Source organism: Oncorhynchus gorbuscha, linkage group LG01, assembly GCF_021184085.1.
Source record: "Oncorhynchus gorbuscha isolate QuinsamMale2020 ecotype Even-year linkage group LG01, OgorEven_v1.0, whole genome shotgun sequence".
In the NCBI taxonomy this organism is placed as follows: domain Eukaryota; kingdom Metazoa; phylum Chordata; class Actinopteri; order Salmoniformes; family Salmonidae; genus Oncorhynchus; species Oncorhynchus gorbuscha.
The window spans coordinates 109,908,231-110,014,402 of NC_060173.1; the positions used below are offsets into that span (position 1 = coordinate 109,908,231).

Below are 106,172 nucleotides of genomic sequence, written 5' to 3' on the forward strand. Positions count from 1 at the left end.
AAAGATACAGTATGTTTGCTTCTGTTTATTCATGAAACAGAAATAGTATATTTGATCGTTTTTTCAGTATAGAACATTTTTTGTTCTAAATCAAAGATTTCATGCAAGAGGAGAAGGTAGAGCTGGTAGTTGACCCCACAATCTGTTTCTTCTCCAGAGAGCAGAGGAAGACATGAACACCGAGCGGCGAGGAAAAGACCACAGAAAATGGGACAACAATTATGGTCCTCTCTTCCCTGCATGACAGACATTGTGGTTTCTCCCCAACGCAGAACACACAGAAGCGATTGCCATAATTAGCTAATAACATCACCATTTACAGCTCGCCCGTTGCAGTCCAAATGGGCAGAAACCATGACACTCCCTGGGCACATTATATGACCTGATGGTAATGGAGTAGCAGTTTTACAGTCTATAATGAGACTGAGTCACAAGTTGAGGTGTTATCATAATGCATGTGCAGCCTTCACATGCTACTGTCTTCCCACATGATGTCACCCTGACCTTTGTTTTCTTTATTATGTTGGTTAGGTCAAGGTGTGACGAGGGTGGTTTGTTTCGTTTTTGTATTGTCTAGGGTTTTTTGTATGTCTAGGGTTTTTTGTAAGTCTAGGGTTTTTTGTAAGTATAGGGTTTTTTGAAGTCTAGGTGTTTATATGTCTATGGTTGCCTAGATTGGTTCTCAATCAGAGGCAGCTGTTTATTGTTGTCTCTAAGTGGGGACCATATTTAGGTAGCCATATTCCTTGGGTATTTTGTGGGTTCTTATTCTATGTTTAGTTGCCTATCTGCACTAGCTATATTAGCGTCACGGTTTGTTGTTTTGTATAGCTTGTTCAGTGTTATTTATTTAATTAAAGAAGTATGTAGGCTTAGCACGCTGCGCCTTGGTCTCCTCCATATGACAACCGTGACACAGGAATAGATAGCATCATGTTTTCTCTCCCCGCTTCCCCCAGTGTGTAGAGACTAGGGTTCCACACGAGTCTGCATTGCACAGAGGCTGGAGTAAAGATTTCCCCATCAACAGCACAGTACTGTACATTTATGCATCATGCAATCTTGTGCATTCCTGCATTTCCTTTACTATTCAATTCCAGTTGTAGGCCTTCATGAGACTCAAACCAGTATGCAATTGGAAGAACAAGGTTATCAGTCCTGGATGTGATGCATGTGGTTGAAGCCTGCGCCACTGTGAAAAAACAAGCTTCCAAGTCATACTTAAATTAACCTCATAAAGTAGCATCCCATTGTTGACTACAAGATACAGCACTTAACATTGCTGTGCTTAAAATAATATGGATAACATATATCTGGGGCTCCCCAGTGGCGCAAAGGTCTAAGGCACTACATCCCAGTGCAAGAGGCATTACTACAGACCCTGGTTCAATTCCAGGCTGTATCACAACCAGCCGTGATTGGGAGTCCCATAGGGTGGCGAACAATTGTCCCAGCGTCGTCCTGGTTAGGGTTTGGCCGGGGTAGGCCAGCATTGTAAATACGAATTTGTTCCTAACTGATTTGCCTGGTTAAATAAAAAATTGAAAATAATATCTGTCTGATGAACTGTACATCAAACATACTGAACATCAAACATACTGAACATCCAACATACTGAACTGTATATCAAACATACTGAACATCAAACATACTGAACATCAAACATACTGAACATCCAACATACTGAACATCCAACATACTGAACATCCAACATACTGAACATTAAACATACTGAACATTAAACATACTGAACATTAAACATACTGAACATTAAACATACTGAACATTAAACATACTGAACATCAAACATACTGAACATCCAACATACTGAACATCCAACATACTGAACATCAAATATACTGAACATCAAACATACTGAACATCCAACATACTGAACATCCAACATACTGAACTGTATATCAAACATACTGAACTGTACATCAAACATACTGAACTGTATATCCAACATACTGTCAGTAACAGAGAACAGTGGAGTGGGAGAGCAGCAGTGGAGTGGGAGAGCAGCAGCCGAGTGGGAGAGCAGCAGTGGAGTGGGAGAGCAGCAGCCGAGTGGGAGAGCAGCAGTGGAGTGGGAGAGCAGCAGTCGAGTGGGAGAGCAGCAGCCGAGTGGGAGAGCAACAGTGGAGTGGGAGAGCAACAGTGGAGTGGGAGAGCAACAGTGGAGTGGGAGAGCAACAGTGGAGTGGGAGAGCAGCAGTGGAGTGGGAGAGCAGCAGTGGAGTGGGAGAGCAGCAGTGGAGTGGGAGAGCAGCAGTCGAGTGGGAGAGCAGCAGCCGAGTCCACTAAAACTCAGTCAGCCAGCCATGTAGCTTCGCTTCAGACCGAATCTGTCTAAAAAAGACATCTTGCTACGGCGGTGATTGCCCTGCACCAGTGGCTGTCACGCAGGAATGTAGCGTGGCCGCATAAGCAAACGAGCATAATGAATTAAGTCCATGGGAACAGCTGCATGCTGGTTCTCTTTCCACCACCACGGTCGGAATTCTGTGGCGAGGACAGCAACCATGATGCTCAGCTCCCACAGTCTGAATAGAACTCTGTCTGAATTGTTAATCTGCTGCATGTGTCAAACCTCCATTACTACCGGACTTCTGCTGAAATGTGAGGCAAGCTGGCTGGCCACAGTGCAGAGCAGAGAGAGAGATGCTTGGCTTGCCTGCAGCATTATGGCAACAGGAGTTTAAATAAAGATTGAATATTGGAAAAATACATTTTGACAAAAACACTCACTCGTCTGCAACTCTCACGGTTGTGTTTAATACAGTCGTTTCCCACCACCCTGTGATGTTTTGTAATGAGAGCTTAAATCCAGGTAACAGGTAATGGGCTTGCACTGGTAAAAGAGAAGCCAGACCTGAATAGCAGGTGACTGTTGGAACGTTGTGGCGTTTGGCACAACCACAAATTCTTGCCCTATTTTTTTCTCTCCCATCCCCATTGGTTTAGTTGTTAGGGAAACAATTTACATGTCCCTAGGGCAGAATGTATCCTCTCCTATTGACAGACATGGAAGATACTCTATACATGCAGGTAGAGCCCCACTCAATTACCTCTCAATCATGACCCTGTGTGGTAGATCACGAGTGTAGCTATGAGATCGTGAGCAATGCCTGTTCGTCTTTTGTTTGTGCAAGGCAATAGTAGCCTACTTTAACTGATAGAGCAGGAGGTGAATGGCGTTCACTGTCCGAATTACGGGCACACTATGAGGAAGTGTAACAGGGTTTTCTTGTCAACATATTAGGATTTTGAATGGGCTAAGTTGAACTTTTTATCAATCTTTCTCACTCTCCAGCCTGTACTTCAGGCTTGCACCAACCTGATGCTGATCCTGTTGCATACCTCAGCCCACCATCAATACCCCACTAGTCAGAAATGAATGTATTGTGATTCAGTAGGTATATTATTACTGTTATTGCTATTCAAATCAAATCAAATCAAATCAAATTTTATTTGTCACATACACATGGTTAGCAGATGTTAAATGCGAGTGTAGCGAAATGCTTGTGCTTCTAGTTCCGACAATGCAGTGATAACCAACAAGTAATCATAACTAACAATTCCAAAACTACTGTCTTATACACAGTGTAAGGGGATAAGGAACATGTACATAAGGATATATGAATGAGTGATGGTACAGAGCAGCATACAGTAGATGGTATCGAGTACAGTATATACATATGAGATGAGTGTGTAGACAAAGTAAACAAAGTGGCATAGTTAAAGTGGCTAGTGATACATGCGTTACATAAGGATGCAGTCGATGATGTAGAGTACAGTATATACATATGAGATGAATAATGTAGGGTAAGTAACATTATATAAGGTAGCATTGTTTAAAGTGGCTAGTGATATATTTACATCATTTCCCATCAATTCCCATTATTAAAATGGCTGGAGTTGGGTCAGTGTCAATGACAGTGTGTTGGCAGCAGCCACTCAATGTTAGTGGTGGCTGTTTAACAGTCTGATGGCCTTGAGATAGAAGCTGTTTTTCAGGCTCTCGGTCCCAGCTTTGATGCACCTGTACTGACCTCGCCTTCTGGATGATAGCGGGGTGAACAGGCAGTGGTTCGGGTGGTTGATGTCCTTGATGATCTTTATGGCCTTCCTGTAACAACGGGTGGTGTAGGTGTCCTGGAGGGCAGGTAGTTTGCCCCCGGTGATGCGTTGTGCAGTCCTCACTACCCTCTGGAGAGCCTTACGGTTGAGGGCGGAGCAGTTGCCGTACCAGGCGGTGATACAGCCCGCCAGGATGCTCTCGATTGTGCATCTGTAGAAGTTTGTGAGTGCTTTTGGTGACATGCCGAATTTCTTCAGCCTCCTGAGGTTGAATAGGCGCTGCTGCGCCTTCTTCACGACGCTGTCAGTGTGAGTGGACCAATTCAGTTTGTCTGTGATGTGTATGCCGAGGAACTTAAAACTAGCTACCCTCTCCACTACTGTTCCATCGAAGTGGATAGGGGGGTGTATTATTATGTTATTACTGTTTATACTATACTATTAAACTATTAATAGTTGTATTTCACAAATACAGGCACAGATCCACCAAAAACATCTGCACGAACTCTACTAGCTAAGCTGTGGTTCCCCCTAGCCAGACATGTCACCCATGGTTATGCTGCTGGAGCACCTCGATACACCAACTCCTGGATACAGTAACTCCTACTGAAATGGCTTAGAAGACAAGCATTGGAGGACAGGTATATTAAACATTGTGTGTTTGAGCTACAGACTTCTGGGTTTCTTTTGCATCTGATGGTACTGACCATTAGTCTGTGTGGTTAACAGGGGCTGAGCTAGAGCAGCGGCAATTTGTGAAATAAGGGCAGACCCCAAGGGGCCCGGGCCAGGTCTTGAAAATTGTCTAGTGTCAGAATGCTTTGAGCTACAAATTACTAAAAGCTATCATGTTTTGCTCTATGATGCTCACACGCTACAAAAGAGTTGTTAGAAGGTCATAGGAAAAACATTTACCAACCAAAACCAACTTACCTGGTAAAAAAAAACGTTTTTAAACATTTACATAGTGTCTATAATACTGTAATAAACTCACATACTGTAGTTGCTGTCACAAACCCCAAACTCCACAAGGTTGTCACTGACAAACAAGTTCTGTACTTGCATTCATATAATTTGTTTGTTGTTTATTTGTTTATTTTTATTGACATTTGAATGCAAATGTTTATGACAAATAGTTTGATGTTCTACTTGTTGCTCTGGTTGTCCTGAAAATAAAATTGTAAAACACTTAATTGTGAGGCTAATTACAAGGGCTGCTGGAGATGCAGACAAATGAAAATCAGATGTATGAAACGCTGGGACTCGGGACTGTTAGGGTTAAAATAAACAGCTCATAGGTTATCGGATTTCCTGAAAACGCCCCATGCCAGGAACGATAGGCACATTTTACCTGCTGCAAGAGAGCAGTTCAGAAACTGTTCCAAGTGTTGGGTTGTAATACAGTAAAATCTACCCCTTTAGAATAACTATTTTGTTGTTTGTTTGAGGGTCTCTAGAGAGACTTCTCATGAACAAAAAGAACAGGAAGGGAAATTTGCTGTGATCACGCACATATTATTTACTCTGTTGATCGGGGGAACTTTCCGAAACTTGCTTCATCCCCCAAGCACTTCTGGATTTACGCCGCACGTCTATTACGGTTGACTTTGCCAGTGACTTTGACCGCTTGGGTCTGTCAAATTAACGTCGCGGGGGATCTGCGTTAAGGAGAGACCGCTCTATTTGAAGGGATTCACGCATGTCTGGATATTAACTTCCCTTGTTAATTTGAGAACGGTCTCTGAGGAAGACAGTGGATGTTATTGTGTTCGTGTTTTTGAACATTTTGTACCAACTAATACAGCAGAAGCGTCAACATGTTGAGTAACACTGGAGTCTATGCTGTCAAGAAGCGGAAGAAGCCCGTTCAAAAAACGTAAGCATGTAATTTAAACCTGTTTGACCTGACAATAAATATTTTGGGAAGTTCGATTTAAGTCTAGCATGAGCTGGATACAGAATGGCGCTTGATTTGATAATGTGCTGCATATCGAGTTCCATCGCGTATCATGGAGTTGAGCATTCTTGGCTATACATAAGCCTAGCCTATACATAAGCCTAGCCTTTTTGATCCTTTACGTAAGGCATCTAAAACCAATCATTCACTTCGTGTTGTTGGATTATTTGCTTCATAAATTGTTATTGGTTTTGATTTATTGCTAGTTTGCTTTTCCTGCTTTCTTCTGGGGTAACTGGGTTTCTTTCTGCACAGAGGACAAAGTCTCATTGGACGCATGCACCGCTCGTAAGAGCATGTGTGCAGTATTGATGTGTTGTGTAGCTGTACATTTGTGCCTGACCAGAAGTTCTCGTGCCTCCCGTTTGTCTTTATCCCAGTCACCTTAAGCATCTCTCTTCGTGTATAGTTTATGTCTGGCATGGAATAGTAAGTACTCTTGCATTAATCACAATCAAGTTTGAGAGTCTGCTGCACTCTCACGCGATGCTTACAGGAGGGCGGGGCGCGCGGGGGATTGCTGGCATGAGGTATGTTATTGTAATCTGATACGGTTCTCATTATGAAAACACTTCTGCATCTTTTCCTACTTTTTTCACTTTATTACACAACCTAGTTACAAAAGAAACATATATTTTGTAATGCAGTTTTTCACAACTAAGTAAGAATTACTAATAGCATAGCTGAGGAAAACGTTTTCCTTTATAGGAAATTCAAGTAGTGCAACGGTTTTGGGTTTGTTGTAATCTATATGCTATTACTTTTACGTTTTTTTGTTTCCACAAACATTTTAAGGATTCCAACAAAGCATTGAGAATGTGTCACATGCATTTATAATTAATAAGACCATAATAAGTATTTGCTTACTATAATATATACTTTTCTAAATAAAAAAACCTGATATTACCAGGTTCACGTCGGTTTATAACAATATTAATGTAGTTATTTTTATGCATTCTAATTCTAAATACGTTTTCTTTACACTACGTGTAGGATTTGTCAAGCAACCAGACAAAACGTATGTTCAATGTAAACAACCTAGATTTGATGGAATGTTACAGCTGTGTGTGTGTGTACAGTGTGTGTCATGCAGGTGAAAGAGGACCCAAAAGCGACTTGGCGAAAACAGAGTCTTTAATCCAGTAAAGTAAATACAAACAAAAAAACACAACTTTCACTCGAAATGACGAGGACAAACTGGAGACTCGATCTTGAACAGCAGGTGAACAGCAGGTTGCCTCGGGAAGGCACTTGAACCAGACAGACTCAGACACCTGCTCACCACGCAGCATCTGAGGAAAACACGACACGACAGGGCGATACACAAACACAGCACGGTGAATTCTAGACAAGGAACCGACAGGACAGGAACGGAACACAAAGGAAGAAATAGGGACTCTAATCAGGGGAAAGGATCGGGAACAGGTGTGGGAAGACTAAATGATTGATTAGGGGAATAGGAACAGCTGGGAGCAGGAACGGAACGATAGAGAGAAGAGAGAGCGAGAGAGTGAGAGAGGGAGGGGGAGAGAGAGGGATAGAAAGAGGGAAAGAACCTAATAAGACCAGCAGAGGGAAACGAATAGAATGGGAAGCACAGGGACAAGACAAGATAATAAATGACAAAACATGACAGTGTGTGTGTGTGTACAGTTTGTGCGCTTGCATGTGTCTTATGTTGTCCCTGTGAGTGAAACAGTGGAGGCTTCTCCGAGGAGGAAGGGGAGGACCATCCTCAGTGAATTTCATACAAATAAATTGTGAAAAGTTCAAAAAGTGATCATTTTTAGATAAAACTATGCTAAATATTCACATCACCAAATAATTTATTAAAACACACTGTTTTGCAATGAAGGTCTACAGTAGCCTCAACATCATTTTGTAGGGTAGCACCATGGTGTAGCCGGAGGACAGCTAGTTTCCGTCCTCCTCTGGGTACATTGACTTCAATACAAAACCTAGGAGGCTCATGGTCCTCTCCCCCCTTCCATAGACTTACACAGTAATTATGACAGCTTCCGGAGGATGTCCTCCAACCTATCAGAGCTCTTGCAGTATGAAGTGATAATGTTATCCACCCAATCAAAGGATCAGAGAATTAATCTAGTACTGAAAGCGCAAGCTACAGCTAACTAGCAATGCAGTGTATACAATTTGGTGAGGAGTTGACTGAGAAAGACAATAGTTAAACAGTTTTGAACAAATTCCTTCCTTCAAAAATGGAGAAGAAGCAAGCGAGAGATTTTGTAGTATTTATATATTTTTTAAGAAAAAAATACTATCACTTTCACTTACTTAGCTAGCGAATGCAGCTAGCTAGTTTAGCCTACTCAAACACCCAGCTCAAACAGAGAGGGATGCTATGTTAGCTAGCTGGCTATAGCTATCCAATTCTGGAACTCTTCCAAGTCAATGTAAGCTTTTGAGTTTAGTAGTTTATTGCGCCAGGCCCACTGGTGTAACTGCTGAACTGCTTGCTGCTGACTGTACACTGTGCTGCATGATTGTAGCGGGTTTACCAACGTGTTAGTTCTAGTAGTTATGCTGACAATGACGTTAATATGGTGACAATGATGTAGCTGTTCGCGGTTATGATTTGAAGGTTTGGCTTGGAATATTTTTTTTTGCCTGGTCACAGACAGCTGATGTGTTGTGCACTGAAGTCCACAAGTGAAGGGTAAGGGTGAGAGGAGGTGAGCGCGTAAATGCGATAATTAATTATACAAAGATCAAAGGGATCATGCTGTTTGTATGTGGCTGAAATGAAAGTGAACTGTGTTTGTGTTTGATCAGGGGTGTAATCATTTAATGATTACACCCTATATCAGCTAGATGCAGGCAAGAGTGTGCAGGGCTGTATTGAATGTGTCAATGTCTGTCACCTCAAATAACTCTTGATCTGTGCAACTATATTTTAAACGTTCATTCATCGGCTAGGTTCTAGCAACCTCATGATGGTATAGGGGAAATTTGAGTATCGTGTAGTTGCCTAAACCTATCGATGTTACATTAAGCTGGTTGAGTGGAATATGAATGGCAGTGTAACGGCGTTCTTCGTTTGTCGAAAGAGAGTTGGACCGAAATGCAGCGTGGTTGTTACTCATGTTCTTTAATGAATGATCGCGATACATGAAATAACTTAATAAATACAAAAACAACAAACGGAACGTGAAACCTAATTACAGCCTATCTGGTGAACACTACACAGAGACAGGAACAATCACCTATGAAATACACAGTGAAACTCCGGCTACCTAAATATGGTTCCCAATCAGAGACAACGAGAATCACCTGACTCTGATTGAGAACCGCCTCAGGCAGCCAAACCTATGCTAAACCCCTACTCAGCCGCAATCCCAATGCCTACAAAACCCCAATACGAAACACAACATATAAACCCATGTCACACCCTGGCCTGACCAAATATATAACGAAAACACAAAAATACTATGACCAAGGCGTGACAGGCAGTCATCCAATATGCTGTAATAGAAATAAGTCCATGCTTATGTAGCCGATGTGAAATGGCTAGCTAGTTAGCGGTGGTGTGCGCTAGTGGCGTTTCAATCGGTGACGTCACTTGCTCTGAGACCTAGAAGTAGTAGTTCCCCTTGCTCTGCAAGGGCCGCGGCTTTTGTGGAGCGATGGGTAACGATGCCTCGAGGGTGACTGTTGACGTGTGCAGAGCGTCCCTGGTTTGCGCCCAGGTCGGGGCGAGGGGACGGACGTAAAGTCTATACTGTTACACTTATAAAAAAATACACTGCTCAAAAAAATAAAGGGAACATTAAAATAACACATCCTGAATGAATGAAATATTCTTATTAAATACTTTTTTCTTTACATAGTTGAATGTGCTGACAACAAAATCACACAAAAATGATCAATGGAGTCACACTCAAAATTAAAGTGGAAAACCACACTACAGGCTGATCCAACTTTGATGTAATGTCCTTAAAACAAGTCAAAATTAGGCTCAGTAGTGTGTGTGGCCTCCACGTGCCTGTATGACCTCCCTACAACGCCTGGGCATGCTCCTGATGAGGTGGAGGATGGTCTCCTGAGGGATCTCCTCCCAGACCTGGACTAAAGCATCCGCCAACTCCTGGACAGCCTGTGGTGCAACGTGGCGTTGGTGGATGGAGCGAGACATGATGTCCCAGATGTGCTGAATTGGATTCAGGTCTGGGGAACGGGCGGGCCAATCCATAGCATCAATGCCTTCCTCTTGCAGGAACTGCTGACACACTCCAGCCACATGAGGGCTAGCATTGTCTTGCATTAGGAGGAACCCAGGGCCAACCGCACCAGCATATGGTCTCACAAGGGGTCTGAGGATCTCATCTCGGTACCTAATGGCAGTCAGGCTACCTCTGGAGAGCACATGGAGGGCTGTGCAGTCCCCCAAAGAATTGCCACCCCACACCATGACTGACCCACCACCAAACTGGTCATGCTGGAGGATGTTGCAGATAGCAGAACATCCTCCATGGCGTCTCCAGACTCTGTCACGTCTGTCATGTGCTCAGTGTGAACCGGCTTTCATCTGTGAAGAGCACAGGGCGCCAGTGGCGAATTTGCCAATCTTGGTGTTCTCTGGCAAATGCCAAACGTCCTGCACGGTGTTGGGCTGTAAGCACAACCCCCACCTGTGGACGTCGGGCCCTCATACCACCCTCATGGAGTCTGTTTCTGACCATTTGAGCAGACACATGCACATTTGTGGCTTGCTGGAGGTAATTTTGCAGGGTTCTGGCAGTACTCCTCCTGCTCCTCCTTGCACAAAGGCGGAGGTAGCGGTCCTGCTGCTTGGTTGTTGCCCTCCTACGGCCTCCACATCTCCTGATGTACTGGCCTGTCTCCGGGCAGCGCCTTCATGCTCTGGACACTACGCTGACAGACACAGCAAACCTTCTTGCCACAGCTTGCATTGATGTGTCATCCTGGATGAGCTGCACTACCTGAGCCACTTGTGTGGGTTGTAGACTCCGTCTCATGCTACCACTAGAGTGAAAGCACCGCCAGCATTCAAAAGTGACCAAAACATCATCCAGGAAGCATAGGAACTGAGAAGTGGTCTGTGGTCATCACCTGCAGAACCTCTCCTTTATTGGGGAATTTCTTGCTAAATGCCTATAATTTCCACCTGTTGTCTATTCCATTTCCACAACAGCATGTGAAATGTATTGTCAATCGGAGTTGCTTCCTAAGTGGACAGTTTGATTTAACAGAAGTGTGATTGACTTGGAGTTACATTGTGTTGTTTAAGTGTTCCCTTTATCTTTTTGAGCAGTGTATATTGTCCTACCTCATGGCACCGACCACCACTGAAATGAAATCATATACAGTTTTCTCAAATACTTTCCCAGTATAAATTCCCAAATGAAAAAGAGTAACTTTAGGCCTGTGCAAAAATACTTCTCTGTGTTTCTGAAGATGTGGCCTGAGGATTCCTGGACAGCCAAGGCACCATTTATCTTATTTAACAAGGCAAGTCAGTTAGGGAACAAATTCTTATTTACAGTGACAACCATTGAGACTGACATCATCATAGCATTCCAATATGGTTCAGTCCATTTAATTATCTCCTTCTATTTTTCTTCTTGCTTATGTATATTCATATTTGAGTAATTTAACAGATGCTCTTATCCAGAGTGACTTACAGGAGCAATTCATGTTAAGTGCCTTTGCTCAAGGGCACATAGGCTGATTTTTATTTTTTTAACCTAGTCAGCTCAGGGATTCAAACTGGCAACCTTTCGTTCACTGGCCAGACACTCTTAACCACTAGGCTACCTGTCAGCCCAGGTAGGCCTATGCCTTCAGAAGTTTCTGGCCATGTGTGTGCAGTAAGTTAAAGCATTTTACAAGTGGTTATAGGGCCTAATCATGTTAGACCAAATATGTGGATTACAGTAAAGATATCTGATATTTTATTTTTATTACCTGTAACTATTCTTTCCATATAAATTACATTTTTTTCTGTTAGGCCTATAAAATATACAATTGAACAGTACACAGACAACTGACACAGTAGCTGATGTAAAGTGTTTAACAGATCTGAGACTTTTCTACATCTTGTTGAGATTACTCCCAGAGCCAACTGTGTGAAAATATGGCTTAATTATTTCCTAAGTCCTTGTGGGAAAGATTGTGGGAAGGTGTGTGTTGGTGGGTGCGTCCATGCTTAAGTAGTATGTATGCATGTGTGTTTGTGTTTGTTTGTACATGAGTGTGAGAGAGTTACAGATGGTTAAGATTTAACCTGTTAAACTCTGATTAGTTGTTTTTGGCGCTGTCTAGGGCCTGGCAAGTTTAGGGCAGTAAATATAAATTTAACTAAACTCATACTGCTGGCAATATCATAAGAATCACCCTCAAATAAAGGTAATGCATAATGTTCATATTCATAGAGTATGCAATGTATGTCAAGTCACCAAAAGTGCAAACATTTAGTAAGCATGGAAAGTAGAGGCCTTCACGTTCTGAAATGGACCACGGCCTTTTCCCATCCGGACCCGATATGCACAATATAGAGACCCGTCTCAAACGGACCAGAGGACAACTATTCCCGTTCTGTATAGACCTGATCGGATCCAGACCTGATCAAAGTGAAAGAAGAACCAGAAAAGTCCATTTTTAATCTACTTTATTAACCAGAGCTGATAAAGCGCCAGGGAGAGGACGTAGATAGAGGTGATACTCTAGCAGGAGCCTTGTGTGCTGTGTGTGTAGGCTACTGTGAGTGAGCGAGTGACACAAGGAGCAGGGAGGATGGAGTGAGAGGCGAGCTAGAAACCAACCAAGCAGTCTCGCCCTATAGTAAACTAATAGCTGCCACTGCTAGGTTATTTATCATCCAATATTATTACGTTGTACCTTGTCTTGACTGTATCAAACCGGGAGAAGAATAGAGTTATGGTTAGATTTGCCAAATGGAGGGCAGGGGAGAGCTTTGTATGCTCTGTGTCTGGAGTAAATGTGATCTAGAGTTTTTTTCCCCCCCTTTCATTGCAAAGGTGGCATGCTGGTAGAAATGTAGTAAAACAGATTTCAGTTTTCCTGCATTAAAGTCACCGACCACTAGGAGTGCCGCCTCTGGTTGGGCATTTTCTTGTTTGCTTATGGCTCTATAAAGCTTGTTGAGTGCGATCTCAGGGAAAGGGGGATACCTAGTCAGTTGTACAACCTGAAATGTGTCTTCCGCATTTAACCCAACCCCGCTGAATCATAGAGGTGCGGGGGGCTGCCTTAATTGACATCTGTGTCATCGGCACCAAGTGCCGGCCAGCAAATGTTTGGGGTGGTAAATAAACAGCTATAAAAAAGAACTCTCTTGGTAAATAGTATGGTCTACAGGTCAATTTGTAAGTCGCTCTGGATAAGAGCGTCTGCTAAATGACTTAAATGTAATGTAAATGTTATCATGAGGTATTCTAAGTCAGGTGAGCAGAACCTCAAGACTTTGTTAATATTAGAGATTGCGTACCAGCTATTGTTAACAAAGAGACACACAACCCCTCTGAGCTTCTCCTCTGAGCTTCTCCTATTATTGCATTTGAAAGTTTTGGCAATTGCAATTATGTATATGGTGTTATAGTTGTTAATAGGGTTGCACAGGGTCGGAGACTTTCCAGTAATTTTCAAGAATTCTTCCGGAAATTTTAATGGGAAGTGAAGCCCTGGAATTTGAGGAATTTTGCTTAAATTCATCAAAAAAAGTTAGCTTATAACAGTGAACCTGAGGCAACAGTACACATGAGGCAATTCATTCTAGGTATTGTGGCATATTTTGGTTAAACTATTCCCAATTCAATGGAATTACAATCATCTGCATGCACAGTGTATTCTTACATCACATGTACAGTCGTGGCCAAAAGTTTTGAGAATGACACAAATATACGTTTCATAAATTGTGAAACGTTGTGAAAATGTATATTTGTGTCATTCTCAAAACTTTTGGCTACGACGGCACAGCTGATTCTAAAGATCTTGCACACTAATGAGATGCTATTGAGCCCACACTACTACACTATCTGAGCCAAGGACTACATGCTTTCTGGTAAGTTTTGATTACAATACTGGGTGGGGTGAATATATTTTATATGACATACATTATTTTTTATTAACTTCTTGAGTGTAGGGGGCAGGATTTTTGTTTTTGCCTAAAAAACGTACCCATTTGAAACTGACTATTTCTCAGGCCCAGAAACTAGGATATGCAGATAATTGTCAGATTAGGATAGAAAACACTCTACAGTTTCCAAAACTGTTGAAATATTGTCTGTGAGTATAACATAACTAATATTGCAGACGAAAACCTGAGGAAAATCAAACCAGGAAGTGCTGTTTTTCCTGAAAGATCTCTGTTTCCATTGGATGCCTTGTCTCCATTTAGAAGGGATATCAACCAGATTCCTTTTCCTATGGCTTCCTCAAGGTGTCAACATTCTTTAGACATAGTTTCAGGCTGTTATTTTGAAAAAATGAGCGAGAAAGATAACATTGCGTCAGTGGATAGCTGGGTGTTCGCAGAGTTTTGCTTGCGCAACAGAGTGTTGGCAGCCATTGTCTCTTCTTCTCCTATTGAAAAAGCGACAGTCCCGGTTGATATATTATCGATTATATATTTTAAAAACAATCTGAGGATTGATTATAAAAAGCTTTGACATGTTTCTGTGGACATTACAGATACTATTTGGAATTTTCATCTGCGATGTCGTGACCACTCGAGCCTGTGGATTTCTGAACATAACGCGCCAAACAAATGGAGGTATTTTGGATATGAAAATAATCTTTATGGAACAAAAGGAACATTTATTGTGTAACTGGGAGTCTCGTGAGTGCAAACACCCTAAGATCATCAAAGGTCAACAAACAGATTACCGACCATTTCGAATCTCACCATACCTTCTCTGCTATGCAATCTGGTTTCAGAGCTGGTCATGGGTGCAACTCAGCCACGCTCAAGGTCCTAAACCATATCTTAACCGCCATCGATAAAACACGTTACTGTGCAGCCGTATTCATTGATCTGGCCAAGGCTTTCGACTCTGTCAATCACCACATCCTCATCGGCAGTCTCGACAGCCTTGGTTTCTCAAAAGATTGCCTCGCCTGGTTCACCAACTACTTCTCTGATAGAGTTCAGTGTGTTAAATCGGAGGGTCTGCGGTCCGGACCTCTGGCAGTCTCTATGGGGGTGCCACAGGGTTCAATTCTTGGACCGATTCTCTTCTCTGTATACATCAATGATGTCGCTCTTGCTGCTGGTGAGTCTCTGATCCACCTCTACGCAGACGACACCATTCTGTATACTTCTGGCCCTTCTTTGGACACTGTGTTAACAACCCTCCAGGCAAACTGTCCAACATCACTTCTCTGGATGACTTAGAATACGTGGACAACTACAAATACCTAGGTGTCTGGTTAGAATGTAAACTCTCCTTCCAGACCCACATCAAACATCTCCAATCCAAAGTTAAATCTAGAATTTGCTTCCTATTTCGCAACAAAGCATCCTTCACTCATGCTGCCAAACATACCCTTGTAAAACTGACCATCCTACCAATCCTCGACTTCGGCGATGTCATTTACAAAATAGCCTCCAATACCCTACTCAACAAATTGGATGCAGTCTATCACAGTGCATCCGTTTTGTCACCAAATCCCCATATACTACCCACCATTGCGACCTGTACGCTCTCGTTGGCTGGCCCTCGCTTCATACTTGTCGCCAACCCACTGGCTCCATGTCATTTACAAGACCCTGCTAGGTAAAGTCCCACCTTACATCAGCTCGTTGGTCACCATAGCATCATCCACGTGTAGCACGCGCTCCAGCAGGTATATCTCTCTGGTAACCCCCAAAACCAATTATTTCTTTGGCCGCCTCTCCTTCCAGTTCTCTGCTGCCAATGACTGGAACGAACTACAAAAATCTCTGAAACTGGAAACATTTATCTCCCTCGCTAGCTTTAAGCACCAGCTGTCAGAGCAGCTCACAGATTACTGCACCTGTACATAGCCCATCTATAATTTAGCCCAAACATGTACCTCTTTCCTTACTGTTTTTATTTTATTTATTTATTTTATTTGGCTCCTTTGCACCCCATTATTTTTATTTCTACTTTGCACATTCTTCCACTGCAAATCTACCATTCCAGTGTTTTACTTGCTTTCTTGTATTTACTTTGCCACCATGGCCTTTTTTTGCCTTTACCTCCCTTATCTCACCTCATTTGCTCACATCGTATATAGACTTGTTTCTACTGTATTATTGACTGTATGTCTGTTTTACTCCACGTGAAACTCTGTGTCGTTGTATGTGTCGAACTGCTTTGCTTTATCTTGGCCAGGTCGCAATTGTAAATGAGAACTTGTTCTCAACTTGCCTACCTGGTTAAATAAAGGTGAAAAAAAAGGTATGCGATTTAATCTATTGCTTTTCTGACTTTCGTGACCAATCTACTTGGCTGCTAGTGTTTGTAATATTTTGTCTATTGAGAGAGATGTTCTTACATAAACGCTTCTTATGCTTTCGTCGAAAAGCTTTGAAATCTGACACGCCAGGTGGATTAACAACAAGCCAAGATGTGTTTTGCTATATTGCACTTGTGATTTCATGAAAATTAAATATTTTTAGTAATTAATTTGAATTTGGTGTGCTGCAATTCAGCGGGTGTTTATGAAAATGATCCCGCTAAAGGGATGGGTGCGTCAAGAAGTTAACTAGAGTTAAGTTAAGCTAAGTTAACTTTGCCTACAGCAAAGTGTATTTAAATCATTTTTAACTTAACAATTTCTGCTAGTTAGTTTTTGCCACCATGTGGGTTTTAGCATGCTTGAGCCTGCTAACTGAGGAGTGTTAATTCACCTGTTTCCATACATGTTTAATTTTTAAACATTTTATCTTACAGTTGTTTAACTGCTTAAATATTTATCTGTACATGGAATTATATTTGGGTTTCTTTTACACATTTTTCTCTAATCTTTACAGGAAAATGCCACATACACTATTTGATGTGTGTTGACATTTCACTGCAGCTAATGTAGAAGGAAAAGCTATGTACATTTGCAAATACTGTGCCAAATCATATGTGAAGAATGCAACAAAGATGCAGAATTATCTGTCCAAGTGCATAAAGTTCCCTCAGCGCTCACAACAAGCAACCTCTGACACAAGTCCCTCTATCTCTATTAGAGGTTGTCTGATTATGATTTTTCAACACCGATACCGATACCGGTTATTGGAGGACCAAAAAAGCTGATACCGATTAATTGCCGATTATTATACTTTTTTTGTTGTAATAATGGCAATTATAACAATACTGAATGAACACTTATTTTAACTTAATATAATACATCAATAAAATCAATTTAGCCTCAAATAAATAATGAAACATGTTCAATTTGGTTTAAATAATGCAAAAAACTAAGTGTTGGAGAAGAAAGTAAAAGTGAAGTATGTGCAATGTAAGAAAGCTAACGTTTCAGTTCCTTGCTCAGAACATGAGAACATATGAAAGCTGGTGGTTCCTATTAACATGAGTCTTCAATATTCCCAGGTAAGAAGTTTTAGGTTGTAGTTATTATAGGAATTATAGGACTATTTCCCTCTATACCATTTGTTTTTCATTAACCTTTGACTATTGGATGTTCTTATAGGCACTTTAGTATTGCCGGTGTAACAGTATAGCTTCCATCCCTCTCCTCGCTCCTCCCTGGGCTCGAACCAGGAACACAACTAAAACAGCCACCCCCGAAGCAGCGTTACTCATGCAGAGCAAGGGAAACAACCACCCCAAGGCTCAGAGCGAGTGACGTTTGAAACGCTATTAGTGCGCGCTAACAAGCTAGCCATTTCACTTTGGTTACACCAGCCTCATCTCGGGAGTTGATAGGCTTGAGTCATGAACAGCTCAATGCTTGACGCACAACGAAGAGCTGCTGGCAAAACGCACGAAAGTGCTGTTTGAATTAATGTTTACGCGCCTGCTTCTGCCTACCACCGCTCAGTCAGATACTTAGATACGTGTATGCTTTTATGCTCAGTCAGATTATACGCAACGCAGGACACGAGTCAGTCTCCTTGTGGAGTGCAACGAGAGAGAGGCAGGCATTATTGCGTTGGACTAGTTAACTGTAAGGTTGCAAGATTGGATCCGCCGAGCCGACAAGGTGAAAATCTGTCATTCTGACCCTGAACGAGGCAGTTAATCCAACGTTCCTAGGCCGTCATTGAAAATAAGAATGTGTTCTTAACTGACTTGCCTAGTTAAATATAGGTAAAATAAATAATAAAAATAATTTAAAAAATAATACATAAATAAAAAAAATATAAAAATAAAAAATCGGCAAAATCGGTGTCCAACAATACCGATTTCCAATTGTTATGAAAACTTGAAATCAGCCCTAATTAATCGTCCATTCTGATTAATCGGTCGACCTCTAATCTCTATGAGAGGTCAACATTATGAATCAGACACCTTATCAATAGCAACAGCTCATGGTCCTCCTGGAATCAGAAGTTTTTTTAACTCAATGGAGGAACGTAGTCAGATAAATGCTGATGAATGTCTTGCTCGAGCTGTGTATGCAACTGGTTCACATCTGATGCTCACAGGCAATGTGTATTGGAAGAGATTTCTGAATGTTCTTCGCCCAGCATACACCCCTCCAACCAGACATGCTTTACCTACTAATTTTCTGGATGCAACAGAGTTCAAGTGAAGTACAAGCAAATCTTAGAGAAAGCAGACTGTATTGCAATCATTTCTGCTGCATGGGCAAGGAATAATTAACTACATAATCTCCACCCCTCAACCAGTATTCTACGAGGGCACAGCCACACCGGTCTCTACATTGCAGATGAGCTGAAGGCAGTCATCAATGACCACAGAAGGTATTTTCACTGGTGACAGACAATGCTGCGAACATGAAGGCTGCTTGGTCTAAAGTGGAGGAGTCCTACCCTCACATCACACCCATTGGCTGTGCTGCTCATGCATTGAATCTTCTCCTCAATGACATCATGGCACTGAAAACAATGGATACACTCTACAAGAGAGCCAAGGAAATGGTTAGGTGTGTGAAGGGTCATCAAGTTATAGCAGCAATCTACCTCACCAAGCAAAGTGAGAAGAATAAAAGCACCACATTGAAGCTGCCCAGCACCGGTGGTGTTGTCATGTTTGACAGTCTCTTGGAGGGGAAGGAGTCTCTCCAAGAAATGGCCATATCACAGTCTGCCAATATGGACAGCCCCATCAAGAGGATTCTCCTGGATGATGTATTTTCGGAGAGAGTGGTAAGCAGCCTGAAAATCCTGAAACCTATAGAAATAGCCATTTTACGGATTGGGAGAGGCCATCCTGTCTGATGTTCAGAATCTGCTTGCAGATGTAAGAAATTTGTACTTCCCTGCCCACTTCACTGTTGCTCCAAGCGGAAGAAACTGCAGTTCTGAAATACATTAAAAAGCGTGAAAACTTCTGCCTGAAGCCCATACACGCCGCAGCGTGTTGGACCCCAAGTATGCTGGCAAGATCATCCTGTCTGGTGCAGAGATCAACAGGCCTATGGTGTCATCACTACCGTGTCTCGCCACCTTGGCCAGGATGAGGACAAGGTTCTTGGCAGTCTGGCGAAGTACACTTCCAAGCAAGAGCTTTGGGATGGAGATGCAATATGGCAGTCGTGCCAACATATCTCATCAGCCAAGGGACTTTGTGGATCTTTGGTGCTTCCCCTGATGCCTTCATCCTCCAAATCCCACCAACATCAGCCACCTCAGAGCGCAACTGGTCCTTGTTTGGGAACACACACTCCAAAGCACGCAACAGGCTGACCAATACAAGAATTGAAAAATTGGTGGTCATCTGGACAAATTTGAGTCTTTTTGAGCCTGTCAACGAGACATCCTCAACAAGGTTGGAAAGTAACAGTGACGATGAGGCCTCAGAGTCTGATGTTCAAGAGGTGAACATTGAGGAGGTCCAGGGAGAAGACATGGAAGCCTGAGAGGAAGACAACCAAAGCTTTAGTTTCTAGACTATAATTTTACAGATGTATGTTGAAAACATTTTGCAATTGATCATTGGGGATCATTCAATGTTCCCTTTCTTTTGTTGTTCAGTGAAATCATCCCATGTGAAGAGTCAACTCATTTAATTAAAGTTAATTTCGTAACTAAATAATATTTTTGTTATTGGAAGGATTTAATCATTTGCAATTATGTCTACTAGGTAAAAGGTTTATGTTTCTGTCTCCATAAGATATGGTAAATTTATCCAATGCAAAAAACATCTACATTTAAATGGTGTTAATATTAATTTGTACATATTTCCGTTAATTCCCATATATTCCCGTTAATTCCCACGGAAAGTTTCCACCTCTGAATATTCCCCAAAATGTGCAACTCTAGTTGTTCATTTATTTCAGAAAGCGATAAAATGCCCTCTATGAGATGCTTACCAGTTCTGCTGGTGTCAACATTATTTTTGGCCAACAGTGAGGTAGGGGGATTAGTATGTCTCTACTAGCTAACAATAGGAGAAGTGTGTGTGTTGGTTCTTCTATCCTTATGGGGACCTACAATTCCCAAACGTCCCTACAAGGATAGTAAAACAAGGAAAAGTCTCCCTTGTGGGGACATTTCCCAGATACCCTTGAGTACAACGGTTATTTTAAGCTTAGGGGTTAGGTTTAGGGTTACAATTGGGGTTAGAATTAGGGTAAGGGTTTAGTGGTTAGGTTTAGTTTTTTTGGTTACAGTTTAGGTTTAGGGTTAAGTTTATTGGTTATGGAAAATATGATTTGAAATGGAAATACATTTTAGGTCCCCATGAGGATAGAAGAACAAAACAGTGTAGCTAATGGAGGCGTGGCACAAAGCCAAAACAAACATACTACACAGCAACATAGTGGCTCAATGTTCTATAGTTGTCTCATCTACAGGGAGGCCTCCACAACAGCCTAAACAAGTCAGTGTTCTACAGGGAGGCCTCCACAACAGCCTCAACAAGTCAGTGTTCTACAAGGAGGCCTCCACAACAGCCTCAACAAGTCAGTGTTCTACAGGGAGGCCTCCACAACAGCCTCAACAAGTCAGTGTTCTACAGGTTAGGCCTCCCCAACAGCCTCAACAAGTCAGTGTTCTACAGGGAGGCCTCCACAACAGCCTCAACAAGTCAGTGTTCTACAGGTTAGGCCTCCCCAACAGCCTAAACAAGTCAGTGTTCTACAGGGAGGCCTCCACAACAGCCTCAACAAGTCAGTGTTCTACAAGGAGGACTCCACAACAGCCTCAACAAGTCAGTGTTCTACAGGGAGGCCTCCACAACAGCCTCAACAAGTCAGTGTTCTACAAGGAGGACTCCACAACAAGTCAGTGTTCTACAGGGAGGCCTCCACAACAGCCTCAACAAGTCAGTGTTCTACAGGTTAGGCCTCCCCAACAGCCTCAACAAGTCAGTGTTCTACAGGGAGGCCTCCACAACAGCCTCAACAAGTCAGTGTTCTACAGGTTAGGCCTCCCCAACAGCCTAAACAAGTCAGTGTTCTACAGGGAGGCCTCCACAACAGCCTCAACAAGTCAGTGTTCTACAAGGAGGACTCCACAACAGCCTCAACAAGTCAGTGTTCTACAGGGAGGCCTCCACAACAGCCTCAACAAGTCAGTGTTCTACAAGGAGGACTCCACAACAGCCTCAACAAGTCAGTGTTCTACAAGGCAGCCTCAACAAGTCAGTGTTCTACAAGGAGGACTCCACAACAGCCTCAACAAGTCAGTGTTCTACAGGGAGGCCTCCACAACAGCCTCAACAAGTCAGTGTTCTACAAGGAGGACTCCACAACAGCCTCAACAAGTTAGTGTTCTCAGCTGAACTCTGGCTACAATAGAAGTGCACGAGGATCAGTTTATTCTAAAAGTACCCTAAGTGGTTGTCAGACCAAAGACAGATTTGAACAAACTTGTAAAGGAATAATGTACCTGAGTGTGCTACAGTTGTTTATGTGGTAAAATAAAATGTACTTTTAACTAAAAAAAATGATTTAGAAATCTACATTGTCTCTTAGGTTGCCCAGCCTAATCTGGGGAATGCGTTTTTAGTTTGAGACAAGAAACCATTCTAATAAACAGAGTAACATGGATGGTGATATCATGGTGATACCAGCCTTCATAGCCAGTCTTTCTCTTTCAGACAGGCAGCAGCCGTCATTCTGTCAGTGGTGGGATTCAGCTGATCAGGCTGCAGCCCCCTGGGGGTTTCCTTGCTCAGGAGAGATGCCCTTCAGGCTGGCTGCAGGAGACCTTGAAGTGGGGTGTACATATGGCATGGGTGGTGGTGTGGAGCCGGAGCAGAGGAAGTAGATCAATCCATTTTCAGCCGTGACTAAGAGAGCTGAGGTGGAAGGAATGTTCAGAGTTCACCTCAGGACACACAGAGAAAAAGAGATGATGGAGAGAGGATATTGTGAAATGAAGGAGCTCTCGGTTTGTGTGTGCAGCCTATCCTTCAGTCTTTCAGTAGTGTACCAAGATATCCTTCAGTCTTTCAGTAGTGTACCAAGATATCCTTCAGTCTTTCAGTAGTGTACCAAGATATCCTTCAGTCTTTCAGTAGTTTACCAAGATATCCTTCAGTCTTTCAGTAGTGTACCAAGATATCCTTCAGTCTTTCAGTAGTGTACCAAGATATCCTTCAGTCTTTCAGTAGTGTACCAAGATATCCTTCAGTCTTTCAGTAGTGTACCAAGATATCCTTCAGTCTTTCTGTAGTGTACCAAGATATCCTTCAGTCTTTCAGTAGTGTACCAAGATATCCTTCAGTCTTTCAGTAGTGTACCAAGATATCCTTCAGTCTTTCTGTAGTGTACCAAGATATCCTTCAGTCTTTCAGTAGTGTACCAAGATATCCTTCAGTCTTTCAGTAGTTTACCAAGATATCCTTCAGTCTTTCAGCAGTGTACCAAGATATCCTTCAGTCTTTCAGTAGTGTACCAAGATATCCTTCAGTCTTTCTGTAGTGTACCAAGCTCCCTAGTGGCTAGTGTACCAAGCTCCCTAGTGGCTTGGTACACTGCATCTTAGTGCAAGAGGTGTCACTACAGTCCCTGGTTCAAATCCAGGCTGTATTACATCCAGGCTTTATCACATCCGGCTGTGATTTGGAATCCCTAGGGCAGTGCACAATGGGCCCAGTGTCATCCGGGTTTAGCTGTCATTGTAAATAAGAATTTGTTCTTAACTGACTTGCCTAGTTAAATAAAGGTTAAATTTTAAAAAGTATTTCGGTAATGTCTATTCTTCAGTAGTGTACCAAGCTATCTTTCTGTAGTGTAGTAGACTATCCTTCAGTTTTTCTGTAGTGTAGTAGGCGATCCTTTAGTACGGTGTTTCAGTAGCCACTGTTGCAGTTTGAGTGTGTCCGGTCCACTATGTGGCTGAATAAGTCCATGGTTTCAATGTCTTTTGATATGATTGTAGTTGAGGGTGTAGCCTACACATTTTTGGATGTATTCTCGGCCTGTTGAAAATACTCTTTTCATTTCATGATCCCCAACCACTTTGAGCAGACAAAAGCATGCCAATGGCATTACAATGTACTCAGTGCAACTTGATTCCCTTTGAATCAGAGTGAAGGGTCTTTGGGTTCGGCCAGACCCTGAGAGAAAGAGGGAGAGATGAGAGGTGAGGTAAACCTAGTTTGTTCTAACTCTAACAATGACTACCCTGATGTCCGTGCACGAGGCCCTGTGATGCACTGCAACCAAAGATGGAAAAAATGGGTCTGAATACTGGCTTTTGTCTCCGCAGGCATTTTTTAAAAGTGAGGTCAGTCTTGCTCTATTTCTGGGAAGTTATTGCTTGGGTCTAATGCCGGGAATTGAGTTATGGCTGAATTCCCTGCAGGCAATTCAATAGGGAAGAGGAAAAAAACAATGCCTATTATCATCAGCAATTGGGAAAACCTGTAATGGGAAAGTCACAAAGTATGGAAGAAACAGCTCTGGGAGAAATGGTGTGGTTTCTGTGGTTGTTGAACTTGACCAACAGCTGTTAGCCCCTACTGTTCACTAAGCTAAAGTCTACCAGAACATTGGGTTGGATCTCTGGGATTAAATTGGTCTGTTGTATTGAAATGAATTTAAACCATATCAGGTTCCCCTTATCATGTTTTTTTCATCTAGTTGGTGTGAATATGATTTCTGTCCCCTGAGAATTCATCATCATCCGTGTTTAACATTTAGCGCCGGCTGTCGGCCGTAATCAGCCGTAATCAGCCGTAATCAGCCGGTTACAGAATCATTTTCAGCCGGCTACATTTTCCACTCCACAGTAACTAGGCTAATTATTTTATTTAAAAGTTTAAATTCACTAGTCCGTCGAGCCCACTTCCCGCTAGAATGACTGATCTGCATCTGCTAGCAATCCCATTGATAGGAGAGGCGCCTGCCTGTCAGTCACAAAGTGAGCGATGGACCGTAAAGGAAATCGCACTACAAACTATCACCCTCAGGCACTAAAGGAAATCATGAATGTCATGGATATATTGGAATTAGTGGATATATAGAGACTTAAATACCCTGACCTAGTGAGATATACATGGCGGAGGCTTAATCAAGCTAGTCATCTTGATGACATAAGAAAGTAATTCTCTCTGGCACCAAAAGTTTTAAAAGTGTTGATAGGGGACAGAATGCGGTCGTACCATCATGTAATTGATATATTATTCTTACAGAATTTCCACGTGGGCGAGGATACTCAAAATTTTATCAAAGCCTACTGGATGATACATGTTTTTTTAACTAGGACAGAATCATTTCCAACTGACATTTTCCGACATAACATAGGTACAGCATATCCCGTTATTGTATGGGACACTTTTAAATGTGCCTTTAGCAGCCATGCCATTCAGTACTCCTCTATAAAACAAAGGCAATTTAGGTCAAGAGTCCATATTAACAAAATAAAGTGGGACAGTGTTCTAGGACTAATAGTACAGATAGATAGCAATAAAAACTGTACCATAGAGGCACAGAATAAGTTTGAGGAAAAAAGAAAGGAACTTATTCAAGAAAGATCCAGTGTAATATATTATAAAAAATAAAGCGAACTGGATGGAATATGGGGGAAAATGCACCAAATTATTTTTCAATCTTCAACACAGACATGCTACCAAAATATGTATTGAAACTTGTCACAAATGATGGAGTCACTCAATATTTTGAAAGAGGAAGTAAAGTACTTTAAGAATATGTTTTCGTTTCAGTGTCCTCTTATCTCCACTAACCGGACCTAATTGTATGAATTTGTTTTCCTATTAATAATGTCAAATTAAAATCTGTACAGACAGACTCATGTGAAGGCCAAATTACAGAGGAGGACCTTCTTGATGCAATTAAAGCCTTTAAGTCCGGGAAAACTCATGGACTGGATGGCATACCAGTGGAGGAATACCAAACTTTTTTTTATATACTCAGAGGACCATTATTAGCACGTTTTAACCACTCCTATATAAATGGTAGATTATCGGACACGCAACAAGAAGGTCTGATATCATCATTACTGAAACGGGATCCAAGTGGTATATATAAAGATCCAGTCCATTTAAAAAAATTGGAGGCCTCTTACACTTCAGTGCTGTGATGCAAAAATCCTAGCAAAATGCTTGGCGCATAGAATTAAAAAGATTGTCAGATATTATTCATCCTAATCAGACAGGTTTTTTTTACATGGACGATACATTGTAAGTAATATAAGACAAGTACTGGAAACAATAGAATACCATGAAATATTGGGGAAACCAGGCCTGGTGTAAGGGTTTTCCTGTGGTGAAGGAGAAGCGGACCAAAATGCAGCATGGTGGTTATTCATGTTCTTTAATAAAGGAACTAGACATGAAATAACTAACAAAACAATAAATGTGTGAAAACCTAAACAGTCCTATCTGGTGCAAACACAGAGACAGGAACAATCACCCACAAACACACAGTGAAACCCAGGCTACCTAAGTATGATTCTCAATCAGAGACAACTAATGACATCTGCCTCTGATTGAGAACCATACTAGGCCGAAACATAGAAATACCCAAAACCTAGAAAAACAAACATAGACTGCCCACCCAACTCACGCCCTGCCCAGACTAAATAAATACACAACAAAGGAAATAAAGGTCAGAACGTGACACCTGGTTTTCATAGCTGATTTTGAAAAGGCTTTTGTTAAAGTACGACTGGAGTTTATATATACATGCCTGGAATATTTAAACTTTGGAGAATCTCTATAAAATGGGTTAAAGTTATGTATCGTAACCCTAGGTGTAAATAAGGGCTACATCTCAGAAAGTTTTAAACTGTCAAGATGAGTAAAACAAGGTTGTCCACTATCGGCATATCTATTTATTATTACCATCGAAATGTTAGCTGTTAAAATTAGATCCAACAATAATATTAAGGGATTAGAAATCCGTGGCTTAAAAACAAATGTGTTGTTGTACGCTGATGATTCATGTTTTCTTTTAAAACCACAATTTGAATCCCTCTACAGCCTCAAAGAGGATCTAGATACTTTTTCTAACCTCTCTGGATTAAAACCAAATGATGATAAGTGTACTATATTATATATTGTATCACAAAAAAAGACAACTTTTACATTGCCGTGTAGTTTACCAATAAAATGGTCTGACGGGGATATGGACATATTCGGTATACATGTCCTGAAAGAAAGAACTTATCTCTTTTTTATAGAAAGTTAGCAAAAATAGATAAGATCTTGCTACCATGGACAGGAAAATACCTGTCTATTTGTGGAAAAATCACCTGATTTAACTCTTTAGTCATATCACAGTTTACCTATTTGCTAATGGTGTTGCCTTATAATTTATACAACGAAAGCATTAGACCTCTCACTAAAGGCATCAGTCATACAAAAGTAAGAATGTCTCACCCCATGTTCAAGAATGGCCTTTTTCCCTTTTTTCAGATTACAACGGCTCACTTTCAGCTATTTGAAAACGTAATAATCTCCAAAATATCATCATTTTTTAAACAAGCCTTAGAAATTTTAATCCACCTGAAAAGACGGAACAAATAATACAACAAATGTTGTGGTTAAACTGAAATATACTAATTAATAAAAAAACAAACATATTTTCAGATAAAATAACATGTGGTCAAGCTGCTCCCACAACAGCTCAATTGGGTTGAGATCCGGTGACTGTGAAGGCTACTCCATTATAGACAGAATACCAGCTGACTGCTTCTCCCCTAAATAGTACTAGCATAGTTTGGAGCTGTGCTTTGGGTCATTGTCCTGTTGTAGGAGGAAATAGGCTCCAATTAAGCGCCGTCCATAGGGTATGGCATAGTGTTGCAAAATGGAGTGATTGCCTTCCTTCTCCAAGATTCCTTTTACCCTGTACAAATCTCCCACTTTACCACCACCAAAGCACCCCCAGACCATCACATTGCCTCCACCAGGCTTGACAGATAGTGTCAAGCACTCCTCCAGCATATTTTCATTTCTTCTGCATCTCACGAATGTTCTTCTTCGTGATCCAACACCTCAAGATTGGTCTGTCCAGTGTCTGTATTATTTTGCCCATCTTAATCTTTTCATTTTATTGACCAGTAGAAGGTATGGCATTTTCTTTGCAACTCTGCCTAGAAGGCCAGCATCCCGGAGTCGCCTCTTCACTGTTGACGTTGAGACTGGTGATTTGCGGGTACTATTTAATGAAGCTGCCAGTTGAGGACTAGTGAGGCATCTGTTTCTCAAACTAGACACTAATGTACTTGTTGTCTTGCTCAGTTCTGCACCGGGGCCTCCCACTCCTCTTTCTATTTTGGTTATAGCCAGTTTACGCGGTTCTCTGAAGGGTGTAGTACACAGCGTTGTACAAGACCTTCAGTTTCTTTGCAATTTCTCGCATGGAATAGCCTTAATTTCTCAGAACAAGAATAGACTGACGAGTTTCAGAAGAAAGGTCTTTGTTTCTGATCATTTTGAGCCAGTACTTGAACCCACAAATGCTGATGCTCCAGATACTCAACTAGTCTAAAGAAGCCTGTTGTATTACCTCTCAACAGTTTTCAGCTGTGCTAACATACTGTAAGTGCAATTCCTCAACAATATCTTAAGATTTCATGATTTTCTTACAGACTTCTTAAATTTCTTCTTACAAACTTCTTAAATATCTTCTTAAGATGGTTGTCACTAGGCAGCCAATTTAGCTAGCTATCTAGCTATTAATGGCAATCATGTTAGCATATTTCATGCTGAGATTATTGTTCAAAAACATGTTCTTGGGTTTCAAATAATCAATACTAAAAATGTCAGATTAAACTTGTGAGTGAATTAAATGTTAAATTGCTTTTATTAGCTTATTCTCTCACTGCGCTGAGTTTAAGACAAGGGTACAGCTATCTTGGAATTAAGAACATTTCCAAGGACAAATCCAAGAGCTTTATTTTATTTTTGCTTAAGGAGAAACATAAGAAATAACACTAACGTTTCCAAAAACCTTTGTGAGGAATAGCAACTTTGCTGAACTTTCTTCATAAGTCAATAGTGAAGGAAAAAAAATTGCCTTGAGAATACATTTATTCTTAAGAAGGTTTTGTGAATTTTGGCCCTGGACTAGAGTTTACTAGGCTGGTTAACTGGGTAGCTAATGCTGGCTAGCTAGCTAGCACAGAGTTTGTAACATGCTAACAATAGCATGCTAACGATAGCTAGCTAATGACCACATAGAACAATGACGGTTAGTTGTAAAAAAATATATTTATAATAACGATACTCCATAATCGTAGGTTCCCAAAATCAAGCAAATGGTACTGAACTCATGACAAAATAATGTTTTGAAATTATAGTGGATTTTTATATATATTTTTTGCTTAGTGACATTGTGAATATCATATTTTGGGCTTTTATGTATCTTGTCTGGTTTTGGCATGATAAAATGACTGAAGTCCCAAATTCTCACAAGATACTGTGAGAATTTGCAGACTCACGGATATGGAGCCTCAGACATAAAATATCCAGTCACGGATTAGGAGCCACTCCCTTCCCAAAAACCTTCTCAATTATATGTTAACTAGCCTATGCTTACCTGGCAGAATGATATTATAATTATTTTGAATCAATCCAGTGGATATTTGTTTTGCAAGCTCTACCATCACGTATGCTACATAAACACAGCTAAACAACAGGCTCTTGCTAGGTGTGCAATTAAATTAAAGAATAGCTACATCCAAAAATCTAAATTTCCCAGACTTCAAAAGTGGTCTCCTGATGTCGGTTAAGTATTGTTGTGAACTTAGAACATCCAATGTAGTTGTTTTTATATTTAAAAAGTGTGATTTTGAGAGTAAAAACCTGGGAAAAACGAAACTTTAATAATGTGGACTATTAATGTAATTTTTCTGTTTGAATAAAATACATAATTTGAAGAACAAACATCATTGTGGCAACTCATATCTTGCTGTAAAACTGTAAATAAAACCAATCCCAAGACAGGTTAAATGTTAAAAAAGGTATAATATTCTCTTAGATAAATGTCCTGATCATATAGGCATATCTAAAACAACTAACACTATTTTTTTAAATTGTAAAGTCACACGTAAATTCACATCTTTCTCAATAAACTCATTAAAGTATTCAATCATATCGCTGTGTATTGCTGATAGTCAAGTCATTAGAATGTACCAGAGGACACCAAAATAGTGCTCTTTTGGCAAAGAAATAACGAACCCATACCCTCATCCAAACCCTCATCCATATCGACGGAGCCGTGGTGGAGCTTCAAGTTACTCGGTGTCCACATAACTGAGGACTTAACCTGGTCCTCTCCCACCAGCACAGTTGTGAAGACGGTACTCTTCCCCCTCAGGAGGCTGACATGATTTGGCTCCTCAGATCCTCAGGAACTTTTACAGTTGCACCATCGAGAGCATACTGACTGGTTGTATCACCGTCTGCACCGACCTCGACCGGAAGGCCCTTCACAGGGTGGTGTGGATGCCCCAGCGCATCACTGGGGAACAGCTCCCAGCAAACCAGGACGTACATCCCAGGCGGCTTTTGATAAAGGCCCGAAAAATGTCCAAAGACTCCAGCTACCCAAGACATGGACTGTTCTCCATGCTCCCGTCCGGGAGCCGGAACCATTCATCAAGGCTCAGACCAACAGACTCCTAAACAGCTTCTGTCCCATGGCCATAAGATTGTTAAATAGCTAACAGGTACTGCTCTCCCTCTCCTACAAACTGCCCATACGGACTCTATGCCCATTCACCGGTCTCTACACACACACACACACACACACACACACACACACACACACACACACACACACACACACACACACACACACACACACACACACACACACACACACACACACACACACACACACACACACACACACACTTCTCATACACACACTCACATACACCCTCACTCATACACTCTCACTCATACACTCATTACTGACCACACACACACTTACACCACCTCACATCTACGCTGCTGTTATACTGATTGATGATTAGATGTATTAATAGCATTACACTGCTGTTATACTGATTGATGATTAGATGTATTAATAGCATTACACTGCTGTTCATGGATTATTGTTTGCCATTACCATTAGTAGCTAATATGTATCCTACTACCGGTCACCATTACTCATATTTTTATGTATAAACACACCTCAACCACTCCAGTACCCCTGCACATTGAAAAAAGTACTGACGCGGACCTGTATATACTTGTATTCTTGTGTTTCTTCAGCTTATAGCGTACTTGTGCTTTTTTTATTTTAATGATCTTTTCTATGATTATTTTATAGTTATTACTATCACTGCAGTGTAGGGAAAGAGCTCTCAAGGTTAACATTTTCACTGTTTTACAGCTGTTGTATCCTGTGCATGTTGCTATTAAACTTCAACTTCAAACTTTGGAACAGATGCCATTTAAACAATGCCCTTGAGATAAATAGCAGCTGCCAGTCCCCCAACCCTTAACCCACATTTGAAAAAGTGAAATGGTGTATTGAAGTCGTGCACTTTAGTTCAGAAATGAGCCCGGGTTCTGTTCTTGCTCCAGCGGGTGCGAGGGGAGTTAGAGCCTCCGGACTACAGTCCCAGCAAGCTTGGCTTAAGCCTGAGCACGTGTCTCTGATTTGCAGTTAATGGCATGTGTCTGCAAGAGACTCATAAACTTGACTTTGGCCTTCAACAAGAGTTTGTCCCAAGACATTATCACCAAGTTGCCTGTGAAGTGAAATACCACAGGGAGCAAAACAAAAACAAAGACCTCCGATAGCCTCCGTTGTGCCTGAAAGTACTCGGTTTTGACAGTGAACATTTACAAAGGAGCATTGTGTTTATTCTATAGATGTGAACGTTTACAGACATTATTTGTTGACATTAACAGATGTCCATTTTCTTTCCATATTTTTTCACTATACAGGCTTTTTGTATTGCAAAAAGTTTAGTCTTGGAGAAACTGTAGAGAGGAGTGATGCCAGCAGCCGGACTGTAGTGCTTTGCTCCTCAAAGCAGGAAATCCCTCTGGCCTCAGATGCTACGACTGCCTCCACTGATTCCTATCTCCTTTGGCTAATAATGTACATGATAAAAAATGCAATAAATATACACTGCTCAAAAAAATAATTGGAACACTAAAATAACACATCCTAGATCTGAATGAATGAAATATTCTTATTAAATACTTTTTTCTTTGCATAGTTGAATGTGCTGACAACAAAATCACACAAAAATGATCAATGGAAATCAAATTTATCAACACATGGAGGTCTGGATTTGGAGTCACACTCAAAATTAAAGTGGAAAACCACACTACAGGCTGATCCAACTTTGATGTAATGTCCTTAAAACAAGTCAAAATGAGGCTCAGTAGTGTGTGTGGCCTCCACGTGCCTGTATGACCTCCCTACAACGCCTGGGCATGCTCCTGATGAGGTGGCGGATGGTCTCCTGAGGGATCTCCTCCCAGACCTGGACTAAAGCATCCGCCAACTCCTGGACAGTCTGTAGTGCAACGTGGCGTTGGTGGATGGAGCGAGACATGATGTCCCAGATGTGCTCAATTGGATTCAGGTCTGGGGAACGGGCGGGCCAGTCCATAGCATCAATCCCTTCCTCTTGCAGGAACTGCTGACACACTCCAGCCACATGAGGTCTAGCATTGTCTTGTATTAGGAGGAACCCAGGGCCAACCGCACCAGCATATGGTCTCACAAGGGGTCTGAGGATCTCATCTCGGTACCTAATGGCAGTCAGGCTACCTCTGGCGAGCACATGGAGGGCTGTGCGTCCCCCCAAAGAAATGCCACCCCACACCATGACACACCATGCCACCCCACAAGTTCTCCACAGCATCTCCAGACTGTCACGTCTGTCACATGTGCTCAGTGTGAACCTGCTTTCATCTGTGAAGAGCACAGGGCGCCAGTGGTGAATTTGCCAATCTTGGTGTTCTCTGGCAAATGCCAAATGTCCCGCACAGTGTTGGGCTATAAGCACAACCCCCACCTGTGGACGTCGGGCCCTCATACCACCCTCATGGAGTCTATTTCTGACCGTTTCAGCAGACACATGCACATTTGTGGCCTGCTGAAGGTCATTTTGCAGGGCTCTGGCAGTGCTCCTCCTGCTCCTCCTTGCACAAAGGCGGAGGTAGCGGTCCTGCTGCTGGGTTGTTGCCCTCCTACGGCCTCCTCCACGTCTCTTGATGTACTGGCCTGTCTCCTGGTAGCGCCTCCATGCTCTGGCAGACACACACCAAACCTTCTTGCCACATCTCGCATTGATGTGCCATCCTGGATGAGCTGCACTACCTGAGCCACTTGTGTGGGTTGTAGACTCCATCTCATGCTACATGCTAACTTTATTGTCAATCAGTGTTGCTTCCTAAGTGGACAGTATGATTTCACAGAAGTGTGATTGACTTGGAGTTACATTGTGTTGTTTAAGTGTTCCCTTTATTTTTTTGAGCAGTGTATAATGATTCACCTAGAAAACAGTGTGCTTCACTGTGTTTATTAGTCATGTTTACGAGTTGCCTCGTCTTTCCTGCGTTCAAGCTGGAGTTTCAGTACTGTAAGCGGTGCACCACTATTGCTCACTGGGTTTCGAAACTATTCATGTTTTTACTAGCGTGTGTCATAAACCCAACTCAGAGGAAGCCATGCTCATGCAGGGCCTGCTAGCCAGGGTGACTGAAGTGATTCAGCCTGGGTTCAAATCTAATTTTATTAGTCACATGTGCCAAATTCAACCGTGAAATGCTTATTTACAAGCCCTTAACCAACAATGCAATTTAAAAAATTGAGAAGTAAATATTCCAGGTGGCCATTTGTTCTGCAGTCTTCTGGATTGGGGGTAGAAGCTGTTAAGGAGCCTTTTGGACCTAGACTTGGCACTCCGGTACCACTTGCCGTGTGGTAGCAGAAAAAGCAGTCTATGACTTGGGTTACTGGAGTCTGTAGCATGGTTTTAAAAACTTCCTGTTTCCCTTTGCTTCTTTCAGTGTTAGGAAATTCTTCCATTGTTACATGATTCACGCTTCTTATTTCAGTGGATGTCACTCTTGCCAGGCGTTACAAGCATTACAAGCTTATGAAATTGAGCTATAATAGCATTAGGTCACAGACCCACATTGTGGCTAAGCTGTCTAAAGTTATGATGTGTCCAGTCTTTGTTGCTGTTGTGTTGTCATCAAATCAAATGTATTTATATAGCCCTTCTTACATCAGCTGATATCTCAAAGTGCTGTACAGAAACCCAGCCTAAAACCCCAAACAGCAAGCAATGCAGGTGTAGAAGCACGGTGGCTAGGAAAAACTCTCTAGAAAGGCCAAAACCTAGGTAGAAACCTAGAGAGGAACCAGGCTATGAGAGGTGGCCAGTCCTCTTCTGGCTGTGCCGGGTGGAGATTATAACAGAACATGGTCAAGATGTTCAAATGTTCATAAATGACCAGCATGGTCAAATAATAATCACAGTAGTTGTCGAGGGTGCAACAAGTCAGCACCTCAGGAGTAAATGTCAGTTGGCTTTTCATAGCCGATCATTAAGAGTATCTCTACCGCTCCAGCTGTCTCTAGAGAGTTGAAAACAGCAGGTCTGGGACAGTTAGCACGTCCGGTGAACAGGTCAGGGTTCCATAGGCGCAGGCAGAACAGTTGAAACTGGAACAGCAGCGTGGCCAGGTGGACTGGGGACAGCAAGGAGTCATCATGTCAGGTAGTCCTGAGGCATGGTCCTAGGGCTCAGGTCCTCCGAGAGAGAGAAAGAAAGAAAGAGAGAAAGAGAGAATTAGAGAGAGCATACTTAAATTCACACAGGACACCAGATAAGACAGGAAAAGTACTCCAGATATAACAGACTGACCCTAGCCCCCAACACATAAACTAGTGAAGCATAAATACTGGAGGCTGAGACATGAGGGGTCAGGAGACACTGTGGCCCCATCCGATGATACCCCCGGACAGGGCCAAACAGGCAGGATATAACCCCACCCACTTTTCCAAAGCACAGCCCCCACACCACTGGAGGGATATCTTCAACCACCAACTTACAATCCTGAGACAAGGCCGAGTATAGCCCACAAAGATCTCCGCCACGGCACAACCCAAGGGGGAGCGCCAACCCAGACAGGAAGAACACGTCAGTGACTCAACCCACTCAAGTGAAGTACCCCTCCTAGGGACGGCATGGAAGACCGCCAGTAAGCCAGTGACTCAGCCCCCTGTAATAGGATTAGAGGCAGAGAATCCCAGTGGAGAGAGGGGAACCGGCCAGGCAGAGACAGCAAGGGTGGTTCGGTGCTCCAGAGCCTTTCTGTTCACCTTCACACTCCTGGGCCAGACTACACTCAATCATATGACCCACTGAAGAGAGGAGTCTTCAGTAAAGACTTAAAGGTTGAGACTGAGTCTGCATCTCTCACATGGGTAGGCAGACCATTCCATAAAAATGGAGCTCTATAGGAGAAAGCCCTGCCTCCAGCTGTTTGCTTAGAAATTCTAGGGACAATTAGGAGTGCTGCGTCTTGTGACCATAGCGTTCGTGTAGGTATATACGGCAGGACCAAATCGGAAAGATAGGTAGGAGCAAGCCCATGTAAGGCTTTGTAGGTTAGCATTAAAACATTGAAATCGCTCTGGATAAGAGCGTCTGCTAAATGACTTAAATGTAAATGAAATCAGCCCTTGCCTTAACAGGAAGCCAGTGTAGGGAGGCTAGCACTGGAGTAGTATGATACTTTGTTTGTTGTTCTAGTCAGGATTCTAACAGCCGTATTTGGCACTAACTGAAGTTTATTTAGTGCTTTATCCGGGTAGCCGGAAAGTAGAGCAGTAGTCTAACCTAGAAGTAACAAAAGCAGGGATACATTTTTCTGCATCATTTTTGGACAGAAAGATTCTGATTTTTGCAATGTTACGTAGATGGAAAAAAGCTGTCCTTGAAACAGTCTTGATATGTTCGTCAAAAAAGGGTCTCGAGTAACGCCGAGGTTCTTCACAGTTTTATTTGAGACGACTGTACAACCATCAAGATTAATTGTCAGTTTCAACAGAATATCTCTTTGTTTCCTGGGACCAAGAACAAGCATCTCTGTTTTGACCGAGTTTAAAAGTAGAAAGTTTGCAGCCATCCACTTCCTTATGTCTGAAACACAAGCTTCTAGCGAGGGCAATTTTGGGGCTTCACCATGTTTCATTGAAATGTACAGCTGTGTGTCATCTGCATAGCAGTGAAAGTTAACATTATGTTTTCTAATGACATCCGCAATAGGTAAAATATATAGTGAAAACAATAGTGGTCCGAAAACGGAACCCTGAGGAACACCGACATTTACGATTGATTTGTCAGAGGACAAACCATTCACAGAGACAAACTGATATCTTTCCGACAGAAGGTCTAAACCAGGCCAGAACTTGTCCGTGTAGACCAATTTGGGTTTCCAATCTATCTAAAAGAATGTGGTGATTGATGGTATCAGAAGCAGCACTAAGGTCTAGGATAGAGGTCGACCGATTATGATTTTTCAGCGCCGATACCCATACCGATTATTTGAGGGCCAAAAAAATTAGATACCGATTAATTGGCCGATTGTTTAAAAAAAATGTGATAATGACAATTACAACAATACTGAATTAACACTTATTTTAACATAATATAATACATCAATAAAATCAATTTAGCCTCAAGTAAATAATGAAACATGGTCAATTTGGTTTAAATAATGCAAAAACAAAGTGTTGGAGAAGAAAGTAAAAGTGCAATATGTTCTATGTAAGAAAGCTAACGTTTCAGTTTCTTGCTTAGAACATGAGAACATATGAAAGCTGGTGGTTCCTTTTAACATGAGTCTTCAATATTCCCAGGTAAGAAGTTTTAGGTTGTAGTTATTATAGAATTATAGGACAATTTCCCTCTATACCATTTGTATTTCATATACCTTTGACTATTGGATGTTCTTATATGCACTTTAGTATTGCCAGTGTAACAGTATAGCTTCCATCCCTCTCCTCGCTCCTCCCTGGGCTCAAACCAGCAACACAATGACAATTAGCGAGCGCTAACTAGCTAGCCATTTCACTTCGGTTACACGAGCCTCATCTCGGGAGTTGATAGGCTTGAAGTCATAAACAGCGCAATTCTTGATGCACAACGAAGAGCTGCTGGCAAAACGCAGGAAAGTGCTGTTTGAATGAATGTTTACGCGCCTGCTTCTGCCTTCCACCGCTCAGTCAGATACTTAGATACTTGTATGCTTTTATGCTCAGTCAGATTATATGCAACGCACGACATTCTAGATAATATCTAGTAATATCATCAACCATGTGTAGTTAAATAGTGATTATGATTGATTGTTTTTTATAAGATAAGTTTAATGCTAGCTAGCAACTTACCTTGGCTTACTGCATTCACGTAACAGGCAGTCTCCTTGTGGAGTGCAACGAGAGAGAGGCAGGTCGTTATTGCATTGGACTAGTTAACTGTAAATTTGCAAGATTGAATCCCCCGAGCTGACAAGGTGAAAATCTGTTGTTCTGCCCCTGAACGAGGCAGTTAACGGACCGTTCCTCGGCCTGTCATTGAAAATAAGAATGTGTTCTTAACTGACTTGCCTAGTAAAATAAAGGTATACATTTTTTTTTTATCCGATTAATCGGTCGACCTCTAGTCTAGGAGCCGAGGACAGATGCATAGCCTCGGTCTGACGCCATTAAAAGGTCATTTACCACCTTCACAAGAGCAGTCTCAGTGCTATGATGGGATCTAAAACCAGACTGAAGCATTTCGTATACATTGTTTGACTTCAGGAAGACAGTGAGTTGCTGCGCAACAGCTTTTTCTAACATTTTTGAGAGGAATGGAAGATTCGATATAGGCCGATAGTTTTTTATATTATCTGGGTCAAGGTTTGGCTTTTTAAGAGAGGCTTTATTCCTGCCACTTTCAGTGAGTTTGGTACACATCCAGTGGATAGAGAGCCGTTTATTATGTTCAACATAGGAGGGCCAAGCACAGGAAGCAGCTCTTTCAGTAGTTTAGTTGGAATAGGGTCCAGTATGCAGCTTCAAGGGTTAGAGGCCATGATTATTTTCATCATTGTGTCAAGAGATATAGTACTAGAACACTTGAGTGTCTCTCTTGATCCTAGGTCCTGGCAGAGTTGTGCAGACTCAGGACAACTGAGCTTTGAAGGAATATGCAGATGTAAAGAGGAGTCCATAATTTGCTTTCTAATAATCATTATCTTTTCCTCAAAAAGTATGCCAGTATGTCATCCAGTAAAGTCATCCACAGATTGTTTACCTGTAATGCTGGTATACACATTCATTTTACAACAAGGTACATCATCTCTCAACAATAATGATCACAATCAGATTTCCTTCTACAGAGACCACTGTAGTAATTTAGAATCAGCACAATAAGTACCTATTGTCTAACTAACCATAATGATCTTGTCTCCTTTCCCTCAGCAAGAAATCTCCTGCTCCAGATGTGGTCAAGTCGAACCCATCCAAACGCCACCGGGATCGGCTGAATGGGGAGCTGGACAGGCTGACAGGCCTCCTACCATTCCCTGAGGATGTGCGCTCTCGCCTGGACAAACTCTCTGTGCTCCGCATCAGCGTCGGCTACCTGAAGGTGAAGAGCTTCTTCAAAAGTGAGTTTCATATCAAGTACCAGTCAATTACCTAATTAAACTCTCTAGGGTACGTGGGATGGTAGCGTCCCACCTCGTCAACAGCCAGTGAAACTATAGGGCGCCAAATTCAAAACAACTGAAATCCCATAATTAAAATTCCTCAAACATACATGTATTTTACACCATTTTAAAGATACACATGTTGTAAATCCAGCCACAGTGTCCGATTTTAAAAAGGCTTCACGACGAAAGCAAACCAAACAATTATGTTAGGTCAGAGCCAAGTCACAGAAAAACACAGCCATTTTTCCAGCCAAAGAGAGGAGTCACAAAAAGCAGAAATATAGATAAAATGAATCACTAACCTTTGATGATCTTCATCAGATGACACTCATAAGACTTCATGTTACACATTACATGTATGTTTTGTTCGGTAAATTCATATTTATATAAAAAAAATCTGAGTTTACATTGGCGCGTTATGTTAAGTAGTTCCAAAACATCTGGTGATTTTGCAGAGAGCCACATCAATTTACAGAAATACTAATAATAAACATTGCTAAAAGATACAACTGTCTCCTTAATGCAACCTCTATGTCAGATTTTCTAAAAACTTTATGGAAAAATCACACCAAGCAATAATCTGAGTACGGCGCTCAGAGACCAAAACAACCCAAACAGATATCCGCCATGTTGTGTAGTCAACAGAAGTCAGAAATAGCATTATAAATATTCACTTACCTTTGATGATCTTCATCAGAATGCACTCCCAGGAATCCCAGTTCCACAATAAATGTTTGTTTTGTTCGATAATGTCCATCATTTATGTCCAAATACCTCCTTTTTGTATTCCAAACTCATGACGCGCGGTCACTAGCAGCAGACGAAAAGTAAAAAAGTTCCGTTACAGTCCGTATGTCAAACGATGTATAGAATCAATCTTTAGGATGGTTTTAACATAAATCTTCAATAATGTTCCAAGAGGAGAATTCCTTTGTCTGTAGAATTGCAATGGAACAGAGCTAACTATCACGTGAATGCGCGAGATTGAGCTTGTGTCTCTCTGGCAGAGCCCTGACTCATTCCCCTCTCATTCGCCCCCACTTCACAGTAGAAGCATCAAACAAGGTTCTAAAGACTGGTGACATCTAGTGGAAGCCTTCGGAAGTGCAACATGACCAATATCCTACTGTATCTTCAATAGGGAATGAGTTGAAAAACTACAAACCTCAGATTTCCCACTTCCTGGTTGGATTTTTTCACAGGGTTTTACCTGCCATATGAATTCTGTTCTACTCACATACATCATTCAAACAGTTTTCAGAGTGTTTTCTATCCAAATCCACTATATATGCATATTATAGCTTTTATGGCTGAGTAGCAGGCAGTTTAATTTGGGCACGCTTTCCATCCAAAATTCCCAATGCTGCCCCCTACCCTAGAGAAGTTAATCAACTAGACAATTAACAACTTGTATTCTCATCAAAGATCAGTGCAGTCTACTGATTACAAAGCAGTTAAGGAGAGAACTTGGTGAATAAATGGTGGTGTGTACAGTATGTCCTGTCAGTGTCAAAATAACCCAAAGAGAATAGACAGATGCAGTAAGAAACTAAAGCCTCTTGAGGAAATGTTGTGTAGTAGACTACAGTATTTAGCAGAGCATCAGCTGACCCAGGACATGTAAATATGACAACAATGACAAGTGGGTAGGCAGCAGGACAGCATCAGAGCGCAGACATTAATAACCTTGTGTAGTCTTAGCATTCTGCATACTCCCCTTGTCCTAAGGGTAAAAAAATGACCCGCCTTCACTAAAACCCTAAAATAAAGCAGCTTTATTGAATTTTAAACCCCAAATCTATTTTGCATGAAGAAACAACCTGTCATTCATCACAAACTTTGTAAATATCTGGGTTTTCACTCTTCACAATGCAGAAAGAATGCATTTAATCAGTGGACACCACTCATTTTTATTACAACACACCCGTCATAATTGTTTTCTTTCCTGTTACTTTATTATTGTTATTATTATTATTATTGCTCAAGGCACTGAATAGGTGTAAACATACATTTTTAGGCAAGAGAAGGCACTTGTAAAGCCTAAGAAAGTACCAGAAATGTGAAAAAAGTTGTTTTGAATTCATGTTATTGAAGGGAAAGAATAAATCTTGTACTTTTTGACAACATTGTGATATATTCTTATATACTGTACAATGAAGAATTCAACTACATAATACTAGTCTTCTCACATTTTTTGAACCATTGCCCCCACCCACGAGGTTAATAAACAACAACAATAAATTAGAATAAAATAAGATAATAGATACAAAACAAAAACATAAATCAATCAACTCTATTTAGCACATGTAGGACAGTATACAAGTGTGTGTGTGTGCATGAACTTTGCAGACATATTCCTCACGTGCAGCACATAGTGTTTTTTTTACAGTCCTTTTTTGGGGGGCAGAATTGGCATCTCCTCCTCTTGCATGCCCCAGCTCCCTGAATTGCTTTCACAAGCGTTGCAGAGGCTGCTGTGCGGGCAAGGCGCTCCCATTTTTGAAAGTGCCTTTCCCAGCTGTAAAGGCCTCTCTCCCCCTTGTTGAGAGGAGTGCAGGTTGGAGCTCAGGCTTGTTCTTTCTAACTGTGCCAACCATGGTGATCTTCCTCTTCATAAGAGGTGAAGAAATTGTCATACGTGACATTGTGCCCCCTCAGTCCATCTGTCACATCAAGCACAACCCGCATCCCCTGGTTCTTCTCCTGGCCTCCGCTGGTCGGATTCCCTGTGTAGACTTGCATCTTCCAAGCGTAGCTGGATTGTGTGATACAGGCCACCCATATCTTGATGCCATACTTCGCTGGCTTGCTGGGCATATACTCCCAGAAAGGGAGTATCCGTGTCACAAAAAACAATCACATAAATCACTTACATTACAGATATGAAAATAAAAACTTACCTCTGAATGGAACCAGTTGCTCATCCATTACTTCAGGCCCAGGGTTGTAGAGGTACGCTCCACCCACTTCTCCCAGATCTCTCTTATGGCCGCCAGTTTGTCTCTCACACGTCTTGCAGGTCTTGACTCACATTTATTAAATATTTATTTAAACCCTCCAAATTTGTCATCTCTAGGATGATTTTTTTGATGGCTGGTGTGATGAACATGTAAAATGTTGAGTCGATGTCCTGGGTAACTGCATGTCTTGTGGGTCATGGGGTCATCCTTATGACATTTTGTGCTGCCATCCTGCCTTGTTTGTCATATGGTGACAAGGACCATGTTATTATGCATTTATTATATATATCTTAAAAAAAATGTCTCAGCTTGGGTTATTTCTTCTTCATCTGAAGATGATGCATCGTGCTCTGGGTTGTTTTCTTCCCCATCTTCTTCTTCAGATACCTCCTCCTCTTCAAAATCATTGTCCTCTTTTCTCCTCCTGGACATCTGAATAAATCAGGTCTACGACCTGTTGGGCACTGAAACGTGCACTCATTGCTTCAGCAAAGAGAGAACTGGGGGGACTGTCATCTGCAGCACCTTTATAGCCTCTCTGACTGCATTCCCCATTAGTAAACAATGCTTTCAATAAATATTTATTTTGTCTGACCTTTTGTTTATTTTGTCTGTGAACTTGAGTCGTGTGGGGTCGTGGAGGGGAGATGCTGCACATTCGTTTTGTCTGATTTCAATCAGTAGCGCACACAATCTCAATTTCTCATGTGTGTGTGTGTCTGTCTTTGTGGTTTTTGTGGTGTGTGAATGATTTTATAGCTGCCTGGTCAAAAATGACCCTAACAGGCATTCTACACCACTCAAGTAGCGTACACGAGCGTTGCAAAATAAATGTAGAATCTATATTATTAAATTATTGCACCCACACTGCTCGCGCGCAACAACGAGTGACTGCATTGCCAAGGGATAAAATAGATAGATTGTGCTGCAAGTCCTGCCTCTCCCATCTCATCATTGGTTTATAGAAGCAGGTACCCACGTGCCATCTCCTCATTGGTTATACCCACGTGGGTGACTGAAAGACAAAACAAGGTCAGTGGCGGTAATCGCAATATTAAGTCATGAGAAGAAAAGGCCTAGAAGGACGAGAGATGATTTGGTCGACTGTTTTATGTGTGGATTAATTGTTGGAGTAGCGGACCTTGTGCATTTCAGGTAAAATAACAATGTTTATATCCCAGGACAAATTAACTAGCAACAGCAAGCTAGCTAGCTAAATAGGACAAATTAGCTAGTAAGTGCAAGCTAACTAGCTAAATTGCCATAAAGGTTTAATGCTTTTTGACCAGTCCCCAAATTAATGTAATTGGTTCAGAGTTTGTTTTGATATTTTAACCTGCGTGTCGTGATCGCATTTGGTGTGGGGGGACAAAATAAATGTATTCACGATGGCGCACGCACGCACGCAGCCGGTTTGGGTTCCGTGTTAGACAATCTTTTTACCCTCTAGGAAAAGTCATCAAATTTCAAGTTGAAAAAATATTATTTAGTGGGGTTTTCTCTGCTGTTACACATAGTGGTGGGTTATTTTTTGACCCTTAAGATGACACAAGGGATAAATCAAGATGTTGGTTGTCTAACCTGAGTCACCCAAATGTTTGGAGCCTCTGGGTTCATTTTTACTTTCAAATCAGACCACAACAAACTTGTCTCCAGTAATGCACTTGGTTAGTAGACCACAAAATAGGATGCTTTTTATTATACTGTATCATTTAAATTGATTACTGTACATCAGTGAATCTCTCTGATACGTCATGGCTGTGATGGGGAACATGGCAACAAAAATAGTTAAATAAACGGGCTGTGGAGAACATGATTTCTGAACCAAAATAATTGTTTAAAAAAATACTCATAGCAAAATACTCCAATCAGCATCTGTCTTGGTGAACTATGTCTTAATGGTCCTTCTATCTAACCATTTCTATGAATTTTTACCATGTGTTGTTGTGGTTGATGATAATTGATAGGAGAACCCTTTGTAGAACTATTTTTGGTACTAGGTAGAACCCTTTTGGGTTCCTTTCCACAGAGGGTTCTACCTGGAACCAGGAAGGGTCTTCCTATGGGGACAGCTGAAGAACCCTTTTGTGACCCTTCCATGTCATTGTTGTCATCCCCCCCATTCACACAAATCAAATCAAATCAAATGTATTTATATAGCCCTTCGTATATCAGCTGATATCTCAAAGTGCTGTACAGAAACCCAGCCTAAAACCCCAAACAGCAAGCAATGCAGGTGTAGAAGCACGGTGGCTAGGAAAAACTCCCTAGAAAGGCCACACACTTACCCTGTGACTAGGACCAAGACACTGACATAAACCAAATATTTGGTTCTAAATTATACAGAACAATGTCCAGTGACTCATAAGATGACTCATCATTGAAAAACCAACTCCAACACCCACAACATGTCAGCCATTAAGGGTTAACAGACATCAAAGCCAGAGTGTTGGCAGATGACCTGCTGAATCCGTTATCTTGGCACTTCTGGCACCGCCACCATATCCTCTCAGTCTCCATGTCCTTTTCCACTCTCAACCCTGCACAACTCTAGAAGATGGTGTATATGGGTAGTTATATCTGTACAAACAACCAATGGCTTGTTTATTCACATTCTCATTAAATCCTCAGTAACTCAACCTCTACTGCCATAGGCACCAACATGAGGTGCTGAAGGGGGCTGGGCAATGGTTTACGAGGTGTTAGAACTATCCCTCTCTTCCCACACTGTATTTAGCTCAGAAATATGCCTGGGCTGTGTACAGCACAAGGCTTTGCTGATGTTAAGAATGGGTAGGCGTCGCTAGTGTTGAACGAGTGCAGCTCAGCTCATTTTCAACCAGAGGAGATTCCATTCCTAAAGATAGTTGCCTCGTGCCCATACATCTTAGTGCCCTCTCACCCCTTTCGCTCCCACACAAGAGACAGTCACGCCAACAGGCTCATTCTCAGAGACAAATTCTTATCTCACCTTTGCATAGGGTAAGTGTGTGACTTGGTGATTCGTACATGTCTAGTCATGTCTAATTTCACAGATGAGCTATGAAGGATTGAAGTATGATTCTGGTCTGTTGAGGTGGATAGAGAGGAGAATGATAAATATGTCTGTGAGGGAGATTATGCCCTATCTCTTTCTCTCTCTCTTTTTCTTTATCTGTCTCTCTATCTGTCTGTCTCTGAGGTGTGTTGTTCCTCTGTCATTTCTTTTTCACTTTTTTAAAGTAGAACTGCACTTCCTGATTTGGCCTTGTTTTTCATCAGTGCTAATTTAAAAGATGCTAGCGGCCATGACTGAGGGCAAACGAGTTATCTTTGGGGTGTGGTTTCATGTGGGTGGTGTTTTGGGGTGTGTCTTCGCCATTCCATCACACCAAACAATAGCTAATTCGGTTATATGTGGGCTAAAGTAGAGAATAAGAAGTTAACAGAACGTTAAGCCGGCGCTGACCTTGTGTTTACCAAGCTGACAGCAGCTAGCTAACATAATAGCTAGCTGCAGCTGGCTAGCCTATCTAATGATAGCTAGCTGATATTTCTTTGTCAAATCAGAGTTATGCCAAGATAGACATGTTTGTGTGGGTTCCTCCTGCACACTCTGCTCCCTAAAGAGTAATGTGACTGGATGAAAGACCCACGCCTCCCTTCACACTCCTACTGGCATTGTGTGACCCACAACTCCCTACACACTCCTACTGTCACAATGTGACCCACGCCTCCCTACACACTCCTACTGGCACTGTGTGACCCACGCCTCCCTACACACTCCTACTGGCACTGTGTGACCCACAACACACTACACACTCCTACTGGCATTGTGTGACCCACGCCTCCCTACACACTCCTACTGGCATTGTGTGACCCACGCCTCCCTACACACTCCTACTGGCATTGTGTGACTCACAACTCCCTACACACTCCTACTGGCACTGTGTGACCCACAACTCCCTACACACTCCTACTAGCACTGTGTGACCCACAACTTCCTACACACTCCTACTGGCACTGTGTGACCCACAACTTCCTACACACTCCTACTGTCACAATGTGACCCACGCCTCTCTACACACTCCTACTAGCACTGTGTGACCCACAACTCCCTACACACTCCTACTGGCATTGAGTGCCTTCGTCCACGGGGAGGATCTTTTACAGCACACACACAACGACACAGACACATAAGCACACACACACACACACACACACACACACACACACACACACACACACACACACACACACACACACACACACACACACACACACACACACACACACACACACACACACACACATCCAATGTCAGCACACATTTGTGCAATGGCAGCTTCAAGGGCACTGGACCCATCCCGTATATAACAGTCAGTTTTTTTTTCTCCTGACACTCTCCTGACACTGTTTTCTCCTGACACTCTCCTGACACTGTTTTCTCCTGACACTCTCCTGACACTGTTTTCTCCTGACATCCAACTGTTTTCAGCACACATTTGTGCAATGTTTTCTCCTGACACTCTCCTGACACTGTTTTCTCCTGCACTGGACACTGTTTTCTCCTGACATATAACACTGTTTTCTCCTGACACTGTTTTTTTTTTCTCCTGACACTCTCCTGACACTGTTTTCTCCTGACACTCTCCTGACACTGTTTTCTCCTGACACTCTCCTGACACTGTTTTCTCCTGACACTCTCCTGACACTGTTTTCTCCTGACACTCTCCTGACACTGTTTTCTCCTGACACTCTCCTGACACTGTGATTGTTACTGTTATTATCATGTGCTGGAACAGGAACAGACAGATGGTGACACCGCAGCGATGCAGCGGCATTCCCATACTGCTATGAGTGGCATGTTTATGGGCATACAGCACATGCCAATGTTACCCCGAACACTTTGACCCTCCTATGGCATCCACAGGTTGTGGACAAGCTGCACCTGAAACGAAGCACACCTGTCTCAGCCCCAGCCGGTCAACACGTTTAAAGAGCATAGTGTCCATGCCTTAGAACAGTAGCAAAAAGAATCATGAGTTTTCATTGTATGTTTTCTGGTGAAAACATTACCCATGGCACCATTATATAATACAACATCATATGATATATTTATCTTAGCATCGCAGGAGCACAATAGTGAGGCATACATGTAGTATACAGATTAGAGGTCGACCGATTATGATTTCTCAATGCCGATACCGATACGGATTATTGGAGGACCAAAAAAGCCGATACCGATTAATCGGACGATTTATTATTATTTTTATTTGTTATAATGACATTTACAACAATACTGAATGAACACATATCTTAACTTAATATGATACATCAATAAAATCAATTTAGCATCAAGTAGATAATGTAACATGTTCAATTTGGTTTAAGTAATGCAAAAACAACGTGTTGGAGAAGAACGTAAAAGTGCTGATCAGTTCCTTGATCAGAACATGAGAACATATGAAAGCTGGTGGTTCCTTTTAACATGAATATTCAAATCAAATCTAATTTTATTTATATAGCCCTTCGTACATCAGCTGATATCTCAAAGTGCTGTACAGAAACCCAGCCTAAAACCCCAAACAGCAAGCAATGCAGGTGTAGAAGCACGGTGGCTAGGAAAAACTCCCTAGAAAGGCCAAAACCTAGGAAGAAACCTAGAGAGGAACCAGGCTATGTGGGGTGGCCAGTCCTCTTCTGGCTGTGCCGGGTGGAGATTATAACAGAACATGGCCAAGATGTTCAAATGTTCATAAATGACCAGCATGGTCAAATAATAGTAAGGCAGAACAGTTGAAACTGGAGCAGCAGCATGGCCAGGTGGACTGGGGACAGCAAGGAGTCATCATGTCAGGTAGTCTTGGGGCATGGTCCTAGGGCTCAGGTCAGTTGAAACTGGAGCAGCAGCATGGCCAGGTGGACTGGGGACAGCAAGGAGTCATCATGTCAGGTAGTCCTGGGGCATGGTCCTAGGGCTCAGGTCCTCCGAGAGAGAGAATGAAAGAAGGAGAGAATTAGAGAACGCACAATTAGATTCACACAGGACACCGAATAGGACAGGAGAAGTACTCCAGATATAACAAACTGACCCTAGCCCCCGACACAAACTACTGCAGCATAAATACTGGAGGCTGAGACAGGAGGGGTCAGGAGACACTGTGGCCATCCGAGGACACCCCCGGACAGGGCCAAACAGGAAGGATATAACCCCACCCACTTTTCCAAAGCACAGCCCCCACACCACTAGAGGGATATCTTCAACCACCAACTTACCATCCTGAGACAAGGCTGAGTATAGCCCACAAAGATCTCCGCCACGGCACAACCCAAGGGGGGGGCCCAGACAGGATGACCACAACAGTGAATCAACCCACTCAGGTGACGCACCCCCTGCAGGGACGGCATGAGAGAGCCCCAGTAAGCCAGTGACTCAGCCCCTGTAATAGGGTTAGAGGCAGAGAATCCCAGTGGAAAGAGGGGAACTGGCCAGGCAAAGACAGCAAGGGCGGTTCGTTGCTCCAGAGCCTTTCCGTTCACCTTCCCACTCCTGGGCCAGACTACACTCAATCATATGACCCACTGAAGAGATGAGTCTTCAGTAAAGACTTAAAGGTTGAGACCGAGTTTGCGTCTCTGACATGGGTAGGCAGACCGTTCCATAAAAATGGAGGTCTATAGGAGAAAGCCCTGCCTCCAGCTGTTTGCTTTGAAATTCTAGGGACAATTAGGAGGCCTGCGTCTTGTGACCGTAGCATACGTGTAGGTATGTACGGCAGGACCAAATCAGAGAGATAGATAGGAGCAAGCCCATGTAATGCTTTGTAGGTTAGCGGTAAAACCTTGAAATCAGCCCTTGCTTTGACAGGAAGCCAGTGTAGAGGCTAGCACTGGAGTAATATGATCAAATTTTTTGGTTCTAGTCAGGATTCTAGCAGCCGTATTTAGCACTAACTGAAGTTTATTTAGTGCTTTATCCGGGTAGCCGGAAAGTAGAGCATTGCAGTAGTCTAACCTAGAAGTGACAAAAGCATGGATTAATTTTTCTGCATCATTTTTGGACAGAAAGTTTCTGATTTTTGCAATGTTACGTTGATGGAAAAAAGCTGTCCTCTAAATGGTTTGGATATGTTCTTCAAAAGAGAGATCAGGGTCCAGAGTAACGCCGAGGTCCTTCACAGTTTTATTTGAGACGACTGTACAACCATTAAGATTAATTGTCAGATTCAACAGAAGATCTCTTTGTTTCTTGGGACCTAGAACAAGCATCTCTGTTTTGTCCGAGTTTAATAGTAGAAAGTTTGCAGCCATCCACTTCCTTATGTCTGAAACACATGCTTCTAGCGAGGGCAATTTTGGGGCTTCACCATGTTTCATTGAAATGTACAGCTGTGTGTCATCCGCATAGCAGTGAAAGTTAACATTATGTTTTCGAATATAATCCCCAAAAGGTAAAATGTATAGTGAAAACAATAGTGGTCCTAAAACAGTACCTTGAGGAACACCGAAATTTACAGTTGATTTGTCAGAGGACAAACCATTCACAGAGACAAACTGATATCTTTCCGACAGATAAGATCTAAACCAGGCCAGAACATGTCCATGTACACCAATTTGGGTTTCCAATCTCTCCAAAAGAATGTGGTGATCGATGGTATCAAAAGCAGCACGAGGACAGATGCAGAGCCTCGGTCCGATGCCATTAAAATGTCATTTACCACCTTCACAAGTGCCGTCTCAGTGCTATGATGGGGTCTAAAACCAGACTGAAGCATTTCGTATACATTGTTTGTCTTCAGGAAGACAGTGAGATGCTGCGCAACAGCCTTTTCTAAAAATTTTGAGAGGAATGGAAGATTCGATATAGGCCGATATTTTTTTATATTTTCTGGGTCAAGGTTTGGCTTTTTCAAGAGAGGCTTTATTACTGCCACTTTTAGTGAGTTTGGTACACATCCAGTGGATAGAGAACCGTTTATTATGTTCAACATAGGAGGGCCAAGCACAGGAAGCAGCTCTTTCAGTAGTTTAGTTGGAATAGGGTCCAGTATGCAGCTTGAAGGTTTAGAGGCCATGATTATTTTCATCATCGTGTCAAGAGATATAGTACTAAAACACTTGAGCGTCTCTCTTGATCCTAGGTCCTGGCAGAGTTGTGCAGACTCAGGACAACTGAGGTTTGGAGGAATACGCAGGTTTAAAGAGGAGTCCGTAATTTGCTTTCTAATAATCAAAATCTTTTCCTCAAAGAAGTTAATGAATTTATCACTGCTAAAGTGAAAGGCATCCTCTCTTGGGGAATGCTGCTTTTTAGTTAGCTTTGCGACAGTATTAAAAAGGAATTTCGGATTGTTCTTATTTTCCTCAATTAAGTTAGAAAAATAGGATGATCGAGCAGCAGTAAGGGCTCTTCGGTACTGCACGGTACCGTCTTTCCAAGCTAGTCGGAAGACTTCCAGTTTGGTGTGGCGCCATTTCAGTTCCAATTTTCTGGAAGCTTGCTTCAGAGCTCGGGTATTTTCTGTGTACCAGGGAGCAAGTTTCTTATGAGAAATGTTTTTAGTTTTTAGGGGTGCAACTGCATCTAGGATATTGCGCAAAGTTAAATTGAGATCCTCAGTTGGGTGGTTAACTGATTTTTGTCCTCTGGCGTCCTTGGGTAGGGTAATATATTCAATATTCCCAGGTAAGAAGTTTTAGGTTGTAGTTATTATAGGACTATTTCCCTCTATACCATTTGTATTTCAGTAACCTTTGACTATTGGATGTTCTTATAGGCACTTTAGTACTGCCAGTGTAACAGTATAGCTTCCATCCCTCTCCTCGCTCCTCCCTGGGCTCGAACCAGCAACACAACGACAACAGCCACCACATCGAAGCAGCGTTACCCATGTAGAGCAAGGGAAACAACCACCCCAAGGCTCAGAGCGATTGAAGTTTGAAACGCTATTAGCACGCGCTAACTAGCCCGCCATTTCACTTCGGTCACACCAGCCTCATCTCGGGAGTTGATAGGGTTGAAGTCATAAACAGCGCAATGCTTGACGCACAACGAAGAGCTGCTGGCAAAACACACGAAAGTGCTGTTTGAATGAATGTTTATTCGCCTGCTTCTGCCTACCACCGCTCAGTCAGATCCTTAGATACTTGTATGTTTGTATGCTCAGTCAGATTATATGCAACGCAGGACATGCTAGATAATATCTAGTAATATCATCAACCATGTGTAGTTAACTAGTGATTGTGATTGATTGTTTTTTATAAAGTAAGTTTAATGCAAGCTAGCAACTTACCTTGGCTTACTGCATTTGCGTAACAGGTAGTCTCCTTGTGGAGTGCAAGGAGTGCAACGGTCGTCATAATCACTAGTTATAACTACACATGGTTGATGATAGTTTATCTAGCGTGTCCTGCGTTGCATATTTTTATTTATTTATTTTATTTCACCTTTATTTAACCAGGTAGGCAAGTTGAGAACAAGTTCATAATATAATATAATCGATGCAACGCTGGGGGATGACTTAACAAAAGCGCATTTACGAAAAAAGCACAATCGTTGGACAACGGTACCTAACCATAAACACCAATGCCTTTCTTAAAATCAATACACAGAAGTATAGATTTTTAAACCTGCATATTTAGGTAAAAGAAATCCAGGTTAGCAGGCAATATTAACCAGGTGAAATTGTGTCATTTCTCTTGCGTTCATTGCATGCAGAGTCAGGGTATATGCAACAGTTTGGGCAGCCTGGCTCATTGCAAACTAATTTGCCAGAATTTTACGTAATTATGACATAACATTGAAGGTTGTGCAATGTAACAAGAATATTTAGACTTAGGGATGCCACCCGTTAGATAAAATACCGAATGGTCCCATATTTTACTGAAATAATAAACATTTTGTTTTCGAAATGATAGTTTCCAGATTCGACCATATTAATTACCAAAGGTTCCCATTTCTGTGTGTTATTATGTTATAAAATCCATCAAGGATCTCTCTGTACTTTGCTCTGTTCATTGTTCCCTTGATCCTGACTAGTCTGCTTGTCCCTGCTACAGAAAACTTCCCCACAGCATGATTCTTCCACCACCATGCTTCACCGTAGGGATGGTGCCATGTTTCCTCCAGACGTGACGCTTGGCATTCAGGCCAAAGAGTTCAACCATGGTTTCATCAGACCAGAGAATCTTGTTTCTCATGGTCTAAGAGTCCGTTAGGTGTCTCCAAGTGGGCTGTTAAGTGCCTTTTACTGAGGAGTGCCTTCCGTCTGGCCACTCTACCATAAAGTTCTGATTGGTGGAGTGCTGCAGAGATGGTTCTGGAAGGTGCTCCCACCTCCACAGAGGAACTCTGGCAGAGCTCCAGAGTGACCATTGGGTCCTTGGTCACCTCCCTGACCAAGGCCCTTCTCACCCAATTGCTCAGGTTGGCCGGGTGGACAGCTCTAGGTAAAGTCTTGGTAGTTCCAAACTTATTCCATTTAAGAATAATGGAGGCTACTGTGTTCTTGGGGACCTTCAATGCAGCATAATTTTTTTGGTACCCTTCCCCAGATCTGTGCCTCGACACAATCCTGTCATGGAGCTCTATGGACAATTACTTCGACCTCATGGCTTGATTTTTGTTCTGACATGCCAACTGTGGGACCTTATTTAGACAGGTGTGTGCCTTTCTTCTAAGTCATGTCCAATCAATTGAATTTATCACAGGTGGACTCCCAAGTTGAAGAAACATCTCTAGGATAATCACTGGAAACAGGATGTACCCGAGCTCAATTTCGAGTCTCATACAAAGGGTCGGAATACTTATGTAAATAAGTATTGTTTTTTTAAAATAAATTGCAAAAAATTTGAAAAACCTTGTTTTTGCTTAGTCATTATGGAGTATTGTGTATAGATTGATGATGGGGGGGGGGATTATGTAATCCGTTTCAAAATAAGGCTGTAACGTAACAAAATGTGCTACTTGGGAGCGTCAAGAGCCTTTGTTTGTAGGGGTCTTGTCGTTTTTTATTGAATCATGATTAACTGATCATCAGTCCAAGCTGATTTGTGTAAAACTCTTTAAACTCCAGTTGTAATTCACCTGTCAACCCAATATCAACATATCCAAGACAGGCCATTTTATTGAAGTGACCGGTTGTATTCCACTCACTCAGTGTTTCGCCTTTCAGTATAGCTTGAGAATCCATCGTTTGAATTATGTTTTCATCTCTACTAACCAAATTTGGTGTTCTGATCCCACTGCTGACTCCATACCCCCCTTTTCTGCCTTTTTTTGGGATCCGAAGAACGTTAGACGTTGGAGCATGCACACCATTCTGCCCAGGACACAGGCATTAAGATTGGTCCCAAAAAACAATCCAGTTTGATTGAAGTATAACATGGGTAACTAACATACAGTAAGAAATGGCATAGTTTATGTTGGAAGGTTGACCTGAGGGAGGCAGGTGGTGGTCAAACCTTCAGTAGATCCACCAATGTTGTGCTCCTTCACCCTCTCACTGCCGTTGTCCTGCTTCACCCTCTCACTGCCGTTGTCCTCCTTCACCCTCTCACTGCCATTGTCCTCGTTCACCCTCTCACTGCCGTTGTCCTCCTTCTCCCTCTCACTGTCGTTGTCCTCCTTCACCCTCTCACTGTCGTTGTCCTCCTTCACCCTCTCACTGTCATTGTCCTCCTTCACCCTCTCACTGCCGTTGTCCTCGTTCACCCTCTCACTGCTGTTGTCCTGCTTCACCCTCTCACTGCCGTTGTCCTCCTTCACCCTCTCACTGCCGTTGTCCTCCTTCACCCTCTCACTGCCGTTGTCCTCCTTCACCCTCTCACTGCCGTTGTCCTCCTTCACCCTCTCACTGCCTTTGTCCTCCTTCACCCTCTCACTGCCGTTGTCCTCCTTCACCCTCTCACTGCCGTTGTCCTCCTTCACCCTCTCACTGCCGTTGTCCTCCTTCACCCTCTCACTGCCGTTGTCCTCCTTCACCCTCTCACTGCCGTTGTCCTCGTTCTCCCTCTCACTGCCGTTGTCCTCCTTCTCCCTCTCACTGTCGTTGTCGTTGTCCTCCTTCACCCTCTCACTGTCGTTGTCCTCCTTCACCCTCTCACTTGTCCTCGTTGTCCTCCTTCACCCTCTCACTGCCGTTGTCCTCCTTCACCCTCTCACTGCCGTTGTCCTCCTTCACCCTCTCACTGCCGTTCCTCCTTCACCCTCTCACTGCCGTTGTCCTCCTTCACCCTCTCACTGCCGTTGTCCTCCTTCACCCTCTCACTGCCGTTGTCCTCCTTCACCCTCTCACTGCCGTTGTCCTCCTTCACCCTCTCACTGCCGTTGTCCTCCTTCACCCTCTCACTGCCGTTGTCCTCCTTCACCCTCTCACTGCCGTTGTCCTCCTTCACCCTCTCACTGCCGTTGTCCTCCTTCACCCTCTCACTGCCGTTGTCCTCCTTCACCCTCTCACTGCCGTTGTCCTCCTTCACCCTCTCACTGCCGTTGTCCTCCTTCACCCTCTCACTGCCGTTGTCCTCCTTCACCCTCTCACTGCCCTCCTTCACCCTCTCTCTTGTTGTCCTCCTTCACCCTCTCACTGTCGTTGTCCTCCTTCACCCTCTCACTGCCGTTGTCCTCCTTCACCCTCTCACTGCCGTTGTCCTCCTTCACCCTCTCACTGTCGTTGTCCTCCTTCACCCGTTGTCCTCCTTCACCGTCTCACGTTGTCCTCCTTCACCCTCTCACTGCCGTTGTCCTCCACCCTCTCACCGTTGTCCTCCTTCACCCTCTCACTGCCGTTGTCCTCCTTCACCGTCTCACTGTCGTTGTTGTCCTTCTCCCTCTCACAGCCGTTGTCCTCCTTCACCCTCTCACTGCCGTTGTCCTCCTTCACCCTCTCACTGCCGTTGTCCTCCTTCTCCCTCTCACTGTCGTTGTTGTCCTTCTCCCTCTCACTGCCGTTGTCCTCCTTCACCCTCTCACTGCCGTTGTCCTCCTTCACCCTCTCACTGTCGTTGTCCTCCTTCACCCTCTCACTGCCGTTGTCCTCCTTCACCCTCTCACTGCCGTTGTCCTCCTCCCTCTCATTGTCTGCCTGTGTGTTGTTTTTTGCTCTTTCCAGGCTGGCCTGCTACCATGGTTTATACATACTCTGACATTTAACAAATTCCACCGATGATCACTCTGTTGTTTTTTAAAGCTATAATCAACAGACTATGACCCAATTCAGAGCTTTATAGAGAATTGTCAGGCAATGAGAAACATGGAGGATGCATTAGTCTTTCTGTGAGTCATATCTCTCAGGGCATTGAAGAATTGTGAAATATCAACAACAAAATACAAGCTAGGCAAGATGACACCAATTCCCCCTCCTTTAGAACAGCAAAGAATTCAGAGGAAAACAAACAACATTTTGTGATGCTAACAAGCATGACATAACAAGGAGACCCTGTTTTGGGAGAACGGTTATATTTTGTCTGATGTGGCTGTGGGGGTGTCATGGAGGTCGCGGAGTTACCGTAGCAGTTAAGAGCGTTGGGCCAGTAGCCTCTGCCGAGTGCCCAACAATGTTCCGGTTTTCATGGAAAATGGAAAACAGGCCTGTGACTTGACTTCCGCTTATGGACATTAGCTCCTCCTCCACATTTACCGGATTGGTTCAAACAGTGCTGAAGAGAACCTCCCCCGACAGTTTTTTTTCTTCTTCTGGTCAAGACCAGTATGTAGGGGATCTAGTTTCAGGCATTTATGCCTGCTATGTAAGGTTATTGGGCCAGAATCCCCAAGCAAGGCACTTAACTCTAATTGCTCCTGTAAGTTGCTCTGGATAAGAGCATCTGCTAAATTACTAAAATGTAAATGTAACAATCTAACATGGCTCACATTGACCCCATTCTCTTCTCTGAAAGGGAAGGTCACAGAAGGAATATAAACCACCATTACCACTCACACCCTATCAAGCATAATACCCTCCACTATTACTCACCACCATCACTATCTGATCAGAGGGGCTAAATGTAGACAGGACATATGCAGTGCCTTCGGAAAGTGTTCAGACCCGATTACTTTTTCCACATTTTGTTACGTTCCAGCCTTGTTCTAAAATTGATTAGATTGCTTTTATCCCTCATCAATCTACACACAATACCCCATAATGACAAAGCAAAATCAGGTTTTCAGACATTTCTGCTAATTTATTACAAATTTCAAAATTAAATATCACATTTACATAAGTATTCAGACACTTTACTCAGTACTTTGTTGAAGAACCTTTGGCAGTGATTACAGCATCGAGTCTTCTTGGCTATGACCCTACAAGCTTGGCACACCTCTATTTGGAGAGTTTATCCCATTATTCTCTGCAGATCCTCCGAAGCTCTGTCAGGTTGGATGGGGAGCGTTGTGCACAGCTATTTTCAGGTCTCTCCAAAGATGTTCGATTGGGTTCAAGTCCAGGCTCTGGTTGGGCCACCCAAGGACATTCAGAGACTTGTCCCGAACTGTTGCCCTCAGTCTGAGGTCCTGAGCGCTTTGGAGCAGGTTTTCATTAAGGATTATTATTTTTCAATTTAACTAGGCATGTCCGTTAAGAACAAATTATTATTTACAATGACGATCTACCGGGGAATAGTGGGTTAACTGCCTTGTTCAGGGGAACAGTGGGTTAACTGCCTTGTTCAGGGGAACAGTGGGTTAACTGCCTTGTTCAGGGGAACAGTGGGTTAACTGCCTTGTTCAGGGGAACAGTGGGTTAACTGCCTTATTCAGGGGCAGAATGACAGATTTTTACCTTGTCAGCTCGGGAATTCGATCTAGCAACCTTTCGGTTACTGGCCCAACGATATAACCACTAAGCTACCTGCCGCCCCCTAGGCTCTCTCTGTACTTTTCTCCGTTCATCCTTCCCTCGATCCTGACTAATCTCTGTCACTGAAAAACATCCCCACAGCATGATGCTGCCACGACCATGCTTCATCGTAGGGATGGTGCCAGGTTTCCTCCAGACGTGACACTTGGCATTCCGGTCCAAAAAGTTAAATCTTGGTTTCATCAGACCAGACAATCTTGTTTCTCATAGTCTGAGAGTCTTCCGATGTCTTTTGGAAAACTCAAAGCGGGCTGTCATGTGCCTTTTACTGAAGAGTGGGTTCCGTCTGGTCACTCTAACATAAAGGCATCATTGCTGGAGTGCTGCAGAGATGATTGTCCTTCTGGAAGGTTCTCCCATCTCCACAGAGGAACTCTCGAGCTCTGTCAGAGTGACCATCGGGTTCTTGGTCACCTCCCTGACCAAGGCCCTTCTCCCCCGATTGCTCAGTTTGGCCGGGCGGCCAGCTCTAGGAAGAGTCTTGAGAGTCTTGGGAGTTTCAAACTTCTTCCATTTAAGAATGATGGAGGCCGCTGTGTTCTTGGGGACTTTCAATGCTGCAGAAATGTTTTGGTACCCTTCCCCAGATCTGTTCCTCAACACAATCCTGTCTCGGAGTTGTACAGATAATTCCTTAGACCTCATGGCTTGGTTTTTGCTCTGACATGCACTGTCAACTGTGGGACCTTATATAGACAGGTGTGTGCCTTTCCAAATCCTGTCAAATCAATTGAATTTACCTCAGGTTGACTCTAATCAAGTTGTAGAAACATCTCAAGGATGATCAATGGAAACAGGATGCACCTGAGCTCAATTTCGAGTCTCATAGCAAACGGTCTGAATAGTTCAAAAACCCGTTTTTGCTGTGTCGTTATGGGGTTTTGTATGTAGATTTTAGAACAAGACTGTAAAATAACAAAATATGGAAAAAGTCAAGGACTATACGGCACTGTGATAAAAGGCAGAATATGTTTCCTTTCCTTACAGTCACAACAGGAAGTAATAGAAGATGTTTCCTTTCCCTCCGGTCATAACAGGAAGTAATAGAAGATGTTTCCTTTCCCTCCGGTCATAACAGGAAGTAATAGAAGATGTTTCCTTTCCCTCCGGTCATAACAGGAAGTAATAGAAGATGATTCCTTTCCCTCCGGTCATAACAGGAAGTAACAGAAGATGTTTCCTTTCCCTCCGGTCACAACAGGAATTAATAGAAGATGTTTCCTTTCCCTCCGGTCATAACAGGAAGTAACAGAAGATGTTTCCTTTCCCTCCGGTCATAACAGGAAGTAACAGAAGATGTTTCCTCCACTCCGGTCATAACAGGAAGTAACAGAAGATGTTTCCTTTCCCTCCGGTCACAACAGGAATTAATAGAAGATGTTTCCTTTCCCTCCGGTCATAACAGGAAGTAACAGAAGATGTTTCCTTTCCCTCCGGTCATAACAGGAAGTAACAGAAGATGTTTCCTCCACTCCGGTCACAACAGGAAGTAACAGAAGATGTTTCCTTTCCCTCCAGTCATAACAGGAAGTAACAGAAGATGTTTCCTTTCCCTCCGGCCATAACAGGAAGTAACAGAAGATGTTTCCTCCACTCCGGTCATAACAGGAAGTAACAGAAGATGTTTCCTTTCCCTCCGGTCATAACAGGAAGTAACAGAAGATGTTTCCTTTCCCTCCGGTCATAACAGGAAGTAACAGAAGATGTTTCCTCCACTCCGGTCATAACAGGAAGTAACAGAAGATGTTTCCTTTCCCTCCAGTCATAACAGGAAGTAACAGGAACATTAATCAAGTGAATGAATGAGGGATGGCCTTATAGGGAAGCTGGCTCACACCATTGGCTCTCTCTGTGTCGTTATACCCACCCTTTCCTGCACACCTGCGTGAGAATAGAGAGATCTGTGTTCTAGATCTGCTAGAACTAAATGTTTTCAAATCAAGATAATATTCCCGTATGCATAGCTGGCATGGTTTCATTTCTCTCCCTCTTTCTGACGCTGTGCCGCCAACCTCCTCCCCCCACTACCCTGCCAGCCCCTCTCTCTCTCTATGACAACATATTGCACTTTCCTTTATTCTCATTAACTCCGAGATAAGAGATATCAGATAACTTTCTTGCACAATCTGACTTTCATCTGACTGTCAACTGCATGAAACATTTTCTCTATTATTCTCTATTTTAGAGCTCCTTTCAGTCTTGTAAGAGCTGGTACTCAGTATCTCTTTCTGGCTAGCACGGTCTCCCTGGCTATCGCGGTCTCTCTCTCTGGCTAGTGCGGTCTCTCTCTCTGGCTAGTGCGGTCTCTCTGGCTAGTGCGGTCTCTCTGGCTAGCGTGGTCTCTCTTTCTGGCTAGCACGGTCTCTCTTTCTGGCTCGCACGGCCTCTCTTTCTGGCTAGCACCCTCTTTCTTTCTGGCTAGCACCCTCTTTCTTTCTGGCTAGCACCCTCTTTCTTTCTGGCTAGCGCAGTCTTTCTTTCTGGCTAGCGCAGTCTTTCTTTCTGGCTAGTGCAGTCTTTCTTTCTGGCTAGCACCCTCTTTCTTTCTTTCTTTCTGGCTAGCGCAGTCTTTCTTTCTGGCTAGCACCCTCTTTCTTTCTTTCTGGCTAGCACCCTCTTTCTTTCTGGCTAGCGCAGTCTTTCTTTCTGGCTAGCGCAGTCTTTCTTTCTGGCTAGCGCAGTCTTTCTTTCTGGCTAGTGCAGTCTTTCTTTCTGGCTAGCACCCTCTTTCTTTCTTTCTGGCTAGCGCAGTCTTTCTTTCTGGCTAGCACCCTCTTTCTTTCTTTCTGGCTAGCGCAGTCTTTCTTTCTGGCTAGTGCAGTCTTTCTTTCTGGCTAGCACCCTCTTTCTTTCTTTCTGGCTAGCGCAGTCTTTCTTTCTGGCTTGCACCCTCTTTCTTTCTGGCTAGCGCAGTCTTTCTTTCTGGCTAGCACCCTCTTTCTTTCTGGCTAGCGCAGTCTTTCTTTCTGGCTAGCGCAGTCTTTCTGTCTGGCTAGCGCAGTCTTTCTTTCTGGCTAGCACCCTCTTTCTTTCTGGCTAGCGCAGTCTTTCTTTCTGGCTAGCGCAGTCTTTCTTTCTGGCTAGCGCAGTCTTTCTTTCTGGCTAGCGCAGTCTTTCTTTCTGGCTAGCACCCTCTTTCTTTCTGGCTAGCGCAGTCTTTCTTTCTGGCTAGCACCCTCTTTCTTTCTGGCTAGCGCAGTCTTTCTTTCTGGCTAGCGCAGTCTTTCTTTCTGGCTAGCACCCTCTTTCTTTCTTTCTGGCTCGCGCAGTCTTTCTTTCTGGCTAGCACCCTCTTTCTTTCTTTCTGGCTAGCGCAGTCTTTCTTTCTTTCTGGCTAGCACAGTCTTTCTTTCTTTCTGGCTAGCGCAGTCTCTCTTTCTGGCTAGCGCGGTCTCTCTTTCTGGCTAGCGCGGTCTCTCTTTCTGGCTAGCACAGTCTCTCTTTCTGACTAGCGCAGTCTTTCTTTCTGGCTAGTGCAGTCTTTCTTTCTGGCTAGCACCCTCTTTCTTTCTTTCTGGCTAGCGCAGTCTTTCTTTCTGGCTAGCATCCTCTTTCTTTCTGGCTAGCGCAGTCTTTCTTTCTGGCTAGCACCCTCTTTCTTTCTTTCTTTCTGGCTAGCGCAGTCTTTCTTTCTGGCTATCGCAGTCTTTCTTTCTGGCTAGCACCCTCTTTCTTTCTTTCTTTCTGGCTAGCGCAGTCTTTCTTTCTGGCTAGCGCAGTCTTTCTTTCTGGCTAGCACCCTCTTTCTTTCTGGCTCGCGCAGTCTTTCTTTCTGGCTAGCACCCTCTTTCTTTCTTTCTGGCTAGCGCAGTCTTTCTTTCTTTCTGGCTAGCGCAGTCTTTCTTTCTTTCTGGCTAGCGCAGTCTTTCTTTCTTTCTGGCTAGCGCAGTCTCTCTTTCTGGCTAGCGCGGTCTCTCTTTCTGGCTAGCGCGGTCTCTCTTTCTGGCTAGCGCGGTCTCTCTTTCTGGCTAGCGCGGTCTCTCTTTCTGGCTAGCGCGGTCTCTCTTTCTGCCTAGCGCCGTCTCTCTTTCTAGCACCGTCTCTCTTTCTGGCTAGCACCGTCTCTCTTATCTCGGAGGTCCAGATTTAAGTATGAAATCAGTGTATTCAGGGAACACAATGCACTACCTTGATGGGCTATTAAGTTGTGTCTTTCATGTACATAATACACTGTAGATAAAGCTCTCCTAAATAGCCAACCCAGCTGTTGAAAATATGTCGACTTCTATAAGGGCTACGGCAGTTCATTCTAATCTGAATGTAAGGAAGTCACTCCTCTTGCCTGGAGTGAATCACATCGAGGAAACATCAAACATCAAAAGCTTGTTCTACTGTTCTAGAATCCTCTAATGGTGTTTGTGACAGACAGAGGAGTCCACATTGGGCTGCTAGTTATTAAGGCTCTCTCAGAGCGGTGTCGGGTTTCATAGCCAGGCATACTGAAAAACACTGACATGGACAATCAGCCATGGTAGAATAGGGTCAAAACATCCTATTCTCTCTAGTCAAATGTCATTGGGTGGATGATGATATCAGATATACTCATAAAACATATGGATTCAAATCAGACACTTCTGCTGCTTGTTTTAGTAACGCTTGGAGGGTGGAAAGGGAGATTGATTTGTTAGCTATTCTACGGTATGATCGTGTCTAGCTGCTGCCCAAACCTTTAACTTAATCATGTATTTGCTTACTGTTATTTAAACTGAATCACCTGGTTGTACGCATGAATTTATGCTGACAGGAATGAACCAGGGGCTGTGAATTGAGGTGTATGCTGAGTAAACATATATAATGGACTGTGAACAGACGTCTTTTGGTTTTCCTAGTAGATAATAGAGGCCTTATGTAGGCCCCATTCAGGCTCTTTGAAAAGCCTCTGTCTTCAAATCAGCTGTGGGTTTTGTTCAAAGTTTTCATGAGAAAATTGATGCGAGCTTGTCTTTGTTTCATGGCTCATCTGTGATCGTAAAAGAGAATGCTGGCATTATGGCAAGGTGTTGCATAAGCAGCTGACTGTGTGAAGGATAAGAGTCCTATCAGTAATCAATGTAGGTTTTTTACAGCATGAAAATGCATGTCTTTTACAGATGTAGGATCTTAATTTGAGACAGTTTGCTACAGCAGGAAAATAATCCTACAGCAACAGAAAATGTGAATTATTATGTGGATTATAATTCATGGACATTTTTTGTAGGAGGTGATACATTTTTCATAAGGGAAACGTGGAAGTGGTCATTTCAGAAACTTCAGAATCCTTTGGAAACTTCAAAATACACGACACGTTTTAAATCTCCTGCATTCCTACATGTATTTGCAGTACATCATTTTGTAATGACTGCTGAACTGAGAAAGAACAAATACAGAGTGAACAGTGTAGGAGCTGTGAGGTTCTGGAACTATCTGGATGACCACCAAACAGTCCAGCCGATCTGGCAGTGTCGGGTGCTGATTGTGTTAAACCTTGAGTCTGTTCCAAAGACAGGTTTTTGTATTGCAAGCATATAGCAGCTTACACACACACACAAACACACACACACACACACACACACACACACACACACACACACACACACACACACACACACACACACACACACACACACACACACACACACACACACACACACACACACACACACACACACACACACACACACACACACACACACACACACACACACCCTCCCTCCTCACTCATGGGCCCCTAGGGCTTTTGTAAGCAATACCGACAATAACGATTCCCTTATCTGAGCAGCCGCCGCAGGAAAATCCCAGGATGTGGCCTCTCCCAAGGCCGTCCATCCACTCTAGTCACGCAATGCTTTTAGGGGGAACTCACACCCCCCTGCCTGACTCCTCTTGGCAAGCGCCTACACAGTACGCACACACACCACATATAGGTGAATGTAAACACGCTTACACAAAGTCATGCACATCTAGAAACAGACATTAACAAGCACACACACATCCTAAACGCTGCTCAGGCTCAAGTCTCTGAACAAACTCCCAGGCAAAAAAAGCAGTGTGTCAAACAACCAAACAGACAAAACATCAGATCGCATGACAAACACTCCACTCTACTTACTGTGCAGCCCTACCGCCTTTCTCTGACAGGCACACTCTCCAAAACACACACTGCAAGACAGGTCAATCCAAGGCTAAATCTGGAGCATCCAAAACACACACTGCAAGACAGGCCAATCCAAGACAAGACCTGGACCCACCAACCCATGTTGGTGATAGTAAGTGGGCCCTTAGCAGCACACTGTTTATTTTTACTCTGGTTTTCTTTCCAACTGGTGTTCTGTGTTCTGTGTTCTGTGTTCTTTTTTTGTTTCTGTTGTTAACTGCTAACGTTTATTGCACTGTTATGTGTGGTGGTGCACCATGTAGTACTGTGTGGTTACTGCTCTCCTGGGTTGTCACCATGTAGTACTGTGTGGTTACTGCTCTCCTGGGTTGTCACCATGTAGTACTGTGTGGTTACTGCTCTCCTGGGTTGTCACCATGTAGTACTGTGTGGTTACTGCTCTCCTGGGTTGTCACCATGTAGTACTGTGTGGTTACTGCTCTCCTTGGTTGTCACCATGTAGTACTGTGTGGTTACTGCTCTCCTTGGTTGTCACCATGTAGTACTGTGTGGTTACTGCTCTCCTGGGTTGTCACCATGTAGTACTGTGTGGTTACTGCTCTCCTGGGTTGTCACCATGTAGTACTGTGTGGTTACTGCTCTCCTTGGTTGTCACCATGTAGTACTGTGTGGTTACTGCTCTCCTTGGTTGTCACCATGTAGTACTGTGTGGTTACTGCTCTCCTGGGTTGTCACCATGTAGTACTGTGTGGTTACTGCTCTCCTTGGTTGTCACCATGTAGTACTGTGTGGTTACTGCTCTCCTGGGTTGTCACTTGGCTGCCAGACTGGGGAGGTCAGTGGTGTTCCTGCAGCTGAGGAGGAGAGGCCTGAAGGGATCCCATTACCCAGCAGACCCAATAGAGCCAGGCTAGTCCCCCAGTGAACCCAATAGGACCAGGCTAGTCCCCAATGGAACCAGACCCAATAGAGCCAGGCTAGCCCCCCAGTGAACCCAATAGGACCAGGCTAGTCCCCTAGTGAACCCAATAGGACCAGGCTAGTCCCCTAGTGAACCCAATAGGACCAGGCTAGTCCCCTAGTGAACCAGACCCAATAGAGCCAGGCTAGTCCCCTAGTGAACCCAATAGGACCAGGCTAGTCCCCCAGTGAACCCAATAGGACCAGGCTAGTCCCCTAGTGAACCCAATAGGACCAGGCTAGTCCCCTAGTGAACCAGACCCAATAGAGCCAGGCTAGTCCCCCAGTGAACCCAATAGGACCAGGCTAGTCCCCTAGTGAACCAGACCCAATAGAGCCAGGCTAGTCCCCTAGTGAACCCAATAGGACCAGGCTAGTCCCCCAGTGAACCCAATAGGACCAGGCTAGTCCCCCAGTGAACCCAATAGGACCAGGCTAGTCCCCCAGTGAACCCAATAGGGCCAGGCTAGCCCCCCAGTGAACCAGACCCAATAGGACCAGGCTAGTCCCCAGTGAACCCAATAGGACTAGGCTAACCACCAGTGAACCCAATAGGACCAGGCTAACCCCCAGTGAACCCAATAGGACCAGGCTAGTCCCCCAGTGAACTCAATAGGACCAGGCTATCCCCCAGTGAACCCAATAGGACCAGGCTAGTCCCCCAGAGACCCCAATGGGAACAGGCTAGTCCCCCAGTGAACCCAATAGGACCAGGCTAGTCCCCCAGTGAACCCAATAGGATCAGGCGAGTCCCCCAGTTAACCCAATAGGACTAGGCTAGTCCCCCAGTGAACCCAATAGGACCAGGCTAGTCCCCAGTGAACCCAATAGGACTAGGCTAACCACCAGTGAACCCAATAGGACCAGGCTAACCCCCAGTGAACCCAATAGGACCAGGCTAGTCCCCCAGTGAACCCAATAGGGCCAGGCTAGCCCCCCAGTGAACCAGACCCAATAGGACCAGGCTAGTCCCCAGTGAACCCAATAGGACTAGGCTAACCCCCAGTGAACCCAATAGGACCAGGCTAGTCCCCCAGTGAACTCAATAGGACCAGGCTATCCCCCAGTGAACTCAATAGGACCAGGCTAACCCCCAGTGAACCCAATAGGACGAGGCTAGTCCCCCAGTGAACCCAATAGGACTAGGCTTGTCCCCCAGTGAACCAGACCCAATAGGACCTGACTAACCCCCAGTGAACCCAATAGGACTAGGCTAGTCCCCCAGTGAACCCAATAGGACCAGGCTAGTCCCCCAGTGAACCCAATAGGGCCAGGCTAGTCCCCCAGTGAACCAGACCCAATAGGACCAGGCTAGTCCCCAGTGAACCCAATAGGACTAGGCTAACCACCAGTGAACCCAATAGGACCAGGCTAACCCCCAGTGAACCCAATAGGACCAGGCTAGTCCCCCAGTGAACTCAATAGGACCAGGCTATCCCCCAGTGAACCCAATAGGACCAGGCTAGTCCCCCAGTGAACCCAATAGGACCAGGCTAGTCCCCCAGTGAACCCAATAGGGCCAGGCTAGCCCCCCAGTGAACCAGACCCAATAGGACCAGGCTAGTCTCCAGTGAACCCAATAGGACTAGGCTAACCATCAGTGAACCCAATAGGACCAGGCTAACCCCAGTGAACCCAATAGGACCAGGCTAGTCCCCCAGTGAACTCAATAGGACCAGGCTATCCCCCAGTGAACCCAATAGGACCAGGCTAGTCCCCCAGAGACCCCAATGGGACCAGGCTAGTCCCCCAGTGAACCCAATAGGACCAGGCTAGTCCCCCAGTGAACCCAATAGGACCAGGCAAGTCCCCCAGTGAACTCAATAGGACCAGGCTATCCCCCAGTGAACCCAATAGGACCAGGCTAACCCCCAGTGAACCCAATAGGACGAGGCTAGTCCCCCAGTGAACCCAATAGGACTAGGCTTGTCCCCCAGTGAACCAGACCCAATAGGACCTGACTAACCCCCAGTGAACCCAATAGGACTAGGCTAGTCCCCCAGTGAACCCAATAGGACCAGGCTAGTCCCCCAGTGAACCCAATAGGGCCAGGCTAGTCCCCCAGTGAACCAGACCCAATAGGACCAGGCTAGTCCCCAGTGAACCCAATAGGACTAGGCTAACCACCAGTGAACCCAATAGGACCAGGCTAACCCCCAGTGAACCCAATAGGACCAGGCTAGTCCCCCAGTGAACTCAATAGGACCAGGCTATCCCCCAGTGAACCCAATAGGACCAGGCTAGTCCCCCAGTGAACCCAATAGGACCAGGCTAGTCCCCCAGTGAACCCAATAGGGCCAGGCTAGCCCCCCAGTGAACCAGACCCAATAGGACCAGGCTAGTCTCCAGTGAACCCAATAGGACTAGGCTAACCATCAGTGAACCCAATAGGACCAGGCTAACCCCCAGTGAACCCAATAGGACCAGGCTAGTCCCCCAGTGAACTCAATAGGACCAGGCTATCCCCCAGTGAACCCAATAGGACCAGGCTAGTCCCCCAGAGACCCCAATGGGACCAGGCTAGTCCCCCAGTGAACCCAATAGGACCAGGCTAGTCCCCCAGTGAACCCAATAGGACCAGGCGAGTCCCCCAGTGAACCCAATAGGACCAGGCTAGTCCCCAGTGAACCCAATAGGACCAGGCTAGTCCCCAGTGAACCCAATAGGACTAGGCTAACCCCCAGTGAACCCAATAGGACCAGGCTAGTCCCCCAGTGAACTCAATAGGACCAGACTATCCCCCAGTGAACTCAATAGGACCAGGCTAACCCCCAGTGAACCCAATAGGACTAGGCTAGTCCCCCAGTGAACCCAATAGGACTAGACTTGTCCCCCAGTGAACCAGACCCAATAGGACTAGGCTAGTCCCCCAGTGAACCCAATAGGACCAGGTTTAGCCCCCAGTGAACCAGACCCAATAGGACTAGGCTAGTCCCCCAGTGAACCCAATAGGACCAGGTTTAGCCCCCAGTGAACCCAACATGTCTAGGCTGGATAATATTATACTGTATGAGTCCAAGGGCCCATATGTTTCAGGACATCAGTAAATATACAGTAGATTACACAAGAACGCTGCAGGCCCTAATGCTGGAAAAACCACCTCAAAGAAAAACAAACAAGGTTTAATATGCTTTCCCAGGCTAGTCCCCCAGTGAACCCAATAGGACCAGGCTAGTCCCCAAGTGAACCAGACCCAATAGAGCCAGGCTAGCCCCCCAGTGAACCCAATAGGACCAGGCTAGCCCCCCAGTGAACCCAATAGGACCAGGCTAGTCCCCTAGTGAACCCAATAGGACCAGGCTAGCCCCCCAGTGAACCCAATAGGACCAGGCTAGTTCCCTAGTGAACCCAATAGGACCAGGCTAGTCCCCCAGTGAACCCAATAGGACCAGGCTAGCCCCCCAGTGAACCCAATAGGACTTGGCTAACCACCAGTGAACCCAATAGGACCAGGCTAACCCCCAGTGAACCCAATAGGACCAGGCTAGTCCCCCAGTGAACTCAATAGGACCAGGCTATCCCCCAGTGAACCCAATAGGACCAGGCTAGTCCCCCAGAGACCCCAATGGGACCAGGCTAGTCCCCCAGTGAACCCAATAGGACCAGGCTAGTCCCCCAGTGAACCCAATAGGGCCAGGCTAGCCCCCCAGTGAACCAGACCCAATAGGACCAGGCTAGTCCCCAGTGAACCCAATAGGACTAGGCTAACCACCAGTGAACCCAATAGGACCAGGCTAACCCCCAGTGAACCCAATAGGACCAGGCTAGTCCCCCAGTGAACTCAATAGGACCAGGCTATCCCCCAGTGAACCCAATAGGACCAGGCTAGTCCCCCAGAGACCCCAATGGGACCAGGCTAGTCCCCCAGTGAACCCAATAGGACCAGGCTAGTCCCCCAGTGAACCCAATAGGACCAGGCTAGTCCCCAGTGAACCCAATAGGACTAGGCTAACCACCAGTGAACCCAATAGGACCAGGCTAACCCCCAGTGAACCCAATAGGGCCAGGCTAGCCCCGCAGTGAACCAGACCCAATAGGACCAGGCTAGTCCCCAGTGAACCCAATAGGACTAGGCTAACCCCCAGTGAACCCAATAGGACCAGGCTAGTCCCCCAGTGAACTCAATAGGACCAGGCTATCCCCCAGTGAACTCAATAGGACCAGGCTAACCCCCAGTGAACCCAATAGGACTAGGCTAGTCCCCCAGTGAACCCAATAGGACTAGGCCTGTCCCACAGTGAACCAGACCCAATAGGACCAGACTAACCCCCAGTGAACCCAATAGGACCAGGCTAGTCCCCTAGTGAACCCAATAGGACTAGGCTAGTCCCCTAGTGAACCCAATAGGACCAGGCTAGTCCCCTAGTGAACCGAATAGGACCAGGCTAGTCCCCCAGTGAACCCAGTAGGACTAGGCTAGTCCCCCAGTGAACCCAGTAGGACTAGGCTAGTCCCCCAGTGAACCCAATGGGACTAGGCTAGTCCCCCAGTGATCCCAATAGGACTAGGCTTATCCCCCAGTGAACCAGACCCAATAGGACTAGGCTAGTCCCCCAGTGAACCCAATAGGACCAGGTTTAGCCCCCAGTGAACCAGACCCAATAGGACTAGGCTAGTCCCCCAGTGAACCCAATAGGACCAGGTTTAGCCCCCAGTGAACCCAACATGTCTAGGCTGGATAATATTATACTGTATGAGTCCAAAGGCCCATATGTTTCAGGACATCAGTAAATATACAGTAGATTACACAAGAACGCTGCAGGCCCTAATGCTGGAAAAACCACCTCAAAGAAAAACAAACAAGGTTTAATATGCTTTCCCAGAAAGGGAACAGTCATTGTAGTAAACTGTGATCTTGTCCTATTCTAACTCCTATGCTGATTCACTCAGACATGCTGTGCAGCACATGAATACACAGTACATTACTACAACTCATTATACACATACTAGTGTAGATCTCTCTCTCTCTCTCTCTCTCTCTCTCTCTCTCTCTCTCTCTCTCTAAAGCTGTTCTGCAGGTCAGAACCTGCTTATCGACTGATGATGCACGCGACTCAGACACCAGAGGAGAAACCAAAACTCCATTCAGCTGTGGGGATTTACAGGCTTTGAACTCACACAGATTGGGTGGGCTCAGGAGGGCTGAGATGTGTGTGCGTACAGTACATGCGTGTGTGTCACTTGGATTGGGCATGTTTTTAGGGGAAAGACGGAAATAAGATTGGGCTCTGTTTTGAAGACGATGCCCTTTGCAGACGGGGACGTGTGACAAGAAAATATTACAAGTGTCATGCCCTGACCTTAGAGAGCCGTTTTATTTCTCTATTTGGTTAGGTCAGGGTGTGATTTGGGTGAGCATTCTATGTTTTCTATTTCTTTGTTTTTGGCCGAGTGTGGTTCCCAATCAGAGGCAGCTGTCTATCGTTGTCTCTGATTGGGAATCATTACTTAGGCAGCCTTTTTTCCCACCTAAGGTTGTGGGTAATTATTATTTTCTGTGCGTGTTTGTGTGCCACACGGTTGCGTCACGGTTGTGTCTGTTTACCTGTTCTTTTTGTGAAGGTTTCACAATGATTAAAAGAAAGGTGGAATTAAATGCATGCTGTGCCTTGGCTCATCTATGACAGGGAGTTTGAAGACAGTGATTGTGACAGAATTAACCACCACAAAATGACCAAGCAGTGTGCGCCAATTTGGAGGACGAGCTGGACCGGGGAAGAGATTATGGCAGGAGACAAGACCCGGTCACGGAAGCCCAAGAGGCAGATCCCCAAAAACATTTTTTGAAGCCTGTAGTGATGATCCATGGCATGAAGCCTCCAGTGATGATCCATGGCCCGGAGCCTGTAGTGATGATCCATGGCATGAAGCCTCCAGTGATAATCCATGGCCCGGAGCCTGTAGTGATGATCCATGGCCCGGAGCCTGTAGTGATGATCCATGGCATGAAGCCTCCAGCGACGGTCCGCAGCACGGAGCCTCCAGCGGCGGTCTGCAGTCTAGAGCCTCCAGCGGGGGTTCCCAATCCGGAGCCTCCGGCGTTGATCGACGGTCCGGTTCCTCCGGCAACGATCCACAGTCCGGAGCCTCCAGCGGCGGTCCGCAGTCCGGAGCCTCCAGCGAAGATCCACGGTCCGGTTCCACGGAAGCGGAGGGATCAGCGTGCGGAGCGGGGGCTACGTCCCGAACCGGAGCCACCGCCGAGAATAGATGTCCACCCGGACCCCCCCCTATAGAGTCAGGTTTTGAAGCCAGAGTCCGCACCTTTGGGGGGAGTACTGTCAAGCCCTGACCTTAGAGAGCCATTTTATTTCTCTATTTGGTACGGCAGGGTGTGATTTGGGTGGGCATTCTATGTTTTCTATTTCTTTGTTTTTGGCTGAGTGTGGTTCCCAATCAGAGGCAGCTGTCTATCGTTGTCTCTGATTGGGAATCATACTTAGGCAGCCTTTTTCCCCACCTAAGGTTGTGGGTAATTATTATTTTCTGTGTTTGTGTGCCACACGGTTACGCCACGGTTGTCTGTTTACCTGTTCTTTTTGTGAAGGTTTCACTAGGATTAAAATAAAGGTGGAATTAAATGCACGCTGCGCCTTGGCTCATCAATGACAGGGAGTTTGAAGACAGTGAACGTGACAACAAGTTGGAACCACAGACAAAGTGAGCTAAGACAAAGTGAGCTTCTCTCTCATTTTCTTTGAAACAATGACATGGAGTGACAAATTGGAGCGACAGCTTTCACCGTATACAGTCAGACGTTCAAAAATCAAAGGTGGAAAATGAGGCAAGTTTCAGTGGTCTACCATCTTGCTGAGAGCTTTTCAACTTCCTGATGGAGCGCTTCACTCACATTGGCAAAAGGGGCATGTTTCTCGCTCCTCCATAAATCTCACAGCCAAAGCAAACAGACAAGCTAAGTGCCAGTAGACGAGCTTGGCACAGACTGTCTCTCTCTCTTCTCCATAAGTGCCAGTAGACGAGCCTGGCACAGACTGTCTCTCTCTCTTCTCCATAAGTGCCAGTAGACGAGCTTGGCACAGACTGTCTCTCTCTCTTCTCCATAAGTGCCAGTAGACGAGCCTGGCACAGACTGTCTCTCTCTCTTTCTTCTCCATAAATTCCAGTAGTCGAGCCTGGTAAAGACTGTCTCTCTCTCTCTCTCTCTCTTCTTCTCTATAAATGCCAGTAGTCGAGCCTGGTAAAGACTGTCTCTCTCTCTCTCTTTCTTCTCTATAAATTCCAGTAGTCGAGCCTGGTAAAGACTGTCTCTCTCTCTCTCTTTCTTCTCCATAAATGCCAGGCGCTGTGCAGTAATAAAATAGTTACACACTCCCTGCTGCTTCTCGCCCGAGGCGTTATGTGTACCATTAGCAACATAAGCAGTGTGATCTCAGCCTTCCTTTTAAAACTGGGGCTGTGCCAAAACCCGTCTTTTGTAATCTCATCAATGGATGTGGTTGTCTAAACAGGCTTTGTAGCTCTTCGGCGATGACACACAGTGTTCCAGGTACAGACCAGTGGCATCACTCCCATTTCACATCACCTGTCAATCAACCTCGTTGGTTGTGTAAATGAAGAGTGATTACAGTTTCAAGAGGGGTACGTTCTGTCTGAATAATCCCCTAGAATGTTAGTCAATGTGTACCCACAGATAAACACTGCTACAGTCTGACTCCTCAAATAATGATGTGAAAAAGATGGCATAGAATGTCGTAGACACCTTTCATAAAAGCGATCTGAGACATTTCTCTATAAAAGTTTTAATTCTATCACAATTAAAAAATACATTTAAGGTTTATTTGTCAAATATTTGACTTGGATTATACGATACTACCCAATATCCACAGGTACAATAGCTTTTGATTTTCCCATTGCTAGAAGTGCTTCCAACATATCACACCAATGCAAAGCTTTTCCTTTCAGGATTAAATGTAAAACTGCAGCCAGACCGGTGATCATGTCATGAAACCCTTCATGTATTTTCTAACCATACGAATGGCATATTTGGGCTGTTTAGTTCTCGTTCTTCTGAAAGTCTGCCCAGGTAGGGTAGGGAAAGGTAAGGTAAGGTAAGGTAGGGTAGGGGGGGGTGTGGTAGGGGGGGAAGGTAGGGTAAGGTAGGTTAAGGTAGGGTAAGGTAAGGTGGGGTAAGGTAGGGTAGGAAGGTATGGTAGGGGGGAAAGGTAGGGTAGGATGAGGTAAGGTAGGGTAAGGTAGGGTAAGATAGGGTTAGGTAAGGTAGGGTAATGTAAGGTAGGGTAAGGTAGGGTAAGGTATATATATATATGCCATTTAGCAGACGCTTTTATCCAAAGCGACTTACAGTCATGTGTGCATACATTCTACGTATGGGTGGTCCAGGGGATCGAACCCACTACCCTGCCGTTACAAGCGCCATGCTCTACCAACTGAGCTACAGAAGGACCAGAAGGGTAAGGTAGGGTAAGGTAAGGTAGGGTAAGGTAGGGTAGGGTAAGGTGGGGTAGGGTAAGGTAGGGTAGGGTAGGGTAAGGTAGGGTAGGGTAAGGTAGGGTAGAGTAAGGTAGGGTAGGGTAGGGTAGGGTACACCCAGGGAATGTTCATCCGAGAGCCTAAAAGCCATTTGCCACATACAGTCAGTCAACACACATCATACCATTCTCATTGTCATGTAAATAAATACACATACTATATTTTTTTAATGCATATTTAACCCCTTTCAAACACTGATATACAGTTTAATGTGTTAGGATTTTTCCTGTTGGGAATCTGCTGCTTTGTTTTTGTGAACGATTCTTCTCTGAGAAGAAAGCCCGGTTCTACGGGTTGTGTTTCATGTTGTCTAAAGAAGAACCCTTTCACACAGAGAGAGTATCCACAACTGTCATCATTATAACTGCTAGCCTCTATGTAAACATGCCCTATCTGTTTGGCGATCTTGGGAATACCCTCTCTACAGTTTATTACTGTATGTTCTCTTTCATTTTAGTTGCGTAGAATAAAAGTCGTTTGTATAGGGTTACATGTTTTGCCAGAAGCAAGTCAACATATCTGTGAAGCCCCAGAAATATGAGGAGTTGTTTTGTAGCAACAGCAGGTGCTTCACAGTTCCATTTATTTAATGGAAAAGGATTTTCATAGAAATCAACTAGAGTTTTACAGTGATGAATTATGCTCTGATCTGATATGGAGTATTAAACTCTTCAGTCTGGCCTTGTCTTTCTTATGGGATGCTATACCTATAATGTCCACAAGCATGCTGCAATAAAATCGTGAGCGCTTTTGTCTTGCATCAATATTACACAGTTCATAAAGCCTGTTACAAAATATTCATAATTAATATTGTAAATAGAGGCATTCTCCTTAAAGCTGGTGTCCATCTGTTTTTCAGTGAAAACCTGGCGAGTTGACTTGTTCAACCTTTTGATCAAGGTATTTTTAACAAGGAGTTAAAGACTGAACATAAATAGCCCATGTTTTTGGTACGAACTGTCAGCCAATATTGTAATTTAGAGGAGAGCAGAAAAAGTAGATTTAGTCAGTGGCAAGGCTTCAAACCCATTGAGTGAGAGCAGAACCATATCTCGTAATCTTACACATGCCAGTTGTTCACTCTGCGTCTCCTAATGTTTGACTGTGGTACAGGGACGAGGATGGGACAGGGATGGGACAGGGACTGGCACAGGGATGGGGACAGGGACTGGCACATGGAAGGGGTGGGATGGGGACTGGCACAGGGATGGGATGGGGACTGGCACATGGAAGGGGTGGGATGGGGACTGACACAGGGATGGGATGGGGACTGGCACAGGGATGGGATGGGGACTGGCACATGGAAGGGGTGGGATGGGGACTGGCACATGGAAGGGGTGGGATGGGGACTGACACAGGGATGGGATGGGGACTGGCACAGGGATGGGACAGGGATGGGACGGGGACGTGGATGGGATGGGGACATGGACTAGCACGGAATGGCACAGGGATGGGATAGGAACAAGGACTGGCACAGGAATGGGACAGGGATGGGACAGGGACTGGCACAGGGATGGGATGAGAACAGGGACTGGCACAGGAATGGGACGGGGACTGGCACAGGAATGGGAGAGGGATGGGACGAGGACTGGCACAGGGATGGGATGGGAACAGGGACTGGCACAGGAATGGGACGGGGACTGGCACAGAAATGGGACAGGGATGGGACGGGGACTGGCACAGGGATGGGATGGGACAAGGACATTGATGGGACAAGGGTGGGATGGGGACAGGGGTAGGAATGGGATTGGAACAGGGATCCGACGGGGACAGGGACAGGGATGGGAATGGGATGACATGAAGAAATACACTGCAGGGACAGAAGAGCAATACGAGACAGGAATTATTGCGTCCTGTAGAATCACGTAAAGCCTCGTTTTAGAGACCAACTCTGTGTTTCTGTCCAGTAGAGGACAGGACATAGATAGGGGTGTGTGGTGGCTCAATGAGTAATGACAGAGTAGAGAATTACAAAAAGAGAAGGACATGAGAGTGATGATTGGCTGATGAGTGAAGCAGGCATGACAGGGGGAAGGAACCGGTAGAATAGTTGAGCAGAGTAGAGAGGAGGAGTTGGGCCAGTGAAGGGAGAGAGGAGGAGTTGGGCCAGTGAGGGGGAGAGAGGAGGGGTTGGGCCAGTGAGGGAGAGGGAGGGAGTTTGGACAGTGAGAGGGAGAGAGGAGCAGTTGGGGGAGGGAGGGAGTTGGCCAAGTGAGGGGGAGAGGAGTTGGGCCAGTGAGAGGGAGAGGAGGAGTTGGGCCAGTGAGGGAGAGAGAGGAGGAGTTGGGCCAGTGAGGGAGAGGGAGGGAGTTTGGACAGTGAGAGGGAGAGATGAGGAGTTGGGCCAGTGAGGGAGAGAGAGGAGGAGTTGGGCCAGTGAGGGAGAGAGAGGAGGAGTTGGGCCAGTGAGGGAGAGGGAGGGAGTTTGGACAGTGAGAGGGAGAGATGAGGAGTTGGGCCAGTGAGGGCAAGGGAGGGAGATGGGCCAGTGAGAGGGAGGGAGGAGGAGTTAGGCCAGTCAGAGGGAGGGAGGAGGAGTTGGAAGAGGAGCAGTTGGGCCAGTGAGAGGGAGGGGAGGGGTTAAGCCAGTGAGAGGGAGAGGAGGAGTTGGGCCAGTGAGAGGGAGGGAGGAGGAGTTGTGCCAGTGAGAGGGAGAGATGAGGAGTTGAGCCAGTGAGAGGGAGAGAGGAGGAGTTGGGCCAGTGAGAGGGAGAGATGAGGAGTTGAGCCAGTGAGAGGGAGAGATGAGGAGTTGAGCCAGTGAGAGGGAGAGATGAGGAGTTGAGCCAGTGAGAGGGAGAGATGAGGAGTTGTGCCAGTGAGAGGGAGAGATGAGGAGTTGAGCCAGTGAGAGGGAGAGAGGAAGAGTTGGGCCAGTGAGAGGGAGAGATGAGGAGTTGAGCCATTGAAAGGGAGAGAGGAGGAGTTGGGCCAGTGAGAGGGAGGGAAGGAGGGAGTTGGGCCAGTGAGAGGGAGGAGGAGTTGGGCCTGTGAGAGGGAGGGAGGAGGAGTTGGGCCAGTGAGAAGGAGAGCGGGAGTTTGGACAGTGAGAGGGAGAGAGGAGGAATTGGGCCAGTGAGAGGGAGAGAGAGAGGTCATGAGCAGATGAGCTCCTGCATCTTTCAGCATGTTCTTGGAAAAATATTGACTTGGAGTTAGATAAACTTCGATTTTTCGGCAGGGTCATTTAAAGGATTCTACCCTCCACAGCATAACCTTCGCTCCAGATCAAAACTCAAAACCTACAACCTGATTTTGGATGGAATTACGGAATTACCTGAAAGGCCCAAGCTATACAGCAAATGCTCTGGCAAACAAACTGAAAACACCATTCAACCTGGAACTGAGTGAGTAATGTTCAGTCTGAACCTAGATTTTATTTTCAATAGCCAAGAAGAAAAATACATTAAAATTATATATTTTACTTTATGGGGCTGAATGCTGAGTTGGACTACCAAGCCTGCTAGGACAAGGAGTTGGACTACCAAGCCTGCTAGGACAAGGAGTTGGACTACCAAGCCTGCTAGGACAAGGAGTTGGACTACCAAGCCTGCTAGGACAAGGAGTTGGACTACCAAGCCTGCTAGGACAAGGAGTTGGACTACCAAGCCTGCTAGGACAAGGAGTTGGACCACCAAGCCTGCTAGGACAAGGAGTTGGACCACCAAGCCTGCTAGGACAAGGAGTTGGACTACCAAGCCTGTGAGGACAAGGAGTTGGACTACCAAGCCTGCGAGGACAAGGAGTTAGACTACCAAGCCTGCTAGGACAAGGAGATGGACCACCAAGCCTGCTAGGACAAGGAGTTGGACCACCAAGCCTGCTAGGACAAGGAGTTGGACCACCAAGCCTGCTAGGACAAGGAGTTGGACCACCAAGCCTGCTAGGACAAGGAGTTGGACTACCAAGCCTGCTAGGACAAGGAGATGGACTACCAAGCCTGCTAGGACAAGGAGTTGGACTACCAAGCCTGCTAGGACAAGGAGATGGACTACCAAGCCTGCTAGGACAAGGAGTTGGACTACCAAGCCTGCTAGGACAAGGAGTTAGACTACCAAGCCTGCTAGGACAAGGAGTTGGACTACCAAGCCTGCTAGGACAAGGAGTTGGACTACCAAGCCTGTTAGGACAAGGAGTTGGACTACCAAGCCTGCTAGGACAAGGAGTTAGACTACCAAGCCTGCTAGGACAAGGAGTTGGACTACCAAGCCTGCTAGGACAAGGAGTTGGACTACCAAGCCTGCTAGGACAAGGAGTTGGACTACCAAGCCTGCTAGGACAAGGAGTTGGACTACCAAGCCTGTGAGGACAAGGAGTTGGACTACCAAGCCTGCTAGGACAAGGAGTTAGACTACCAAGCCTGCTAGGACAAGGAGATGGACCACCAAGCCTGCTAGGACAAGGAGTTGGACCACCAAGCCTGCTAGGACAAGGAGTTGGACCACCAAGCCTGCTAGGACAAGGAGTTGGACCACCAAGCCTGCTAGGACAAGGAGTTGGACCACCAAGCCTGCTAGGACAAGGAGATGGACTACCAAGCCTGCTAGGACAAGGAGATGGACTACCAAGCCTGCTAGGACAAGGAGTTGGACTACCAAGCCTGCTAGGACAAGGAGTTGGACTACCAAGCCTGCTAGGACAAGGAGTTGGACTACCAAGCCTGCGAGGACAAGGAGTTAGACTACCAAGCCTGCTAGGACAAGGAGATGGACCACCAAGCCTGCTAGGACAAGGAGTTGAACCACCAAGCCTGCTAGGACAAGGAGTTGGACCACCAAGCCTGCTAGGATAAGGAGTTGGACCACCAAGCCTGCTAGGACAAGGAGTTGGACCACCAAGCCTGCTAGGACAAGGAGTTGGACCACCAAGCCTGCTAGGACAAGGAGTTGGACCACCAAGCCTGCTAGGACAAGGACTTGGACCACCAAGCCAGCTAGGACAAGGAGTTGGACCACCAAGCCTGCTAGGACAAGGAGTTGGACTACCAAGCCTGCTAGGACAAGGAGTTGGACCACCAAGCCTGCTAGGACAAGGAGTTGGACTATCAAGCCTGCTAGGACAAGGAGTTGGACTACCAAGCCTGCTAGGCCAAGGAGATGGACCACCAAGCCTGCTAGGCCAAGGAGATACAGCTTCAATTAGCACTGACGTGTCAGATGAGAGGAGTCAGATCTCTTTAGTCCAGCAACGGCAGGAGAATCAAACCGGCTACTCCAAACCAAATGCAGAAGGCTTTGAAGCTGCCTCCCGCTGATCAGAGGTCATTAAAATACAGTACCCTCGGTATATAATAAATGATAAGGCAAGAAAAGAGTACAAAATGGAGCTCCTTATGGAAAATCAAGAGATACTGTTAAAAAATTGGGAACATAAGCAACTTAATCTTCCAGACAGACCATCCCCTGGCATAGCACAGTGCTATATTAACACACTACCCCTCTGTTGAGAGGGGGGGGGGTTAACGAGGGGTGGAAACTCAGGATATTGAACAATGAGGACTCTGAGTCAGAAATATAGATCTCTATAAGTCTGGAACAGTATTGGTAACCCCAGACAGTTTCAGGTGGACTGTCACCTAATCAAAGAATTAGCTCAGCAGGAGAAGCTCTCCCTTGAGAAAGATACCCCAACCCTGAGCGGGTCAGACTAGACCTCTTCATTATATAACCCCACAGACGAGCAACCCAAGTGGAAAGTCAAACTCACAGCACAGAGTACTACTCCCTCATTGAAATGGAGGATAAATTCACCCAGCTGGAGGTAAGGCAGGTGGAGCTGGAACAGCAGATGATTACACTCCAGTCAGCACAGATCCAGACAACGGTCCAGCACAACAACACCCCCTTAACTAGATCTGGAGAGCTGGAGGTGGAGAGAGACATCTGCACGCTGGACTGTAGTGAGACAACTTCAACAGGAGAAAGAGCAGGAGCAAGAGAAGAACAGAGCACTAGAGGAGAGGATCAGACTGCTGGAGGAGAGGGTGTGGGGGATGGAGGAGAGGATCAGACTGCTGGACGAGAGGGTGTGGGGGATGGAGGAGAGGATCAGACTGCTGGACGAGAGGGTGTGGGGGATGGAGGAGAGGATCAGACTGCTGGAGGAGAGGGTGTGGGGGATGGAGGAGAGGATCAGACTGCTGGACGAGAGGGTGTGGGGGATGGAGGAGAGGATCAGACTGCTGGACGAGAGGGTGTGGGGGATGGAGGAGAGGATCAGACTGCTGGACGAGAGGGTGTGGGGGATGGAGGAGAGGATCAGACTGCTGGAGGAGAGGGTGTGGGGGATGGAGGAGAGGATCAGACTGCTGGAGGAGAGGGTGTGGGGGATGGCTTGTGAAAGAGAACAACCTACTAGAGAGGTGGCCACCCCCACAGAGAAGCCAGCAGAACAGCCCATCTCAGCTCCTGACAAAAGTCTCGACACCATAGCAGAACAGTCCACCCCTGTCCATAGCCTAAAAATCACAGCTGGTACAGACAAATGAAGAACCCCCAAGCCCAGGGGATCTCACCCCTCTGAACACCCCCCCCCCCCCCCCGTCAGCCACCCTGATAGCCCTCCTGATAACCCCTCTGACAACGCAAGTATTTCCCGTGACTGTGACTGTGCCTGAAAGCCACATTTTGTCCTGGCCCACCACTCCACCCTGGACTTGAACAGCCTTTTTATTTTATTTTATTTATTTCACCTTTATTTAACCAAGTAGGCAAGTTGAGAATAAGTTCTCATTTACAATTGCGACCTGTCCAAGATAAAGCAAAGCAGATCGACACATAAAACAACACAGAGTTAAACACGGAGTAAAACAAAACATACAGTCAATAATACAGTAGAAAAATAAGTCTATATACAATGTGAGCAAATGAGGTGAGCTGAGGGAGGTAAAGGCAAAAAAAGGCCATGGTGGTGAAGTAAATACAATATAGCAAGTAAAACACTGGAATGGTAGATTTGCAGTGGGAAGAATGTGCAAAGTAGAGATAGATATAATGAGGTACAAAGGAGCAGGAGCAAAATAAATAAATACAGTAGGGGGAGAGGTTGTTGTTTGGGCTAAATTATAGATGGGCTATGTACAGGTGCAGTAATCTGTGAGCTGCTCTGACAGCTGGTGCTTAAAGCTAGTGAGGGAGATAAGTGTTTCCAGTTTCAGAGATTTTTGTTGTTTGTTCCAGTCATTGGCAGCAGAGAACTGGAAGGAAAGGCGGCCAAAGGAAGAATTGGTTTTGGGGGTGACCAGAGAGATATACCTGCTGGAGCGCGTGCTACAGGTAGGTGCTGCTATGGTGACCAGCGAGCTAAGGGGGGACTTTACCTAGCAGGGTCTTGTAGATGACCTGGAGCCAGTGGGTTTGGTGACGAGTATGAAGCGAGGTCCAGCCAACGAGAGCTTACAGGTCGCAGTGGTGGGTAGTATATGGGGCTTTGGTGACAAAACAGATGGCACTGTGATAGACTGCATAAAATGTATTGAGTAGGGTATTGGAGGCTATTTCGTAAATGACATCGCCGAAGTCGAGGATTGGTAGGATGGTCAGTTTTACAAGGGTATGTTTGGCAGCATGAGTGAAGGATGCTTTGTTGCAAAATAGGAAGCCAATTCTAGATTTTACTTTGGATTGGAGATGTTTGATGTGAGTCTGGAAGGAGAGTTTACAGTCTAATCAGACACCTAGGTATTTGTAGTCGTCCACATATTCTAAGTCAGAACCGTCCAGAGTAGTGATGTTGGACAGGTGGGCAGGTGCAGGCAGCGATCGGTTGAAGAGCATGCATTTAGTTTTACTTGTATTTAAGAGCAATTGGAGGCCACGGAATAAGAGTTGTATGGCATTGAAGCTCGTCTGGAGGGTTGTTAACACACTGTCCAAAGAAGGGCCAGAAGTATACAGAATGGTGTCGTCTGCGTAGAGGTGGATCAGAGACTCACCAGCAGCAAGAGCGACATCATTGATGTATACAGAGAAGAGAGTCGGTCCAAGAATTTGAACCCTGCAGCACCCCCATAGAGACTGCCAGAGGCCTGGACAACAGGCCCTCCGATTTGACACACTGAACTCTATCAGAGCAGTAGTTGGTGAACCAGTGTCGTGGAAATTTCCTGTATTACCAAATCATGAGAGAGCAAACCACACACAAGTCAAGAGTTATCATAAAGTCCATCTTTAATTATATGAGCTTCACCATAGCCCTGTGACTCTCAGATCAATTCAGTGTCTATAAATTAATTCTCTGAGAGTGCTTACATATTGGCAACTGAGATCCTTTATAGCAAAGACACACATAGCCAGACATCATTGGCTATAAATTATCGTTTAGAAGACCAAACTGAGGATCTAAGTTCTTATCTCGTTCTTGGTACCACTTAGGACCAAAATCATTACCTCATCCAATGGCATATATCAAATACACCCCCTCCTGGACAAGATCACAGAGAGACGTGACTGGCACACAGACATTGTGGAGCCACCTAACTGGTTCCCCATTAATCTCACCATCCTTTCACATGGTTTAGGAATAGTTACAGACACATTCACAGATAAGACTAACCCGACCTCTCCCCTCTCTCGGCCCAAGTAACTTTTTTACCACATAAGCATGCTTATGAAAATTAATAAACATCTTATTTATAAATGTTACCTAAAGAATTATGATTCTGCCACGACACCAAGCAAGGCAATCATTTTAGAAACCAAGGCTATCGTGTCTGCCGATTAGGATGTGGTGATTGACAGAGTCGAAAGCCTTGGCCAGATCAATGAATGACCAGCTTTGAAACTAGATTGCATAGCAGAGAAGGTAAGGTGGCATTCAAAATGTTCGGTAATCTGTTTGTTGCCTTGGCTTTCGAAGACCTTATAGGCAGGGTAGGATAGATACATGTATACTGTAGGTCTGTAGCAGTTTGGGTCAAGAGTGTCTCCCCCTTTGAAAACGGGGATGACCGCAGCTGCTTTCCAATCTTTGGGAATTTCAGACGACACGAAAGAGAGGTTCAACAGGCTAGTAATAGGGGTTGCAACAATTTCAGCAGATCATTTTAGAAAGAGAGGGTCCAGATTCTCTAGACCGGCTGATTTGTAGGGGTCCAGATTTCAGCTGACTGTATTTGGGAGAAGGAGAAATTGGGAAGGCTTGGGCGAGTTGCTGTGGGGGTGCAGTGCTGTTGACCGGGTAGGGGTAGCCAGGTGGAAAGCATGGCCAGCCGTAGACAAATGCTTATTGAAATTCTCAATTATAGTGGATTTATCGGTGGTGAAAGTGTTTCCTATCCTCAGTGCAGTGGGCAGCTGGGAGGAGGTGTTCTTATTATCCATGGACTTTACAGTGTCCCAGAACTTTGTGTTGCAGGAAGCACATTTCTGCATGAAAATGCTAGCCTTGGCTTTTCTAACTGCCTGTGTATATTGGTTTCTAGCTTCCCTGAAAAGTTGCATATCACAGTGGCAGTTCAATGCTAATGCAGAACGCCATAGGATGTTTTTGTGTTGGTTAAGGGCAGTCAGGTCTGGAGAGAACCAAGGGCTATATCTGTTCCTGGTTCTAAATTTCTTGAATGGGGCATGCTTATTTAAGATGGTGAGGAAGACATTTTAAAAAATTAAAAATAACCAGGCATCCTCTACTGACGGGATGAGATCAACATCCTTCCAGGATACCCCGGCCAGGTCGATTAAAAAGGCCTGTTCGCTGAAGTTTTTCAGGGAGCGTTTGACAGTGATGAGTGGAGGTCGTTTGACCGCTGACCCATTATGGATGCAGGCAATGAGGCAGTGAACGCTGAGATCTTGTTTGAAAACAGCAGAGGTGTATTTAGAGGGCTTGTTGGTTAGGATGATATCTATGAGGGTGGCCGTGTTTACGGCTTTGGGGTGGTACCTGGTAGGTTCATTGATCATTTGTGTGAGATTGCGGGCATCAAGCTTAGATTGTAGGATGGCTGGGGTGTTAAGCATGTTCCAGTTTAGGTCGTCTAGCAGCACGAGCTCTGAAGATAGATGGGGGGCAATTAGTTCACATATGGTGTCCAAAGCACAGCTGGGGGTAGAGGGTGGTCTATAGCAGGCGGCAACGGTGAGAGACTTGTTTTTAGAGAGGTGGATTTTTAAGAGTAGAAGTTCAAATTGTTTGGGTACAGACCTCTGTAGGGCAGAACTCTGCAGGCTATCTTTGCAAGATTGTAACACCACCCCCTTTGGCCGTTCTATCTTGTCTGAAAATGTTGTAGTAAGCGAAGGAGATTTCAGAATTTTTGGTGGTCTTCCTAAGCCAGGATTCAGACATGGCTAGAACATCCGGGTTGGCAGAGTGTGCTAAAGCAGTGAATAAAACAAACTTAGGGAGGAGGCTTCTAATTTTAACATGCATGAAACCAAGGCTAATACACTTACAGAAGTCATCAAAAGAGAGCGCATGGGGAATAGGAGTGGAGCTAGGCACTGCAGGGCCTAGATTCACCTCTACATCACCAGAGGAACAGAGGAGGAGTAGGATAAGGGTACGGCTAAAAGCTATGAGAATTGGTCGTCTAGAATGTCCGGAACAGAGAGTAAAAGGAGGTTTCTGGGGGCGATAAAATAGCTTCAAGGTATAATGTGCAGACAAAGGTATGGTAGGATGTGAATACAGTGGAGGTAAATCTAGGTGTTGCGTGATGATGATAGAGATATTGTCTCTAGAAACATCATTGAAACCAGGTGATGTCATCGCATATGTGGATGGTGTTATGCAGGTGAGTGAGGACCCAAAAGCGACTTAACAGAAACAGAGTTTATTCAAGTCCAAACAGAAAACGACAAATCCTGAATCCTTAACAGGAAATGTCCAAACGGGGAATAACAGAAATCCTCTAGTCTGTAGAGGGGAATAACAGGAGAAGCGGCCACAGACTGCAGGTCGCTTCGGGTAGGCGCAGGCCGTAGCTGACAGAGACACCTGCTCACACGCAGCATCTGATGAAGGCAAAAACACGACAGAACGGAACAAGAACACAGCACAGCAAACAAGGATCCGACAAGGACAGAAGCGGAAACAGAGGGAGAAATAGGGACTCTAATCAGAGGGCAAAATAGGGGACAGGTGTGAAAGAGTAAACGAGGTAGTTAGGAGAATGAGGAACAGCTGGGAGCAGGAACGGAACGATAGAGAGAGAGAGGGATAGAGAGAGGGAAAGAACCTAATAAGACCAGCAGGGGGAAACGAATAGAAGAGAAAGCACAGGGACAAGACATGACAATCTATGACAAAACATGACAGATGGTGGAACTAAAAGATTGGATAAGGTATAATGAGCAGGGCTAGAGGCTCTGCAGTGAAATGAGCCAATAAACACTAACCGGAACAGCAATGGACAAGGCATATTGACATTAAGTAGAGGCATGCTTAGCCGAGTGTTCATAAGGGTCCAGTGAGTAGTGAGGTGTGTTGGGGTAACAGCGATTCAGACAGCTAGCCGGGCCATCGGTAGCAAGCTAGCATAGGATGGAGGTCTGTTTTTAGCCCCTCGTGCGTTTCCATCAGTAGATTAGTGGGGTTCCGTGTGGTAGAGGGGATCAATCCAATTGGCAAAATAGATATAGTTATACTGACCCAAGAAGAAATTGTCCGATAGACCTATTCAGATAGCAGCCGATAAGACAGCTAACGATTAGCGCAGATGAGCGTTCAGGTAACGTCGCGACGGAGGGGCCAGTTGGATAACTCCCTCAGGCATATAACGTCGGTAGTCCAGTTGTGAAGGCCCGGTGGGGCTCCGCATCGGCAGTAAAACGGGTCCGGATAGGTGATTGTAGCCCAGGAGTGGCTGATGGAACTCTTCAGCTGGATAGCTCCTGAATAATTGATGTTTGCTCCGGGATCGACGTAAGCCAATAGTCACACGGATAGCAGCTAGCTAGCTGCGAGATGTACAGAGCTTGCGGTTGAAACCCGGAGATATGGAGAGAAAAATAGGTCCGGTATGTTCTGGTCTGAGTCGCATTGTACAAAACTAGCGATAGCTTTTCGAGCTAAAGGATAGCTGATGACCACAAACCGTGGTTAGCTGAATACTAACGTTAGCCAGTAAACTGGCTAGCTTCTGGCCAGCTTCTGGTTAGCTTCTGGCTAGCTTCTGGTTAGCTTCTGGCTAGCTTCTATTGTGGGTTTCAGATTTTTTACGACCAGGTCCACCCACCCCAACCAATCAACAACCCCCCCACCCCCAAGTCAACCATGCCCACACCCCATTTAGGCCTCCTCAGATCAGTCCTATGCCCCTCCTGCCCACCCATGTCCCCTACTCCCGCAAAGAGTGCCTCAACATGAAAGTTACACATACTCCCAGGCAGTGAGCGGGCAAACAGGCCCTACTCTTACACTAGCCCAAGCTGATGGAATATACAGTACCAGATGCTCAGCAGGCTCTGCTCACACTTACTGGCATGAGGCCAAACCACCCAACCAACAATATTGGACACTTTATGGAAGACAAAGCCTTCACTATTTCATCCTGGAATATCCAAAGCCTGAGGTAATCTGCTTTTGGCCTAAAGAGCAGGAACCTGGACTTCATCAGATAAATCAGAAATACAGACATTGTCATCCTACAAGAAACATGGTATAGAAGAGACGGACCCACCGGTTGCCCTCTAGGTTACAGAGAGCTGGTAGTCCCATCCACAAAAACAACCAGGTGTGAAACAAGGAAGGGACTCAGGGGGTATGCTAATTTCGTATGGTATAGAGCAGACCTAACTCACTCTATTAAATTAATCAAAACAGGAACATTTTACATTTATCTTGAAATTCAAAAGGAAATGATCTAAACAGAAAAATGTCCTCCTGTGTGCTACCTACAGTGGGGAGAACAAGCATTTGATACACTGCCAATTTTGCAGGTTTTCCCTCTTACAAAGCATGTAGAGGTCTGTAATGTTTATTGTAGGTACACTTCAACTGTGAGAGATGGAATCTAAAACAAAAATCCAGAAAATCACATTGTATAATTTTTAAGTAATTAATTAGCATTTTATTGCATGACATAAGTATTTAACGCATCAGAAAAGCAGAACTTAATATTTGGTACAGAAACCTTTGTTTGCAATTACAGAGATCATACGTTTCCTGTAGTTCTTGACCAGGTTTTCACACACTGCAGCAGGGATTTTGGCCCACTCCTCCATACAGACCTTCTCCAGATCCTTCAGGTTTCGGGGCTGTCGCTGGGCAATACGGACTTTCAGCTCCCTCCAAAGATGTTCTATTGGGTTCAGGTCTGGTGACTGGCTAGGCCACTAGATGGGAACATCAACTCAGAAGAGTTGGCTGAGGGCAGATAAAAGTTCCAAATATCCAGACTCCAGAAACCCCAGATTCCTGTGTGCATTGCTTTCAGGATAGCGTGCTGATGTGAGCTTGTTGTTCTCCCTCTCTGTCTGCAGCAACCATGAAGAAAAGCAGTGTCCTGTTTCCTGGGGGGGATGGCCTGAACATGAATGGGATGAACGCCCCAACCTTCTCCGAGGGGGACCTACTTCTCCAGGTACAGTACAGTACAGTACAGACAGACAGACAGACAGACAGACAGACAGACAGACAGACAGACAGACAGACAGACAGACAGACAGACAGACAGACAGACAGACAGACAGACAGACAGACAGACAGAGTTGAGAAGCAGGTACAAGAAGTTGAACATTTTAATGAGGAACAGCGTCAGCAAGGACATATGACAGTCAATGCAGACGCAGGGAACAGAGCGGGGAACCAGACAGATATAGGGGAGGTAATGAGAGAGGTGATTGAGTCCAATAATCATTGATGTGCGTGACGGGGAGAAGGCAGGTGTGTGTAATGATGATGGTAGGAGGGCACAATGCTGGGTAGCCTGGTGCCCTCATGTGCCGGGGAGCTGGAGCAGGCGTGACAGTAAACAGTTACCAGGTTATACCAGGTATAATAGCCCCATAGTAAATAGGGTGCCAGATTATAATTGTTTTATTTGATTTTTATCTTTAGGCAAGTCAGTTGAGAACAAATTCAAATTCTTATTTTCAATGACGGCCTAGGAACAGTTGGTTAACTGCCTGTTCAGGGGCAGAACGACAGATTTGTACCTTGTCAGCTCGGGGGTTTGAACTCGCAACCTTCCGGTTACTAGTCCAACGCTCTAACCACTAGGCTACCCTGCCGCACCAATACCCCCATAGTATACAGGTTGCCAGATTGTAATAACCCCATAGTGAACAGGTTGCCAGATTACAATACCCATGTAGTAAACAGGTTGCCAGATTATAATACCCCCATAGTAAACAGGTTGCCAGATTATAATACCCCCAAAGTAATCAGGTTGCCAGATTATAATACCCCCAAAGTAATCAGGTTGCCAGATTATAATACCCCCAAAGTAATCAGGTTGCCAGATTATAATACCCCCATAGTAATCAGGTTGCCAGATTATAAAACCCCCATAGGAAACAGGTTGCCAGATGATAATACCCCCAGATGAACAAAATGTCATCTTTAATGCAACCCTGTCATTCATGCGTTCGTTTTTGAAGCTCGTCTGGAGCAGTGAAATGAAATGTTATATAGTGAGAGTGTGCTTTACTGTATTAACACTGTATCTGGTCTTGCAGGCTCTGAATGGCTTTGTGCTGGTGGTCACAGCTGAGGGACATGTGTTCTATGCCTCTCCTACTATCCAAGACTACCTGGGCTTCCATCAGGTAACTACAATATCGTCTGTAACATAACTGTAACTACGTTTACATTTGACATTTTAGTCATGTAGCAGACACTCTTATCCAGAGCGATTTATAGTAGTGAGTGCATACGCCAGGGTTGTGGGAATCGAACCCACAACCATGTTCTACCAACTCCAACACCATGCTCTACCAACTCCAACACCATGCTCTACCAACTCCAACACCATGCTCTACCAACACCAACACCATGCTCTACCAACACCAACACCATGCTCTACCAACTCCAACGCCATGCTCTACCAACACCAACACCATGCTCTACCAACTCCAACACCATGCTCTACCAACTGAGCCACATGGGACATCACATCACATCTGTAACACAACTGTAACAACATCACATATGTAACATAACACAACATCACATCACATATGTAACATACAGTGGTTTGCAAAAGTATTCACCCCCTTGGCATTTTTCCTATTTTGTTTCCTTGTACCCTGGAATTAAAATAGATTTTTGGGGGTTTTGTATCATTTGATTTACACAACATGCCTACCACTTTGAAGATGCAAAAAAATGTATTTTGGTGAAACAAACAAGAAATAAGACAAAGAAACAGAACTTGAGCGGCTTTGTGATGGCCACTCCAATACTTTGACTTTGTTGTCATAAAGCCGTTTTGCCACAACTTTGGAAGTATGCTTGAGGTCATTGTCCGTTTGGAAGACCCATTTGCGACCAAGCTTTAACTTCCTGACTGATGTCTTGAGCTGTTGCTTCAATATATCCACAAGTTTCCTTCCTCATGAAGACATCTATTTTGTGACGTGCAACAGTCACTCCTGCAACAAAGCCCCCCCAGAACATGATGCTGCCACTCCCGTGCCTCACGGTTGGGTGTTCTTCGGCTTGCAAGCCTCCCCCTTTTTCCTCCAAACAAAACGATAGTCATTATAGCCAAACAGTTATTTTTGTTTCATCAAAACAAAGGACATTTCTCCAAAAAAGTACAATCTTTGTCCCCATGTGCAGTTGCAAACCATAGTCTGTCTTTTTCCGTGCGGTTTTGGATTAGTGGCTTCTTCCTTGCTGAGTGGCCTTTCAGGTTATGTCGACATAGGACTCGTTTTACTGTGGATATTTATACTTTTGTACCTGTTTCCTCCAGCATCTTTACAAGGTCCTTCGCGTCTCCTTCCTGAGCGGTAGGAAGGCTGCGTGGTCCCATGGTGTTTATACTTGTATACTATTGTTTGTACAGATGAATTTGGTACCTTCAGGCGTTTGGAAATTGCTCCCAAAGATGAACCAGACTTGTGGAAGTCTACAAAAACATTTCTGAGGTCTTGGCTGATTTATTTTGATTTTCCCATGATGTCAAGCAAAGAGGCACTGAATTTTAAGGTAGGCCTTTAAATACATCCACAGGTACACCTCCAATTGACTCAAATAATGTCAATTAGCCTAATCTTCTGAAGCATTACATAATTTTCTGGAATTTTACAAGCTGTTTAAAGGCACAGTGAACTTAGTGTATGTAAACTTCTGACCCACTGGAATTGTGATACAGTGAGTTAGTTATAAGTGAAATAATCTGTCTGTAAACAATTGTTGAAAAAATTACTTGTGTGATGCACAAAGTAGATGTCCTAACCGACTTTCCAAAACTATAGTTTGTTAAGAACAAGAAATTTGTGGAGTGGTTGAATAACGAGTTTTAATGACTCCAACCTAAGTGTATGTAAACTTGTAAACTTCCGACTTCAACTGTACACTGAGATCATGTGACAGATCATGTGACACTTAGATTGCACACATTGACTTTATTTAACTAATTATGTGACTTCTGAAGGTAATTGGTTGCACCAGATCTTATTTAGGGGCTTCATAGCAAAGGGGGTGAATACATATAAACTCACCACTTTTCACTTTTTATTTTATTTTACATTCTTTGAAACAAGTCATTTTTTTTCATTTCACTTCACCAATTTAGAGTATTTTGTGTATGTCCATTACATAAAACCCAAATAAAAATATATTTTAATTCCAGGTTGTAATGCAACAAAATAGGAAAAATGCCAAGGGGGGTGAATTATTTTGCAAGGCACTGTAGCATCACATCACATCTGTAACATAACACAACATCACATCTGTAACATAACACAACATCACATCTGTAACATAACACAACATCACATCACATCTGTAACATAACACAACATCACAACTGTAACATAACACAACATCACATCTGTAACATAACACAACATCTGTAACATAACACAACATCACATCTGTAACATAACACAACATCACATCTGTAACATAACACAACATCACATCACATCTGTAACATAACACAACATCACAACTGTAACATAAAACAACATCACAACTGTAACATAACACAACATCACAACTGTAACATAACACAACATCACATCTGTAGCATAACACAACATCACATCACATCTGTAACATAACACAACATCACATCTGTAACATAACACAACATCACATCTGTAACATAACACAACATCACATCTGTAACATAACACAACATCACATCTGTAACATAACACAACATCACATCACATCTGTAACATAACACAACATCACATCACATCTGTAACATAACACAACATCACATCACATCTGTAACATAACACAACATCACATCTGTAACATAACACAACATCACATCTGTAACATAACACAACATCACATCTGTAACATAACACAACATCACATCACATCTGTAACATAACACAACATCACATCTGTAACATAACACAACATCACATCACATCTGTAACATAACACAACATCACATCTGTAACATAACACAACATCACATCTGTAACATAGCACAACATCACATCACATCTGTAACATAGCACAACATCACATCTGTAACATAACATAACACAACATCACATCTGTAACATAACACAACATCACATCTGTAACATAACACAACATCACATCTGTAACATAGCACAACATCACATCACATCTGTAACATAACACAACATCACATCACATCTGTAACATAACACAACATCACATCACATCTGTAACATAACACAACATCACATCTGTAACATAACACAACATCACATCACATCTGTAACATAACACAACATCACATCTGTAACATAACACAACATCACATCTGTAACATAACACAACATCACATCTGTAACATAACACAACATCACATCTGTAACATAACACAACATCACATCTGTAACATAACACAACATCACATCTGTAACATAACACAACATCACATCACATCTGTAACATAACACAACATCACATCACATCTGTAACATAACACAACATCACATCTGTAACATAACACAACATCACATCTGTAACATAACACAACATCACATCACATCTGTAACATAACACAACATCACATCTGTAACATAGCACAACATCACATCACATCTGTAACATAACACAACATCACATCACATCTGTAACATAACACAACATCACATCTGTAACATAACACAACATCACATCTGTAACATAGCACAACATCACATCACATCTGTAACATAGCACAACATCACATCTGTAACATAACATAACACAACATCACATCTGTAACATAACACAACATCACATCTGTAACATAACACAACATCACATCTGTAACATAGCACAACATCACATCACATCTGTAACATAACACAACATCACATCACATCTGTAACATAACACAACATCACATCACATCTGTAACATAACACAACATCACATCTGTAACATAACACAACATCACATCACATCTGTAACATAACACAACATCACATCTGTAACATAACACAACATCACATCTGTAACATAGCACAACATCACATCACATCTGTAACATAACACAACATCACATCTGTAACATAACACAACATCACATCACATCTGTAACATAACACAACATCACATCTGTAACATAGCACAACATCACATCACATCTGTAACATAACACAACATCACATCTGTAACATAGCACAACATCACAACACATCTGTAACATAACACAACATCACAACACATCTGTAACATAACACAACATCACAACACATCTGTAACATAACACAACATCACAACACATCTGTAACATAACACAACATCACAACACATCTGTAACATAACACAACATCACAACACATCTGTAACATAACACAACATCACAACACATCTGTTACATCACATCTGTAACATAACACAACATCACATCACATCTGTAACATAACACAACATCACATCTGTAACATAGCACAACATCACATCACATCTGTAACATAACACAACATCACATCACATCTGTAACATAACACAACATCACATCACATCTGTAACATAACACAACATCACATCACATCTGTTACATCACATCTGTAACATAACACAACATCACACCACATCTGTAACATAACACAACATCACACCACATCTGTAACATAACACAACATCACATCTGTGAGTTGAAAACAGCAGGTCTGGGACAGGTAGCACGTCCGGTGAACAAGTCAGGGTTCCATAGACGCAGGCAGAATAGTTGAAACTGGAGCAGCAGCACGGCCAGGTGGACTGGGGACAGCAAGGAGTCATCATGCCAGGTAGACGCCATATAGTTCTGGGTTGTCCCCTTCATTACAGTTATACACTATAGGGTATTTTCAATGCTTAACAGGTAACTATGTGTCTTTCATACCCTGCTTTGTAGTTTACTTTGACCCTTTATGAGTTGTCACTCATGGACTGTCTCCACGGGGTGATCAGCACAACAGACACACCCAGAGCTTACTGTGTTTCCCACTTAGGCCATAAATCACAAGGTAAACAGTGTTTATAGTTGTTAGATTATAGTTAGGGTTATGGTTCGCTCAAAGCCTTTCGCATTCGTTTCTCAGTAGAAATGCATCGTTTCAGTTAATTCAGTTTGACCGAGGCAAAATTTATGAGTGCCGTCTGACTGACGGGCTATGTGGCAATGTGATGTTACTCTGTCGGGTCCCAACTTCCAAGAGTCCGCTTTGGCTTTGACCACAAACCTCGTAGTTCCTTTTGTTCTGAGAGAAACTTGTAAGTAACAAGTGAATCACATGAAACCAGGAACAAACAGTGTCCAGGGCCCACTTCAGACTTGTGGCTTCAGGGTTTATTTGCTTAGTCACACACATGCTTTTGTAAGACTTCATAAGCTCTGGTCCATTACATTGTCGTTATAGTTTTTCAGGGGTGGGCAACACAGTTGCAAGTCCTACTAAAGTCCTATTCGTTGTCCTATTCGTTGTCCTATTCGTTGTCCTATTCGTTGTCCTATTCGTTGTCCTATTCGTTGTCCTATTCGTTGTCCTATTAGTTGTCCTATTAGTTGTCCTATTCGTTGTCCTATTAGTTGTCCATTCCAGTGGAGACTACAAGTGAAGTACCCATGTCATTAAGAAGCCCTGATACGGCGTGTAGAATAACAATTGAGACTACAAGTGAAGTACCCATGTCATTAAGAAGCCCTGATACGGCTTGTAGAATAACAATGGAGGCTACAAGTGAAGTACCCATGTCATTAAGACGCCCTGATACGACTTGTAGAATAACAATGGAGACTCCAAGTGAAGTACCCATGTCATTAAGAAGCCCTGATACGGCTTGTAGAATAACAATGGAGGCTACAAGTGAAGTACCCATGTCATTAAGAAGCCCTGATACGGCTTGTAGAATAACAATGGAGACTACAAGTGAAGTACCCATGTCATTAAGAAGCCCTGATACGGCTTGTAGAATAACAATGGAGACTACAAGTGAAGTACCCATGTCATTAAGAAGCCCTGATACGGCTTGTAGAATAACAATGGAGACTACAAGTGAAGTACCCATGTCATTAAGAAGCCCTGATACGGCTTGTAGACACCACTATTATAATGCCTCTACAATAACAATGGAGGCTACAGACATAGTCATGAACTCGATTTAACTTTGGTTGACTTTTCCCTGTCTCTTTGTCTGTCTGTAGTCAGACGTGGTTCACCAGAGTGTGTTTGAGCTGATCCACACAGACGACAGAGCCACGTTCAGACGACAGCTTCACTTTGCCCTCAACCCCAAGCCCTTTGACCCAGAGCAGGGAGGAGACGGTGAGTGACCTGGAGGGAATGGGTTGTGGACAGTTTGGGTCATTTTTTTCAGTGGATTTTAGTGGAAGTCATCGATTGATGTCAATGGAAGCATGCTCGAGCTAGGTGTGTTTATTTCAATTTATGATTTGGCCCATGTTTTTTGATGATAAGCTCTCATTTTACGATCTTTCACCACATTTCTATGTTCAGGCATGGCGAGCAGCAGTGACATCACCAGGAACATCGTGACCTATAACCCTGAGCAGCTCCCACCAGAGAACTCCTCCTTCCTGGAGAGGAACTTTGTGTGCCGCTTCCGCTGCCTCCTGGACAACTCCTCTGGCTTCCTGGTGAGTCTCTCAGCTTCCTAGTGAGTCTCTCAGCTTCCTGGTGAGTCTCTCAGCTTCCCGGTGAGTCTCTCATCTATAGGGCTGTAGAGAAAACATCCACTTTGTATTGTCACCAGAAAGTACTTACATTTACATTTAAGTCATTTAGCAGACGCTCTTCTCCAGAGGGACTTACAAATTGGTGCATTCACCTTATGACATCCAGTGGAACAGCCACTTTACAATAGTGCATCTAAATCTTTTAAGGGGGGGGGGGTAGAAGGAATACTTTATCCTATCCTAGGTATTCCTTAAAGAGGTGGGGTTTCAGGTGTCTCCGGAAGGTGGTGATTGACTCCGCTGTCCTGGCGTCGTGAGGGAGTTTGTTCCACCATTATTGGAGGGCCAGAGCAGCGAACACTTTTTGACTGGGCTGAGCGGGAACTGAACTCAGTGGTAGGGAGGCGAGCAGGCCAGATGTGGATGAACGCAGTGCCCTTGTTTGGGTGTAGGGCCTGATCAGAGCCTGGAGGTACTGAGGTGCCGTTCCCCTCACAGCTCCGTAGGCAAGCACCATGGTCTTGTAGAGGATGCGAGCTTCAACTGGAAGCCAGTGGAGAGAGCGGAGGAGCGGGGTGACGTGAGAGAACTTGGGAAGGTTGAACACCAGACGGGCTGCGGCGTTCTGGATGAGTTGTAGGGGTTTAATGGCACAGGCAGGGAGCCCAGCCAACAGCGAGTTGCAGTAATCCAGACGGGAGATGACAAGTGCCTGGATTAGGACCTGCGCCGCTTCCTGTGTGAGGCAGGGTCGTACTCTGCGGATGTTGTAGAGCATGAACCTACAGGAACGGGCCACCGACTTGATGTTAGTTGAGAACGACAGGGTGTTGTCCAGGATCACGCCAAGGTTCTTAGCGCTCTGGGAAGAGGACACAATGGAGTTGTCAACCGTGATGGCGAGATCATGGAACGGGCAGTCCTTCCCCGGGAGGAAGAGCAGCTCCGTCTTGCCGAGGTTCAGCTTGAGGTGGTGATCCGTCATCCACACTGATATGTCTGCCAGACATGCAGAGATGCGATTCGCCACCTGGTCATCAGAAGGGGGAAAGGAGAAGATTAATTGTGTGTCGTCTGCATAGCAATGATAGGAGAAACCATGTGAGGTTATGACAGAGCCAAGTGACTTGGTGTATAGCGAGAATAGGAGAGGGCCTAGAACAGAGCCCTGGGGGACACCAGTGGTGAGAGCGCGTGGTGAGGAGACAGATTCTCGCCACGCCACCTGGTAGGAGCGACCTGTCAGGTAGGACGCAATCCAAGCGTGGGCCGCGCCGGAGATGCCCAACTCGGAGAGGGTGGAGAGGAGGATCTGATGGTTCACAGTATCGAAGGCAGCCGATAGATCTAGAAGGATGAGAGCAGAGGAGAGAGAGTTAGCTTTAGCAGTGCGGAGCGCCTCCGTGATACAGAGAAGAGCAGTCTCAGTTGAATGACTAGTCTTGAAACCTGACTGATTTGGATCAAGAAGGTCATTCTGAGAGAGATAGCGGGAGAGCTGGCCAAGGACGGCACGTTCAAGAGTTTTGGAGAGAAAAGAAAGAAGGGATTCTGGTCTGTAGTTGTTGACATCGGAGGGATCGAGTGTAGGTTTTTTCAGAAGGGGTGCAACTCTCGCTCTCTTGAAGACGGAAGGGACGTAGCCAGCGGTCAGGGATGAGTTGTTGAGCGAGGTGAGGTAAGGGAGAAGGTCTCCGGAAATGGTCTGGAGAAGAGAGGAGGGGATAGGGTCAAGCGGGCAGGTTGTTGGATGGCCGGCCGTCACAAGACGCGAGATTTCATCTGGAGAGAGAGGGGAGAAAGAGGTCAGAGCACAGGGTAGGGCAGTGTGAGCAGAACCAGCGGTGTCGTTTGACTTAGCAAACGAGGATCGGATGTCGTCGACCTTCTTTTCAAAATGGTTGACGAAGTCATCTGCAGAGAGGGAGGAAGGGGGGAGGGGGAGGAGGATTCAGGAGGGAGGAGAAGGTGGCAAAGAGCTTCCTAGGGTTAGAGGCAGATGCTTGGAATTTAGAGTGGTAGAAAGTGGCTTTAGCAGCAGAGACAGGGGAGGAAAATGTAGAGAGGAGGGAGTGAAACGATGCCAGGTCCGCAGGGAGGCGAGTTTTCCTCCATTTCCGCTCGGCTGCCCGGAGCCCTGTTCTGTGAGCTCGCAGGAGGGGAGGACCGAGCCGGCCTGGAGGATAGGGGACATAGAGAGTCAAAGGATGCAGAAAGGGAGGAGAGGAGGGTTGAGGAGGCAGAATCAGGAGATAGGTTGGAGAAGGTTTGAGCAGAGGGAAGAGATGATAGGATGGAAGAGGAGAGAGTAGCGGGGGATAGAGAGCGAAGGTTGGGACGGCGCGATACCATCCGAGTAGGGGCAGTGTGGGAGGTGTTGGATGAGAGCGAGAGGGAAAAGGATACAAGGTAGTGGTCGGAGACTTGGAGGGGAGTTGCAATGAGGTTAGTGGAAGAACAGCATCTAGTAAAGATGAGGTTGAGCGTATTGCCTGCCTTGTGAGTAGGGGGGGAAGGTGAGAGGGTGAGGTCAAAAGAGGAGAGGAGTGGAAAGAAGGAGGCAGAGAGGAATGAGTCAAAGGTAGACGTGGGGAGGTTAAAGTCGCCCAGAACTGTGAGAGGTGAGCCATCCTCAGGAAAGGAGCTTATCAAGGCATCAAGCTCATTGATGAACTCTCCGAGGGAACCTGGAGGGCGATAAATGATAAGGATGTTAAGCTTGAAAGGGCTGGTAACTGTGACAGCATGGAATTCAAAGGAGGCGATAGACAGATGGGTAAGGGGAGAAAGAGAGAATAACCACTTGGGAGAGATGAGGATCCCGGTGCCACCACCCCGCTGACCAGAAGCTCTCGGGGTGTGCGAGAACACGTGGGCGGACGAAGAGAGAGCAGTAGGAGTAGCAGTGTTGTCTGTGGTGATCCATGTTTCCGTCAGTGCCAAGAAGTCGAGGGACTGGAAGGAGGCATAGGCTGAGATGAACTCTGCCTTGTTGGCCGCAGATCGGCAGTTCCAGAGGCTACCGGAGACCTGGAACTCCACGTGGGTCGTGCGCGCGCTGGGACCACCAGATTAGGGTGGTCCCACCTCTTTAAGGTCCCACCTCAGTGGTCCCACCTCTTTAAGGAATACCTAGGATAGGATAAGTAATCCCTCTCACCCCCCCCCCCCCCTTTAAGATTTAGATGCACTATTGTAAAGTGACTGTTCCACTGGATGTCATAAGGTGAATGCACCAATTTGTAAGTCGCTCTGGATAAGAGCGTCTGCTAAATGACTTAAATGTAAAATGTAGGGTGGCCACGGCCACGCGGTGTGGAGCGTTTGTATGGTCTGTGCAGAGAGGAGAGAACAGGGATAGACAGACACATAGTTGACAGGCTACAGAAGAGGCTACGCTAATGCAAAGGATATTGGAATGACAAGTGGACTACACGTCTCGAATGTTCAGAAAGTTAAGCTTACGTAGCAAGAATCTTATTGACTAAAATGATTAAAATGATACAGTACTGCTGAAGTAGGCTAGCTGGCAGTGGCTGCGTTGTTGACTTTGTAGGCTAGCTGGCAGTGGCTGCGTTGTTGACACTACACTAATCAAGTCGTTCCGTTGAGTATAATAGTTTCTACAGTGCTGCTATTCGGGGGCTAGCTGGCTAGCTAGCAGTGTTGATTACGTTACGTTGCGTTAAAAGAACGACAATAGCTGGCTAGCTAACCTAGAAAGTCGCTCTAGACTACACAATTATCTTTGATACAAAGACGGCTATGTAGCTAGCTATGTAGCTAGCTACGATCAAACAAATCAAACCGTTGTACTGTAATGAAATGAAGTGAAAATGTGATACTACCTGTGGAGCGAAGCGGAATGCGACCGGGTTGTTGAGTGTTGTTGAGTGCGGAAGTTCTATTCTTCATACACTGTATTGTCTCAAAAGAACACACAGCAGCACTGTTGATTAATTTGACAGTACGATGTGAGTGGTGGATCTTGGCAAAGCTTGGCAAAACTTTTTATACAATCAGTCACTAGGCGCGTTTCAGATCAATCACTAGTTAAGTTTAAGAGTCTAACATACCTTTGTTCTCCTCATATCCAGGCTCTGAACTTCCAGGGGCGTTTGAAGTTCCTCCATTGCCAGAGCATGCTGGGGGATGACGGGATGCACAGCCAGCCCAGGTTGGGCCTGTTCACCATCGCCACCCCTGTCCACACCCCATCCATATTGGAGATAAGAAACAAGACGATCTTCTTCCAGACCAAACACAAGCTTGACTTCACCCCCACGGGTGTCGATGCCAGGTGACTCTAAAGGCCTGAAACTAATTCTCAAAAAAATAGTTAGGCTTACATTTAGGAAGGAAGTATGCTACCATTTAATCTAAGTGCCTTGATCAAATGTAGGACTTGATCAAAATGGAACTCTTTTTAAAATGTCACTATTTCACTTTTCTATTCAACATGTTTGAGGGATGACTTCACAAGTGAACATGATGTGTAATGTGTTGTACTTTCCACTAACGCTAACATGGTGTGGCCTGCCCTGTTGTCTCTCTACAGGGGGAAGGTTGTCCTGGGATACTCAGAGATTGAGTTGTGTATGAGAGGCTCTGGGTATCAGTTCATCCACGCAGCTGATATGATGTACTGTGCAGATAACCATGTCAGAAGTATGTTTACAATGGGTTCATAATAACTCTCTAGCAATGATGTGTTTGATCATTATTTTTGTATGATTATCTAATAATATGAATATTTTCCCCTCAGTGATTAAGACAGGAGAGAGTGGTCTGACCACGTTCAGACTGCTGCAGAAGACTGGGTGCTGGGTCTGGGTCCAGGCCAATGCCAGGCTTGTCTACAAAGGAGGAAGGCCCGACTTCATCATCGCACGCCAGAGAGCTTTACTGTGAGTAATTAATATCTGAAAGTACAATCTGTCTGCATCATCATTGACTGTCATTTCATTGCATCTCAAAATATATGATTGTATCATTCATTCATATGATTTTCTCTCTCTGTATCCCTTTAGTAATTCTGAGGGAGAGGAGAATCTACGCCAGAGGAAGATGCAGCTGCCCTTCAGCTTCACCACCGGGGAGGCCCTGCTGTACGAGACCGGCCCCACACTGGATGCCACGGAGTTCCAAACCAACCCCCCAAAAATCTGCAAGGTGGAGTCTCTGGACCCCCAGTCTCTACTGGGCTCTTTACTAAAGCAGGACGAATCCGTCTACACCCAGCCCCAGGAGCCTCAGCTACCCATAGACAAGGTATTCATGGACAGCCGAGCGCTCACCAACGTGGCCTGTAACTCCTGGCAGAGTAGCATGGAGCCCCAGGGGCCCGACGGGGTTGATGATGGTGATAGCCCCAGGGAGGTCAAGCACGAGGGGGCGTTGGTAGCCATGATAGATGCCCTGGAGAGGATGGCGCAGGATGGGGACCTGTGTGCGGCTCTGCAGGGGATGGACGTGGGTACGGCGGAGCTGATGGAGTGGGAGAGCACCCTCCTCAGGCTGAGCCAGAACTCCAATGGGACCGGGAGCGGGGACACCTCCCTAGAGCTGGATGACATCATGACCAACGACATCTTCTCTTACGTGGAGGAAGCCTTGTTCAAGGACAGCAGCGAGGGGAGCGGTAACCAGCCCAACTGCTCCACCATGGTCAACAACGACCCTAACCTGTTCACAGGGGTGCTCGACAACAACAACCAGGGTGGACCATTTCCAGGAGTGGTCAGCCCTACTACAGGTGCCGGACAGTGCAAGCCCGGGTTGCTTGACAAATTCAGCTTTGTCCAAAATGGCTCCCCAGTGAACGATCTAAATGGTATCAGCCACAGTCAGGTAACAGGCAACAGAGTAGTTGGTTTGGCAGGACAGAACCAGGCAGGACCACAGCAGGTGTTCAAGAGCACCCAGAGGCTCTCCCACTTCGGCCCCCAGATTCCTCAGACGGGCCTGAATATCCCCATCCTGCAGCAGCTACAGCTCAACGACATCTTCACCCCCTCTCTGGAGCTCCCCGAGCTCAGTAACCCACATAGCTCAGGCCAGAATGAGTCTGTCACGTTAAGCACTAGCATGGCTGGATCCTGTGCTCAGGCACCAAACAACCACATGGGAAGCCCTCAGATCATCGCTGGCCAGGTCCAATCTAACCAGCCACCTCCACAGGGTTTCCCTCATAATGGCTTGCCAGCTGCAATGGCACCAAACGGACCAGAGGAGATCTCTGTTCCACAGTCCAACCATCTACCACCTATTCTGGTGGATGCTTGGGCATCTTTGATTCCCAGTAATGGCTTTGTTTCACCCCAGATTGCCTGCAGTGCACCATTTCAGTCACTAAAAACCCAGAAAGTGCAGCAGTGGCCCCAGAACCAGCAGCATCAGCTACCACCATCCGCCAGCACAATGAAAAATGGACACCAATTCATCCCAGACTGTCACAGTCAAGCCACAGAGACCCAACGAGTCCCTCTCACAGGCCTTTGGCCACAGAACACCAACGGATTGTACCACCAACCCCAGCAGGGGCGATTGGCCAACGGCCAGCCTGCTCCATCTGGCAGCTGTATGTTTGAGAACGTCTCACCCCCCCTCCCCAACAGAAACAGCCACGTGGATGGCACCATTCTGCCTCCCCCCTTGTCTGCATGCCAGAGGAGGATGGTGGACCCCCAGGACCAGAGCTACTTGCAGTGGGGCCCCAGTGAGCCGGTGGTGGACACGTCAGCCATCATCCAGGACAACACCGGAATCAGCTTCCCGGCTCGCCCGCTTGTGGCCAACATCACCACCCCCGAGAGTCTACTGGCCATGCAGCAGTACCTTTCTGGACGCAACAGAGTCGGACAGACACAGGTAACTATGTTCTCTCTCTCTGTTGTGGATGGAGCACAGACTTTTTCCTTACCACATAACCTGGTTCTACTGGTCAAGTCACGTGGTTAGGAAAACTCAGGGCCCTAAATAATTATGAAGTAATTTATTGATATTATTAATTGTTACTTTATGAAACAAGCCAGGCTCTATTTATCATACTTTTCCCCCAACAGATCCCAAGCCTCAGTGTAGTAGACAGCAATGGAACATTCTCCTCATCCCCACTTGTCAATGGAACATTCTCCTCATCCCCACTTGTCAATGGAACATTCTCATCATCCCCACTTGTCAATGGAACATTCTCCTCAGCCCCACTTGTCAATGGAACATTCTCCTCAGCCCCACTTGTCAATGGAACATTCTCCTCAGCCCCACTTGTCAATGGAACATTCTCCTCAGCCCCACTTGTCAATGGAACATTCTCCTCAGCCCCACTTGTCAATGGAACATTCTCCTCAGCCCCACTTGTCAATGGAACATTCTCCTCAGCCCCACTTGTCAATGGAACATTCTCCTCAGCCCCACTTGTCAATGGAACCATGTGCTTTACAGACCACAACCAAACCAACTATTGCGACTTCTAAACACGAGTCACATGTTACTCTGTAAACATTATGGACAAAAAGAGGAGGAAGCCATCCATGGATCTGTTCATCCATCCATCCGTACACATTCAAAGACAACACACTGCCTTAAGAGCTGCCTCAGGTAGGGTGTCGTGATGACAAGCCATCCCCTAGTCAGACACACCATTCATCTCCCCATATCAGTGTTTACAGGAAATACAAGGACTCTTTTGATTAAGCACTTGTCACTTCTGTCAGCAATGGAACAAAAAGCAGCAACTTTACATGGAACTGGTTTCCTTTTCTTTTGTTGGGTTGTCTTCTGTTTTGTTTGTTGTTGCCTTGTCTTTGGTTTTATTACTGTGGGAAAACAGTATCTGTCACAACTTCAATGATATGAATGAAGTTTGAATCCTCACTGGTGAATTTGGCTTGTGTTATAATGGCTTTTTAGGGTCATGCCCAATTCCCAAAATGGTTTATATATATTAATGAAGCAGGCCATATTCATTTCTTGTTACGTTTGTTTCTTCTTACATTATAGTTGGATGGTGACAGGACACCATTCAAGTTTTCACTCGTGGAGAAACATACAAAAAACTGATATTGTACTCAGAGATTAAAAATAAAGGCAATAACATCCTCAATGTATATATGGAGTGTAGGGTTGCAAAATTCTGTGAATTTTAGATACATTTCCTAATTTTTTACAAAATCCCAGTTGGAGAATTCCTTGAATCCGGAGTGAATAAGCAGGAAATCCAGAATCCTCCAACCAGGGAATGCATTGAATGTTCCTGGAATTGTTCAACCCTAATGAAGTGTAAATACACAAATGGCCTCTATATTATTATAAAGATATTATTGTTTTTATTATGTGAGTGTGTTATGGCTGTGATGAATATGACTGTGTGTACATGGGGTGTGTTCCTGTTTGTGTTTGCTTGTTCTGAAGAATGAATGAAGCAGTGTACAAATAGAATTTCTGAGGAAAAAGCAACGTATTTCATTGAAATGTCTGCATTGGTTGCAGAGTAGGCTATAAAAAAACAAATGATGTGCTTTCAGATTGTACTCCTTGTAATGCTATTGGTATCCAAATTTCATTACAATTTAACAATAGTCTGATATAGTACGTTGATAATGCTATATCAATAGTATTCAATCCATTTATAGTTGTTTCTTTGTTTTATCTAAACTTCACTGAGCCATATGCTAACTTGTGGTAATTTGTTTACTTTCGTTTTTTGTTCATAATATCATCTGTGGAGGAAGGTGTAGTGCATGTTAAGGAGACTCAGGAGACAAACCGTCGCTAGAGACAAACCGTCGCTAGTGAATAGTCGACACACCACTTGCACAGTCTTCACATTTTGCTACCTTAAAATCTGAAAAGGGATTTTTTTCCTACCGATCTAAACAATCTACTCCACATTTTCAAAGTGAAAGAAAAATGTATAAAAAAGAAATACGAAACAAAGATGTTTTGATTGCGTATGTCTTCGCAGCCGAGGGGTTGATTGAAGACCCCCTTTTTGTTGTCATTTTTCTCTCCCCAAATTCGTGGTATCCAATATGTAGTTAGAATCTTGTATCATTGCTGCAACTCCCCTATGGACTCGGGAGAGGTAAAGGTTGAGAGCCATGCGTCCTCCAAAACACGACCCTGCCAGGCCGCACTGCTTCTTGACACACTGCTCGCTTAACCCGGAAGCCAGCCACACCAATGTGTCAGAGGAAACACCGTCCAACTGACAACCGAAGTCAGCTTGCAGACACCTGGCCCGCCACAAGGAGGTCTGTAAGAGCACGATGAGACAAGGAAATCCCAGCCGGCCAAACCTTCCCTGAACCCGGACGACACTGGACCAAACCCTCCCCTAATCCGGATGACGCTAGGCAAATTGTGCACTGCTTCATGGGTTTCCCGGTCACGGCTGGCTGTGGCACAGCCTGGGATGGAAACCGAGGCTGTAGTGACGCCTCAGCACTGCAATGCTGTTCCTTAGACCACTGCACCACTTGGGAGTCTCCGGTGGAAGCACCTTTGATAGTCATTACAGCTGTTAATTATTTTGAATAAGATTATTATTTAGAGAAACATATTTTCATTGTTTATGTCAAAATTGCTTAAGGTCAGTAAATTTGTTCAGGAGTCATTGATCGGCAGCCATATTCAAACCTTGTCTCTGATTGTCAAGCAAATTTAAGTCAAGGCTAAGAAACACTCAAGAACACTCAACACCTATTGGTAAGCCATTCTGGTGTCTATGGCATTAACATTTTTGTAACTGTGCCGCTGAAAATAAAACTATTCCAGGGTTTTCCTCAACTTTTTACCTAGGCTTTGCTCTTTTCATGTTTCTTTTGATCCTGACAAACTCCTCAGTCCCTACTAGTGACAGGCATACCCATAACATGATGCTTCCACCACAATACTTGAAAATACAGACGGTTTATATTGGATTTGACAAAAGCCTGTAGTTTTTTCTATTTAGGCCAAAAAGTGATTTATTTGTTGTGTTGTTTTGCAGTATTACTTTAGAGCCTCTTGTTGCAACCAGAACAGGCTTCCTTCTCTTCACCTTATCATACAGGCCAGTAATGTAATGTGGAGTGAATGTAATGTTGTTGATTTTCTGTATTTTCAAGTATTGTGGTGGCAGCATCATGTTATGGGTATTGCTTGTCATGGCAGTGGCTGGGGAGTTTGTCAGGATCAAAATGAATATAAAAGGAGCAAAGCCCAGGTAAAAAAAACTAGAGGAAAACCAGCCTCAGTCTTCTAAATAACTAACCCTGGGATAGATTTTGAAATTTCTGCCGGACAATTTCACAAAGTCAAATGCCAAAGACACACCAGTATGCCTTTCCGTGTTTCCTTTCCTTGCCGTGTTGAGTGGTCCTGAATGGTCCAGTCACAGTCCTGACTTAAACTTGCTCAAATCAGAAACAATATTTGAATATTGCTGCGCATCAATGATTCCCAACTTAATGTACTGTGCTTGAGCAATTTTGACAAAAACAATGGATATGCAGTATGTTGCCCTAAGAGTAGTAGAATCTTATTCAAAATTATTCACAGCTTTAATGGCTGGCAAAGGTGCTTCCACCAATGATCAACTCTGTGGTGTGAAGACATACGCAATCAAGACATTTTTATTTTATTTGTAATTAATTAGGAACATTTTCTATATATATTCTTTTCAATTTGAAAAGGTGGCGTAGGTTGTGTACATGAATAGGAAAAAAATGTGTAATGCAATTTTTAGATAACATTTTAATGTGAAGGATTGTGCAGACTTTCACTAGGCACTGTAGGTCCTAGAAGTCTAGTGTAGTAACCATGGTTACTATAGACATGGGACTGGAAGTAGAACTTCCCACGAGTCCACATGTTGATCAACATATTCGACAAATGGCACTTCCCATTTAGTCCCATGTCAGTTGATGATTGACAGTAACATGGCAGGTCCTCCCGTTGTTAAGGCCCCCGGACACTGAAGTCTCCCGGGCATCACTCTGACTCCTCCCTCAAAGGCATCTGAGGCTAAATCAATATGGCTGCCCACCTTTTATTTCCCTTGACCCATTTCCTCATTCTGCTCATATGAAAAGACAAGGCAGGTTTCCGCCATATTCCGCTATATGGCGGAAACTAAACCCGGCCAACTAGAGGGCTTCTCCTACCAAACTGCTCTCACTGACAGGTCTCTCTGCTCAATAAGGCAGGAAGTTACACATAGAAAAGGGAGCTGTTATATGTATTGGGTGTATTCACATTTAGCTTTGCTTTTGAATTATATTTAGCAACTTTTCTCATGCTTTTTGCTTCACCGAGCTGATTTATAATATAATGGGTGGCAAGTTTTCAAAGCGCCTGCCTTGAAATGTTGATAAAGTTCCTTGTATCAAAGTTGATATGAAAGAAAGGGAAGGGTATACATTATATATCACCTCTAGGGTTGCAAAACTCCAGGAACTTTCAATACGTTTCCTGGTTTCCCAGAAATCCCAGTTGGAGTTCCAGATTTCCTGCTTATTCCTTCCCGATTCCGGGAATCCTCCAACTGGGATTTCAGGGAAAAACCTGGGAATTTATTGAAAGTTCCCAGAACTTTGCCACCCTAATCCACCCCCTGCTATATATCTATTCGTTAAGCTTACTCTTCAACGGTCTCCGACATCAGGCAGTTGCAGAGTTCAGCATCAATATATTATGAATATTTCCGTTTTTGCATTTGTTTGTCGTATGTTTTGGTTATTTCATGTTGTTATTATGTCTCGTGGCCTTACAACATCTGTTAGACATTTGTTCTCCTTGGAAATATTTGTCTCCACATAAATATTTAATTTAGTGTAGTTCACTTGTATTTAGGCAAGTATAGCGTATGCATTGTATTGATATTTACCACCTTGTGTTTGTTACCTTATATTCTCAATTGTAAAATTAATTCTCATATAAAAAAAGATTTCTAATAACTTACTAATGTGTTACTTGGTCATTATTAAAGTGCAATACTTCTGTTGGACACTGGAGGGCACATCTTTTTTTACTGCTGACTGAATAATATAATCTCAATTACCTATGTAAACAAATATCACCCCACACTGCCCATCCAAAACCCCTCTATGGATCTGTGTGAGTTGAATTTACAGCGCAAGGACTTCTATCATCTATCAGTGAATTAGTGCAGGTATGGTTTTATAATGAAGGGATAAGGGCTTCTGTGCTGTGGCAGAGACATGAGAAACAGAGTTAGCCGGTTTTGATGAGATTTCCATGGCACTGCAGCCACAGGTTGGCACACAGCCAATGTCAATCATACCATACCAACCAGGGCTATCCGGCCCGGCCCGTATGTACCACTCACATTACAGTCCTGGTGCAGGCTCTGACTATTAGTTACTACTCAGTCATTAATCACAGAGAGCGATAGATATTGTTTTATCTATTTCACTAGATATTTCACTAGATAGATATTGTTTTATCTATTTATCTATTTCATGGGAAACATATATTTAGAGAGAGTTTATTTCACTTTTGTTTAATATCTACATCACTTGCTTTGGCAATTTTAACACGTTTCCCATGCCAATAAATCCATTGAATTGAATTGAATTGAATTGAATTGAATTGAATTGAGAGAGAGAGAGAGAGAGAGAGAGAGAGAGAGAGAGAGAGAGAGAGAGAGAGAGAGAGAGAGAGGGTTGAGCCCATAGGGCTCTATATAGGCCCTGCTCCCTCCCAGCACAGGATATAAGCCCTGCTCCCTCCCAGCACCGGATATAGGCCCTGCTCCCTCCCAGCACCGGATATATGCCCTGCTCCCTCCCAGCACAGGATATAGGCCCTGCTCCCTCCCAGCACAGGATATAGGCCCTACTCCCTCCCAGCACAGGATATATGCCCTGCTCCCTCCCAGCACAGGATATATGCCCTGCTCCCTCCCAGCACCGGATATATGCCCTGCTCCCTCCCAGCACAGGATATAGGCCCTGCTCCCTCCCAGCACAGGATATAGGCCCTACTCCCTCCCAGCACAGGATATATGCCCTGCTCCCTCCCAGCACAGGATATAGGCCCTGCTCCCTCCCAGCACAGGATATAGGCCCTGCTCCCTTCCAGCACAGGATATATGCCCTGCTCCCTCCCAGCACAGGATATAGGCCCTGCTCCCTCCCAGCACAGGATATATGCCCTGCTCCCTCCCAGCACAGGATATATGCCCTGCTCCCTCCCAGCACAGGATATAGGCCCTGCTCCCTCCCAGCACAGGATATAGGCCCTGCTCCCTCCCAGCTCAGGATATAGGCCCTGCTCCCTCC

The 106,172-nt window shown here is 44.6% G+C and overlaps 1 protein-coding gene across 1 annotated transcript; it reads left to right on the plus strand.

Moving 5' to 3' along the window:
* The first annotated feature begins 5,422 nt into the window (after positions 1-5,422).
* On the plus strand, positions 5,423-102,062 carry LOC124011141 (aryl hydrocarbon receptor-like). The gene is made up of 11 exons (XM_046327941.1): positions 5,423-5,959; positions 38,072-38,259; positions 85,091-85,191; positions 86,288-86,377; positions 92,395-92,515; positions 92,708-92,847; positions 96,984-97,186; positions 97,445-97,554; positions 97,652-97,793; positions 97,917-99,756; positions 99,951-102,062. The coding sequence occupies exons 1-11, from the start codon at positions 5,901-5,903 to the stop codon at positions 100,359-100,361; spliced, it is 3,405 nt and encodes a 1,134-aa protein (XP_046183897.1). The 5' UTR covers positions 5,423-5,900; the 3' UTR covers positions 100,362-102,062.
* The last annotated feature ends 4,110 nt before the right edge of the window (positions 102,063-106,172 follow it).

Bases quoted from the DNA above. Each gene is read 5' to 3' on its own strand.
- LOC124011141 (XM_046327941.1), top strand. From the start codon at position 5,901: ATGTTGAGTAACACTGGAGTCTATGCTGTCAAGAAGCGGAAGAAGCCC. The intron at 85,192-86,287 runs GTACAGTACAGT...CTGGTCTTGCAG, and splicing joins AGGGGGACCTACTTCTCCAG to GCTCTGAATGGCTTTGTGCT. The intron at 97,555-97,651 runs GTATGTTTACAA...TTTTCCCCTCAG, and splicing joins TGCAGATAACCATGTCAGAA to TGATTAAGACAGGAGAGAGT.